This window comes from Orcinus orca, chromosome 2 (genome assembly GCF_937001465.1).
Source record: "Orcinus orca chromosome 2, mOrcOrc1.1, whole genome shotgun sequence".
Classification (NCBI taxonomy): Eukaryota; Metazoa; Chordata; class Mammalia; order Artiodactyla; family Delphinidae; genus Orcinus; species Orcinus orca.
In genome coordinates, this window is record NC_064560.1 from 129,591,553 (window position 1) to 129,734,529 (window position 142,977).

The following is a 142,977-nucleotide window of genomic DNA, read 5'->3' on the forward strand; positions in this document are numbered from 1 at the left end:
ATTGACGAGTTTTAAGGAAAAAAAAGCCTTGCTGCTTTTACCTTTAATATATCAACTGAGGCTCCCTAATATGAATCTGTAGAATAGTTTGACTTTCCCTGGATTCAAATAAACCACAGTATCTGAGCAAGTAACGGACAATAATTTTAGAAACCTACTAATTCATGTGGAATGAATAGTTCAACTCATGTTCATTCCAAATGGACCACAAGGTAATCACATTTGGAAGAATAGCCAAGAACAGAATGATTTTACTTTGTTGAGCTGAAAAAACAGAAGCAAAGATAGCTTCTAAACAGCTTCTATATGAATCCAGAAGGCAATCTATGGAAGTCTAATAAAGTGAAAACTTCCATCAAGATTGCAAATAAAATATCTTGAGGGAGTCTGTATAATTAATAAAAAGATGGGGCTATCATTACTGTGGTAGATATAAATTATTACTAAGTGCCCTCCAGCTAATTGGAAGGACCTTTGGCTTTTATGTGGCTATAGTGAGAAATGAGAAATTTACTATAGTAAGATATGTAGCATCTATTGCAATCTTAAAACAAAGAAATCTGTTGGCTGGCAGCAGTATAACCCTGAAGCATCCTGATGAACTGTAAATAATCCAGGCTCTACTGTGTGTGCAGAAAAAAAAGAAGAAACCTTAGCTGATAATTCATATAGGATTGTATTCCTGCCATGTGACCAAAAGGCTTTAAATGCACCTTTCTCTTGTGTTTCGGAGACTGGTATTAACAAAATCACTCGGCAATTTGGCAGTCATAAATTGAGACCTCTTGTCATTGTCTGGGTCACAGATGTCTCCCTCCTTTCCTTTTTAAACACCGATGTGTCAACAAAGTAAACACTGACTCCATAAATAAGCAGAGAGTCAGAGAACTAGGTTCTAGTCACTCCCATAATGGGAGGTAGGCAGAGGAATTTCCCAGGGGATGTGAGAGGGGAAGAGGGGGCGCTAGGATTGCTGTCAAGCAGATGATGGAATGAATACCCTATTTAAGTATGCCATACATCGTCATGTAAAAGAAGCAGTGGGTCACCAGAAACTACAGGAATGGCATACTGGGTTGATCCTATAATTAAGGGAGAAGACATAAGTCAGAAGCCTATCGGACTGAATGAGTTTCTCTACCGTACACTATAATTATTACTTTTATGATTCTCACTTCAATAGGCACTTTACACTGATGATATGGAATGCCTTCTCCTTTCAGTATCAAAACTGAAAGAGTAAAGTATATGACAGATTGGAGAGTCAGCTAAAGCTCCCGCTCTTGCAAAGACAGACTGTGGCCATTACTCTATCTTGGCAAAGCTAGAAAAGCAGGGATTTCCACAGGGCAGCATCAAAATTGGCTGCTTCTAAGAGAATCCATCACTTTAAAGACATCACCAGATGAATTTCTGCCAGTCCTTTCCCAAACTAGGCAGTTAGCAATCAAGGAAGAAAAACGTTAAAACTCCCACCATCACTATCACCACACACACACACACACACACACACACACGCCCAGTGCAAGCACTGGCATATTGTTTTTCTCTCCTAAAATCTTGTTCTTCATAACATCTCCGGATATGTATGTGGAAGACATGGTTGGATGTCTTCCCAAGAACCTCTCATAGCATTTTTTCTGGCTTACAGTGTCCTAATTTTGTTTGGAACAGAGTTTGCCCAACCCTAGGTAATAAAACATGATTGGCTAAAGCCATTCATGACAGTCCCTTCTGTTACTTTAAAAACTCCTAGGAGTAGTCATTAAAAAGTTCTGTCCAGTGAAATCTTAAAGTCTGCTAGGGAAGTTTCTAGGGAAATGTTAACTTTCTGGATAAAAGAAAACACACTACTGGCGTCACTTTTCCTACCTGCCTTTTTCTAGAACACAGTATGGCAGCTGGTGCTGCTGCTGTCATTTGTGATCATAAAAGGTGAAAGAAGTTGAGGAGACACGGACCCTTATATCACTGAGCTGCTGACCAACACCGGCATTGGCTAACCTCTGGTCTTTAGATTATATAGGAAAAATAAACTGCTCTTTGTTGAAATGTTTGTTACTTTCAGTCAAAACCATTTCTAACTGATACGAAATATATGGCACTACCATTTAACAAGCTCATTACCTAGTTACGATTAATAAGCATGCAGTATTTTATTTTCATAATAACACCAAGGTTAAGGTAGCTATTCACTTCAAATCCCAGGTTTATGTACAGGGAAGCTGTCACGGTGAAAATTATTGACTCACCTTGGGCTTTCCAGTTAGTATGTGGCAGAGCCAGAGTTGAAGCTGTGCTTGATGTCATTCTTACTTTGTTCATTCATTCATTCATTCAGCTAACAAACTTCTGAGGATGTATATAAGGCAAAAATACCTGTGCACCAGGAATATGAATATTAATAATTAGACAGTTTGTGCTCTCAAGGACCTCAACTCTATGAGGTCTGAACTCTAGTGAGTTCATAGTCTTTGAACTCTTAGTTCAGTGGTATTTAATTGCATCCATCTACTGTCTTGATGATAGCTATAGTCATGTGAGCAAGGCTTTCTTTTTTTTTTTTAATCCAAATTCAGGTGATTTCTAGGGCATTTGTCTAATCTGAAGATATATCTTTCATCTGTTACTAGGTCATGGATGGAAATTTCCAGCAGAATTTCAAAGTCAGAATTTTCTAAACAGTTTACCCTTCCTTCTACTAATTTTTCTCTCTAATGCTTCATCTGGATGACAGTTGCAGTGAGAGTGTGAGGCAGTCACATGTCTGGAGCTGGGAAACCAAATGCATAGTGACACATCACAGGGTACAGCTCAAGAGAAGGACTGAACATGTAGGTAGAGGAATTTAGGCCAAGAAGATGCTGCAAACTATGGAAAGATGCTGGGCTCAAATAATAACTTAAACAAAGGTAAAAATATTGTACCATGGAGAATGATAAGAATATGCTAATAAAAGTACCCATAATATGAAAAAGAGACTTAGAAAATAAATCATGCCAAGAGCCAAAGGACTGATAATGGCAAAGAGATATTTCCAGTCAATCAGTTGGGGAAAAGAGAAAAGACTAACACATACGTAAAAAAGTAAATAATATTCGAATGGCATAGGAGGCAATCCCAAGAGATAAGATACAAAAAGCTGTTTCAAAACTGGAAAGGTGTGGTGTATGGTAGAAAGAGTCTAGGACTGGAATCAGAGACCTTGACTCCAGTTGCAACTCTATGACCCATATGACCAAAAGGTCATGGTAACCTCTGCTTTTCAGGGAAGAGCTAATTTAGGAAGACAAAATAAGAAAATATGGAAGACCTTTGGAACTGTTAAACATTAGACACACATAATATGCTATCATTTCCATGATGTCGGAGTAGTGGGAGAATATTTTATGGGGAAAAAGGGAGAAAGAATGAAAAATTAGAAAGGATTTACATAGTCCAGGATATAAGAGTGATGTTTCCTAACAGGGAGATAATACAAGCAAAAGTGAAGGACACAGGCAGAAATCTTGGGCACTAATTATAACTCTGCCACTTCCTAGTTCACTGAAACTCCATTTCTTCATCCACAAAATAGGAAAAAACAAATATCCCTTCAGTGACTTCAGTGAGGATGAAATTAAATCACAAACATTCAATTGTTTCACAAAACCCTGTTCTCCTGGCTGCAAGAATACTGGACTGGCTGGAGCAGAGGTACGAGCTGGAGGTTAAATGAGGTATGGGATGGTATAAAACCAGGTGACTATTTCCAGGCAAAGAAATGCCAGTATTGTCTGCCATAAAGTGATATCAATATGGGAGCCTGAGCTGCCCAGCACCACCAGTGCTATTTTGCCACCATCCAATGGAACACAACCAGTAAAAGCAGAAAAAGAATCCCCTAACTACCAAGGTGAGATACACAGTTCAATGCCTTAAATTATGCAAACTACTAGCATCCATCAAAGGAGAGACAAACACAGATGTGGAACTTTCCCCACCCCCAATCACAGCTGTGCAATGGGATCTACCACCCCAGGTGCAGACAAAAAGAAGGTGCACTGTTCGCAAAGAATTTTAAAATTTATTTACTATAAATTTATTACTATAAAACCTACCAAAAAACTGTCCACTTTTCATTACCACCGTGCACCAACAATTCTAAACAATGTCGAATAATGAAATATTCCACTGAAAAAAATTTCTTGTTGATCTAATTTCTAAACAGTCACTGAGGTTACAGTTGAGTTCTAATAATATATATGTGACCTCCAAATTAGCACATTTTATTATTTATTCCTTAATCAACACTATATTCTACACAAAATGTACTTTAGAGAACTCCCAGGTATCATACACTAGCCCCTGATACAGTGGACCCAGCTACACAAGTTTAGTTCAAAAGTAGTTCAAAATGGTTTGACATCCTTCAAGTTTGTCTTCAAATGCCATGGTTCCACATATTCCTGGGTTTAAATAGGAGATGAACAATGATTGTACATGGTTGTGAAATGAAGAAAGAAAACATGAATTAGTTCTGTTATTCTAGGTGACTACTTGAAGTTTGTGCGTGCGTTTAAAATTTGCCAAGAGTGAAACAAGTGAACTGCAAATCCTGGCAAGTGCAAATTTCAGATTATACGTGAAATAATATAACAAATTTGAATAACTTAAAGTTGAAATATATTCTTTTAAGTTGTTACTGTTTTGCTTTAAAAATAAGAGATGAATCAAGATATTAATGATTATCACTGATTATTACATGATCATTACTGAAAATAATTTAATTGGTCCATTCGGAGGGTTAAATACTCTAGGTGTGCTAGAGGGAGAGATTCAAAAGTTCCCTAAGCACTGTTTTTTGAAAGAGGGTTAGTGCTTTGTGTGTGCTATTAACAGACCACACTATTGAACACTCTGCAGATTTTAATTCACAGCCAATTCTACAGCAGGACATGCCCTAAGAGTTGAAACACGTTCTCTGATACATTGTACCATATCTTCCTTCCAGCCCCTTAAAACAAAATCTATGGCTTTGGAAAGTTCTTCAATACTGTTATTTACACTATGGACAGAAAACAGTGCAATATTGAGAGATTGCTTTTGAGAGGTGATACAGAACTTATTCATTTTGTTTGGAAGCTATAATTGTGAGGTTTCACCTAGAAACATGGGTCCAGCTATGCTTTCTGAGGCCGGGTCCAGCTATGCTTTCTGAGGCCTGAATCTAACTGTTCTCATGTACTTGTTTGGATACGAACTGTCTGGGATGTTCCCAGCTGGACAGACACCTGGAAATGCAGGACTCCGGAAGGCCATCCCCAAGGCTTCCAATTTAGAAGATTTGGAGTAGAGCCTGGAATTTGTTTTTTAAATAATCAGCAATCCCATTTAAGTTATTCTTGGACTAAACTTTAATAAATATTAAGAAATTATAGATCTCAGAACAGTGGAGCCCCTTTTGTAATTTTTTTCCTATTGACTATTAAGACTTTGATTTCACCAAGTCAGCACTTTTGTTTAAAGGATAAACAAACTTGTAAAAAGGAAATAAGTACATAAACAAATATTACGCCCCACCCCCCAATAATAAGAGGACAAAACAAGCATGGTAGACAAGAAGATGAATTGCTGTTGAGAGAGATATTTCAGGGGAAAGCACCTGTAATAGTGAAACGGTCTGAGAGTAAAATGCCTGGCCAGATTCAAAGGGAAGAGAAGACATCTTATTTGGAGTTTGCTGTGGTCTGAGTGTCTGTGTACCCCCAAAAGCTGAGCCTTCATGAATGAGGTTAGCGCCCTTATAAAAGAGATGCCATAGGGCTTCCTAGCCCCTTCCGCTACGTGAGGACACAGTAAAAAAGCCTCTATCTGTGAACCAGGAAGTGGGCTCTCACCAGACAGAGTCTGCCAACACCTTGATCTTAGACTTCCCAGCCTCCAGAACTGTGAGAAATAGATTTCTGTTGTTTCTAAGCTACGCAGTCTCCGGTGTTTTGGTATAGAAGGCTGAAGGGCATAAGACAGAGTTTAATAAATATAATGAAATTTTGGCCTTGAATTCCACTTCAAAGAGATTTTAGAAAGGTAAAAATTACATAATTTAAGAAGCTATAAACAAGACATTTAATTTTTTTCTTAAAATCTGCTTACATTTTACTTTTAGTAGTAATGATTTTTATATTCGATTGAGAGTTTAATTCAGAAGTATCTCTGTAGCATCCATTAGGTGCCAGACATGGAGACAGAAATGTCATCACTCTGAAGGAGCTTTTAGTCTAGCTGAAGAAATGGACGCATCAAGGTGTAGAGACCTGGCCAGCACCTTGCTATGCAGACACCAAGCCACCCAGAAAATCCTCACTTGCCTTTTGCTAGTTCAGGCCTCTCTGTGGTTTAGTGTGACATGGAGGGGCCACGTGTGGCATCAGCGTGCACGTGTGCGATCACACATGCTGGTAAGGTAGACTGGCATACGTTTCCCAAGGGGTACATCTCTCAAATCAAATAACATTGTCACTTGGACTGTGCCCCTTGAAGGAAGTAGTCACACGCCAGACTGAATATAGAGAGGCATGTGACAGAAGAAGGATGAGGGTGGAGAGGAAGTTTACTTCTTGTATAGATGTAAGTCCCAATAAACCCTTAGAGTTGCTTCTCAATACTCCCTACCTGGGACTGGGGGAACGTAACTGCCAGCCTCAACCACTGGATAGATTTGTGGGCAGTTTCTACTAGATATCCTTTTCCTTCCTGTCACTTCTCATCATTTTGCCACAGCAGCCGGATGATGCTGTTACTGCCACGGGCCTCTCCCCAGCTCTAGTCAGGCACAAGGGAAGCAGGGAGACCATCTTGTTCTGATAATAAACACGAGCCTCAGGGGTGATGTACATGGCACATTGTGTTCTTCAGAGTTGTTTCAAATGAAAAAAATAATGTCTGTGTGTGTTGGGTGGTGCTTTTCAGACACTTCATTTCTGAAAACAGAGAGATAATAACAAGTGACAAAAAGAGAGTTTCCCCCAAAGCAAATATTCCTCTCCCTGCCCCCTTTAAGGAAATAGAGCTAGTTCTCCCCAGAGGGAAGAGAGGCTTTCCTGCTCAGCCCTCACTGAGCCCTCGGGAGAGTGTCCCTCCTGGTAATTTCGCACAGCCTGAGTCCGGTTCCCGCTCTGTGTGTTTTTCCTGGGAGCTAATGTTTTCCTCCCTTCCAGGCTTCTGCCTCTTCCCGTTTGTTCCTTCCAACTCCAGAAAATCAGATTTGCTGGGAACACCAGGGTTTACACAGAGACCTGACCTGGGGGGAAACGAAGGCCTTTGTGATCTCACCAGAACCGTCCTCTATCGATTGAGCCCTGGGTCACCCTGTGTTACTGCATTTGCTGTCTCTCAGATAGAAATTTCATACCAATTCTGCAGTGGTCATCCCTAGGAGTAACCAAATATGACAGAATTTCAATACCAAATTAAAGAATCCACTACTCCCAAACTCTGGTTTCTTCAGCGATTCTGAAATTGGTATTTCACTTTTACAAATTACGTTAAGACAAAACATTTAAGTTTGAAAGATACAAACATCCCCAAAGGGCATAGAGATGAAACGCCCCTTCTTTGTGCCTTCCTGCCTTGGCCCCCTGCCCCCTCTTCAGACACAGAGGTGTGTAGAAGAGAGCCAGAAATTGCCCATAATCACGCTCTGCCTTTCTGCTGTACGTCCAATATGTGCTGTCATTATTTCAGTGTTTGAAGCTCTCATGGCAGCATTGCCAGGGAAGATAATGGGGCCTATTATTTTCAATGAGCTCCATCAGAGGTTTCAATGGGCCTGCTATCACTTGAACAAAGACACATTGGTAAGCAACACTGCTTTCTTGTCATCAAAATGGCTGTGAGTTTGTGTGAAGCTAAAGAACACCCTTTTTCCTTTTCAGCCCTGTTGGATTTGAAAGGGCCAAGAAAGGCAGTTCAGAAAGAAACAAGCCTGACTCCTCACAGAGTGCCCTTTGCCCTGGCCAGATGTATATATGTGCTGCTTTCATTTTACAGAATCGGTAAGTTCAGCAAAGTGAAACCTGCTTTACCATGATTTCCTATTTATAGCTAGAAATATGTTCCCATGGAAAATATCTTCCAATAAAATTAGAAACAAAAACAAAACAAAAGCAAAAAGTAACCTGCCAACATGGAAGTCGTTTAGAGGGTGGTTGAGTTTAAGGCGAATTAAGAGATCCTGGCTCAGCTTTGAAATCTCTTTTCCATCCTGTTCCTGACTCTTCTTCCCTAAACTTGACAAGTTCTCCTTTGTCTTTACATCCACTGCAACTTGAGCTCAGTCCCAAAGCTCCTTTTGTCTGCATATTTACAGAACCTTAGTAGTTACCCTTTATGAGGCCATAATAACAAGATTACTAGTCTAACCCTTCCTAACAGGTGGGTGATTTTAGGATTGGTAAAATGTATTTTCTGAGGTTTATAAATATGAGAGTCTATAAAACAAGTTCACTTGTAATAAGAGTTCTAACAGTTTGCTGAAGCATTTCAATTTTTGAGTATTTATTACGTGCATGCTCCTATTCGTTTAATCCTCATAACAACCCATGAGAAACAGGGCTTTTGTTATCCTCATCTGCACATGAGGACATCCTTGAGACCTAGAGAGATCAAATCACTTGTTGAAATTGACTTGGTGAGCAAGTGCCTGAACAGGAATCGAATCCCTGCAACTTCAGTCCAGGGTCCATGAACCGTGGGAGGCCTCTATGCATAATTGAGCTGCTGTAGAGTTATTTGAAATACTAATCAATTTTTTTTCTTCTAGCTTATAGTCTTCAGCCCTCTCAACCTGCCCCTTCTTTCCCCTAAATACCTCTATTCAAGCCGTTAGTAGGTTCCTGGTGCGTGTCCTCAAGTTTACCAGAGTAGGAAGCAGAAATAGCTTGCTAGTCTGCCTTTAGTGTTTTCAAATGTTTAAATTCTATTAGATGCATTATTTTAGATGCCTCTGTGTCAAAGGCATAAAAATGGAGGTAATGCATTTGAGAGGGAAAAGGATAGAAAATAAGGATTTTTAGAAACATGGTGAATCTGTAGGATTCGTACAGGAATGAGAGATGGCTCGGCCAAGTTACTTCCAGCAGGGCAATCTGTGATGTGTTCAAAAGCTCTGTAGACACTATATCATAATTTGCAGAACATCCAGCCTTCACTCCAGTGAGGCCCGTCCAAAGCCTGAAGCCAAGTTTTCAACTGGGCTGCCTTCCCATCTGTTGCAGGGGAGCCCTGGCGTTCCTGGGAAGCCCCCAGTGCACTCAGTAAAGTCCCAAAGGATGTGATGCCCTTCTCTGCTTGCAGATCTAGTTTGGTCCTGTTCAGTGTATCACTGTAATTTCATCCTGCGATATTCCAGAACACCAGTCATCCCAAGAGAAGGAGGAATGATGGAGGACAGGGAGTGGTAATGAATTGAAATAGTTTAAGTTTCTCTGAGCTGGGAGAGTGATTGGATACAGCCTTATTATGCCAGCTTCATCTTCTGCTATGTTTGAAAAAAGTAAATTAGACTTTGGATATAGGCAGGAAAGAATGCTATACAGCTAGCCTGACCATTTCAGTTGTCAGTTTAGTAAGTATAGGTTACTGCAAGGTGAATTGACTTATAATAGTATTGTCAGTGAAGAATGTTTGGAAATGTTTAAAATGACCACAGTAGGGTAGTGAAAGATCAATGTTTTCACAATGCTATTTGACCTCTGGTTTATGTGTGGGGTGCTGGAAGGCATACATAGGAAAAGGTATTTTATTGATCTATGTGTCAAATATGCACAGTTAAATGTGGCTAAGGTTAGATATTTATTTATTATCTCATTGCAAAAAAGGCTTGAGATGACAATGTCTGAAACAGTCTAGCAAAGATAACTTCCATGATGCATAAATATGCCCATAATTACTTACCAACATTAATTTGGCTTTATCCCTATTGTATTCTAGTCACCTCTGCCCCAGAGAATTCTCATCTGTTTCTAAGTGATCAACAGTGCCTACATTTTTAAGGATTTATTTTTAGGATGAAACACATTACAGTCCCCAGCTTCCTATCACATGCAACAGTCATACATCTAGTAACTATTTTTACAAGAAAATATGTAAATGGATATAGATGCTCAAATACTTAAAATAACTTCACAGGTTGGAAGTCACTGATTTGTCCATATAGTCTATGCTATAATTGATGGTTTAAGCATTTTTGAAAACTACTGGATTCTAAATCTTTTAAGTAAAGATCATGCTTTCTTAATCTTGTATAAGCACAAGGTAAATACAGTGTCTAGAATATAGTAGGTGCTTAACAGATGTTTCTTGATGAATGATCAAATATTTTCATTCCAATGAGTGTAAGCTAAAGAACATAGAATATGAAAGGAGTGGGGGAAGGTTGGCTGCATGTCTGCGGTAGTGATGGGAGAGAATGACACTTTCTTAGTTAACAAACTTTTATACTGTGCTTACTATATAGCGCTTTTTATAAGACTGGAAAAATTCTAATTATCTCATAAATATGATTAAACCTTATACTGACCCCCATGAATTATTGTTATTATTTTTATTGTTGTCTTCCCTACTTTACAGATGAGTAAACTAAGGCACATCTAAGAAGATGATATGCTGAAGGCCACGTGATGAGTTTATCAACAAAAATCTTTAGTTTTTTTCACATGAACTATCATTATACCTTATTGTATTTATACAGATGATTTAGGTTTATGGGAAATGATGGGTGACTTGTTGATGATCTATAAATCAAATGAAGTCTAAATGTATTTTTTTAAGACAGACTGCTCATTTCCCCCCCATATTCCTCTGCTGTAAACAGCTGGGGGATGGGGTATTTCAGTTAGGTGTCTTGGACTCCAGATTTAAGATAAATATTTTGAACCACGGCTTACTCTATAGAATTCCACACCAACAGCTTACCAAACAGCTTAACAGATATGGTTATTCATAAATCATTCTCACTTATATAGCAACATAGGCTCTTTTAAAAGGTAACTGTCCAGGGGTTTTCCCAGACAATTCAGCCTGTCAAATGATCAGATTATGTGGCCAAATGGAAACCTTGCAAATCAAATGCTAAAAGGTGGCATAACAACTATTAAGGCAAAAAAGATCTGGGGGTATTAGTTGACCACAAATTCAAAAGATTATGACAAGACTAAAAAAAAAAAAGACAATGCCATTTTATAATAATTTACTAGATGTACATTGTCTGGTTTGCAAGGGATGATGAGTCTACATTTGAAGTATGGGTTTCAATTTAGGCTCTCATTTCAAAGGAGGAAAATGACAGATTTAGATCACTCACAAAAAAGGATGCTAGGGAAGACAAAGCAGCTCTAAACGGAAACAATTAAAGGGCTGGGAAATGTTTGCTTTGACAAACGGAAGATCTAGAAAACTCACAACAGACAACAGTTGTCTTAGAAGAGTTAAAAGAGACTCTGTAGTAAGGCATAAATATTTTCACTTTAGGGTCCTGCCTTTCTGTCTCTGAAATACACCTTCATCTATTTCCACTGCCTCTGACCTAAAATGCCTCCTTATTGCGAAAATTTTCTAATTAGTGTCCCTGCATCTCATCTCATATTTCTCCCACATAAACCCTTCACAACATACCAGAATTATCTTTCCAAAACACAAATCTTTCTGTGACATTTCCTGGCTTCAAAACCTCCCTGTGGCACTGCGGTGCACACAGCGTAAGCGTGAACTTGTCAGCCTTACAAGGTTTCCGACTATAATTCACATTCATATCCTGCCACTCCTTTCCTATCCCAGCCTCACAAGCATCTCCCTTTCCTTAAACCTACGTTCTGGTTCCTTAGGACTACTCATGTGAAAGGACTTTGTACTTCTAAACCTGTTTTCCTCTACACACACTGTTCTTTCTCTCCATCTGGAATTCTCCACCCCCATATCCCAACCCCCAGCTAATGAACTTCTATTCATCCTTTAGAACCTGCAAAAATATGTCACTTTTTCTACGAAGCTTACCCCATTCCCCACAGTCAGGATTCAGGGCCTTCTCCTCAGCACACCCCTAGTACTTTGTACATAATTACCAGGTTATTGTTAGAAATTCATGTGCAAATCTTCAACTTCTTGGTGTCTTCATGACCTGAAGTCCTGAACAAGGCCTGAGTCAAGGTAGACTCAATTATTTTTTGTTGAGTCAATGAATGAGGATAATACATTGAGGGGCAACACATGGGAGCAGATATTGTTTCAATACGATGATAACATTGATGATGACATTAGTAATATTAGCTACCATTTCTAAGCATCTAGAAGGTGCCAAGCAATGTCTTAGGAAGTCTGTATGTACCATCGTGATCCATCTTGATGCACAAAACCTAGGCAGTAGGTTACTTACAAATAAAGAATGTGAAAGTCAGAGGGGTAAAGTGGCTTGCCCAAGGTCAAACAACAAATAAACAGTGGAACTGGGATTTGAAAACAAGTCTCTGACTCTAAAATCCATGCCCGAGGCCATACATCAAACTGTCTCCTTTAAACCTCTAAAAAAATCAGAGGTGTCTAATTGAGTCCCTGGCTTCCTCTGAAAGTTTGTTTTCTAACCATTGCCAAGTAAGAGTTTCTTTCTCAGAATATTTTAGAATGCTAACCTCACTGTTTGGAAGATTGGATTGTACAGCACCAAGGCAGGTGTGGCTTAGAAGGGTGCTAGTCAGCTCCCCCCTCCTCAAATAACTCCCATCAGCTCTCCTCTAGATACCCTGAATACTTACATTAATATGTACATACTTACATCTAAATTAATCCAGAGTACTTGTAAATGAACATCGTCTCCAGACTTCTGCTCTAGCTGCATTTGTCCTTTCACCAGACTGATGGCCCAAGCCCCTCCTGTAGAGAAATTTGGGAGTTGCTGCTGATTGTACAGGCTCTAAGGATGCCTTCACGTCCAGTTCTGGCTGAAAAAACAGATTCTATAGAAAAAGCACAGAGATATAAAACACTAACGTTTAGAGCTTCTGCTTGATGTTGATTATATACATTTGATTTCACTCTCCTCTCACCCTCCACAGATAACATTCTGTCTGAATCTACCATGGACGTATTTAAGTTATTAGGACTGTAGGCTCTCGTTTACATTCTTGACTATTTGAAAACCTAAGAAACATTCTGAAGTTGTTTACTGAAAAACTGCTTACCATTTGCTTATCTCCCTACTATGGGATATATGCAAGGAGAAGTTTAACTCATTTATCTTCTCCCTCTGATTGCATCTTACCATCTGTGGTGCATCCAGGAGGACCAGAGAGGCCTGCATCTGTAATGACTGTACTTTAATATTCCGGATGCTCTATAGATACCAAAAGATTTGAGAGGAAACTGAAGCCTAGGGAAATATATGGGTAAATTCAGCTCAGTTACCTTCCTTTAGGTGACTTTACTGAAGTAGAACCTCCTAAAGTTTGCAGGTTTATACGTGATATCTTTTAAAATAGCTCTAGACGTATGGCTGGCTCTGTTCAAAAAATGGAACGTCAAAGGTGACTCAGCCCAGCTGAAGCAAGGAAAGTTTAATTCAGAACATAATTTGCTTTCCTTTATTTGCACACCGCAGTTCTGGGGAATAAAAGCCATTATGGAATCAAAGGACAATTTGCTTTTTTGCTGTGGTGGTTGTTCTGCACTGAATCTTTAAAGGCTTTTTTAAAAGAACATAAAGAGATGAATGATACTAGATTCAGTGCAGCTTAAAACTAAGTACCTTGAGCTCTTTTCCATGATAAACAGAAACCAATCTTGGCTCTCTGCCCCCAAGCACAGTTCTGTGTGTACTCAGTGAGACAGATCTTTTCCTTGCCTGGAGGGAAGGGAGTCCAGGCTGGCGCAGGGAGTGATTCTCAGAGAAATGGGAATTTTAAAAGATATTTAATTATAAATGTTTCCCTCTCCCCACAAAGTGAAGTCTCTCATTGCCTCTTCGGTCTCTCTGTTTCCAAACACTGAAGGGAAATTTTGAGCCTGTCAGAGAAGCCTCTGGGCCTTTCTATGCATGTTGTGGGGTAGGGGAAATATTGGGGTGGAGAGATCAGGAGAAACTACACTTCTACCAAAAAATAATAATAAAAGAGAAGATCTGATAGAGTGAGGGAGACCGTGGAGATTCCAAGAGCCAAATAAAATGTGCTCTATAATAGTTTTTGTAGGATGTGGATGATAAGGTGTGGACACCGAGATTATGGGGGCAGCAACAGAGTATGAGGATGTTGATATGAATTATGCATTAAATCTCTTGGACCTTCTTGAAGAAATATCAGTAAAAGGTGGGATTGCTTTTAATTACTTTTTGATGGCTGAGCTATTTCTCTGAATGTGACACTGCACAAAGAATAGACAATGTCAGGCCCCAGCTTATAATAGGAATTAAAGAAGAAACTAAATCTAAATCCAGGAGGGCAAAAGTGAGTTCTGTCTCTATAGCCCTTCTTGAATCAGGGATGCTGCATGTGGTCTTAGGTCCTCCGTGAAGCCTTGGCCATGGAGTCCCCAGGAAGAACATTGACCTGGAGCATGGTAAGAACCTTCAGAAAATTATCTGTGCAAACATTTACCTCTGCAGTATAGGGCAGGACTTCACTGCTGGCCACTGGATAGCAGGATTGTGACTACCATTACGAGACTACCTGCTACAGTTAAGACAAAGGACAAGGACAATTAATGATGTGCTGAGGATCTACCAAGGGCTCAGCACTGGAGTGAAACTAAGAATAGTGTAAAGCACAGGTACAACCACCCAAGAGGCTTACCATCAGGCTAGGGAATTATGATCACATACAGAGCACAACTGGAGACTAAACAGAACTGGAAGAGTCGAGAAAGCTACATTCAGTGCAGCTCAGTAGAGGTTTCTCATCCACTCCAGATCCAGGTATGAAGTGTGTCCTGGCACAGAGGCTGCAATCCCTTGGGGGGGTTCACCCATTGCCATGGGTTGGCATGATGGTCACATCAGAATGGGAGACTGACTTTTCAACCATTGGTCAGGGCGCCACATTTTCATTCTGCCCAGGACACCAAAAATTATGTAGTTGATCCTGAAGATGAGTAATGCTTATATCATAGACATGGAAGAAGGGAATGGATTGCAGGCAGGGAGAATGGGACTGGAATGGTAGCGATGCCTCTTCCTTCTATATTTATGAAGACTCATAAGTACTTTCTCAGCTCCAGACAGGAGACAGCCCCCCCAAAAAATGTTTTCCACATAATTACACTCTTTATTGAGTCCAGAACCCACTTAGGATTCTATTCACCCTTGCATTATACTACTATAAAGGCTAGAAAGTTAAAATAGCTTCCCACTCTACCTTGCTGCCAGAGGCAGGCTTGTGACACAGTTCTGGCCAATGAGATAGCATCGTATTTTCCTCCTCAAATCAAAAGGCAAAACCTCATGAGGCTTAGCTCTCCCCCTTCTGCTGGCCAGGAATGCCAATATAAAGTGAAAATTCCATTCTTCAACCCTGAGATAGGTAATATAAGGGTTAATAAATGCATAATAAGGATAGAGGAGCTGAGGATGGAAACAGCTTTAGCTCCTAATGGCATCACTGAACCATCATGGCAGTCCTGAATTTCCCACCTTTAACCTCCTGCTTCATGAGAAAAAAAAAACAAAAAAACCTGTTTAAGCCATGGTAATAGAATTATCTATTATTTACTGTTAAATGGATTAATAACTAATATACCTTTCAATTCAATAGGAATGCCATTTTTCATTCCCTTGCTCATGTCACTGACCTCTTTCCATAGGGGCAAATATAGCTTATGTTTCCTTCTGAAACCCACAGTGTCTTCCTAAATATGGAGCAAAACCTCCATTTTTCAGAGGTGATGCATTAATACCCAAAGTCTCATATTGATTGCCAGATGCTTCCAAAGGTATGTCCCATTGCCTCTAAAATTATAAAACCATATTTAGCTCCAAATTAGTACTAGACCCTTTCAAAATCAAGCTTGTATGCTAGGTAAATAGTAAAATAATTACTACTATTTTTGTATTTTCACATTAAAGTGGTGATAAACCTTGGGTAGAATGTTTCAATTTATGACTGAATCTATGTGATTTTAAAACAGCTGGCTGACAGATAAAAAAAAATTCAAACTACTTCTTTGAGTCAATGTAAGTAAAAATCAAGTTAATTATTTTCTAAAGTTTTTCCCCATTCTAGCATTTTGACCATACCAAATATACTGGCAATATGCCAAAATTATTCTTTTAATTTGTATTCTTTACTTATTTCAGATGTTTTTGAAACATATTATTGTTTTATGAGATATTATAAGATATTATAATATTTGTTTATATATTAACAAATCTGTCTGATCTGTCTCAGTTAGGATGCATTTAGCTGCCAGAACAAGATACCCAAATTACAGTGTTTTGAACCACTGCTTAAGTGCATGCGTTGTTTACTTACTAAGAATTTGGTAGGCTGGCAATTTCAGGGTTGTTTTGGCAGTTCAACAATGTGATAAAGGACCCTGGCTTTTTCCACTGCTCTAATTTTTCATTCTCCATGTGTTTTTTCTTATCCTCATGTTTGTCACCTCATGGTCACATAATGGCTACCATAACTCCAGGCATGTCATCTTCACCCACTAGCATCCAAGATGGAAGATAAGGAGGGGAGGGCTAAAAAAGACATTCTCACTATAACACCCTCTTTGATTAGGGAGGAAATTAATTCCCTCAGCAAACTTCCTCTTTAGGAAATCATCCCAGAACAAACTCTGTAAGGGCTAAGAGAAGAAAAGTAGTGCCATTATTGGCCTAGACCAATCATGACACATTCCTTTGGGTGAGGCCCATTGCTATATGGATTCTGGTAACAAAGGAAACATTCTCAAGGGCAAGTAGCCAGTGACAAAGCTACAGAACCAGCTATGAACCCTCATCTCCTGACCACTGGAAAGTCATTCATTATCCTCCACCATACTCTTATATCCTCACTAGAAGTTAAATATCAACAATAAATTACCAGATAAGCCTATAATCTTGTTTTTTTAATAACAGACATAGCATTCACCTTAGCCATTGCAACTCTAAAAGATTTTGGATGATTATGAAATGCAAAACCATATAAAAAAACTGTATTTTCTCTCATTCATTCATTCATTCATTCAATAAAATTTTACTAACTAGCTACTATGTGCCAAACTCTGTACTAGGTAGTTAATATTCATCAGGGAAAAAACAAACAAACATGACAGACAAAGAGCCCTGCCCTTATGGACATATATACACTACCAAACATAAGGTAGATAGCTAGTGGGAAGCAGCCGCATAGCACAGGGAGAGCAGCTCGGTGCTTTGTGACCGCCTGGAGGGGTGGGATAGGGAGGGTGGGAAGGAGGGAGACGCAAGAGGGAAGAGATATGGGGACATATATATGTATAACTGATTCACTTTGTTATAAAGCAGAAACTAACACACCATTGTAAAGCAATTATACTCCAATAATAAAAAAAAAAAGTTTAGATCAAAAAAAGAGCCCTGCCCTTGAGTTACTAGGGGGAGGAACATGCAATAAATCATAAACATTAACTAGTATTAAGCCCCTTTCTGTGGAGGATTTTACTTCCTACATTGTTGACCTCAGGTTTGGCCATATTACTTGTTTTAGCTAATGAAATGCCAGAAGCTTCTGCTGTCTCTCTTTTCTCTCTACCAGGAGAAAGGCAATTCAGCATGGAATATTCAGAATGAAGAAGACACTGAAGCACGGCCTCTATCAATCCATGCAAATAAAAGTTGGAATTGTAAGTCACTGCGGTCTTTTGTTACCATAGTGTATGATAGAAGTATGGTACGCTAAGTTGACCAGTACTGTAATTAATATAGTATACAGACCCTGATAAGTACTGTGGGAAAAAGGGAAAAGGTAGAACAGAGTGCAGAGGGTCAATAGTAAGATAGGGGTGTGTTCGAATAGCAGTGTTAAATAGGATAGTCAGGTAAACTCTACCGAGGAGATGAGATTTGAATTTGCATTCTGGAATAAAGTGACTGAATTTTGCCAAGAGGATATCTGGAGGAGCACCAGCTAGAGGAAAGACCCTCAGGTGAGAAGATGCTAAGAATATTTGGGGACCTCCATGGCTGGAGCAAGTAAAAAAGGCAGGGAGTATCAGGAGATGAGTTCAGAGGGGTAGTGGGGCCAGATGGAGTGGGGTTTAGGAGATTGAATAAGGATTTTGGCTAATACTCTGAGCTAACTAGGGAGCCATTGCAGGGTTTCTAATAGAGGAAGGAAGGGTGCTAACTTAAATTTTAAAAATATCAGTTGGCTGCTGTATTGAACATACACTGCTGCGGGACAAAGGTAGAGCATGGAGACCAGTTAAGAGGCTATTTGAGGAATCCAGGTTAGATATGATGGTTACTTGAAGCAGAGAGGTAGCCAACGAAGCTGTAGATATGTTAAGGTTCTCAATAAATTTTGATTCTCAATAAATTTTGAAGGTAGAAAAAACAGGATGTAGTAATGGACTGGGTGTTGGGTGAAGAGAAGAGAAGACTCCTTTGACAAAATGAAGTGTGCTCCCTTACAAACTCTCAGGCTTTCTAGTGGATAGACCATTCAGCACTGTCATTCCTGCTGACCATTCGGTGTACTCACCAGTTGTGCCTGCTGGGCCTGTGAGATACACAATCCCACCAGATCATCAGTCATCAGTGTTGATGGTCACAATGGCTTGTGAAATATAAAGGGAAATCAGAAATGGACTAGTCCTATCTAGAAAAGATTCTGAGCATTCTTGCTACTGTGGTTTTATCACATATTATTATATGTCATGTAGTGTATGGCATAAATCTAAAACAGTTTATTATCTTATAATAATTTCATAATAGTTTTCAACAAAGTTTTTTGGTTTGGCTAAACTATAAAAAACAGTAAATTCATGTTTAATGATAACAAAAAGTACTGAGTTTTCATTTCTCAAGAAAGTTGTTGATAAATATGCAAACTTTACGAACTCTCCTTGATATTTACCATCTTCCATTGTGGTATTAATGATACCACAGGTCACATGAAAAGCAAAACACAAAAACCTAATGATGAAGCATCAGTGAGGTTTTTTTTAAGAAGACGGTCCCCCCAAATTATTTTATAGTTGCACCTGCCAAATGTAGGTTAATAGATTACTAAATGAAGAAGGACTTTTCATTTGGATCAATGCTCATTATTTTAAATTACTTTTGCTCATCTTCCATTTCAAGTTTTCTTGTGATCCAATAGTTGAAGAGCTTTGTGAATAATTAAGTGATTCTGGTGCTATATGAGTTCCATCAGATTCTTCAAATAGAAAATCAGTTAATTTTCTAATGGTTTGATTACTTTATTCATCTAGTTCAAATTAAAGCTTTTAAAATTTCACTCCTTTGTCGGTGAAATTTCAAATATTATTTCAAATGACACTTGGTTAGGTGCAACAATAAAGGTAAAATTGCTTGTTTTGTAGTGAAAATTTGAATGCAAATTTTGGGGAATACAGTATCATAATTATAATAAAAAGAACAATGTTCTTACTAATTAAGATCTTTGTGTAGTAGAAATATATTGGAATTGATTGTGGAACATAAATAACTCAGAATTAAGTCCAAATTTGTGGTGATATATTACAAATGAAAATGGAAGTTGTCAAAATTTACAAATAGTATATACGCACACACACACACACAACCACACAACATATATACACACACACAGGAAAATAAAGCTACAAAGCTGATGTTTCATTAAAAAAAAAAAACAACAAATAAACTTTAGCAAGACAGTGTTGAGTTACTATTGTGCTCTACATGGCAATGAAATTTTTCAGAGTGAGTTTTCTAAATGTTGATTGACTTTCATTCAAATCAGTTGGAAATCTTTACTTGAAGTATTCAGCAATGAGAAAACCTAAAACAAAACAAAACTCAAGCTACTAAAGACTGTAATAAATTATAGCTAATTATTAAAACTAAAGCCTGAAAACAGAAAGACTTCCAAATTTATTTCTATAAAAACAGAGATAACAGAAAAATATAAGTGATAACAGGTCAAATGATGTACATGATTTCATTCTGAAATTTAACAACTGCACTTTGCAATATCCCAAGTGTGGAAAAGTCCTTTTCATAGATCTCCTATTTTTAATTGGATATACGTATATTCTGACCAATGGAATAAAGTTGCAAAGTCCGATGGTTTTGCAGCATCTAAATTTGATGAAACAGTCACAGGAATCATATGTAGAGAAAATTATTTGACAAAATTTTTAAAGTAAAAATACTTATTAAAGAAAGGTTCTCTTGATGGAGGCAAAAAGGAAGAACTTGTGGCATATTTGAAATGAACTATGTATGTACTTTAATTAAAAAAATTAGAATTGAGGTGTCCTCCTTTTAGCAGAATTTTCTCTGAGCTTCCTAGATACCTCAGCACTAATAGTACTTTTCTCATTTAAAAATATTATAGTGTACAGAGAAGAATCCATTGAATGTATCAGCAATTCAAAAATTACTATTTTGTATTTTTTAAAATATAAGAATGTATGTAAATTTTATTTTAGAAAAATATTATTTTTGAAAGTAGTTTTGAATGTTTTCTAGATCCATGATAAGATCAAATTGTTGAAAAAGACCTACTTCAAAAATTACATAATTTCAATTATTTTTCAATTTTGTTTTCTCTCCCAAATGTATTCCGGTTTGGATGATAGATTTTTAAAGCCACTCTAGACAAAGGCAACATGAAGGATTTTGCCAGAGCAGCTAGAGGGATGGATTTGCCATTAATTGGGATGGTGAAGGAGGTGGGTAAAGCAGTTTTCCAGAGTAGAAAAGATGAGGGGTTCAATTTTGGACATGTTCATTTTAGACATCCACGTAGATGTTAGGTTGACAGTCAGATATATGTCTAATCCTGATAAAGATGTGTGGGCAGAAGATAAAATTTTGAGAGTCATTAGCATATAAATTATTATGTTTCCCTGTGAATAGACACAGATTCATCCTGTCCCAGTTTGCCTGTACCTTTGTAATATGACTTTGTTCTCCTTCCATCAAGGAGTGAAATCTATTTTCCCATCTTTTATTTGTGCATAGATTTTGTGACTTGCTTTGACCGACAGATTGTGGCAGAAGGGATAATATGACTTCAGAGGTTAAGTCTATATGGGTCTTTGAGCTTTCCCTTTCATTCTCTTAGAACACTGCCCTGAAACTGCCATGTAAGGAAGCCCATCTGACCTGTGGGACGATATGAGGCAATAAGGAGGAGAACCAAGGCACCCCAGCTGAACACCCCAGAACCAACTGCCAAACCTACATACAAGGTAATCATGGACCTTTCAGCCTACTTTCCAGCTGAACACAGCTACATGAGTGAGCCAAGTGTCACCAGGAGAATAACCATTCAGTCAACCCACAGAACCATGAAAGATAATAAATTGTTGTTTTTTACAGCACCAACTTTGGGAGTGATTGGTTACAGAGCAGTAGGTAACTGACAGAATATTTAAACAACCTGATTCATTAAAATTATCAAAAGAATGATGGATAAGAAAGGGATAAGGATCAAGAACTAAGTCCTGGGAACTCTAATATTAATTACTATAGCCAGTATCTATATTGTACTAACACATATTAATATTACATGCATATTATATTGAAATTTGGCTATATCATTGGAAAAATATATTTGCAGTTAAAGATAGGTATGGAAATGATTCTCTAGAATTCCAAAAAATGATAAGCAATGTGATGATTTACAGTGACAATGTAACCCTGTGTTTGTATCTGTTGCAAACCCTAATGTGTTTGCAAGTGGGAAAACATGGCAGGTTTATTGTTGAAATTAGTATGTATATCTCAAATATCACAATGACTGATGCCACAGTATGTAAACTAAAGCTCTATAGTAGGCAACCAAGGATATATTGACAAAAGAGGAGATGTGGCTCATGCCATAATGAAATTTGCAATCTAGTGGTGGATAAAGACAATTAAATGAGCAATTACAATGTGAAGGGAAGTACAACTTGCTATGTGACAACATACACAGACCACCTCAGCCTCAGACTTGGGGAAGACGAAGGTCAGAAACATTTTCTGAATAAAATAAGGTCTCAAGTGTGACTTGGAGAATATACGAATGCTAACCAATCAAAGTCACAAGATGTGAAATCTCAAAGGTTAGAGAAGGAAAGAGATCCCTATATGTTCTAAGACTTAAGATGTGGTGCATAGTGTCGGGGGAGGGAGAAAGGTTGGGCATGGGAACACTGAGGAAGGTGTGACTAGAGGTGGGAATCAAAAGGCAGCCTTCTGCATTTTATTAATGATGCTACAAATTAAGACTTCATCCTAGATTTAGAGTTACAGACTCAGTGTATTGGTAGGGACAAAAGCTAGAATACAGTAGATGCAGGAATGAGTGGGAAGAAAAGAATAACCACATAAATGGTCAACACTTGCAAAGTCTGTATCTATGAAAGAAGGACGATAAAGTAGGTGGTGGCTAGAGAATAATGTGATATCAAGAAGAGGTTTTTTAAACTTAGGCGAGCATGTTTGGTACTGATGGAAAAGGAAGCCAAAAATGATGGTAGAGTTGAAGATACGGAGAAAGAATCCTCCCTGATTCGTAGAGTGAGAATGCTGAAAGGTGAGAAAGAAGGCGATCAAGAGCACAGGTGGAGAAATTAGCATTAGACAGTTAATTCATACACTGAAAGGACAGAGTCGAGGAGAGGGTAAGTGTGGGTGCAAATAAGCTGCTTTGGTTGCATAAATTTGAGAAACTTGTTAGTAGGCTTCTATTTTCTCCTTGAAGTAGGAGGCTAGGACATATGCTGAGGGGTGAGAAGCAAACTGGCAGGAACAGAGGTTTAAGGAGAATGGAGAAGGTTGGAAATAGCTGTTGCAAAGAAATAGGGGTGAGGACTAATTAGGAAATCAGTGGCAGCCCAGCTGAATTTGGATATCATGAATTTAGAGTAGCATCAATCTGCTGAGTTTATCCCCATTAGTGCTCAGCAATAGGGGTATAAACTCAAAGAAGATAGGTAGTTAAATTCAGTCAGAATAGCTTTTCACAGGTTGTTGTTCTGGAAGGACAATGGAGCCATATGACACACATATTTCAATTATAAGGCAGGTTAGGATAAATGTTACATGAATGATATAAACAATCATGTCTGTAAGTATAGGGAGAAGAGGCAAGTCAGTACTGGCTACATTTGTTAAAGAGAACTGTAAGCATTTCCTAAGATAGAGGGGAAACGTCAGGGTATTCAAGGGGAGGGAAATTCATAGGTGATGGCTTGGGTGTAAAGAGAACACAGTGCTCTCACAGACAAAAGCGTTGCAGAAATGGTAGGTCCTTAGTGAGAAGTGTTGTGAACTGTATTAGACAGGTAGGTATGCCTAAGTCTGGAAAGTGTGTGTGTGTGTGTAAATTTGGAGCCATTAGGAACCTTGAAACAAAGTAATGATGCATTATGGGCAGGAGTGGTGAATGAAGAACACACACGCATGCACATGCACATAAACTCATATGCCTTTATCAACATCACTACTGAAGTAGACCCTGATACTTTAATTTGGTTAACAATAAATGGATACCTAGGAGTATGATAAAAAGTATGATATTCATGTAGCTTATAATATTTTAATTATAAAGGTAATTAAAAAAATATTTATCTATTTATTTGGTTGTGCCGGGCCTTAGTTGCGGCAGGTGGGCTCCTTAGTTGTGGCACATGGGCTCCTTAGTTGTGGCATGCAAACTCTTAATTGTGGCATGCATGTGGGATCCAGTTCCCTGACCAGGGATCGGACCCGGGCTCCCTGCATTGGGAGCGTGGAGTCCTATCCACTGTACCACCAGGGAAGTCCCTATAAAGGTATTTTTTGAAAATTCAATATATTGTTCAGATTCTATAAAAACCCTATTTCTTTCATTCTTTCAACAAACGTTAAGTACCAAGTACTGTTCTAGATGCTAAGATTACAACATGGAACAAAACAGAATGAGGAAAAAGCCCTGTTCTCAGTGAGTTCATTTTTTATTGGGAAAGTCAGACAATAAAAACTAATTAGATAAAATATATGGTATGCAATGGTGTGGTTGGTAAGTTCTTCAGAAAAATAAATAAATAAAGATTGAAGGGAAATGGGAAGTTCTAGGGCTTGGGGGATGTTCTACAGTTTTAAATTGAGTGGTCAGCAAAAGCCTCACTGTGGAGCTGACATTTGAAAGAAGCTGAAAGGTGTATGAAAAAAGCCATGAAGCAATCTGAGGTGATTGTAAGGACATTGGCTTTTATTCTGAGTGAAAGGGCAGGTCATTAGTGGGTTTTGAGCAGAGGAGGGAACATGATCTGACCTAAGTTTTAAAAGAATCACTTTAGCAGCTGTACAGAGCATAGAGTGGGAGGGCCAGAGTAGAACTGGCGACATAAGTAATTAAGACTATTACAGACATTGAAGAGAGCACTGATGATGCCATATACCCTCAGTAGTGCCCCACTGTTGTGGTGGCAACCTGTTGGAATATGGACATATTCTGAAGGTAAGGCCAACAAGATTTGCTGAGGGAATGGATATAAGGTATGTAGCAAAGAGTGAAATCGAATATAACTCCCAAATTTTTTACCTGAGCCAAGGGATGGATTTACCATTTACTAAGATGCGGAAGACTGTAGATTGGAGATGAAGATCAGAAGTTTAGTTTTGGGCCCATAAAATCTGAGAAGCTTATTAGACATCCAAGTGGTGGTATTTAAAGAACAGCTGGATATATAAACCTGGAGTTAAAGCACAAGTCCAGGGTGGAAATATAAATTTTGGAAGTGTTTGTCTTACAGATGAGTATAGATAGATCACAAAAAGCCCTGAGGACTGGGCTCCAGAGCCCTGAAAAGTTTAGTGGGAGACTGAAGAATATGTTGGTGAGGTAAGAAGTTCCAAAGATGACAGTGGCATTTTAAAGCCATGATACAAAAGTCTTTCAAAGGAAAAGGAATGATCAACTCTATCAAATGCTACTGAGAGGTGATATTAGATGGGGTCCAAGAGTTAACCATTGGATTTAGCAACATGGGAGTTAACTGGTAAATATTACCAGAGCATATCAGGTGGAGAGGAAGACTTATTGGTATGGATTCAACAGAAGATAAACGAAGAATAATGGGAGACAACCCATGTAGATACTTCTTTTGAGGAGTCTTGCTATATAGGATAAAACTGAAGCATTAGCTTGAGGGGGACTTAAGATTAGGAGATATTTTTAAATTAGAGATAAATTTCAGCACTTTTGAATGCTGATGGAAACTGATCTGGTAAAGGGAGAAAAAGTGATGACTCAGAAGGCAAGTATGGAGTTGCTGTTGTGATGTCTTCCAGTAAGGAAGAGGGAATGGGACCTAGTGGACAAGGGTAGGAGTTGCACTCAGACAAAAGCATGGATACTTCATCCATAATACGAGGCAAGCAGGAAGAGCATAGAGATAAAGATGTGGGTATGTGATAAAGGTGGTAGTAGGAAATTGTGGAAATTTCTCCTTGATTGTTTCAATTTTTTCATTGACATAAGAAGTGATTTATAAATTTTAAAATCATAGTGGTAGATTGAATATAATCATATATCTGGAAAGTACCAAGGTTCCATTTGAAGTTAGTCATCATGAATTAAAAAGTTAGATCAACTAATAAATCATGTATATTTTTGTACACATTACCTTGTATTAATTTAAGAATAGAAATGTCTGGGATTTACGTTCAAGAAAGGTTGGGGTTGTTTCAGGTGAAAGTGATGAAGCCAGAGGTGCCAAAGGGAGTTGAAGGTGCATGCTGGAAAGTGAAGACATTTGCCTTAGGTCTTAAGAGAGGTAGGGAAAAAACAAGGTAGGTGAGGGACAACAAAAAGGTTGTAGGATTATTGAACTGTAGGTCCTGGTGGGACAGGAAAATTTTATTATTGGATTTAGAGTTACTGAGCTTTTCCTGAACTATCAACAAGTTAGCCGATCAGTCAAAGACTGTAATTTTTGAATTCAAGTGTATAAAAGTGAATTGTATTGATCTAATCATAAGAGAATCTTGAGTCAACTTCTAGTCATCCAAAATTCCTTCCTCCTACAAACAGGAATATGGAAAGAATGTCCCAATTTTGTTATGAACTGGAAAATACTACCTCCTAAATATAGGTAATATCACATAAATTGAAGAGGGCATGATTTGCCACAAATATTCTCAAAGTTCAGCAATTTCTGTTTCTTAAATATTTGTAAATACTATCTATTAAACACAAAATTACTGTTTTCATCTTTTTTAAATTTGATCCCTTATCAACACTTCTAACTTTCCACCCTTTATAGATAGTACACATATGCATTTTATATGTTTTCAGAATGCAGGAACCCCATCTATCCTTGATTAAGATAAGAGCAAAAGTTAAACATAAACTTTTGGATGATTACATCATAATGAGGGAGACTAGGAAATGTACAAGGGTGATACTTTTTATTCTATACTCACAATGGTACAAACGTATGTCCTCCTGGAACTGACATATAGAATCAAGCAATTCTGAGGCACAGTAGTCTTTTCTTTGGGATGAACATATGGTAAAAATTCTGTGAAAAAAATCCAGGAATTGCAAGGCTATTTTCCAGCAATTTTGCAGAAAAATAGATATGAAAACAAGAGACATGCTCTTTGGTACTAAACCTTGGCTTTCTCTTGCTATGATTGGCATACCAAGATAAAACATTTCTACCATTCCCTCTGTATCATTTAACACCTACTTGAGGACCCATGAATAAAAATAAGAAATAAATATAAATGCTGAATCCATAATTGATTGTGAGACCCCTATCCTGGTGATAAAGCCTCTAGTGTTTATATATATTGTCATGGATTCTCAAATCGAAGACAGCAGAGGATGCCAAGTTGAAGAGCTAAAGGATGGAATTATGCTATTATAACTTCTCATCTATCAAACTAAAGCACCTGGTACTTGTAGAAGTCCCTAGAAGTAAAGCTGTTAGAGGTAGTTTCTCACACCTCATTTTCCTATTCATATTTCTATTTCACCCTGTTTTTATGCAGACATACTCACGTTCTCAGTCATAAATCTTGGGCATAACTTCAGAAGGGATTATGTCCAAAAGGTAACATTTTTCACAAAAGTTGCAAATAAGCTGAATTCAGATATAGGGTAAGCTTCAGATATAGGGTAAGCTGTAGGCACACATGTCAGCAGGCATAGTTATTTTCAGTGACCACTCCCCAAAGGAACTTTGTACTTTAAATGACTAAAATATTCAGACAAAATATATGTAACAGCTTTCAGCAATTGGAAAATAGGCAGGCAGTATGTGATCCCTGAAGGAAGGGAAATAAGTGAGGTGCATTCTATCATTGTTTCAGCTTATTGCATAAAAGCAGGTTTTAGGTCACAGATTGGGGGTAGGAGAAAGGGACCTGGTCTTACTGGGTAGGAGGGATACAGTTCAGAGTTCAAGGAGGCCAAGCAGCTGGAATTCACAAGGCAGAATACCAGAGAGAAGAGAGCTATATAGAGAGAGAGACCAAACTAGAGATCTGTAGAGGATTCCCTTGTACCTTCAGCTGAATATTCATCAACACATCCACAGGAGGAAACTAGTAAGGCTGGAGAAAGAACTACCAAAAAGGAGCAGGTCGAGCAAATCGCAGAGACCCCAGAGAACTGGAAACAGTTTGATTTTCAAACAGTAGTGTGGAAAGACCTCTCAATATACAGAGAATTGAACAGAGTCCTCAAAATGGTAATGTCTCAGTAAAAGCCCAAATTAGTCTTATTACTAAGTCTTAGATTACTAAGGGCTCTCTGGATCTGCCTAACAAAGACCGAAAGCAAACCTTGAAAGGATCAAATTGTTTCCAAACAACTTAACAACATCCTAGCACAAAGCCCCAACAGATTTAAAAGAATAAAAGAAACCCATCATTCCAAAAACCAAAATTCATAATATCTGACATCTAATCAAAATAAGGAGCAAACCAATCAATAGTGACAGACCTAGAAATGACATGAATAATTTAATCTGTAGGGAAGTATATGACAGTAACATTTAGAAATATACTTCATATGTTCAAGAGAGTAGAGGAAAATGAACAGGGCAAAGAGAGATATTGCACACACATACATATATACTATACTATAGATACATACATGCATATAGAGATATACAAATCACACTTCTTGAGACGAAAATACACTAAATGAGATTGACAGAAGATTAAACACCACAGAAGAACCAAATGATGATCTTGAAGACATAAATAGAAACTATCTAAAATGAAACAAAGAAAGGAAAATAAATGCATCGAGCATTAGTGAGTCAGAAGACAGTATTAAGCAACCTCACATACATGTGATTAGAATCTCAGAAGGAGAGAGTAGGAAGGTAGAATCAGGAAAATATATTTAAATAAATAATTGTGAGCAATTTTCAGAGCTTATAAAAATTATAAACACACAGATCCCAGAAGCTCAACAAAGCCCAAGTAGAAGAAACATGAATAAAACTACAGTGAGATGCATCTTAATCAAACTGCTTAAAACAGTGACAGGCATAATTCGAAATGCAGAGAACAGAGGAACAGAGATAAGGATTCCAGCAAATTTCTCTTCAGAAATAATGCAATCTAGAGAACAGTGGAATATTACCATTAAAATACAGGGGAAACTATCTACCCAAGGAAAAAATAAAGCTGAAATGAAGACTTTTAAAGAGATACAAAAGTTGAAAGAATTCATCACCAGAAGCACCTACACTATAAAAAATATTAAAATAACTCTTTCAAGCATAAGGAAAATAATACTAGATGAAAACCAGATCTAAAAAAAGGAATGAAGAGTAATGGAAAGGGCAAATATACAGATAAATATGAAAGACATATTTTTCTTATGTTTAAACCTCTTTGGAAAATAAATGACTATTTAAAGCAAAAACAATAACAATGTTTTATAGTTTATAACACATATAGATACAAAATGTATGACAACAATAATAAGAAAGCCAAGAGGGAGGAAATGGAAGGATACTACTGTAAAATTCTTATACTACATGAAAAGAAGAAGAATGTTTGAAGGTGCTCATGACTCTGTGAAAACATATACTATAAACACTAAAGTAACCACCATAAATAAACAAATAAACAAGCAGAAAAAAAGAGGGATAGCTAATAAATCAATAAAGAAGATAAAATAGAACTATGAAAACTACCAAATTAATTCAGAAGAAGGCAAAAATAGAGAGAAAGAACAAGTGGAACAAATAAAAACCAACAAACAAATCAAACAAAATGATAGATTTAAACCTAATCATATCAATAATCCTATTAAATATAAATGGTCTAAATACCCCAATTAATGGCAATGATGATCATATTGGATAAAAAGGAAAAACTCAACTACATGCTGTCTACAAGAAATTCACTTTAAATATAAAGAAATAGATAGGTTAAAAATAAAAGGATAGTAAAAATTTCCATGCTAAACACTAATCAAAATAAAGCTAGAGTATCTATTTTAATATCAGACAAAGTAGAATTCAGAGCAATGAATATTACTAGGGATTGGTTATGACGATTATTTCATAATGATAAAGGGGTCAATTCTTTAATAAGATGTAAAAATTCTAAACATTTATGCATCTAATAATAAGCTTCAAAATAAAAACAAAAACTGAAAAAACAGCAAGGAACAATAGAGAAGGCCACAATTATAGTTGGCATTTCAACATTCCATTCTCAATAATATGTAGGTGAATTAAATCAAAAGTCAGTAAGCATATAGAAGGCACAAATATTATTATCAAGAAAGTTGACCTAGTAGATATTTGTAAAACATTCCACCTAACATTTTTTTCAAATACACATAAAGCTAAGACAAACTATGTTCTGAAAGTTCATAAACAGCTCTTAATAATTTTAAAATGATCAAATCTTACAAAGAATGTTCTTAACCAAATTGGAACTAAAGTAGAAATAAATAACAAAAAGTTCTCTGGAAACTCCCAAACATAAATTTGAAAACAAATTTATAAATGACTTGTGGTTCAAATAAGAAATCACAAGAGAAATTAGAATATATGTTGAATTGAATAAAAATGATAATATGGCAAAATTTGTGGTATGCATCTTATTCAGTGCTTAAAAAATTTTTATAGCATCAGACATTTATATTAATAAAGTAGAAAGGTCTGCAATCAATTGCCTGCATTTTCACCATAAAGAACTAGAAAAAGATTAACAAATTAAACCCAAAGTAAGATGAAGAAGTAAGGAATATAGATAAGAGCAGAAATCAAATAAATAAAACTAAAAAGAAAGAGAATCAATAAAAACAAAAACTCATTGTTTTAAAAAAATTAACAAAAATAAGAAACCTCTATCCAGACTTAACAGGAAAAAAAGACATAAATTGCTAACATCTGAATGAAAGAGAAACTATCATTACAGATATTATAGACATTTAATAGGTAGACAATAAAGGAATATTTTGAACAACACTATATTAATACATGTGATAACTTAGATGAAATGGAGAAATGCCTTGAAAAAGACAAACCACCAAATCTCACTCAAGAAGCAATAGAAAACCTGGATATTTGTATATCTATTGGAAAAACTGAATTTCTAGTTAGATATCTTTCAACAAAGAAAAGTGCAAACCCAGATGACTTCACTGATGAATGCTACCAAACATTTAAAGAAGTAGTGATACCACTTTTATACAAGCTCTTCTCAAAAATAGAAGCGGGAGCATTTTACAAATCATTCTGTAAAGCTAGCATTACCATGATATGAAAACAAGACAAAGTCATTACAATAAAACAAACCCATACACCAATATTCTTCATAACTATAGACGTAAAATTAGCAACAAAATTTTAGCTGAATATAAAAATATATAAAAATGGAAAGACATCAAGAGCACACTGGTCATGTGGTCTTGGTCACAACTATTAAACAATGTACTACAAAGGCAGGCACAGACAATGCATAAATGAATGTATATGGCTATGTTCCAATAAAACTTTATTAATGGGCACTAAAATCCAAATTTTACACAATTCTTACATTTTACAAAGTGTTATCAGTTTTTGAGTTTTTTCCCAACCACTTGAAAATGTAAAACCCATTCCTAGCTCATGGGCCATACAGAAACAGATGGCAGGCCAGATTTGGCCAATGGGACATAGTTTGCTGATCTCTGGTATGGAGCAACTAGAACTCTCACACATTGCTGGTGGGAACTGAAAATAGTACAACCACTTTGAAAACAATTTGACAGTTTCTTTAAAAGTTAAACATTCACCTACTATATGATTCAGCCATTTCACTCTTAGGTATTTATCCAAGAGGAAAGGAAGCATATAATCTCATAAAGATTTGTGCATGAACATTTGTAGCAGGTTTATTTGTAGTAGCCCCAAACTGGAAACAACTTAAATCTCCATCAACTGATGAATGCATAAACAAATTGTGGTATATCCATGCAGTGGAATCTCAGCCATAACAAGGAATAAACTATCAATACACACAACAACATAGATTGCATCTTAAAATAATCATGCTGAGTGAAAGAAGCCAGTTAAGAAAGAGTACATGCAGTATGATTTCATTTACATTAAATTCTATGTAATGCAAACTTATCTATAGCGACAGAAAGCAGAACAATAGTTTCCTGGGGGATAGGTGGACAGGTGAAAGAAGCTTGGATTACAAACGGCTATAAGGGAACTCTTAGGAGTGTTAGAAATGTTTAGTGTGTTGACTGTGGTGATGGTATCACAAGTATAAACATATATTAAACTCATCAAACTGTACACTTTAAATATGTAAATTGCATTTTATGTCAACTATACCTCAATTACATTGTAAAATATAAACCTGTGCTCACAAATAATTTTATAAACTTTACATTCTACTCTAAATTTAAATTAATGGTTGCCCCTTTAGGGTAACTGCTTTTTAAAACTTCCTTCTAATTATAACAGTGGCCTTTAAGTTCTTTAACATGGCACCAGGGTTTAGCAAGCAAATGGGAAATATACTTGGAGACTCAAGCATATAGTGGGCAATCATAATGATTTTTGAATTGAGGAAGGAATGTATTATGAGAGAAATATACATACAGTTTAAGCATTTACATTTTGGACTATTTATAAAACCAGTCATCTAAGGAAGTAAGAAACTAGGATGTATCCTCTTTCTTTCCAGTTTGATTTCCTTTCCTTTTCAATTTGATTTCTCAAGTCTTAGGATTTCCAATGAGAAACGATAAGTTTGTTGTAAATTATGCCAATTGGTGGATTGAGAGTGAACAGACTAAACTGTACCACTAAAAATTCTATGTGCCAAGTTGGAATTTAGATATAATCTATCCCAACTCCTTCATTTTGCAGATCAGAAAACTGAGGTACAGAAAGGTAAAGTGACATTGTTAACACTTTTTAATGTTTTCTGTTACACATCAATCAGGTTTCAGCCAAGGTACCACTGGCAAGTAGTAGTAGACAAACTTACTTATTTATATTAACAAGAAAAAATATGCAGTCATATCAAAGTTCTTAATGATCAGTGAATCATTGCCCTAGCCATTTTTTCTTCCTTTATGTATTAAAATTGCTAATACATGTACATATGAAATGTTGTACGTACAGTGATTTTGGTATACTAGATTGTTATATATTTCCTAATATGTTTCATTTTAAATGTTTGATATATGCACAAATTTAAAAATGTTGGATACATATAAATTAACACATTGGCCTTAAAATCAGTAACAATGGTTTCAGGTTTAGGTATGACCTCATCCTGAGAGATAAGATCAGCTTGAGGAGAGAACACAGTGTTTTCTATTACATGTATGATCCTATTTAAATTCAGTACTGATGCAAAGGTTGAAATAAATTTAATATCATTGCTTTCATTTATGTGGGTGAGCCCCAAATGGAAACTCTGAAGCCCAAATTGATTTAGAAAACCCTATTATCCTCATGTATTTTTTTCTTGTAAAACTTATAACCCAGCATGGTATTATTTCACAAACAAAAGCTTTGCAGGGTTATCTTTTTTGTCTGATTTGTATGGTAGTTCCATTGTCTCCTAGGCCTGCATTACACATTTTGAATAGGACCCTGTGAATGTAATTAAGGGTCACACATATAGTATAAAGAATAGGGGATGAAGAACTAATTTCTGTTTTCCTTCCCTGGGCTACAGATTGGTTTTCAAGTTACTATTCAATTCAGCAACACAGAGCTCAGAGGAAAAGACCAAACGGCTACAGCTGCTCTACATTATAAAGAGAGAGAGAGAGAAAGATTAGATTTTATTTGCACACAGAATGAACATCCATGGTCTGTACACTCTGGGAACAGCTCCACATTTTAGGTTAGGCAGGTTTTTTAATGTTCTTTATCTTTTCTTCCCAAGTTCTACTCAGTTCATGAACATCATTAAAACTTGGACAGAGTACCCTTCTGAGTCTCATTTGTGCAAACTGTGGACCACTCAAAGGAAGAACATAAAGGTGATATGGCCAGAAAACTGCACTCTGAGGGTGGTTACTAATGACATGAAGGAATTTGGGGAACAGGATTAAACCATGTCTACATTTAGCCACTCTCACAAATATTTTGACACCAAAATGTGGTCTTACTGTGATGTACACCTGACATTCACTGAGAAGATAAAGATTAAATGCTTTTATAGACAAGAAAACATTAAAATGGGTGGGCCTATCTACTAATTGGAATATCACAGGCATTGATACTGGGGAAATTTGCTAACATATTTAAAAAGATATTAATTATTTCATCATACAGAAAAGGGGACCTTAGTGGAATCTATCATAGTTGTCATCTTGTTCTTATCCATAGTCAATTGGTTAGGTCTCCAGGAAATCAAATAAAACTAGATTGGCCATTTCTGCACGACTGAAGTCATAGGTTGGTGCAAAAATGTTTGCAATATCTCAATAACAAATCAATGGTACCACCTTAACTTATAAAACTCCTTACTTAGTTTTTGGATCTACTAGCTACACAACTTTAGTTGAAATTTTATAGATTCTGTTTTAGGAAAGGTTTTGCATTTCTGCCCTCTTCCTCAAATTGTCAAGGGGTCCAAGTTTGATTTTGTTCCCTCCTGCCTATAGTGTACTCAGTTCCTCCCATGTTGTCCCAAATGAGGTTCCACAGGAATGCAAGCAACATCTTTTCCTTTTTCCTATACTCCCATCAACTTTTACGCTGTCCTCATCCTTATCTACCTGCTCAAGATAACAGACTGAGGACATACATCTATTTCCTTCCTTCTCAAGAAGAAAAAGACAAAAAGAATATTTGCAAATAAAAAGAAACCATAACAGTTCTAGCACAGTGGGAGGTGAGGGGAGGAGTAAGAAGAAGGACTAAAAAAGAATCAGAAGTGAAGCACAAGTTTTACTGAAAGAAAGACAGTCTAGAGGAACTGGATCAATAAAGAAACAGCAGAGAGAAACCTTTGGGGAAGACAATTGACATACGAGTGGGTCATCCTTGTACTCTGAAAAGGCTCCCAAAACTGGAAGCAACAAAATGCGCAACAAAACTTCACTGTGGGTAAACAATAATTCTTTTAAATTAAAAATATGAGGACATATTTTTTTGGAAAGCCAATGAATAGACAAAATAATGAAATGGGAAGAGCAGCAAGAAGCTTCTAACTTAAAAGACAAAATTGAGGAAACGTCCCAGAATGAAGTTTAAAAGAGAATGAGTCAAAAAAAAAAAGTTAAGATTCATGAATGATATACAGAAGAGATTTAATAACATTCTATTAGGAATTATAGAAGGGCAGGGGGAAGGAAGAGGAAAAAGCAATAGAAACACATAAATACAAAATAATTTCCCTGAGCTGGAGAAGAGTAACAGCCTTCTAATAGAACACAACCACTAAGAATCAAGCAAAATAGACCTTAAAGATCCACGTTTGTACAGATCCTGATGAAATTACAGCATTTGAAGATACAGAGGAGGCAGAGGGGGCAGGTTCCCTACTAAGGACTGGGAATTACACCACCATCAGACTCATCATCAGCAACCTGGGATGCTAGAAAACAATAGAACTAAGTCTTCAAAGTATTAAGGAAAAAATCAACTGAAACACATTTAGGTTTCAAAATTTTTTTTTAATTAAAATGGGGAGAAAAAGGAAAACCTCTTGTTTTCCTTTTAGAGCAAAGGTAGGCAAATATGGCCTGTGGGCCAAATTCAGCCTGCTTCCTGTTTTTGTATGGTCTGAAAGTTAAGAAGAGTTTTAACATTTTTAAATAATTTTTTAAAATCGGGGGCTTCCCTGGTGGCACAGTGGTTGAGAATCTGCCTGCTAATGCAGGGGACACGGGTTCGAGCCCTGGTCTGGGAGGATCCCACATGCCGCAGAACAACTAGGCCCGTAAGCCACAACTACTGAGCCTGCACGTCTGGAGCCTGTGCTCCGCAACAAGAGAGGCCGCAATAGTGAGAGGCCCGCGCACCGCGATGAAGAGTGGCCCCCGCTTGCCACAACTACAGAAAGCCCTCGCACAGAGATGAAGACGCAACACAGCAAAAATAAATTAAAATAATAATAATAAATTGCATGTTCTTTAAAAAAAATCGCTTTCATGACACATGAAAACCACATGAAATTCAAATTTCAGTGTACACTACTAAAGTTTTATTGGAACAAGGCCTTGCTCATTTATTTATGTATCATCTATGGCTGCTTTTGCACTACAATAGTGGAATTGTGACAGAGACTCTATGGCCTGCAAAATCTAAAATATTTACTCTCTGGCCCTTTACAGTGACCACTCTTATTTTATTTTTTTGAATTTTATTTATTTTTTTATACAGCAGGTTCTTATTAGTCATCAATTTTATACACATCAGTGTATACATGTCAATCCCAATCTCCCAATTCATCACACCACCATCCCCCCACCCCCCTGCTTTCCCCCACTGGTGTCCATACGTTTGTTCTCTACATATGCGTCTCAATTTCTGCCCTGCAAACCAGGTCATCTGTACCATTTTTCTAGGTTCCACATGTATTTGTTAATATAAAATATTTGTTTTCCTCTTTCTGACTTACTTCACTCTGTATGACAGTCTCTAGATCCATCCATGTCTCAACAAATGACCCAACTTCATTCCTTTATATGGCTGAGTAATATTCCACTGTATATATGTACCACAACTTCTTTATCCATTCGTCTGTCGACGGTCATTTAGGTTGCTTCCATGACCTGGCTATTGTAAATAGTACTGCAATGAACATTGGGGTACATGTGTCTTTTTAAATTATGGTTTTCTCTGGGTATATGCCCAGTAGTGGGATTGCTGGATCATATGGAAATTTTATTCTTAGTTTTTTAAGGAATCTCCACACTGTTCTCCATAGTGGGTGTATCAGTTTACATTCCCACCAACAGTGCAAGAGGGTTCCCTTTTCTCCACACCCTCTCCAGCATTTGTTGTTTGTAGATTTTCTGATGACGCCCATTCTAACTGGTGTGAAGTGGTATCTCATTGTAGTTTTGATTTGCATTTCTCTAATAATTAGTGATGTTGAGCATCCTTTCATGTGCTTCTTGGCCACCTGTATATCTTCTTTGGAGAAATGTCTATTTAGGTCTTCTGCCCATTTGTGGATTGGGTTGTCTGTTTTTTTAATATTGAGCTGCATGAGCTGTTTATATATTTTGGAGATTAATCCTTTGTCCATTGATTTGTTTGCAAATATTTTCTCCCATTCTGAGGGTTATCTTTTTATTTAATGGTTTCCTTTGCTGTGCAAAAGCTTTGAAGTTTCATTAGGTCCCATTTGTTTATTTTTGTTTTTACTTCCACTACTCTAGGAGGTGGATCAAAAAAGATCTTGTTGTGATTTATGTCAAAGAGGGTTCTTCCTATGTTTTCCTCTAAGAGTTTTATAGTGTCCGGTCTTACATTTAGGTCTCGAATCCATTTTGAGTTTATTTTTCTGTATGGTGTTAGGGAGTGTTCTAATTTCATTCTTTTACATGAAGCTGTCCAGTTTTCCCAGCACTACTTATTGAAGAGACTGTCTTTTCTCCATTGTATATCCTTGCCTACTTTGTCATAGATTAGTTGACCATAGGTGCGTGGGTTTATCTCTGGGCTTTCTATCTTGTTCCATTGATCTATGTTTCTGGTTTTGTGCCAATACCATATTGTCTTGATTACTGTAGCTTTGTAGTATAGTCTGAAGTCAGGGAGTCTGATTCCTCCAGCTCCGTTTTTTTCCCACAAGTCTGCTTTGTCTATTCAGGGTCTTTTGTGTCCCCATACAAATTTTAAGATTTTTTCTTCTAGTTCCACAAAAAATGCCATTGGTAATTTGATAGGGATTGCATTGAGTCTGTAGATAGCTATGGGCAGTATAGTCATTTTCACAATGTTGTTTCTTCCAATCCAAGAACATGGTATACCTCTCCATCTGTTGGTATCATCTTTAATTTCTTTCATCAGTGTCTTATAATTTTCTGCATAGAGGTCTTTTGTCTCCCTAGGTAAGTTTATTCCCATGTATTTTATTCTTTTTGTTGCAATGGTAAAGGGGGATGTTTCCTTAATTTCTCTTTCATATTTTTCATCATTAGTGTACAGGAATGCAAGAGATTTCAGTGCATTAATTTTGTATCCTGCAACATTACCAAATTCATTGATAGCTCTAGTAGTTTTCTGGTGGCATCTTTAGGATTCTCTATGTATAGTATCATGTCATCTGCAAACAGTGACAGTTTTACTTCTTCTTTTCTAATTTGTATTCCTTATTTCTTTTTCTTCTCTGGTCACCGTGGCTAGGACTTCCAAAACTATGTTGAATAATAGTGGTGAGAGTGGACATCCTTGTCTTGTTCCTGATCTTAGAGGAAATGCTTTCAGTTTTTCACCATTGAGAATGATGTTTGCTGTGGGTTTGTCATATATTGCCTTATTATGTTGAGGTAGGTTCCCTCTATGCTCACTTTCTGATGAGTTTTTATCATAAATGGGTGTTGAATTTTGTCAAAAGCTTTTTCTGCATCTATGGAGATGATCATATGGTTTTATTCTTCAATTTGTTAATACGGTGTATCATATTGACTGATTTGCATATATTGAAGGATCCTTGCATCCCTGGGATAAACCCCACTTGATCATGGTGTATGATCCTTTTAATGTGTTATTGAATTCTGCTTGCTAGCATTTTGTTGAGGATTTTTGCATCTATATTCATCAGTGATATTGGTCTGTAATTTTCTTTTTTTTTTGTAATATCTTTGTCTGGTTTTGATATCAGGGTGATGGTGGCCTCATAGAATGAGTTTGGGAGTGTTCCTTCCTCCGCAATTTTTTGGAAGAGTGTCAGAAGGATGGGAGTTAGCTCTTCTCTAAATGTTTGATAGAATTCACCTGTGAAGCCATCTGGTCCTGGACTTTTGTTTGTTGGAAGATTTTTAAAAACAGTTTCAATTTCATTACTTGTGATTGGTCTGTTCATATTTTCTCATATTTTCTATTTCTTCCTGGTTCAGTCTTGGATGGTTATACCTTTCTAAGAATTTGTCCATTTCTTCCAGATTGTCCACTTTATTGGCATAGAGTTGCTTGTAGTAGTCTCTTAGGATGCCTTGTATTTCTGGGCTGTCTGTTGTAACTTCTCCATTTTCATTTCTAATTTTATTGATTTGAGTCCTCTCCCTCTTTTTCTTGATGAGTCTGGCTAATGGTTTATCAATTTTGCTTATCTTCTCAAAGAACCAGCTTTTGTTTTACTGATCTTTGCTAGTGTTGTCTTTGTTTCTATTTCATTTATTTCTGCTCTGATGTTTATGATTTCTTTCCTTCTCCTAACGTTCGGTTTTGTTTGTTCTTCTTTCTCTAGTTCCTTTAGGTGTAAGGTTAGATTGAGATTTTTCTTGTTTCTTGAGGTAGGCTTGTACAGCTATAAACTTCCCTCTTAAAACTGCGTTCGCTGCATCCCATAGGTTTTGGATTGTCATGTATTCATTGTCATTTGTCTCTAGGTATTTTTTGTTTTCCTCTTTGATTTCTTCAGTGATCTCTTGGTTATTTAGTAACGTATTGTTTACCCTCCATATGTTTGTGTTTTTTACGTTTTTTTCCCCTGTAATTCATTTCTAATCTCATAGCGTGGTGGTCAGAAAAGATGCTTGATATGATTTCAATTTTCTTAAATTTACTGAGGCTTGATTTGTGACCCAAGATGTGATCTATCCTGGAGAATTTTCCATGCACACTTGAGAAGAAATTGTAATCTGTTGTTTTTGGATGGAATGTCCTATAAATATCAATTAAATTTATCTGATCTATTGTATCATTTAAAGCTTTTGTTTCCTTATTTATTTTCATTTTTGATGATCTGTCCTTTGGTGTGAGTGAGGTGTTAAAATCCCTATTATTGTGTGTATAATGTCAATTTCCTCTTTTAGAGCTTTAGCTATTGTCTTATGTATTGAGTTGCTCCTATGTTGGGTGCATATATATTTATAATGGTTATATCGTCTTCTTGGATTGATCCCTTGATCATTATATAGTGTCCTTCCTTGTCTCTTATAACATTCTTTATTTTAAAGTCTATTTTATCTGATATGAGTATTGCTACTCCAGCTTTCTTTTGATTTCCATTTGCATGGAATATTTTTTCATCCCCTCACTTTCAGTCTGTATGTGTCCCTAGGTATGAAGTGGGTCTCTTGTAGACAGCATATATAGGGGTCTTGTTTTTGTATCCATTCAGCAAGCCTGTATCTTTTGGTTGGAGTATTTAATCCATTCACGTTTAAGGTAATTGTCCATATGTATATTCTTACGACCATTTTCTTAATTGTTTCGGGTTTGTTTTTGTAGGTCCTTTTCTTCTCTTGTGTTTCCCACTTAGGGAAGTTCCTTTACCATTTGTTGTAGAGCTGGTTCGGTGGTGCTGAATTCTCTTAGCTTTTGCTTGTCTGTAAAGCTTTTGTTTCTCCATTGAATCTGAATGAGTTCCTTGCCTGGTAGAGTAATCTTGGTTGTAGGTTCTTCCCTTTCATCACTTTAAGTATATCATGCCACTCCCTTCTGGCTTGTAGAGTTTCTGCTGAGAAATCAGCTGTTAACCTTATGGGAGTTCCCTTGTATGTTATTTGTCATTTTTCCCTTGCTGCTTTCAGTAATTTTTCTTTGTCTTTAATTTTTGCCAATTTGATTACTATGTGTCTCGGCGTGTTTCTCCTTGGGTTTATCTTGTATGGGACTCTCTGCGCTTCCTGGACTTGGGTGGCTATTTCCTTTCCCATGTTAGGGAAGTTTTCAGGTATAATCTCTTCAAATATTTTCTCTGGTCCTTTCTCTCTCTCTTATCCTTCTGGGACCACTATAATGCAAATGTTTTTGTGTTTAATGTGTCCCAGAGGTCTCTTAGGCTGTGTTCATTTCTTTTCTTTCTTTTTTCTTTATTCTGTTCCACATCAGTGAATTCCACCATTCTGTCTTCCAGGTCACTTATCCGTTATTCTGCCTCAGTTATTCTGCTATTGATTCCTTCTAGTGTAGTTTTCATTTCAGTTATTGTATTTTTCATCTCTGTTTCTTTGTTCTTTAATTCTTCTAGGTCTTTGTTAAACATTTCTTGCATCTTCTCTATCTTTGCTTCCATTCTTTTTCTGAGGTCCTCATCACCTTCACTATCATTATTCTGAATTCTTTTTCTGGAAGGTTGCCTAAGTCCACTTCATTTAGTTGTTTTTCTGGGGTTTTATCTTGTTCCTTCATCTGGTACATAGCCCTCTGCCTTTTCATCTTGTCTATCTTTCTGAGCCATACTTATTTTAGATCCTTTGTTTTTCAAACTACATTCAGGTTAATGTACTTCCCCCCAGCCCCCCACCAAATTTATACAATCCCATGTCCTGTTTCCTCAGGGCTGCCTAAATCTTGTTAGGCAACATGAATAACAATAAATACCTTAGTAGGAATCAAATAAACAAGCTAAAAGGTAAAAGAATTCTCGCTAAAATGACCTCAACAACCAATATGAAGGCAAATTAAAGACATTATGGAGCATGCATGGACTTCTAAATTATACAACCTCTCAAGACAACATTCCAAAGCAGCAAAAGAGTAATACAAGAAAAAGGATAATGTGATACAGAAGAAACAGTGGAAGCAAAATATGATCTCGTTAGATAAAAAGAGAGCAGAAAGGAAATTAAAAAGAAATGCCTTGAATCTCTGCACACAAATCATTCTCATTTGAGCAGAGATTTAATGACAGAATCATATTCGTTTCTCTATCAGTTCAGTCATACAACATAGATCTAGAGTGAATTACACATATATAACAAGAAACTGAAAATAATGCTTTTATTCTGTTTAAGCTATTAGACAACCTATGAATAAAGAAAATGAGAATTATTTATATTTATGTCAGAATATAAATTTTACATAACTTGACAGTGAAACAATAATAATATAGTTAACTAAAATCAGAGGTAAGTAGGGTTATGATGTTCAAATCTTCATATTTCTAGAACTGTCTGAAGTTTGTCAAGAAATAAAAGTTGAAATAATTGCTACCAGAAATATTAACTGTGGTTACCTACGGAGAATGTGAGAAAAACGTTTACTGTTTATTTTAATTTTAGACACTTTATTGTTTCACTATGTGCAGGGTACCCAGGATGACAAGTACCAAATCTTGTTTCCCATTCTCTCAGAGTTGCTTAACATTTTGATGGGTAACAAGGGTAGCAACAAACACATTAGTACCCATTAGCATGGATCAAATAAACAAGTTAAAAGACAATATAATTTCAACTAAACTGAACTAGTTTCCATATGTCCCTCATAGGCTGGAGCTGGGAATAGAATTTCACTTCCTGTGAGGGCGAAGTGGGAGAAAGAGACACCCTGGTCTGTGTAGCATTTTGCTAGCCTTTCAGTGGTATCCTGTAGGTAGGAACAGGTTTCTTTGAGCCAAGGCTATTCTGGGGTCAAACAATTACAGAAAATGATCAGAGGGAAGCAGAGAACGCTTCAGTAAAATGATGGTTATTCCTGGGTTAAGCCTATAGATTAAATTTGGGTCTGACAGCTCAGGTGGGCATGCAGATAAATGGATGACCATTCTTAGGGTGGAAGTGAATCAGGGTCAGTTCTAGGAGACTGATGTGGATTTTGGCCACTCAGTAATGATGTCTGGAACTGTATTTATTCCAAATATTCTGGAACCAGCCAAGGATGTCGTAAATTAACCTACCTCATGAAAATGGCCACTGAAGGAGTGCTGGCTTTTTTTTTTTTTTTTTTTAGAATTTTCTTTTTAAATTTTATTTATTTGGGGCTGCATTGGGTCTTCATCGCTGTGCACGGGCTTCCTCTAGTTTCAGCAAGCAGGGGCTATTCTTTGTTGCAGTGTGCGGGCTTCTCATTGCAGTGACTTCTCTTGTTGCGGAGCACAGGCTCCAGGCACACGGGCTTCAGTAGTTGCAGCATGTGGGCTCAGTAGCTGTGGCGCATGGGCTTAGTTGCTCCGCGGCATGTGGGATCTTCCGGACTAGGGATCGAACCCGTGTCCTTGCGCTGGCAGGTGGATTCTTATCCACTGTGCCACCAGGGAAGTCCCAGAGTCCTGGCTCTCGAAGTCAAGATCTCTCCTTAAGGTTGCACATCAGGCTAGAGTCAAACTCGCTCCTACTGAACCCAGGGAAATGGCTCACTCAGCATGAAAAAAGTACAACCCAGCAGGCTTCCTGCCTTCAAGTGTTTTTCTCTGACCAAAGCAACGTGAAATGGAAAGAGAATATCAACCAAAAACAAATAGTTCAAGCAAATGTCCTTTGCAGATAAATTACCTGGAGAGCCAGGCTGATTTTCATGGCTACTCTCCTCTCAGCCCTGTCATTTCTTCTCTTCACCCAAACCTATGAGATAGGGATCTATCTTGCACGGTTCATGCTTTGTTTATTGTCCATTCGTCTGAATAATTCCATGAGAAAATCTAAATACTTGAGGGGATTTTTCCCTGCTTGTTTTTATGGACTTTGGCCTTGCAGTATTTTAAAAGTCATTTTTGTTTCCAATTATCACTGCCACTGACTTACTGAATTCTACTTCCTTTGGCTTTTTCCCACTTCCTCTCCCCTTGAGCAGTTGTTTGTGTGTGTGTGTGTGTGTGTGTGTGTGTGTGTGTGTGTGTGTGCTTGAGGAATAAAGTTCTGACTCTCTCTCTCACCTCCTTACTCCAGTTAGCTTCCCCCTGCTGGTCCCAACTGCTAATCGGACCATTTCTCTGCATTAAATTACAGAATTATCCTGAGGCAACAAAACTTCAACATGAATGTTTCTTTCCAGTTCAAAGTATTTTAGGCACTAGGTGAATGCCTAGTGAGAGTTCATCCCAAAATGTACACAGAAGTATTCTTTAGGGTTTAATTTAAGCTATGAAAGCAAAAGATAAAGAAGTATTATTTCACCAACATGTGTTCTCCTCCTTTGCTTGGTGTTTATCAGTACTTCAAGGTCATCCTCAGATACTGGCAGCATCAGACACATTCTACAACTTCTGTTAACGAACAGCCCTTATGAGTCCCTCTCCTTAGCTTTGCAGGATCCCTCTTTAACCTTCTGTGAGTGAAAAATACTAGACAGCCTTGCTTCTCCTTTCCACTGTCTTTCAGATTTGCTCCTGAATCTCTGCTGAATTCTATTTGAATAATTCATCCAACTCAATTTTTACTGAGTGACTAATGTGCTAATTAAAAGAGAAGTCATTTTAAGGTTCGATTGGGTGCTCATTACTAAACATCACTATAAAATATTCATATTATATTTGAGATTTGGGGGGAAATGTGGAAAGGACAGACATGTATAAGCATGTTAATACCTCTTCAGAAACCATGAGCCGAATCACCATTTTTCTGATTCTGGGAGTGTTGTTATAAATCCTGGGCTCTGCCATTTCTTGCTGGGTAAAAATGCATTTAGGTAATGGATGATACAAGTTAAAACAAAAGGATCCAAAAATTGCGTCTCTGCCTAAATCACTCAAGTGTCTAAAGAGCAATTGGATCCAGTAAACAAGGCTATCTTTGATTCCAGGAAGGTCTCTTCATTTTTTAAGCCATGCCTTGAATATATCAACACATTTCTGCATTTTATTGTACCTTTATATGTATCTGGACACACAATCGTAGAAATAAGGCCACCTCTGTTTGACAAGGAAATGAGATTTTAGTGACAATTGTTTAAAGTACTATGTGATATTATGCAGGCAAATGGTCTTTTGACCAAAGAACTTTCCCTAAAAGTCATGGTCTAAAAGCTCTGAAAAGCATATTTGAAATCTTTAGTAAGTGACATTCCAATACACTGACTTCTCAGATAGTCTTGATTAGACTTCCTATCTAAAAGTAGAGTAAAACCTTGATTAATGGAAATGCTTGAAAAATGGGATGTTCTGGCTAATTTAATTCTGTGATGAAACAGACACCTCTTTCTATTTCCATTTTTATTACCAAAAATCTTTCTCAAATACATGATTTCCCTTTCCTTAATACCATAGGGATCAGAAATGCATTTTTCTTTGATCACTGAAAATTATGGAATTATCATTGTGAACAGCTAGGATCATCATAAATTCCAATACACAAAATTAAGAAGATTATAATATATATGTTGCAAGTTATGGATTTCATAATGTCTCTACAAGTTTATTAATCTGGCTTTTCACACTTTTTTCCTTAGAGAGTATTTAATATAAATAATTGGATTGCATTATCTAGTTGATCAAGATTTACTGTGTAATATTCTCAGATATTAGTAACAGACTCATTCTCGCCTGATAAGCCAGTCCCTGGGAGCTGAGTAACACTTAAGGAGGCACACAGGATGCCTTGAACATTGTAGCTATTTGACATTAAATGGAGACACAATCTAAGTATTTTAAAGTTATGGGAATAAAAGTATTAATATGAAGGTAGAGCCTCTGCAAAGTGGATACAAAGTGGATTTAATCAAATATCTCATGGCTGTAACTGAGAGTAAGGGGAAGAATGACTGTTGTTTCATAATACTACAGTACTTCATGAGAAGTATCAGAACATCTAGGACTTCTGAGCAGAAGTCTTCTTTTTGAAGATCAGCATTAACCTGGAAGCTGCTTTCTCTCTGCCACAAACCCAGAGGGCTCTATAACTCCTCCCACCAAGACTGGAGATTAGAGAGATACCCTCACACAGTGCTGAACTAAATTAGACAGATAATAGTCAAATCAAGATGTTTAGATTTGAAGGAAGGGATTTTACAGGGAAGGCAAACTTCCTTGGAAATAAAAAGAAGAACAAAATAAACAATTCTGAACATAGTATAAACTTGGAGGAATTCCAAACAGAGAAACTAAGAGCTTTAATGTGAATATTATTAAAAAGTCCTGCCAATTATAAGAAAGCAAGAATTATAAAAAGTAGAATAGCGAAAAGTAGAATAGAATATTAAATGATACAGAGCAGGGAAATATAGCACTGCAAAGCTGTGATAGTGAGAATAAAGTGAAACTCCGGATGAGGGCAGAGTCATCACCCTTAGTCACAACTGCTTAAGTAGAGTCTACCAATTAAGTAGAGTCTACCAAAGTGATGCTTTGAAAGGTCATATGGTGGGGTGAGAGGACTAAGGCTTGGGTTCCGGTCTAAGTTTAGACCCTTTCTGAACTTACATTGGTAGATCTTCAGCAAGTTATCTGACCCTAGTTTCCCATAATGACCTTAATAAAGTTACCTTTTTTTTTTTTATTAAATGGAAGATTCTTTAAATTGTATAGTGCTTTACAAGGTTACGTGCTTCTTGATATTGTTGTTTCAGGATGAAATAAGACATGTACAATGCAATCTTGTATGAAGTGCCCAAAGTCTATTACCTATGGGACTGCTGCTGCTTCTGCTGTAACTATGACTAAAGATGTAAACAAAGTGCAAAATGACTGTGGAGGAGAACACTGCTTTCTCTGCCTGGAAGAGATAGGAATGCTTCACGTAAGAGAAAACCTTTGAGCTGGGTCTTGAGAGATGAATAGGAGTCTACCAGATTGAAAAAAGATACAGATTCTTTCAAGGAGTGGGAGAGATGTGGGAATATGTGTAACAAACAAACAAAAACACAAACACATGCACAAGGAAGTTTAAAAAGAATAAGGAGCAGTGTCAGAGAAGTTATTATTTTAGGTATTTGCACACAGGGATGCACAAGATATTTTACAAAGAAACTTCCTAGAAATTATTTCATTTGATTTTCATAGCAGATTTGATAAAGTAGGTAAGTAGTTTTTACAAATGGCAGAGCTATGTCTCAGAGAAAAATTTTCCCTAGGACAAAATATTTAATAAATAATTATCTTATACACGATCCCAACCATACAAAGGTCAGTGAGAGTCAGGGACTAGTTTGTTTGAATTTGTAGAAATTGTGTTGTTTAGGTCTACAGCTGGCTGAGCGCTCCCTCCTGAGTAGTAAGTTAAGATTAGAGTCAAAGACGTGACCTAGTTCAGTTGAGAACACTGAGGCCATATGCAACAGAGACCTCAACACCAAGAGTTCAAAGCTAAATGAAACTAGAGTATAAACAAAATCACTGGGGGATTAGGCAAACAGGAACCCTGGGTATTAACTTCAAACATAGGCTGGTATCCAGGCGTTGCTTTTGAGGGCTGGCACATACGTGGTGTATGAAACAGTCAGGCTCATTTAGAGTTCCAAGAAAGAGACTGAAGAACTTAATGGGAACCTAATAATTCTAATACATAAATAAACCTCCTAGTGAATGACTTCATAAACTCCAAATTTTAAGAATCATATAGAACACTTAGAAGGAATGTTAACTATCATCCAATTCAACTCCCACATTTTACAAATGAGAAGGTTCATTTGCCAAGAAGTCATAAAACAGGAAACCTACAATAAAACCTCAGGCCTCCTGTTTCCTAATCCAATGCTCTGTAGTATCGCGGCAGGAATCATGGATTACAGTATTTTTTTCTGCCTAGATTCTGCCAGCATGCTCTACTTGCAATTACATCGTCTCCCTTTCCCACCCCTATCCCCATGTTTCTAAGAAATACAGGGAGGTGAGGATCAAAATGGAGATGCAGAAACTCTAGCAGACAGAAAGAGCAAGAGACTTGGTTAAAAGTATTTAGGAATGTTCATGATGTAGAACCAGGTCTTCCATATCTTGGTCCATGCTATTTACCTCTACCCTACACATTCTTTCCTCAGATGCCCACAAGTTTAGCAACTGAAATTCTATACCTTGGCTTTGCTATGTGCCCTGGCCAAGGGCATTGTTAAATAATGTTCTGTATCAGCCTAACAGATAAAACTATTATGAATATCTTCACTAATTAAGGATGAAGAAATTTATTGTATAAAGTAATGCATTTATAAGATGTGGAATTGTCTCAATTTTCTTTCTGCCAGTACTTCTTCTATTGATATTTTAAGAAGACTAGAGCAGATTTAAAATGTATTTTTAGAATGAGGTGTGCAAATATGAAGTGTAAATATAAGTGTATTTTAACATCTCATATTAAAGTCAATGAAGAAGGACTTCCCTGGTGGCACAGTGGTCAAGAATCTGACTGCCAATGCAAGGGACATGGGTTTGATCCCTAGTTCAGGAAGATCTCACATGCCATGGAGCAACTAAGCCCGTGCACCACAACTATTGAGCCTGCACTCTAGAGCCCGCGAGCCACAATTACTGAGCCTGTTCAGTGTCACAACTACTGAAGCCCGTGCGCCTAGAGTCTGTGCTCCACAACAAGAGAAGCCACTGCCAAGAGAAGCCCGTGCACTGCAACGAAGACCCAATGCAGCTAAAAATAAATAGATAGATAGAAGCAATGGGATAATATATTAAAATGTTAAAAAAATAAAGTCAATGAAGAAAAAAATTACAATTTGGAATAAAAAGATATATCAATTAAACACAGGAAAGATACCAGTTGCATAAAGACAACTTAATAAAGCTTGTAAAGGGGACTCAAAGAAAACAAGAGCATTTTACAAATACTGCAGTGAGAAAAGAAGTACCAAAGAGAAAACAGGTCCACTAATAAATGAGGAGCACGAAATTAATGATGAGTCTAAAATGGTAGAGATAATGAACTCATTTGTAAAATTGGTCCTTAACATGAAAAATGAAGATAGGAAGTTTGAACAATTAAGAAGTAATGAAAACCTTGCAAAAATAGCTGCTGACAAAGAAACAGGAAAGAAAAGGCCAATCCTATTTTGGGCTGGATCAAAAGAATTATCTCATGGCAGTGAGGGAAGAGGGTTTTTATTATGTCAGTGATAATGTACCTAAAATCCTATTATAAGTTTGTGGTCACATTGATCGTCTCATTCTCATATAGAAGACAAGAGTTAAAGAGACAAGAACTTATGGAGTTACCACTTGTCAGGTTTGCACTCTAGGAGAAGAAACTAGATATACCATATCTAAAAGGATGATAAGCGAAAGGTTGTTTTTGTGCTGTTTCCACCCTCCAAGCAGTATTGGTAGACATGGTGCACTTGTGAACAGCTGAAAATATGTTTTGCATATACAAAATGTGCTTTAGTTTTTGCTTGAGTTAAAGTGGTGGAAGTTGAAGAAATGTTGATCAACAACCTTACACAGGGCAGCAGAAAGCAAGATACGATGATATCATGATAGATTACCTTGTCTGTCCAGTGAATATCTGCTTTCTACTTGTTGATGGGTAGTGTAGAAGCTATATGTCTGTGAAAAATACACAAAGAAATACTTTGATATCAAGAAATACTCGATACTTGCATATCAAAGTGTAACTGTCTCTTCCTGATGCTCTTCACTGATTCCATCAGGTGTTAGTTATGTTTTAAAAAAAGATGATGCCACTTTATGCATCTCTTTATCAATCTTTAATACTATACATGAGGCCGAAGCCTCCCAGTAAAAGAACAACAGAGGGAGTGCAAGATCTGATGGAGCCAGGGCACAATAATACAGAATGGCCTTTCTCCTTCCTCCCACCAAAAACTTTTGGACCCGTGCTTTCAATGGAAACACACATCAGATGACATCATCAAGGTCAACAGATACAAAATGTATGCTATATAGAAATTAAATGCATTGGCAACTTTTAATTGATTGATTCAACAAGTATTTATTGAGCATATAATACATGCTAGGGAAGACCTGCAAAGGGGTGGATGAGACTTGAACTAAGATATGATTGACAAGAAGTCAGCCTTTCTGAAATCTGGGAAAACCACCCTCTAGGCAGGGGAAACAGCAAATGGCAAAAGCAAAGGCTTTAAGGCAGGAGTGAACGTGGTGAGTCTGAGAACTTTTAAGGACAGCGTGGTTGGAGCATGTTCAGTGAGAGAGGAGAAAGCTCCTAGATGATGTGAGAAGTAGGCAGGGTCCTGCTGTTCTTGATTTCTGCTTTACAAGAAACATTCCAAGTACAGTGCCTGTTTCTGCAGACCGCGTTAAAAGGCTGTTACCACGTGTATTCAAAAGGGTCTAACTATAAAGCCACCACACTCTGAAACGAAAGGAGTATTTAGTGCTCTCATAGATTTTGCTCTTTAAGGAAACATTAATCAGTCTGTGTATGTAATTTGGAGAGCAGTGTAAATTTGGACAGGGCTTGTTTATAACTGGGTACTAATGTGGGAGTATTGTGCTAATGAAAGAGTCAAGAGGGAGGCAGAGGCTGCTCTTTAATAGATAGTTTGTAATAGTAGTAATTGTAGACCCAGCAATTTTGCTTAACAATTGCTCTGTTGGTTGGTTTGTGAAGGCCTGTTACATTTTTCTATGGCATCTTTTCAATCATGGTGCACGGTAGTGAATTGGCCTAGGTTTTAGTTGGGGGATGGATTCCTGGAGTAGTTATTTCCTTTTATGGGTAGGATGTCTCAGGAAACAGGTGCCCTAGGTGATGCCAAATGTCACTACACAGCACAGTAACAGTAGAGGGTAATCGCCTCTATAAATGAGAGGCAGTGGGGAGGTGGTAACCCTGGGGGCTGCATTACCAAGGCAGCTTCTGCACACCTGGGGGTCACTGTTTCTTGCTCTATGCCTTACCCTGGGCCAGGAGCTTGGAGCCTTGATCTTGAAGAGAAATGAATGAGATGAAAGTTGGAATTCGGTAAAGGTAGTCAGTGCCGTGTAAAAGAGAAAAAGTACAGAACTGGGGTTATAAATATTCGTGTTGGAATTCCAGCTCTGCTATTGACTAGCTGTTACCTTGTGTGAATAATTTCAACTTTCTCCACTTCAGCAATACGGATAATAAAATCTAGTATTGTAAAGATTAAATAAATTAATATGTAAAGTGCTCAGTTACAGGGCCTAGCTCATTGAATCAAGTTATTATTTTTACTATCCACTTTTCAGAAAAATATTTTAAATGTTTTCACTTAAAAATCTAGAGGTATACTTACAAACGTACATGAATCTAAAAACATAAATTTGAATGAAAAAAACCAGTTGCCTATGACTGTATAAAGCATGATAGAATGTATACAGAGATTTTAAAAACCAAAAATACTACTATACACAGTTGACCCTAACATGGGTTTGAACTGCATGGGTCTACTTCCACATGCATTTTTTTCAATAGTAAATACCACAGTACTTACTACACAGTCCACGGTGGATTGAACCCGTGGATGCAGACCACCAAATGTAAAGTTATAGGAAGATTTTTGACTGTCAGGAAGGGGGGATGAAGGGGGGTCCTCCCTAACCCACATGTTGTTCAAGGGTCAACTGTACAGGTTTCTCCCACTATTTGAAAGTACAGTGTTCCTATGAAAACTTCTGTTAAGGTGAAATGGCATAAAGCAGAGAAACAATTACCTTAGGACTCATCTTGCTAACGGACGCACAGAGTAAATCGAGACAAAGATAGATGCGCACAGACACAGTTCAAAGCTATGTCAGTTGGATGCTGAGACGCTGAGTGTCATTCCCAGAGAAGGAGCTTGGCAGTGCCATTCTCACTGCTCAGGGTGCACTGCCTCTATAAGGGCTCACTGCAAAACCATCGCTGAATGCTATTTTCACTTTTTACCTTTTTTCCTAAAAGCAGAAGTCCTCTTCAATGTCTTCTGGTTAGCGAAAACAGGTCCTAATGTAGGTCTTTCGTAAAAGTGAAGTGGTGGAAAGCAAACTTTCGAAAAGCAGGGGATACCTCTGTTAGTTACGGATTAGAGAAATAAATGAGAATGATAAATTCCACATTCAGGATAGTGGTTTTCTCTTCAGGAAGATAAAAGAAAGGGTGGGAAGTAATGTAAATGATAGGGGAGAAGTATAGAGGATGGGGCATAGCCTTAACTGTCCTGAAATGTTTCACTTCTTAGGTTGAGTTGTGGGGATATGGGTATATATTACTTATTATAGCTCTTCATAGGCCTGTTAAGTTTTAAATTATTTAATCGTTCACTTCTGTTTATTCTATGTTATAGGAAATATAAAGTCATTAAACACATAGGAAAACTATCCCTGAGCATTAATACACAGTTTGCTAACATAATACTTTACAGATACTTTTGTGTACATTATCTTACAGGACCTACAAACGTCAACATATTTAGGCAAAGTAGTGTGGTAGGAAAACATGCAGCTTTAAGTTAGAGCAGGCTCAAAACTTGGCTCTGGTGACTTGAGCCCAGCCCTGTGATTTTAGACAATGTCCTTGGCCTCTATGATTTAGTTTCTTAATCTATAAAACTAGAATAACAATACTTACTTCATAGGGGTTGTGATGATTCAATAAAATAGCACATTGACCCTGTATATAGAAGGCTCTCAACTAATATAAGCTTAACTAATACCTTCCTAGAGAAACCCACAGGGACACTATGAAACTCTGCTGTCGTCCCTCCTGGGTAAATGTGAATTTTGAGTTGTTTAAATATAATTCGAGGCAGCAATACAGTATTTTTTTAAATCACCAGAGCAGAGGTCCAATGCCACCTAAAAGTCTGGAGGGGGAGTTGGACATGGGGATTGGAGAATGAGTCAGAGGACTAACATCATTTAGGAAGAATTAAGTTGGTTATTACTTTGCTTATGTGATATCCACGTTCTATCACCAACAGAGTCAGGAGAAGAGATAAACTGAATCTAAGTAAATATAACAGATAAAATGAAGTCACATGAAAAAATATAGCATCAACTCAGCCTGGAACACAGGATTCATTTCTTTTTCTCTGAGAAAGCTTCCTACCTCAGCAGGATGCTAGCACCAGAGAATCTAACAAAATAGAGACCTAAGCTTTCTTCTCCTTAAACCATTTCCCACTTCACCTTTGTAATCCCTCTTTCTCTCTTCCCTCTCTCTTCCCTCTCCCTCCCTCCTTTTGTCTTCCCCACCACCCCCCACCCCAGCTTGTAAGAATGCACCATTAATTCTGGATGAGGAAGCACATTGGATAAGGAATTATTTAAACCTGAAATACTACAATTATTAGACAATCTATATGCTAATCAAAGTATAACCTACGAATAAAGCAAAAGAAAAGTAAGGGTAAAACCATGAGTCATAAACCGGTTCATTAAAATAGGTGACCTTTAACTATGCCTCACTGGCATTTTCTCCTCACAAAATACAACCACTTATATAAGACACCATGAAATTACATACCTGTAAGGTTAGTTTTGCTCTTTGCAGATGGGGCTGCTCACACTAGAAATTAGAATGTTTTGTATCCAAGTGCGTGCTTTTTAAAGAAACCTCAAAGTATGTTTGAATTTGGGGTTTGAAGTATGAGGGTAAGAACAGAGAATTGACACACACACACACCCTTTTTCTTTAAACTACTTTCATCGAGAGTTAAAGGGAACGGATACATTCTTGTTGCTTTGATTTTCACACCAAACAATAAAGTAAATAAGCTATATCCTGATGGTATTTGTAGCAACAACGAGAAAGTCTAATCATCTTTATAAAAAGCAAAATTGTTAAGATCAAAATATTTGATATTATGCAATATTAGTAAATATACAGAGAAACAGGCATTCTCAAATGTTATTGGTACGAGAATGCCCTTTGGAAAGCAATTTGACAATAATTATAAGTATCAAATTTTAATTGCACTTACCCTTTCATACAGCATATTCACTTCCAGGAATATAGTCTACAAATGTACTCACTCACACAAAGGGTATTAGTGAAGCAACGTTTTAGTAACAAAAGAATGGACACAACCTATATGTCAATAGGTAAGGTACTGGCCAAATACATTAGTACAGCTGTAACATGGAATACATTTCTGCCATTAAAAAGAATGAAATAGCCCTCAAATGTACTGTATTGAATGATCACCAAGATACATATTTCAGTGAAACAAGCAAGATTAAGAAACAATTTAGGGCTTCCCTGGTGGCGCAGTGGTTAAGAATCCGTCTGCCAATGCAGGAGACACGGGTTTGAGCCCTGGTCCGGGAAGATCCCACGTGCTGCGGAGCAGCTAAGCCCGTGTGCCACAACTACTGAGTCTGCGCTCTAGAACCTGCAAGCCACAACTACTGAGCCCGCATGCCACAACTACTGAAGCCCATGCGCCTAGAGCCCATGCTCTGCAACAAGAGAAGCCACCGCAATGAGCAGCCCACGCACTGCAACGAAGAGTGGCCTCTGCTCACCACAACTAGAGAAAAGCCAGCGTGCAGCAACGAAGACCCAACGCACCCAAAAATAAATAAATAAATAAATTTTAAAAATAAAATTAAAAAAAGAAACAATTTTATATAGAATAATCACATACACATGTGCGTGATTGTACATAGACTATTTCTTTAAAACAAAAAACAAAAAACCTAGTTTTTGACTCTGGGAAGGCTGATTAGAACCAGGAGTGGGAAGTGTAATAACTGTTCAGTACATAACCTTTTATATTATATCATCTTTTATTATACCACGTATTATTTTTTTCCAGTTAAAATTACTACTATTGGTGTTGGGAAGGGCAATATACGGTATTGATTCTATTTGCCTACCTGAGTTTGAGACAAAATAAGACAGACAAATGGAAAATTTGGCTTTAGGGTTATAGATAAACTGTCTTGCTGTCATCCCACCCCTGAAATAGATACACTAAACCATTCAATCACAGGCAACACTGGACAACCATAGGTCTCCCTTGCAGGAGCCTGAGAATAAAGGTCTGTGCTGTATGGATAGGATATCTTTGAAATAGAGAAAGACCCCAATGGAAACTGAGCCAAATGTGTTTAGTTCTTTATCCTACATGCTTATCAGAGAAGTCACTCTTCCTCCCTACGGTAAGTTTCTTCCCATAGGAAGTCTTATTCATTTTTTTGGGAATGCAAAATGGTACAATCACTTTGGAACACAGTTCGGCGATTTCTTACAAAATGAAACATATTCTTACTATACAATCCAGCAGTTGCATTCCTTCATTTTTACCCAAAAGAATTGAAAACCTAGGATTACACAAAAATCTGCACATGGTTGCTTATCCCAGCTTTGTTCATAATTACCCAAACTTGGAAGCAACCAAGATGTCCTCTAGTAGGTGGGTAGATAAGTAAACTGTGGTATATCCAAACTATGGAATATTATTCAGCCCTAAAAAAGAAACGAACTAGCAAGCGATGTAAAGACATGGAGGAATCTTAAATGCATATTACTAAAAGTTAAGGAAGCCAGTCTGAAAAAGTAATATACTGTAAGATTCCAACTCTGTGATGTTTTCAAAAAGGCAAAACTATGGAGACAGTAAAAAGATTAGTGGTTGCCAGGGATTAGAATAGAGTGAGAGATGAATAGGTAGAGTGTAGAGGATTTTTAGGGCAGGGAAACTATTCTCTATGATACTACAATGGTGGATACATATTACAATATCATATATTTGTCAAAACCCATAGACTGTACAACACCAAGAGTGAATCCTAATGTAAACTATGGACTTTGAGTGATAATCGTGTATCAATGTAAGCTCATCCATTGTAATAAAGGTACCATTCTGGTGGGGGATGTTGATGGTGGGGAAAGCTGTGCATGTGTGGTGGCAGGGAAATAGGGGAACTCTCTGTACTTTCCATTCAATTTGGCTGTGACTCTAAAACTGTTCTAAAACATAAAAAGTTTATTAACAATAAAAAAACAATGTTTTCTCCATTATTATCTACCTAGCTATAGACAATATTTTAGAGGTAAAATTAGGACAGTAATTCTTTACACACTGATATTTATGACTATTTATGTTTCTTTTAAATCGAGTATTAAGGTAAACTTCTTAATGACCATTGAATCACTACCCTATAAAGAACCACTTATGGTAATTCAGTAAAGAAATTGTAGACAAAGTTGAGGGAAAGTGGCACAAGGACAATACAGTTTTGCAGTGACTATTACACTTTCAAATCATTGCTTCACCCTCAAGACTGCCTGAAAACTGATTGAAATCCTTCAGCAGTGAAACAGTTTTAGATTATTCATTTCTTTTTTCTTGATTCAATATTAAGGCTTCCTGCATGCCATCAACTTTCAAGTAATAGGAAAAAACTGCAGTCATGATATCAAAAACTATTCAGATTGCCTTGGGTTAATTTTTGAACAAAATAAACATTTTTTTAAAACATCACCCAATATAACTACAGAAGTTAAATTATCTTGGGCTTTGTTTTGGTGAAGGATAGTATAGGGAAAGCGTTACCCTTTAGATCTTTGCATGAGATTGGTTCAACTTGACTAATACTGAAAAATAAACTTTTGTGCTTATTGTTTATTTCAAGGTTTTCTGACCCTGAAATAGCAGAGAATACTACTGACTTGGAAACATTACTGTTTACAACTCACCACCCTGAAAACCAGAGGGATTTACAAGGTTAGGATGACAGGCGTGTCATGTATTTGCAACATGTTTGAAATGTTAGTAGCATATCACACACATGGCTGGCATATTCGTTTTGCAATATTCATCTCAGTTCTTCCTGTCAAGCATGGGAAGTACAGGCAATATGACTTTCAGATATAGATGGTAAAAGAGCTTTCCTTTTCCAGCTCCTCTGCTCAGTGACCATGAAGCCACACCTCTAGAATGCAGTAAAACTCTAAAACCTTCAGTGATTCAGTGTTATAGCTCAGCATACTTTTTGCTTCCCCCTTTATTAAAACCAGTGGCCACATTCAGGGATGAACACAGCATTGGCCCATTTTTTGGTCACCTATGTGGTAAGATTTGAAGGGTTCCATACCTTCAGCTTTTTATTAGCTCCTAAATCTCTTCACCCCTACACATCAGTTAAGAGGAATACATTACACTTTTATAAGCTAGCACCTAAATTCTTTAGGTTAGCTAGCTTGGATAATATGACTTAAGAGGGCCCTAAGAACATGAACATAGGGTACAGGTCAGGTAGATTTTTGATTGGAGAGAAAGGGAACATTCTGGAATATAAAGTACCATTCTGCAGTATATCTGCAGTCTCAATGACAGCAAGCACAAAAATTGTTCTCTTCCTTGTCCTAGTTAAGGAGAACGAAGAGAAGATGCTAAAAGTGGGTAGAGAAAAAATGAAAAAAAACCCACACTCTCCTGTTACAGTTTTGCTAATTTTTGCAAGGGCCACTCAGTACAATGTCATTGCAATAATTCTTCAGGTTACTGATTTTCAAAAGCATTGTCTGAGTCCTGAGCTCTTGGAATTGAATGAGAAGAGTGTTATGTTCCCTCAGAGTAGTGGTACTGTATGGAAGGTCTTAAAAAACAATGAGAAGTTAATTATTTATAAATGCCAATATTTAGCTGCTATTTCTCCTGATGAAAAGGCTGCCAGAGGCTCCCTTTTTTCTATGTTAATCAGCCTGAACCCCTTTCTTGGCTTCCAGATACTCATAATTTGGTCCCAAATTTGTTTTCTACTGTTATTCACCCCAAAGCTTTCCTCCACATATGCCTGCATGATCATCCCACTGTGTTCAGAGTGTCCCTATTTCAGAACACCTTCTTTTTTTCTATTTAATCTAAAAACTTCAAGAACTAGTTCAAGACCCACCTCTATGAAGCCTTTCTTATCTATTAATTTAATTTTTAAATAACTTCCTCTAGCATTTAATCTGATCAAATAATTCAGCTACATAATTATAGTGGTAGGCAGTGGTTCTATAAATGTAGAAAATGTTACAATTGGTGAATCTAGATGATAGTATACGGGTGTTTATTGGGCTATTCTTAGCACTTCCCTGCAAATTTAAAATTTTTTCAAACGTTTGGGGAAGAAATTTCTTATGTCAGACAGTCTGTTTTCAAATGCTAGTGCTCAAATATACTGGCTGTGTGTCCTTGCACAAGGCCTGCCTTTGGCTCGGTTTCCTTTGTAAAACAACAATAAATAATGGTGCTTACCCCATGGGGTTGTTGTGATAATTACACAAGATAATGGCTATTAAAAGTTTAGCAGAATAATTGCAAAATAAGTTTGTTGTTTAAATTAATAGCTATAATTGTCACTGTGTGCAATGCAGCACAACACAGTGATTAAGAATATGTTCTCTCCAATCAGATCCGAGTTCACAGTCCTGGCTCCACCACTCACTGCCTATGTGAATGCACAAATGTTGAACTTTTCTGAGTCTTGGTTCCTCTTCTAAAAAAATTTTTTTGGATGAGGATTAAAAAGGTAATATAGAAAGAACTTAACACAATATTTGGCAGATAAGTAATCAAAATATTTGTCTCTTTGATTTTATATAGTTCTTGATAGTAATATGTGAACAATTTTTTAAACAAATTCCACATTTCTTAAAGTCAAAGATCCTTTCTTTTACTTCTAAATTTGCCATATCATCAAGCAAAAGACTGAGCATATAACAGTTATCTGACAGGTGTTAGTTACCTGACAACCTAGCCAAATTCATTTCTCTCATCATAGAGAGGAGATCTAAAAAGCATCCAATAATGACATTGAAGAAAGACAGAGACGGGTGAGGGAGGAAAAACTTACTCATATTCTTAATCAACACGATGAGTAACTTGCTCATAGATTATGTTCTTAAATATTTATTACAGCAAATTAAATATTTTTAAGGAAATAAACTTATTAAAATTGGGGGAAAACAATAGGAAGAGAAGGTCAGAACAACACCCAGGCTGAGGGAAGAAAGATGTCAATAATGTCCCTGTAGCAAGAATGGAAAGTAGTTCTGTTCCATGTGCCAACTCTGATGGGAGGCAGTTGCCTGGCTTTTAGGGCTGAAAGAGATTTGGGACTCATTATGAAATGAAACAAATACTCATACTCATAAGTATTAATTAAGGTACTGTTATCTACTCTAACAGATACACGTCGAATTTTCAGTGGCTTGGCACACTTAAGTTTGTTTACTGCCATTGTAAAGTCTTAACATGGGTGTTCCTGATTGAGGGGTTGAAGAGGATGGGGCACGCTCTGCTCCATGAAGCCACTGAAGGGCCCGGATTAATGGAGGTTCATCCACCTTCAAAATGCTTCTTCCATGGCTCCCCTTGGTATTACCTTCATTCTAGCTCATCAAAAGGGCAAAAAGCATGGAGGCTCACACGTAGGTAAGTCTTACTGTGGTAAGAATGGAAGTAAAGTACATCACCTCCCTGTGCATTCCATTAGCTCTAGACTTCAGTCACATAGTCATAGCTAAGCATAGCTAAGTGCAAAGAAATCTGGAAAATTCGATCTAGCTGATCCAAGAAAGGGACTTTGTGGTCAGCCAGCCATACTTGCCACAACATGGCCAGTCAATGATGCCTGCGTGGAGCAGAGAGTTCAGTTGTGATTGGCATAGCGTACGTATTGGCTGATGCTGAGCCACGCAAAAGGACGCATAGTCCTTATGTGGAGACATCACTTGGATCTTTTCTGCTTTAGGTGTGAGGATTATAGGCTTGAAAATCTGGAGAACCTGAGGGCATCTAGCCTCGGAGGTTTAGAGGGAATTTGAAAAGATTAGTGGCAGTGAGTATCTTTTGCAGGGAGAGTATCTTTAGCTCTGTAAGTAGAGTTCCAGGATGAAGCATGAATAGCAGCAAAGCAAAAAACAAACAAACAAACAAAAAACTTCTTAGGAGGACTAGCTTCAGGCCCAAGAGATGTAGGAAAGTAAAAAGTTCAGGTTTTCTTCTAGGTTAGGAAGCTCAATGGAAAGTAAAAAGAATAAGATTGTGTACTGGTCTAGGATACCATTTTTTGTTTGTTTGTTTCCCTTAAGTAATTTTATTGTGGTGGTCAGTACAGAAAACTCTTTACCGTTGGCTGAAGGCTCATAAATCAGCCTCAGATAAAGTCTAAAACATCACCTACTCTGTAATATTTCTAGCCCCTCCATAAAGTTCATATATCTTCATAGAGGCTTATTGTTAAAAGAACCAGTTTCGTCCTTTCTTGGAGTGCCCAACCAGGTCAATGAAACAGATATTTCCTGTTCTTGGAAATATTGGGAAAACAGTTCTCATGCTTCTGTACATTCAGTTCACTTACTCCTCACATTACTTTTCTGACTAGTAAGATTAGAAAAAGGGTCTGCAAACGCATGGCCTTGGGCTTCAGCCTCTGGTTTGGGTGAATCTGTTCTTAGAATTCCCAGCGTTAGGGGGATAATATAAAGGTAGGGATAGGAAAGGCTGTGGTTCTGAATGTGACTTGGTGAGCTATTTAATTCTGAGATAAATGAATAAAGAAGCCCTATATGGTCATATTTTCAATCTACCTTTGCTAATTCAATTCTACCATCTATAAAGATTGTATTTTTCTATTTATTTGTCTGAATCTTGTGCATTGTCCTCAAATAATTCTTAAACACACAGGGAGAGTATGCCATTTATTGGCTACCAACCCCAACAATTACTAAGATAGCTATTTCTTCTCCAAGTTATGTATAGCTTGTTCTATTGCTACCAAGGCTCCCAATAATAATAAGAGTAAAATAATAATAATAATCCAAACATCTTCCACAATTTTAAAACTCGCCTCACATGTTCTCAGAGAAATGTATAAGGAATATGGAAAAAAGCAGAGTATTGAATATTTCATTTCTGTGAGATATAGAAGCTTGATTTCCCTGTAGACCTAATTTCTTTCAAACACAGAATATTAGTGCTAGCAGAGTTGAGGTGGCAGGGAGATATATTCAAGTTCAGAAAGCCATGGTCTATTCAGGGAACATTCCTGGGCAGTTTACCTCTTACCTCCTCTGCATACCAAACAAAAGAGGGCTTTGATAAAGTATATATTTCAACTTGAATGTTCAGTCCCTAGAACACAACTTGACTCTTTGGCCTACTTTATCAGGGCTATCATCATGGTTGGAATGCAAGAAATACTAATACAGCCATAAGGATGAATAAGATGTCTGCTCCAAATACTTCAACTTGTTTATGGCTAAAGACAAATAGCAATTTCATCGATAAAACTAATCAGATGGAGAAATTTGCTGTTCAGATTAATTCTACTTATTCAATCTTTTAGACATTTGGGAAACATTGATCCTAGTTTGCAATACGAGGGTTAACTGACCTTCCTTAAAGTAATCTATGGAGGAAAAGAAAATCCTTCCCACACCTATTGTGCGAACTAGCATTTCCATCAACCAAGAACTCCTTTAATATCCTTGCTTTGCTTCTCCTCATTCAGCTGTAAATGATCTCACAGGCTCCTCTTCACAGACAGCACAAATGGCACTATCTAAGAGTTTCCAGGTTGCACTGAGAACAAACGAAGTAAGCATTAATAAATCAGATATTGAAATTCTAATTGGATGCAAAATTCAGAGCCTGTCTATTTCATCTACAATTTCCCTCAAGGTGGTCACTGTATTCCAGTTTGACCTAAAAGAGAAATGTGTGTGCGTATGTGTGTACGTGTGTGTACGTGTGTGTGTGTGTGTGTGTGTGTGTGTGTGTGTGTGTGTGTGTGTGAGTCTCCTGTTTTATGTGAGTATCCACACCGGTTGCAAAGATTATATTCTAAAGAAAGCTTTTTATGCTTCTTTAGCTATTGCTTTCCCCAATCCTCCAGGATTTATTTTAAAAATTATTAAACCTAATTAAAACTATCTACTTTACTGACAGAGTGGCCCTTCAATGCCCTAGAAAGACAGAGATTGCTCAGAGAGGGGCTGGGAAGCAGGAAGAAACATGGAGCTCTGCAGCTCTTCATATGTGAGAAAATAAGCAGGAAGAGAGGTTAATGTTACTGAAAAAACCTAGAGAGTGAAGACAGGTGTTGGGACCCGAGGCAAGATTCAAGAGTGTGGGAGATGATGTGCCTGGAATGAGGGTGTACGCTGGTCTCGGAAGATCCAGCCAGCAGCCCTGACCTATCTGCTCCACAGGAGTGACCGCATTATTACTTGCAGTTTAGTGTGTCAGCCTCCATGCTTACTGGACCCTGAATGCTGAAGGGTACGGGCTACGTGGCAAACCTGGCTCACTTAGATTGGTGGTTTAATTTTCCTGCTGCTCTCTAGAGAGTTTATTTCTATACTATAGCATATTTACTACGAATATTAAGTGATAAAACTAGCTGTATTTGATAAAAGAGCCATGCGCACTGAAGACTTCATGTTAATTAGCTGCAGATAAAGCCCAAATATGTCTAGAAAACCTAATGCCTTACATTCTATCATCTGTTAGGTTTCTGTTTCCCCATCACCACAGAGCCACAGGGTGAAGACATTTCTCTCTTAATGTATGTAGTAATATTTTCAAAGAGGTTCCTCATTTTAAAAACATTTAGAAATGTTCTAGCTCTAACTAGGAAACAGAAGACACAGAGGCACATGTATCATGAAATTGTATAGGGGCACCAAACTTCATTTTAATCAATAATTCTGATATTTCACCTCCCAACCAAAGCCTTGATGACAGCTCATTAATAAAATCTTTTCTGTGATTACAGCTCAATTACGAGAGCCCCAAAGACCATATGGAAAATAGCAAAAGGATGTGATGTGAGCACGTGTGTGTTGTTGGGAAGATTGGAAGGGCAGAGAAAGAAGTGTGTAGGGAAATATAGCCCTAAGAAATATTGCCTTTGAGTAAAAGAATTTCACTAAAAAGATTTCCCCCTTTAGCGCATTTGTCTCCAGAATGTAATACCCTTAAATTTGAGAAGGTAAGAGTATTATAAGAGACTGAACAATTGGAAAGTGAAAACGGTAAAAAGCAGGAAAAATATAAATCAAAACTGTAAAAAAAAAAACTTCTAATTTATGTGTCAGGTCTTTTAGAATTCCAAGAGACATGGTTAATATTTCTCTACTCACAAAACCTTTCAGCATAAAGTGTTCAGCAAGACCTGCTTTAGCACTTCAGATCTGGATTTCCCTGGCTACTAGGTGCTGTTACAAAAGAGTCATTCTTCAGTTAGTTGACTTCAAATTTGAAAACTCATTTACTGCACACACTATACTCGTAGGAATTTCTAAAAGTGACTGGTTCTTGTTGCTACCTTAGTGACAACCTGATAGGTAGAGGCATAATCAAATAGTCCTCTTCATATTCATATTGCCCATAGGCAACTGGGTCTCTTTGGTCGTTTGGCTGGTTCATTGTTTTGTTGTTGTTGTTAGGTTGCCCTCCTCTACCTCCCATTTTGCAATATGAAAATAAACATAATCTAAATGTCTACTAGGGTCCAACTGTTTGTGAGAACAAATGAAATTATGCTACCAGAAAATCTGAAGTTCTCTTATTACCTACCGCTTGTGGAAAAGCCAGATCCTCTCTAGCTTCCCTTCCCGGACGCGTGACTTCTCCTGCGTTCAGCCTGGGGCTCTCTTCTCTGCCCTTGGGCTGTTAGGCAGCTCCTTACCTTTAATCCCAGCTCTGTCAGCAGGCCAGTCCTCCCACCCTGGCAATAGCACCCTGTGGACCCCAACCTTAAGAGCTCTCTTGGGCTGCATCGCCATGCCCGCTTCAGCGGCACTGCTCTTTATTATGACCCCCTGGCACTCCCAGCCGAGGCTTCTCTTACTTCCTCACGTATGCATTGTTGAAATAAATTTCTAGGCCCAAGATGGAGCAGCTGCCTGGAATGCCATGTCAGCAAACCAAAACTTAGATAATTTTTGTGACCCTGCAAATGGTCCACTTGACCAGAAATACAGTATATTTAGTCAGCCAATCCCCACACACCAAGTCAACTGTGGACCTTCTCATCCCAAATGAGGCCAATGATGTGGCCCGCGCCAATCAGATATTTTCTACTTGTCTCTTACTTGTTCTTTAGTCTTTATCCTATAAAAGCGTCTTGCTTTCCATCCATTTTGCAGTTCTCTGAAAGGAGACTGTCCATTTCCTGAAGTGTTAAAGTTTGTATCACCTAAATTTTCTTCTTTAATCTTTTTTTTTTTTTTTCTTTTTGCGGTACACGGGCCTCTCACTGTTGTGGCCTCTCCCGTTGCGGAGCACAGGCTCCGGACGCGCAGGCTCAGCGGACATGGCTCACGGGCCCAGCTGCTCCGCGGCATGTGGGATCTTCCCGGACCGGGGCACAGACCCGTGTCCCCTGCATCGGCAGGCGGACTCTCAACCACTGTGCCACCAGGGAAGACCCCTTTAATCATTTTTTAACAGCATGACAGATAGCTCTTTTCACAGACTTGACTGGAGGCCCAGATACAGGGAGGAAAGGGAAGTACACGCAGAGGTTAATTCATAGAAGCGATTAGAGATGGCTGTTCTGAGAGGCCACAATACTGGGCCCGTGGTTGTGAAGCTCCTTAAAGGCTGCTTCCTTGCCTGTCCCAGTGAGGGAAGTAAGTTCTCTACCTGAGTGTCTTCAAACTTGGTTAGACTCCTCAGAGATAAGACATCCTAGGGAGATGAGGTTACTGCCCCTTTTCCTCCAGAGTAAATACTCATTTCTGGTCTCAAAATCAACTCTAGTCCTAAAGGGACTGACACTGGAAAAACCCATCCCATAAGAACACGCTCAACAGAACAATCACAAATCAGAATATGGCCATCCTACTTCTAGGTGATTCCACACAGAAGATGGAGAGGGTGGGAGGCTGGGGACACAGGAGAAGTCGCTTCTTTATACCCCTTGCTTCCAAATTACTAAGAAAAATTGATAGCCCCTTTAGTTTTTAAAATTTTGCAATTCTGGGCTTTCAGTCTTGAGCATATCACATACAGGCATGTTTTATGTTCCTTTAGCGAAAACGATTCCTGAGTATCTTTTCCAAAGTCTCAGGGTCTCAGAGCCTGACTGCCTCCAAGAAGCTACTCAATACAAGACTCAAGACATAGTTCCACAAGGACAAACAGCAGTTTATAGGCACCTGAATCCATACTTAGAAACTTGTTCTTTTTTAGATGAAGCAGCTTGCAGAAATGCTATTCTGTTTACCACATGGATGACCTTTTCCAGGATCACCCAGAACAGTTTAGCTCCTTACATCTACAGCTTCTCAAACACCTCGTTTTCTAATTATGACCTGTGATTTAGATTTGCATAATTGAAAGGTCCATGTGATGATTTTCCTCAAAATAAATAGTCTACATCAACACTGTGTTCAAGTCCCAACTTCTAGCAAAACAGAAAAGCTGCTTGCAGTTTTGAAATGACTCTTTCCCCAAGTTCTGTTACTTCCATCAATGTTTCCAACAGTTGGGGGCCAAATGTCCACCAAGTTCAAGTTCAAAGTACCATACCATGTGCTTTTCTATACTCCCTTCAGCAGTCTCTGCAAGAAGCTATCCCAAGAATGGGAACTCAGCCCGCAGGTGATGGCCATGGAGTCATTCTCATATCTTCTTTTAGAAATTGCTTTCTTTTCTCTATATAGTCAGCAAGTGACCTTTCTAGAAAGCACTCAATCTGATGTCAGTTGAATAATAATAATAGTAAACACCTAATAACAATTACTGTGTACCAAGTATGCCACATATATGACTTAGTCTTCAAAACAACTCTGTTGAATATGTACCACACACTTACACGCACACAAAGACACACACACACACACACACACACACACACACACACACACACATACAGACCGTGAGTGACTGCCCAGTTTATAGGCCAGAGGGGTTAATTTGGCTCCAGATTTGATCTCTTAATCACTCCGCTCCACTGCCTCATGAGACTGGATATCATGCTACTTTTCATAAGTTCCCAATTTAAAAAGTTGGCCAAATATTTCAGCCAATATCCTGCTTCATTTATTTTCTGCATATGGTTTTAGAGTCATGCTAACACAAGTTTGCAGCACATCATGGTAGGAGGGACGTGGATACTTCTGTGCCCTCCTTAACGGGTATTATTATAGCCAGTCGCCTGCATAGCAACTATTGTTTGTGGAGCTCTTACTGTGTCCCAGGCATTGAGCTGACTGCATACGATGAACGCTATCATTTAATATTCAGAAGCCCATGGAATAGGTGCTATTATTGTTCTCTATTTTGCAGAATAGGAAACTGAGTCTCTGAAAGGTTAAGTAATTTGCTGAGTGGCTACTGAGTTTGAGAACCAAAAATCTGAACTAAGTAGTTATATCTCAGACTCAATGCTTTTGACCACTATACTATACTACCTCCTCAGTGTAACTGCTATTCCAAGAAGATGTGATGTGATGTGAATCATCATGGTATAATGAGGCCATTCAAATTATTTTAAAAAATGAAAATTCACCTTCAAGATGGCCTCGGATTTTTCCCTTGTGATTTATTTTCATACTCCTTAATACATCATGTCTAAACTTAAGCAGCTAGTTTTATGGAGAAGAAGAAGAAAGATACTTTGAGTTAGGTTATCTAAGGTATAGAGCTCTGTTATTAGTTTTTCCATTTGTTTATTCATCGCATGAAACCTGAGATTGTATTCATTACCTCCTGGCGCAAGCCCCAATTTACATGCATGCAGGCAGTCTGTTATGAAAACTGTTGTTCTTTGTTGTATAATTACTTTGACCTAGGATTCAATAAATAGAAACATGTTTATAAGGCTGTGATGCTAATTTACATGAGACTGGAAAACTTCCAGTGTTAAAAAATTAACAAAGGAAGTGTGATATCAAGAAGAGTTGGAAGAGTCAAAATAATCTCAATATTGCTATTATGTTTATACATTTTATTTTCTCTAGGTTTTCTTATCTAAAGAATTCAAAAGAATTTTTATGTACAAGTGCATTACAGTCTGAGGGACTCTAATGTAAGGTAATAGAGCTGTGCCGTAGAAAATGCTGTGTACAGTGAAATAGCCCAGGATAGTGAGAAGAGCATTGGCTTCAGAGGCAAGACATTTCGGTGACATTTACAGAAAGCAAGCATATCAAAATCTTAGTTATTTTTGTCACAACAGGATTGCAGTGCTTGGTTTTGCTTGTCTAAATTGGCTGCAAGAAGGCAGTGAGAACAAACCAACAGTTTCAAAGAACTACTTCTTCCAAATGGTTTATTGACATACGCATTTTCTACACCTGATGCTGCTTTCCTGGGATCCGTAAGGTCAGCACAATTACTGATTAGGACATATTTTAGTCACCTAATGACTGGTATGGGTGTGAAACTATGCCTACCTATGATCTTTCTCCTTCCTAACTAGCTTGGTGCTCAATATGCTGATGTTAAGCTTGGGAAATACATACACACACACACACACACACACACACACACACACACACACACACACACACACACAAAATACCTGGACTGGTGTAAGGATCATACACTGCTGGTGGGTGTAAATTGATACAACCACTTTGGGAATCTGTTCACCAATATCAGCTGAGGCTGGACATTTTTATGTCCTACATCCAGCAATTCCACTCCTAGGAATATGCCCCCAAAATGTGTACATATTTTCACAACATTACACATATAAAAATTTCAGATCACTATTTTTAATAATAAAAAACTGAAAAATATTCAAGTGATTTTTAATAGTTGAATGAATAAATGAAGGGAACACTATACAACAAGAAATCACAAACTGCTGCTACGCATCAACACAGAAGAATCATAGAAATGTAAAGTTGAATAAAAGAAGGCAGACACAGAAAGCACATACTCTATGATTCAATTTCCATAAAATCTGAAAACAGGAAATCTATCCTGTGGTATTAGAATTCACAATAGTGGCTGTCTATAGTGAGAAAGGGTAATTGGACTAGGTCATGAGAGAGGTTCTTCGGTATCAGTGATGCTCTATTTCCTGAGCTGGCTACTGTGTTACACAGATGTGCTAACTTTGCGAAAATTTATTGAGATGTACACTTAGGACTTTTGTACTTTTCTGCTTGTACATTGTACTTCAAAATAAATTTATATTAAAATTATTCTCTCTATATTTATATTTATAAAAATTCTATATTTTATCAGATTATCTTATAGTAGGATTTCTTAATTAGGGTACTATTGAAATCTGGGGGCTGGATAATTCTTTGTTGTGGGAGGCTTTCCTGTGCACTGTAGGATGTTTAGTAGCATCCCTGGCCAGTAGCACCTCCCTGCAACCTCCCAAAATCATAATAACCAAAAGTGTCTCCAGACTTTGCTAAACGTTCCCTGGAAAGTAAAACTGTCCCCAGTTGAAAACCACTGCCTTAAAGTAACTGAACAAAACGGTCACATTTTATCAAGGTTACTGATTAGTTATGCCATCCACACTGTTTTCCTGACCATTAGTTAAATGCCAAGAAGAACTGTCAAATGGGATCAGCCTGAAAATTAAGAGACAGAGTCATTCACAACCCAGAAACAGAATTATTCATGTTACATATTGTGCAAATGGAACTGGAACAAGGTAGATTTTAAAAACTGCCTCAATATGCTTCTCTGAAAAAACTACATGATAATTAGAAAATAATAGACCATATTTGGACATGAATCAGATTCCTTAATTTGAAAAGAGGCATATTGGAGGGGAAGGTGGACAGTAGAGCACATGGGGAACACTCCTTAGGGTCTCTTTGGTCACTACAGTGTATGAAGAGGCACAAAGGTCCAAGGGACCACAGCAAACAAAAAGTTATGTCAGGGATTCTTCCTAACACAGTGGATCATCTCTTATATGACAAAAGGTCGGAAACCAAAACTAGTCCCATCATTCCAGCTTTAAGAAGCAATAATACAAGGACATGGTCTCCATGCCAGGGCTGCTCTTGGCTCCAAATCTCTCACCTCCTCAGTAAACTGCTCTATCACTGACGAGATCTTTAACTTAACATGCCAGAGAACAGTCTATAACAGCATTATCCAAGAGAAATACAATGCAACTGCAAATCACATACATGATTTTATATATTCTAGTTGTCACAGTTCTAAAAATGTAAAAAATAATAGGTGAAATTAATTTTGATAATACAGATATTATATTTAATCCAACAAATCCAAACTATCATTTCAATATATAATTAATAGAAAAATCATTGAGATTTTTTCCATTTTTTTCGTAGTCTTCAGAACCTAATATATGGTATGTAATAAATAACATCACAGCTCAATTCAAATTTGCCACATTGCAAGTATTCAAAAGCCACATTTGGTTAGTGGCTACCATACTGGACAGCACAGGTTTAGAATCAACAGCAACAAGGTGGAGAGTGAGGATATCTGGGGAGAATATATATATATTTTTTAAGGCATATAAAGGTCATAAGTAGTTTCTCATAGGAAAAGAATCAATAAATGGAAAATAAGGTTGATATGCACTCTTCTTATTGTAGTTTTCAGTTCTAACTTTTTTTGTGTTTCCCCTTATAATTTCTTCTTTGATCTGTAAATTATTTAGAAGGGAATTTTTGAATTTCCAAACTCATTTGGAAAGAGATGGAGAGAGGATGTTCTGATTTTGTGACTTTTTGTCACTTTTATTTAATTGTGGTCTATATTATATAAATCTTTGCTGTTTGTTGAGCCTTCCTTCTTGGCCTCAGACATGGTAAATCTAGCACATGGGTTGTTACTATAATTACTACATGTATGCTTGGAAAGAAAGACCAAGACTATTAATTTTATTGTTCAGTTCTATAATATACTTATTAAATTTTGCTCAATATAAAGAAGTTTGTTAAAATCTTGTATTATAATTATAGATTTACCTACTTTTGGTAACAGTATTTTCTTCATATGTGGACTAAGCTATATGAAATTTCCAGTATTTCATTATTTTTTAATCTGAAAAATTTTCAGTTTTATATGGTTCAATCTAATATCTTTAATTGTTACATGTATTTAAGTATAGAGTACTTAGAGCTTTCTGGTTATTTGCTCATTTTATAATAACGTATATTTGACCCTTTTTTTAGTAATAAAATATATAATAAAATGTATAGTAATAAAATATCATGTATATTGATTTTATAGTAATTATTTTGCATTAAAATATTTTTATTTGATAATATTGTAGATGATAATTTTTTATTATTATTTGTTTAGAAAACATTTTACATATCTTAATTTTATCAAAGTTCTACATTTTTATCATTATGTTTTAGGCATATTTCTAATAAGCAAGATATTGCTAAATAATTTTAATCTGAATGCCATTTAACTAAGACATTTTAAAATTATAGTTGGTGAGATTATATATACTTTTGGATTCATTTTTGCAATACTCTATTGTTCTTTTCTAGTCATCACAGGGTTTTTTTAGTTTGCTATCCTCTTTTTTGTCTTCTGTAGGACTTTTTTTCTTCATTTGCTTCTTTCTACTGATTGAAAAATTACAATTATTTCTATACATGTGGTGATTATTTTTAAACTAGTACCATGGGTTCTTGATATCAAATGTAAAGTTAATTAATAATTCTGGCTTCCTCTTGTAAAATAAACATCCACAAAACACTTGATCTCTAATTATAGCCCTCCAATCTTGTCTTATTTCTGTCTATTATTTTATTTTCTACCTAGTTTTTTTTTATACCTCCCAAACTAATTATTATTATAGTGGTGACTGTCTTAAATATTAAGTGTTTTGCTGGTTTACTGACTGAAACAATTTACTGATTCTTTGCTCACAGAGCTTACCGTATTCCACTATTTCCACCGAGATCAATTTTCTTGTTTCTTGAGATCAGTCTTCTGCAGTTCATTCTGTGAGACATTACCATCTTCAATACTGTTATTTCACCTTTCCTTCACTGTGGTACTTTATTCCAGCATATAATTCTAGATTGATTGCTATTTTTGGTTGTACTTTAAAGACAAAATGTCTGTCATTTTTCGTCCTCTATTGTATAGTCTGTCAATTTAATTCTGGTTCTTTGGTAAAACATCTGTCTTTTCTCTCTAGTTGCTTTGAATTTTTTTCTGCCTTTAGTGTTCTGCAGTTTCACCACAATGGGTCTGGGTATTGACTTTTTTGTATTAATTCTGTTTATTTTTCAAATATCAATTCTGGGAAACGTGTAGCTAGATTCTTCTCTTGGAATATTACCTTGCAACTGCCTTGTGATGAAACTCCTCTACATATGTTGAGCCTCCTTTTATCCTCCATGTTCACATAACCTCTCTTTCCATTCTCTTATTCTCTTGTTGCTTCATTCTGAGTAATCTATACGGCAGGTTCTTATTAGTTATCTATTTTATACATATTAGTGTATATATGTCAATCTCAATCTCCCAATTCATCCCACCACCATCACCACGACCACCCCTCCACCACGCCCCTGCTTTCCCCCCTTGGTCTCCATACATTTGTTCTCTATATCTGTGTCTCCATTTCTGCCTTGCAACCAGTTCATCTGTACCATTTTTCTAGATTCCCCATATATGTGTTAATATATGATATTTGTTTTTCTCTTTCTGACCCACTTCACTCTGTATGACAGTCTCTAGGTCCATCCATGTCTCTACAAATGACCCAATCTCATTCCTTTCCATGGCTGAGTAATATTCTATTGTATATATGTACCACATCTTCTTTATCCAGTCATCTGTCAATGGGCATTTAGGTTGCTTCCATGACCTGGCTATTGTAAATAGTGCTCCAATGAACACTGGGGTGCATGTGTCTTTCTGAATTATGGTTTTCTCTGGGTATATACCCAGTAGTGGGATTGCTGGGTCATATGGTAATTCTATTTTTAGTTTTGTAAGGAACCTCCATACTGTTCTCCATAGTGGCTGTATCAGTTTACATTCCCACCAACAGTGCAAGAGGGTTCCCTTTTCTCCACACCCTCTCCAGCATTTGTTGTTTGTAGATTTTCTGATGATGCCCATTCTAACCGGTGTGAGGTGATACCTCATTGTAGTTTTGATTTGCATTTCTCTAATAATTAGTGATGTTGAGCATCTTTTCATGTGCTTCTTGGCCATCTGTATGTCTTCTTTGGAGATATGTCTATTTAGGTCTTCTGCTCATTTTTGGATTGGGTTGTTTTTTTAATATTGAGCTGCATTAACTGTTTATATATTTTGGAGATTAATCCTTTGTCCATTGATTCATTTGAAAATATTTTCTCCCATTCTGAGGGTTGTCTTTTTGTCTTGTTTACAGTTTCCTTTGTTGTGCAAAGGCTTTTAAGTTTCATTAGGTCCCATTTGTTTATTTTTGTTTTTATTTCCATTACTCTAAAAAAGAGGTGGGTCAAAAAAGATCTTGCTGTGATTTATGTCAGAGTGCTCTTCTAAGGAGGCATCTCCCCACCAATTGCCTGCATACTTCAAGTCACTGTTTACAGCAAAATATTTGTAGTTATATTTAGTGTTGATGAACTGATCAGACCACCAAAATACTACATATTTATTTAATAACACATAGTTTTATTCCTCAAGTTTTTGATGGTGTTTTCTTGTTACTTTTTATTTTAAAAGTGTCACTTCTAACTTAGCAACACTGACTACTTCACTTACCTGTGGTATGCCTCGGTTTTCCAAAATTTGGGGGCTTAAGTAAATCCTTGATATTAGGAAAAATATCTACATTTTCTACATCCCCAATATTGCCTACATAAAGAGGACCATATAGAAGGCACTAATACATAACTGCGCATTACGAAAAATGAGATAATGTACATTATCCAGAGAGGGACTCACTGCCCTTGGCTTTCTTCTATAGTTTTATGAAAAGAGAATTGCTTACCACCATAAGACTGCGGCCTGTCCATTACCAATGCTAGGCACTTTAAAAATGAGGCACATTCTGGAGAGAAGAGACTGTGGGGAGTGAGTCTGCTCTCCTTAAGGACTGTCTGTCTTAAATTTCTCAAGGTGAACACCATTGCCTAGAGGGAAGCATAATAAATTGCTTCCCCAGCTGTGATGTTGTTTAAGGACACAGTTTCTGAGTCTAGTGGCTTCATTACTCTCTAATCTGGTGGGGAAAGAGACCTCAAAAGGGATTTTTTTGGAGCTTTCTTTGTCCTTTTATATACCCTAATGTATATTACTGGCTGTCCCTACCAGAAGACAAAAAGGAAGAAATAGGTTTGGAATACACAGCTGGTTCTGGACACCCAAGAATCATGTTGTTGTTCATCCTCAAAGCAGTATTTGAACTTTTTCTTTAGCTCTTTCATCACTTCATCACTGAGCTCAATTTATAGTGATTGAATATTTTTAAAATTGTGTATGTATGTGTGTATATACTCTTTATATATATATATATATAGAAACAAACACACACACACACACACAAGCCCACAAAACTCCCTAGAAGAGCCAACACTTTGTGCTGCATGCTACAGGAAGAACCTGGGGTGGAGTATAACTAACAAAGTAAGCAGACATCAGAAAACCTGGAACTGAGCTCTCAGACTGTCAGTGACCATAGGTGGGTCTCAGACATCCAGGGGGGAATTCTCTAGGCTGCACATTTTACATCCAGTATTTCCCCATACTGTGCTTCACTACTCCTTGTCTAATTTAAATGATATCCTAAAGCAGCTGTGATAAGAATAGGCCAGCTTATTCTTATAGGCCCTGCTTCCCCAGGAGGCAGTCTGGTTGGAATTCACTCACCACAGAGGTGCTCTGGGCTCTGTGGACATGTGTTTCAGTAGGGCAGAATGCACCTAAAGGTGTCTACTCTTTAACCTATCCACGAATCTGTTACAGCACAGAGTTGGTTCTTTTCTCTTATTCCAGTCAATATTTCAACCATTTTTCTTACTGTTTCCCCAGACCACTGATGATCTATAACTGACGCTTCTCAAAAATGAGACAGAAAAGCAGAAGAAACTTCAATTAGTGCACTATTTCTCAAATAGACGTGTCCTGGCTAAAATTAACAAAGAATATTGGTTCCTTTGACCTAAGAATTAACCTATTGACTTTTATGACTTTATTTTCACAGACATCCAATTCTACGTCCCAGAAGAAAAGAAGAAAATAGAGCATTGCCATATGGACCGTTGTCAAAACCCACTGTAGTCAATAATTCCTACCAAAGCCTTTAACAGAAGAAAGCCAAGGTGACTGACAGAATGTAATCTCCTCTCCTGTTCCACCATATGGCAGAAGATCTTAGGAGAGGAGAACTTCTCAGAGGTAGGCAGTCCCAAGAATAAGAGAATGTGTACAGAGAACAATTAGCTGCTATGTTATCCAGAACAGACTGAACTCTGTATATTGCGATACCTGATGTCCTGGGATCATTCAGCCTACAAGGAGACCCACTCTGTAGATTTTCTTCACAGAGAACATCCCACTGGAAAATCTCACTCAATTGTGGGCTTCAGAGGGCAGGGATGTGTCTGTTTTTATTTTTCTCCCACTACCTAGCACATTGTCTGACACATGATAGGTACTCAAAAGACTCTGAACATAGTATTACAGAAGGAAAGAAAGGAGGGGAAACAATGAGATATATTTATCCGGTTATATGTTAGATTTTTTTTTAAGGTTTTCTTGCATGGATTTTTGTTTTTAACATCTTTATTAGAGTATAATTGCTTTACAATGGTGTGTTAGTGTCTGCTTTATAACAAAGTGAATCAACTATACATATACATATATCCCCATATCTCTTCCCTCTTGCGTCTCCCTTCCACCCTCCCTATCCCACCCCTCTAGGTGGTCACAAAGCACCGAGCTGATATCCCTGTGCTATGCGGCTGCTTCCCACTAGCTATCTATTTTACATTTGATAGTGTATATATGTCCATGCCACTCTCTCACTTCGTCCCAGCTTACCCTTCCCCCTCCCCATGTCCTCAAGTCCATTCTCTACGTCTGCACCTTTATTCCTGTCCTGCACCTAGGTTCCTCATACCTTTTTTTTTTTTGATTCCATATATATGTGTTAGCATATGGTACTTGTTTTTCTCTTTCTGATTTACTTCACTCTGTATGACAGACTCTAGGTCCATCCACCTCACTACAAACAACTCGGTTTCATTTCTTTCTATGGCTGAGTAATATTCCATTGTATATATGTGCCACATCTTCTTTAACCATGCATCTGTCGATGGACACTTAGGTTGCTTCTATGTCCTGGCTATTGTAAATAGAGTTGCAATGAACATTAATGGTACATGACTCTTTTAGAATTATGGTTTTCTCAGAGTATATGCCCAGTAGTGTGATTGCTGGGTCGTATGGTAGTTCTATTTTTAGTTTTTAAGGAACCTCCATACTGTTCTCCATAGTGACTGTATCAATTTACATTCTCACCAACAGTGCAAGAGGGTTCCCTTTTCTCCACACCCTCTCCAGCATTTATTGTTTGTATATTTTTTGATGATGGCCATTCTGACTGTTGTGAGGTGATACCTCACTGTAGTTTTGATGTGCGTTTCTCTAATGATTAGTGATGTTGAGCATCCTTTCATGTGTTTGTTGGCAATCTGTGTATCTTCTTTGGAGAAATGTCTATTTAGGTCTTCTGCCCATTTTTGGATTGGGTTGTTTGTTTTTTTGATATTGAGCTGCATGAGCTGCTTGTAAATTTTGGAGATTAATCCTTTGTCAGTTGCTTCATTTGCAAATATTTTCTCCCATTCTGAAGGTTGCCTTTTCTCACCACTATTATTCAACAAAGTTTTGGAAGTTTTAGCCACAGCAATCAGAGAAGAAAAAGAAATAAAAGGCATCCAAATCAGAAAAGAAGTAAAGCTATCACTGTTTGCAGATGACATGATACTATACACAGAGAATCCTAAAGATGTTACCAGAAAACTACTAGAGCTAATCAATGAATTTGTTAAAGTAGCAGGATACAAAATTAATGCACAGAAATCTCTTGCATTCCTATACACTAATGATGAAAAATCTGAAAGAGAAATTAAGGAAACACTCCCATTTACCACTGCAACAAAAAGAATAAAATACCCAGGAATAAACCTACCTAAGGAGACAAAAGAACTCTATGCAGAAAACTATAAGACACTGATGAAAGAAATTAAAGATGATACAAACAGAGGGAGAGATATACCATGTTCTTGGATTGGAAGAATCAACATTGTGAAAATGACTATACCACCCAAAGTATGATTGACTGATTGTGAAAATGACTATACTACCCTACAGATTCAATGCAATCCCTATCAAACTACCACTGGCATTTTTCACAGAACTAGAACAAAAAAATTCACAATTTGTATGGAAACACAGAAGACTCGAATAGCCAAAGCAATCTTGAGAAAGAAAAACGGAGCTGGAGGAATCAGACTCCCTGACTTCAGACTATACTACAAAGCTACAGTAATCAAGAGAGTATGGTACTGGCACAAAAACAGAAATATAGATCAATGGAACAGGATAGAAAGCCCAGAGATTAACCCACACACATATGGTCACCTTATTTTTGATAAAGGAGGCAAGAATATACAATGGAGAAAAGACAGCCTCTTCAATAAGTGGTACTGGGAAAACTGGGCAGTTACATGTAAAAGAATGAGATTAGAACACTCCCTAACACCATACACAAAAATAAACTCAAAATGGATTAAAGACCCAAATGTAAGGCCAGACACTATAAAACTTTTAGAGGAAATAGAACAGTGTATGACATAAATCACAGCAAGATTCTTTTCGACCCACCTGCTAGAGAAATGGAAATAAAAACAAAAATAAACAAATGGGACCTAATGAAACTTAAAAGCTTTTGCACAGCAAAGGAAAACATATATATTAGATTTTGTTGCTTCTTATTGATGGAGCAGCACAGTGACCTCTATTTTTAATTTCACAAAGCTGCTGGCATTTGTTGAGCATTACAGTGTACTCTTGACTGATCCTTTATCACCATATGCCCCAGTCACCCACTGAGGTCTCAATTGGCAGTTACTCAGTATGCCCCAAGTATAACTTTGTGACCACAGGAGTTGGCGTTTTCTGTAATTATGCTCCTGGGCTGTGAAATCTGTCCCCTGTTGTGATTAAGAGAGGAGCGTCTGTTATAGAAATTAGGTTAAAGTAAAGGAGGTACATGTATTTGCTGATATCTTTAATCTTTGCTATTTTTTAAATTCTATTTTTATTTGATTTTTTTAATTCACTGCATCACCACTTGATAAACTGGTAATAATTATAACAACAAACACATATAATTTTACCAAGTGCCCAACATTGTTTAATTCTCATATAAGCTTTATTGGAGGTACTGTAATTGGCTTTATTTTACAGATAAAAAAACTGAGGGACAGAGAGTTTAAGTAACTTAAGCAACACAACCAGGATTCAATCCAAACAGTCTGTCTCTAATACTATGATAAATATATGTTAAATATACTTTAACTATATATAAATGTGTTGTACATATGTGTGTATGAATGTATAATGTGTATAACTTTAAAGTAGATAGCATTTTAAGTTTGAAAAATGGCTGATATTCTTGGAAATTGTATATTACAGCAACATATGAGGAATTATACAGCAACAACCATCTCCATGTTCTGGCCACTACACTCTCTGCTTTACACATCAGATCTTAATACACACAAGTGAGATCCTATTTTACAGAGTACATCATTGGTTTGTATGATACTCTCTCGAGGTATTTTCTAGTAAATGGCATTGTAATAAATTAAACCCAGGATAAGTCCAAAGCCACACTCTTAGAAAATAGGGATATGGAACAGAGTATGGTCATATAATATTTAAAATCTAAGACCAATTCATTAGGAATATGAGTTAAATGTTGACAAATTGGGACATATTTTGGCAAACATGTAAAAGACTTGGGATCTAGTTTCAGATTCCTTTTTTTCCTTCTCCATCTCCATGCCCCCAGTCTGCAACCATCTTCATGTATGGTCACAATACCACACACACACACACACACACATGCACACACACACACACACACACAGAGAATCAAGTGAAATGAATCCCAGAGACCTATATGATATAAGCCCCTAAAAGGAACAGGAGATGAGACAGTCTTTGGAAAAAAGAGCATTGGGTGTGTCAGCACAGCTAATGAGTCTTTTCTTTTTTCAAAAATTGTCTTGACTAAGGAAGTAGTCCTTGATAGTGTGAAGAAAGGAGCTCCTGAATGCGATACACCCTGGCCAGTAATTCAAGAACTTAATGTAACATACCAGAGGATGTGTGTGTGTGTCTGTGTGTGGAGTTCCATCGGGCAAAAGAAAGAAAACATTTAAAGACTTTGAGGAGCGGGAATATTTATCTAGTTTGATAAGTAGGTGGTTTTGTGGCTGGGGTTACATGAGCAAATAGGACAATGCGGATGATGAGATTAGACAGGTTAAAACTAAACAAGAAGGCCACAAAGATAGACCAGCATTGCTCAGTTTGTGGAGTTGAAGCTAACTTCTCTACTTTTCTGAGAAAGTAGAAATGGGTTCCATGATGCCCCTTCCCATCAAGAGGAGTCCCAGGTACATCACAGGGCACACTGGCTTCATTAATGGGTCTCCTCCTGTGTTCTAGTTAGAACAGAGAGAAAGAACACTAGCTGGATTTTTCACCTGTGCTATCAGAAAGGTCAGAGTTATATCTCAGTGGAGACACAAAAACAGTGGTTGAAAAGGAGTCCTGAGGGCTTGATTCTATGTGGGGTCCGGGGGATACCAAGATGAATCTAAGGTGGTTCTTGCTTTCCTGGAGTTCCCAGACTTGCGAGGGAGACTGGCAGGGGGCCAGAGTTCCAATTCCCAGAAATGAGAGGAATGACAGAGAGGGGTCAGAGGAGGGAGCCAGAGAGCCTCTTCTAGGTCAGGGAGGGCTTCTGGGTAAAGTTGATCATTTGAGCTGTCCCTTTATTTTTGTTTCTAATCTGTATAGTATCTACTATGACCAGGGCATAGCAACTAGTGCAGAGAGGACTGGTCTGGACCTGAAACCTGTAAAATTTTAAGGGATTTGGTTTGTTTTGTTTGTTTCGATTGCTTTATTGAGATAAAACTGACATATGATAAACTGAACATGTTTAAAGTGTACAAGTTGACAAATTAGACATATGTGTATACTCATAAAACCATCAGCACAATCAAGATAACAGACATATTTATCACCCACAAAAATCTCATGTCCCCTTGGAAATCCCTCTCTCTCACCCTTCCAGAACATCCTCTCATCCCCCATCTCCAATAAATCACAGATCAGCTTTCTATCACTAGAAATGAGTTTGCATTTTCTAACTACTATGATTTGTTATGATTTTCTATGATTTATGGAATCACACAGTATGTACCCTTTTTTCATTCAGCATAATTGTTTTGAGTCATCTATTTTGTAACACATATTGATAGTTTACTCTTTTTTACCACAATTTACTTATCCATTTATCTGTTGATAGACATTTGGGTGGCATTCAAACTGTTGCTATTACTTCCACACATACTCTCCTGGCTTCTGCTGGTATGTTAGCTAGGTTCTGTAGATTTTCCCTCCTATGGCAGGCCCAGCAATTCCTCAGATAGCTTACATTGTGACTTTACCCTTGTCTGAAACCAAGAAGGTAGGTGGAATATATCCTGAGATAGTGTGTGCTACCTTGCAAGTCACATAACTTTCCATCACCTCCAAGCAAGGGAGGAGTGGGTCACTTTTGCAAGTTCAGAGGCTAAGGGGTTTTAAGGTTTTTGAGTGCATTAATCATAACATCCTATCTTATATCTTAGGATTCCACTCCTAACCAGGGCCCTGACCTGGACAGAGCAGATCTGCTGAGATGGCAAATCAACACTCTTTGGAATTCTACCTCTAAAACTGAATCCTGAGCTTACTCCTCAGCTTTTTCACCCCTCAGGCTGCAGGAGATAAGAATTTATACACGTCCAAAGCAGCTCTTTGACTTTCACATTTTGCCTTGAATTGGTGATTAATCATCCTTACCCTTTCATTGTCTTTCTTCCATGCTTTGATAGTATTAAGCAACATTCATTGGTTCCTAGTATTCTTACAATTACTACTACCCTAAAACCTCTCAAATGCTTGAGATACTGCACCTGTCAATGGATTCCCAACACCAGTATCCCATTCCAATTCACCACTGGTGTAAGTTTTAACAGTTCCAACACTATGGTATGCTGTTATGGACTGAATGTCTGTATTTCCCCAAAATTCGTATGTTGAAACCTTACCCTCCAATGTGCTAGTATTAGGAGGTGGATCCTTTGAGGGTAATTAGGATTAGATGAGGTCACGAGGGTGGGCCCTTATAAATGGGATTGACGTTTTTTAAGAGTTACAAGAGAACTTGCCTTCTCTCTCTGATCTCTGCCATTTGAGGATACAATGAGAAGTTGGCCGTTTGCAACCCAGAAGACAGTCCTCATCAGAACTTGACCATGCTGGCATCCTGAGCTCAGACTTCCAGCTTACAGAACTGTACGCAAACCACTTCTAGCCACTAGTCTATGGTTCTATGTTATAGCAGTCTGAGCTGGCTGTGACTCATGTCAAGGGCTATAACAGTTCCACCTACCACCAATAATGGGTAGCCCATTGCCAAACTGTGGCTGATCCACTCTCCAAATCCCTTTTTAATCTATTCCTGGGACCACTCTTGTCATGAATTGCCTTTGGTCAAGTTCTCCAGGAAACAGATTCTGAGATGGAGATGCATACGCAGGACATTTACTAAATGATATGTGGAACAATGCTGTGAGGGAGTGAGGGAAGCATGCCTGGGCAGAGGGGGACATTGAACTGAGACATATTTACAAGTTAAGATCTAAACTATTCATAATGGAGGTCTGGAGCTAGGATTGCTCTTTATAATTCTCCTGAATTGAGCCCTGGAGGATGGGTGTTGGTACTCCAAATATAACAGTCACTGAATGCAGGCTGCTCCTGGAAAGGAGAAGCATAACCTTGGGCAAGGCAGCTCCCTCTTGCTGAAGTCAATCCCCAGGAAATTACTCAATTATGAACTTCCAACAACTAACATTTCTGCCAGTTGAGAAAATAGGATCCTGCAGAGGGCATCTGGGTGGCACATCACAGCATGTACTGTCATTTATCAGGCAGGTGGTGGATATAGATTTTGAACTAATCTCATTTTTTGTTCTTACTCACTGCCTCTTACGTCTCTGATGCATCTTCTCCTTCCATTCTCCCCTGTCATAGATTGGACCTTCATTATCTGTTTACTAAAATACTGTGCTATTCTGCTCTTCCCTACTCATCTCTGTCCTCTTCAGTCTGGCTTTCACACTGCCACCATGATGATCCTTCTGAAGTGCAAATCCTCTGTATGCTACTCACATTTGTTCAGTGACACCCCACTGCCTATAAGATAAACTTCAGTAACTCAACATGACGTGAAAGCCTTCATCTAGTTTCTAAATCCTTGCACAATTTCATCTCTGTAGACTCTACCAACTGCACCTACATTCCAGCCAAATTTTAAACCACTTAACAGTTCCATGTTCTTTTACAATTCTTGAGACTTTTCACATGCACAACCTTCTACCAGAAAACTCCTTCCTCCCATCATCAATTTTGTGAACTCCTAATGGATCTTCAGAACTCAGCTCAAACTCAGGATACCCTCAAGCAGCTGAGATGACTTTATACATTGTTTTACCAATTTGTCTGGTGCATATCTATATTAATGATATATTCTTCATATTTATTTGTCTATATCCAAAGCTCAAACATGAATTCCTTGAAAGCAGGTACCATATCTTATTCATCAGTCACTCTCCAGTGCATGGCATTTATCTGGTGCTCATGAATGTTTGCTGAATAAATTTAAAAAATTAGTGAGTGAACTAGTGAATTAATGTGACTTTCTTCCTCTTATCTTTACCTAAATGTACTCCATATGTCTCATGAAATCTTTATGTAAATATTTAGAATAAGTTTCATAGGCAGTCAAATACACTGTCCATCCAAATATCTTTCTAAGGGTTTGATTGTATACAATGATAACTTAACCTTTTCTGCTTCTTCATTTTTCTTTTCCTTCCAACTCCTACTGGCCTTTACGATACATATATAAGTTAATAGAGCAAGTGAAATAGTTAACAGGGAAATTAGTTGGTAAGAATGAGGTCAAGAAGAGAAAAACTCTTACTGCTAATGCCTGCTATATCACTGCAAGTCTTAAATATCACCACACTTGTAAAATCAGTAAAGCCGACAAAAATGCATTTTCTAAATGCATTTCATCAATCAGAGATAATTAAAATTTTTCTCTTAATATAATTTCTTCTGGTCTTTGCCTGTATGCAGGTGTACTTATTTTTCACAGTGTGTGGATCATATTATGCACAAAGTTCTATATCCTACAAATTTACTTACCATTTTATTGTGACCATTTTCCTATATCTTTCCAAACATGAATTTTTTTTTTTTGCGGTACGCAGGCCTCTCACTGCTGTGGCCTCTCCCGTGGCGGAGCACAGGCTCCGGACGCGCAGGCCCAGCGGCCATGGCTCACGGGCCCAGCTGCTCCGCAGCATGTGGGATCCTCCCAGACCGGGCCACAAACCCGCATCCCCCACATCGGCAGGCAGACTCTCAACCACTGCGCCACCAGGGAAGCCCCCCAAACATGAATTTTAATGAATACATAATTTCCCTTTGTGGAATTGGCATAATCAACTCTTGATTTTCTAAGCTTAGAGAGACAAGTTCTACTGAAAATGAGATGGCTATCTAATATCTTCTAGGATAACTAGTTTGTCAAGTGACATCTGCAATATAGAGAAGTTAAAGGGAAAGAAGTGTTGAATCTAAACACACAGTTGTTGGGTTTTTTTCTCCCCATGGAAGAAATTTATTGGTTAGCGTTTCTTTGATATTAAATAGTGAAGAAGATTTCAGCAAGTTACTGAAAGGTCTTAAATTAAGGATTGATTACTATTTCTATATAACTTCCCCCATTTCATTTCATCACTATAGCACTTTAGGCCTTTTCTCTCTTGCATCATTATGCACTGACCTTTCCACTGTTAATGCTTCTATTCTATGCCTGAGTAGAGAGAATTTTTTCCCTCTTTTCAGAGATTAGCTGTGAAGAAAATTTATGTGACATTCGAAAGAATTATTTCCACCCTACCCTTTCAAATGCCTTTCTGACATCTAATGATGTAATTGAGCTACATTAATTTTAGGGAGCATCTATATTTGCATAATAAATTTTTTATTTTAATGTACTTCAAAATATGCATTGCTTCAAAAGTAATGCAGTATTTTTTGCAAAAGATATTACACTGCATTTAGTTACTTTGTTACAGTATACTTCGCATTTCATGACTGTTACAAACCTTGAGTCAATGTCAATATTATAAGGTTTTTTCACTTTATCCTGTCACCAATATGCAAATTTTCTCACTATGAGCCATATGTTGATGTCCAAAAACACCAAAAATATTTGTAATACAGATTATTACACAATAACATTTTCTAAGCCCAAGATTTTCAGTATCTGTCCTATGTAGCTCTACTTCTTTAGGATGATAAAGGGAACCATATGAAATAGGGACTTTTGACTACATATGTTAGCATAAAACTAGGTTTAACAAATGACTTGCTTCTTTCCCAATAGTACAATACTTCTTGGAGCCACTAAAGGAATAACAGAATAAGAACAAATAAGAATAGAATAAGATTCACTCTGAATCTCAAAAAGGATTCAGGGGCTTCCCTGGTGGCGCAGTGGTTGAGAGTCCGCCTGCCGATGCAGGGGACACGGGTTCGTGCCCCGGTCCGGGAAGATCCCACATGCCGCGGAGCGGCTGGGCCCGTGAACCATGGTCGCTGAACCTGCGCCGTTGCGGAGCCTGTGCTCCGCAACGGGAGAGGCCACAGCAGTGAGAGGCCCGCGTGCCGGGAAAAAAAAAAAAAAAAAAAAAAAAAGGTTGCAGTATTTCCTCTTCTCCGGCCATTTACCAGAATACTCTATACTTCCACTATAGAAATGATTATTCTGGAATATACTGGTCTAAATACGTCTTTGCTATTTCAAACATTTCTGTTTTCCAATTTTCTTACCAATTGACATAGTAAGAATACTATGAGTTGAAGGAGAGAAAAATGGACTGAAGAACATTAAAAGGGAATGTTTTAGATGTTCATCAGGAAAGAGCACTTGGCCAAGTGTCCAAAGATGACTGAGTCTCCATGCCTCATTCATCAGGTTTCTGCCCAGTTTGAGACACTTCCCAGTTTAGAGCAGCTTAAAATTTGTTTTTCTCTTCTCTCTTAGAAGGATTGACCTTCAAGATGTATCCTGAATCTGATTATTTCTTGCTACCTCCATCACTACAGTTCTAAGTCAAGCAATGATCATTTTTCTAAATACAACAATAGTCTCTTCATAGATCTGTGAACTTGCATTGTTGCTCCCTAACATCTATTCTTGACACAGCAGCCAGAGGTATTCCTTTAAAATGTAAGTCAAGCATATAGTCTGACACTCTAATGGCTTAGGGTTAAAACCAAAACCTTTGCCACGAGCTACAAATATATATATGACCCAGTCCTTGCCCTCCCCCCAACTTTATTTCCACAAACATTCCTTCCCAAACTTACCACCTTACCTTTCCTCAAATATACCGAGCACACACCCATCTCTGTGTCTTTGTACTTGTAGTTCCCTCTGCCTAAAAGGTTCTCCCCCTAACTATCTGTGTAGTTTGTTAATTAATTTCTTTCAGAGAGTAAATGAATAACTTAAAAGTTGGATAGTTATCTTCCATGAAGGAAGCTGACCTGCATGATAGAATACGCAGCATCAGCTTGTTTGACCTTAATTCTGTATGATTATATAAATGTAAGAGTTAAAAAAAAAAAGATCCTAATGTGAATATAAAAAATATTTAGGAAAATAAAATTTGAGAGAAAAAAAGCCTGAATTTCGTATTCCCCGTTTAGGATTATATATATCATGATAGACTAAGAGACAAATGTAAATGTCCTTCTGTTTTTCTTTTTTCTTCTGATTCACAGTATCCACTACGGTAGAGCTAGAAGTGACTCTGAAGATCTTCTACAATAACCTCTCCATTTTCAAAGTAAAATGAGACACAGAAAATTAAGTGATTTCTCCCAAATCTCATAGCTAGTATTAGAAGAATCACTAGTAGGATATGCATTTTCTACCTCCCAATCCAGTGTGTTTTGCACTATCCCAGATGTTTAACATTTTGTGCTATATAGTAAGATATCCAGAGGCACATGCATTGGCCGCAGGGCCATAATTATAGCTTCATGGTAGACATGGGATGAGAATTTGGCTGGATTTCTTTGTTTAGAGCTCAGAAGAAAAAAATCTGCTATGCTGGGTATTGTCTCTTCTTTGCAACTTAAGGAACATCTTCCAAAATGGTCCTGGCTTTGCCTCACTTTCTGCAAAATATTTAAGCTCAAGTAGAAAAGCATACAAAACTGCTGAAGGGGCTTATAGTTGTATGCTTTTCCATATCAATATTCTGTATGAAACTTGAACAGTTTTAGTAAAAAGTCTACACATCCCTCTGGCAGAAAATACCCAAACCTTGAAGCCTCCTTTCATGAATAACTTCTGAACATAAAGCAGAATATTTTCATGTATGAGATACCCCTTAAAGCAACACTCAGTTTGAAAGACCAGAAAGAAAAACATTTTGTTTCTCAGCAAATATGCAGTTATTTTTGTGCTCTTCCTCCCTATGCTCATCAACTTTCAGCGATTTGATACTTCAGAGAACACTCTGATGCAAAGTTACAAATGTTCTTCATTTTTTTAATAAAAGGCATAGCATACTCAATCATATACCATAGAAACCAATTGTAAGACTCCTTTCTCCTCTTAGAATGTTTTCAATTCTTAGAATGTTTTCAAGCCCCACTGTCGAGTACATGGGCCACCTATTAAGCCTCCAGCTAATGTAGGAGAAAAAAACATCAGAAATATGGACTTGAATAACTGTTTATCAGAGGCGTTTGTAAATAAAAGCAAACTTGAGGGAATAATATATTCTTATGTAAGAAATCTTAGTGAATTCTAAAAATAGCCCAAGAATAATTGTTTCATTTGTGGGAGATCAGTTTTCCTTTCAATGGTGTCATTCTCTTTCCATTTTCTCTCTTTCAATCTGCTCTGCAGGATTATGACAAGGAGGAATAAATTTTAAAGTAATTTCAGAAGAAGGTACATGCTCTCCACAGGTCTTTTTACCAATCAGCTTGTACATGGGCAAGTTAATTTCTATTTTCAGAGAACTTTATTGATATTGGTTTTTCCTTAAAACTTTCACGGGAGTGGAGACTTGTTCAGCATTAGCAGGATTTCCATCCCCATATCAAGTAAGCTAAAGCAGTTGTTTACATGGAAAACCAGTTGCAGTTTGAAAGAGGTATGTGTCCATATCCCTCACTGCCATGCTGAGCTATTCCCTTTCTTAATATTTCAGTACCAACCTACGGAGCACCTGGCAATTTCTTTCGCTCTCTTAAGCAGATCTGTTATCCTGCTATTCTTTTCTGCCATGCTGTTAAATCCACTTAGTTCCATGAAAACACAATTGCTTTTTAAAGTAATTATTTGCAATAAATGTAAATAAAATAGCTGCCTTATACCCAATAAACACACACAATTTTATTACCAGAGGACCTAAATAAATCAAGATGATTTTTTGCCTAACTCTACCTAATACTCTCTCTGTGTGTGTGTGTGTGTGTGTGTGTGTGTGTGTATTACTATCTGGCCAAACCAACTGGAAATTTTAAAGACAGTAGGAGTGATGACATCCTTCCTAGAAGACAGAAACTTGGAAAGGAGCACATACCACCTACTAGGAGGGATTTTGTTTGTGACTAATTACAGCTTCTGTAGATTTTAGTATTCACAATCTCAGTTGGGGAGGTACTACTAAAATGAAATATTGAGAGGGGTCAAATCCTTTCATTTTCTTTCCCAATACTTATTAATTTTGGCAAAAGATACTGCTCAGTTTTAAAATTTAATAGTAAAAAAAAAAAGGATCAGCACTTGGGAAAGGGCCCTATGAGGTGGGATGAAATCTCCAGGGGTTTTCCACAGAGAGCTCACAAAATGAAATTTTGCGTACAGACATGGTCTTTGTGGTTTATACTCCCGTTTTCTCTCCCCTCTGTTCTTCCTTCTTCCTCATTTTCTTGGTGTGTTAATGAAAGTTTTCCACTTCTCCTGAATAAGAAAAAATGTGCTTGTCTCCTCAATTTAGCCAGAAATGTCACTAAGACATTTTAAAATAATACTTCTTGGCAATATTTTAGGACTATTAAAATCTCTTAATTCTCAGAGGTTCCACCAGAATCGCCACACTTTTTAGTTGATGACTATCCACAAGAAGAAATACCATTTTCTTTTTTTCCCCCTTTTTACACAAGGGAAAAAAGTGTCAGGGGAAGAAATGGGTTCTAAATGGTCTAGGTTAGGATTCTGCCTAGACTACATCACTGACACATGAAATGCATTTCAGTTATCAGATCAAATTCAGAATGGGGTCACACAGTTCAAAATAGCCTTTAAAATTAAATCAGAAGGTTGTCCCCATTTCAACACTTTCTGAGAAGAATTATACTGTATCCTAGATGCACATTGATCCATCCTGTCTGTCAGAGCTGCTTCGTTTTTCTCTCTGGAGGTACCTCCATTCTGGGGAAATGACTGCAGAGGTCCGGCATGTTCCCTGAACTTTCTCTCTCACCCTTGAAATCCATTCTTTGGCTTCTGATCTGTGGATGGGTACACTTAATAGGGTAAGGTTAATTGGAGTGAAGCTTTTGAACATCTTCCCCAAAGATCTTTAAATCCTCAAACTCTAGTACAAATAGGTGATTAATTTCTGTTTTCTCAAGCTTACCATCTGGATGCCTTACAACTTACAACTTTTTGCTCCAGTGTGAGTTTAAAAGAGAAAGCATACAGGTGTCATCTCTTTTTTTTGTTTTTGCTTGCTTCCTCGGTAAAAATTTATAATTGTCTTTATTTTGTGCTATTGCACCCACCTCTATCCCTTTTTAGTGATACGAATGATGAAAACTCTTGATGGCATGATGCAGTCGGGATCACGACTGCACCACCTCCTGCATCTCTGAACAGAACTTGGTGTTGGACATTGGTTACACACAGCACTCTGGGGGCAGAGGTTGTGGAAGCAAGGGGGAAAGGAAGGTCTATCTGTTAAGTTCCTACTATGCTAGGTAGTGTGATCTCTGTTTTATATCTGGTATTATATTTGGTCTTTTAAAAATATGCTTAAAGTTAGACTATACTCATAGTATAGATGATGAAATTCAAGATCAGGCAGGTCTGTGTGATATTAAATCCTACAGCATGAAGCTATCAGTTTAGGCTCAGAAAGGGGATATTATGGACTGAATGTTTGTGTCCCCTCAATATTCATATGCTGAAGCCCTAATGGCATTTGAAGATGGGGCCACTGGGGGCAATTAGGGTTAGATGAGGTCATGATGGGGTTAGTACCCTTATAAGGAAGCCCTCTCTCCCTCTCTCTCTCCCCAGTTGCCACCCCCTTCAACTCATGCTCCCACAAAGAAGAGATCACGTGGGCACACAGTGAGAAGGCACCATCTACATCTCAAGGGGATAGGCCTCGCCCAAAACCAACCATGTTGCTATCTTGATCTCAGACTTCCAGCCTCTAGGACTGTGAGGAAACAAATTTCTGTTGTTTGAGTCATTCAGTCTATGGTATTTTGTTACGTCAGACTGAGTGGACAGGGGATTTCCTTGGCATTATATTTAGAAAGAGTTAGAAATAATCTGTAGGGCTGGAATTCTATTCCCCAAAATATAAAAGATGGTAGAGAGTAGCTAAAAAATGTGGAAGAAAATATTTTTTTAATTCATTGATTTGATACCAAGAAATTAAAAGAAATCCTTAGATATCAGAAATCTTAAAGGGAGAATCCAGAGAGATGTGAAAACACTGAAGCAGGATTTTGCCCTCTGGCATCTGCCAACTGTTGATGGCCTAACTGACTGAAAAAGTTGAGTGTAGACAAGGGCCCATCCAAGGAGGAAGGTCAGATCAGAGACTCAAAAATAAATCCAAGGCCCTAGAAAGGAAATAGCTACAGAGAGTAAACTTAAAACACACACACACACACATACACACACACACAAAGTAGAGACTATGGTGATAATTACCTTGGCTCCAGGAAAAATGTGGAAAACTATTTTGTCTCTCCTGAAATCTCCTGAACACCTTTGTGCAGCTGGAGGCCAGAAATCATATTACCTGTGTATTCTTTACCTCCTCCACCCAAAAAAAGTGCAAACTAGAAACTGACTTCAAAGTGGTTCTGACTCAAGCCTTAGACAACTTGTGTAGCTGTCACCATGGTTCTGCTTGTCAACCCTCGGCAAGCTGAGAAAAGGGCAAAGAACCATGCTGGGCACTTGATGGAATGAGAGCAAAGAAAAGGTGGAATGGAAGTAAAAATTAATGATCTCAATAATGTGCCAGATGCTCTATGCTCACCATTCTATTTAATTCTCACACGTACCTGTGAGATAAGCAGTGTCTTCTGCATTTAAAGATTAGGTCACTGACATTCAGAGACAGTAGGTAACTTGCTAAGGTACACACAGCAACAGCATGGTGGAGCCACAGTAGTAGTCCAGTTCTGTGGCCTTCAAAGACTTTTATTTATTTACAGCAAAAACCGTGTCCCATGATAACAGCTATAATGTGTACACTAAATCTTGATGAATGAAGAGCATGTATTTCACACAGATATCATTAAAATCTAAGTGGGCTTTTGTTTGCTTTTCTGCCATATTGTCCTCAGGCAACACTGGAAAAGTCTTTAAAAATTCCAGGTCCTCAGGAGGTCATTTTAGGGATCCTGGAAATTGTAAAACAAATTGTGGTGAACAGGTTTTTTAAATTGTTTCTTGGCAGGAACTGAATAATCAAGTGCAATGAATTTAATTGATGATGGAAGAATACTCCTTTGAGCTGATGCAGTAACTGCTTTTGGTCTGTTTGTGGCTTGAAATGTGAATTGCTGCAATGATGACCCGTGCTAGGGTTTTTCTGTTGGAAAAGTCTTCAGTGGGAAAAATTGGAAATATTTAAAGTGAAGTAAATTGTTTCTTAAGGGATGCCTTCTGAGTATGTAAAAGTGACTGCCTCTCCATAGCCTCTCTACTTAACTCTTACCTTGATTCTTTTTTCTCAGTCTTAAGAATTGGATCCTCTGAGTAGAGACTTAAGACCATACAAATGCTCATGATTCTTAGCTCTGCCACTAACTACAGCTGACCCTTGAACAACACAGCGGGGTAGGGGCGCTGAACCCCAAGCAGTGGAAAATCCACATCTAATTTATCTGGCGCTCCAAATCCATAGTTCTTCTCTGTCAGATTCCACATCTGCAGAACCAACTGCGGATCAGATGTAGTATTTACTATTGAAAAAAAATACCCATATAAGTGGACCCTTGCAGTTCAAACCCAGGTCGTTCAAGGGTTCATTGTAGTTGCACGGGCTTGGTCAAGTTGTTGAACCTCCTGCTTCAGTCTTCTCCTTTCTAAAATGAAGGAAATAATAATACCTACTACCTTATATAATGTTGTAATGACTGAAGAAGTTGATATCTCAATATATTACCTGGAACATGGCAGGCGGTCAATAAATATTAATTGATATTTTTAGTAATAGTAAAAATAGCTTTTAATATCTCTTAAATGTGATGATAACATCTGACATTACTGAAAATTTATGGATATAACCCTTGGACTGGCTGTTGGTAATTCTTTGGGATTTATAGAGAATGAGAGAAATTAGAAAAACTTAAGACAAGGGAAAAAAGGGACACAGGAAACATGCATATCTAGAAAATGTCTGGAGTGGTGACTGGGTCTTATATGCCATTTGTCTGTTCTATGTTGCAGTCTGACCAGGTTGGGGCCTGGCCTCCCATGTTAGTTTGCTACAGGCTGCCATAACAAACTGTGTGGCTTAGACAATAGAAACGTATTGCCTCACCATTCTGGAGGCTAGAAGTACAAAGTCAAAATGTTGGTAGGTCCTTCTGAGGGCTGTGAGTGAAGGGTCTGCTCCAACACTCTCTCCTTGGCAACTAGATGACTGTCTTCAAGTCCACATGGTCCACATGTCCTATTGGACTACAGCCAACCCTGATAACCTCATTTTAGCTTGATTACCTCTGTAAAGACTCTATCTCCAAATAAGGTAGTATTTTGAAGTGCTGGAGAGTAGGACGTCAACATATGAATTTGAGGTAGACATAATTCAACCCATGATACTTTGCCTTTGGCCCTCAATATTCTTATCACATGCAAATATATTCATCACACCCAACACCCCCTCAAATCTTAACCCATTCCAGCATCAACTCTAAGTCTAAAATCTCATTTAATATCATCTAAATCAGGTAAGGGTGAAACTCAAGGTATGATTCATCCTGAGGCAAAATTCCTCTCCAGCTGTGAACCTGTGAGGCAAAAACCAAGTTATACAGTCAGGGGTCAGAGTACATGTACAAAAACTAATAGGTGCAAGCACTGGCCCATAGGAAGTCTTGGGGAATAGCATGACTTTATTCCCCTCAAGACATTTATTATAAACATCAAACGTAGGAGTTAAAAAGAGAGATACAGGAAACTATATACTGAAAAGCCTGATGTGTATATATAGAATAATCTTCCTGCTATGGAATGTGGAGTCTCAAAAAAAGTGAATCGCCAATCAAAGGCTGGATGACAAAATTCTGGGTCTGCAGATACAGGATATATTTCTGCGGTGAATAGAAGGAATGATCATGTAATTGTAAAGTACCTAAAACCTCACAATCCAACTCAACAGCTTTTCTTTCTAAGCAACACAATTTCTTACAGAAAGCACCAAAACTACCTAATATACAATTTTGCCCACATAATCACCCTGTAAGCATTTATGTAATCAAAAGCAACCTCTGGGAATGGAATCTGGAAGTGAAACTCAAGAAAGATTTCATCATTGCACAAACAATTTCAAATTAAACACTAATCAGAGGGGAAAATTAGGTTTATTCACAGGGGCCACTCAAAACAACCCTCTTAATAATGTAGAAAATGGCTGTAGCTAAAGTCCCACAAGTCTAGACACAAATACATTTAAAATACAGCAAAGCCAGTCAATATAAAATGTAGCAAATACAAGAAGTCAATGTGAAATAGATTTCCCAGATATGAGGAACATGGTTCCGGGACTGCAAGCAAACTGCTCAGGAAAAAAAAAAAAAAAAATCTGTGATTTAGCAGAATTTTAGACTTACAAGAAATGTCTTTGCTTTTATTAGTGTCCTGGTCTTAAAATGTCATTTCATATTCTCCTTCTACTCATTAGGATAGATGCTGACCAAAACAAAAGGTTCACTAGGAACTGAGGACACATTTGTCAAGCTTAAAAAAAAAGAAAAGGAAAAAAAAAGGTAACCAGAAATAAAGGGGAAAAATAAGAAAAAGAAGGGCAGAAAATAGTAGTCAGTCTATCTAGGGTGTTATTAAACTCACTTGGAGTTGAATTCAGATAGACTGGAAAAGTATAAACAGAATTAACAGACTGCCCCCCCCCCTCCAAGCACAATCGCCCACGGGCTCATGCCAAATTTTGAGACACAGCATCTGTGGCTGATTCAAGTACAGGTTTTCTGGTAAGAGGGCCTGGCTTTCTAGGTGTAGATAGCCAGAGGCAGAACTGCAACTAAGATCACTGTGAGTAACAGTCTCACTCTGAACATGAATATTCTGACTCTGTCCTTTCCTTTTTTTATCTTCCTTCTCCTTCCCCACATCTCTTTTTTCACTCCTTTGCCTTCTCTTCATGCCTCCCTGGCTCAAGACTCTTGTACCAACATTGCTGATTTCTGAAGATGGCCAAAAAGGTTGCTGACCTCTACCCTCTCTCATTAAATTTTCAAACACACCTGCTCCCATGCCTTGCAAATGAGCCTTCTCTGAACCTCCAATCACACCAGGGTGCCCTGCATCCCTAGCTGGAGAATATCTGGTCTCCAGGCAACCAGAGACAAACATTCTGTCTTCAGAAAAGGTACTAAGTGCTCTCCTGCCCTGAAAGCCCTCTAAAGTTGAGGGGAAGGGTTTGGCAGAGATGCAAACAAACTTCATAAGCTGGACCAACTTTCCCTGGTGATAAGTGATTTTAAAAAAAAGAAAAGAAGAGAGTAGCTAAAGAGGGTATCAACGCTCATTCACCAACATGTGAATAATGTCAGAGATAAATAACTGGTCTAAAGCTGCACTGGCTAATTTGATACCTATTAGCCACATGTGGCTATTCAAATTTAAATTGATTTAAATTTATTTTAACTGGAGTTCCCTTCCTCAGCCGCAATAGCCACATTTCAAGTTCTCAGCAGCCACGCGGAGCTGGTGGCTACTGTATTGGGCAGTGCACACAGAGAACATTTCCAGCACCATGGAAACTTCTATTGGACAGCACTGGAAAGGCCTGCAGATGCAGAAAAAAGAGAGAAAGAAGCAGAGAGATAGAGAGGGAGAAAAAAAAGCAAAGAAATGAGACATTTGACATTACTCATGTCCTTTGGGGAAACGAGGAGATAAAGACCGAGAAGGAAAAACAAAGATAAATAAAGAGGAAAGAAAAAAAAATTGAAAGTAAAACTGCAGGTCTGAGATTGAGAATTTTTCCTCCAGGCTTTAGATACTCTGAGAGTCATGTGAATAATATGTTTAGAGAAGCACACTTTCTTAAGCACTTGATTTTAAGAGGCTGTCTTGGGTCTAAGTAATAGGAGTCTCGAGACTCACCTATATGGGAGGTTAGAGTTCTTGCAACCCATTAGTTGCTTTGACCTGAACCTACTAATTTTCATTTCGCTGTTGTCTTACAGCCTACCAACAAGCATCCTGTGTCACTCCCCTCTAAATTCCTCTAAATTGGGGAATACTAGCACAATGAGGCTGGAACAGCACATGTATTAGAAGTGAAGAGCATCGCTAATAATTTAGAGACTGTGTCTAGTTTGGAAGAACCCAAGGGAATGTCAAGAAAAGTAATCAGAGTGAGTAGGAAAGAATACATAATGCAAAGTGTTCCCTCCAGGAACTTTACTTCAGCAAGAGCAAGAGCATTTCCCCGAAGGACATGAGTAATGTCAAATGTAACTGTTCACCATGCTTCTCCAAGGCACCAAATGGGCTTTTAAGTCACACATTCCTGTGGGTTTAACAATTCAACATAGGAACTGTAAATTTGCTCTCTGCCTTTCTAAGTTTGTAATGAGAAGCAGACAATTTTGGGGTTGTTGTGTGGCCTGACTGGGATATCTGCTTATAATTCAATGAGAGGTTTGTAAAAAATGGATTGGTTGACACCTCAGAGGTCTCAGCATCTTTGACCTTCTATTATATGTGGTGAACCACAAGACCAGCCAAGAGCAAAACTTCTGGCAGCCTCTGAAAATATTTGCTTAAGTTATTTGTGGAGTGTAGGCTTATTTTATGAATAAACAGCAATAATAAAGATATAATATTCATTTATAATCCCTTAAAATTAATGAGCCTTTGTCTTAGTTATTGCCTCAGAGGGGAGAACAGGTCAAAGTACAACCACCTTCATAAAACAGAGAAAACCACCTCTATTATACCTAAACCCTAATGGAAGGAGAAGAGGCCTCCATCCTTCAAACTCTGTAGCTTCAGTTCCCAAATACCATTTTTGCATCAGTCTATCCCTTCCCTGTGGCTTTCCAAAGAGAAGCCCTGTGATTTCCCAACTGCCAACAGAAGCCTCTTGCTACAGACATTCCTATTATTCCTAGTCAAAATGATTCGGGGCTTCCCTGGTGGCACAGTGGTTGAGAGTCCGCCTGCCGAAGCAGGGGACACGGGTTTGTGCCCCGGTCCAGGAGGATCCCACATGCCGCGGAGCGGCTGGGCCCGTAAGCCATGGCCGCTGAGCCTGCGCGGCCGGAGCCTGGGCTCCGCAACGGGAGAGGCCACAGAAGTGAGAGGCCCGCATACCGCAAAAAAAAAAAAAAAAAAAAAAAAAAGATTCATCCTGCTCCCCATTAGTACTAGCCCTAATCTCTTAACATCTTTAAGGAAGATTGCCCCAGTGTTGAACATCCAAGCCAGGATAGGCACAGCACAGTGAGCTTAGTTACAGGAGGGACCCTGCAGCCACACTTGATGTGTGAATTCTTTATTCTGTCTTTTCAGGTATGTGGCCTTGAGTAAGTTATTTATTTAATGTCTTTGAACTTCAGGTTCTTTCTCTGCAGAAGAATGCTGTTAGGAGAACTGAATAAGTTAATATCTCTAAAGTACTTAGAACAGTGTAGATGGATAGACAGATGACAGACAGATAGATAGACAGACAGACAGATACTTGAGGAGTGTAGTCAAATTCTGGCATTTATCCTTCATTTATTCATCTCTTACATGAGCAGCACTAAGGATATAAAGATAGCTAAAACATAATCCATGCATTTAGGCAACTCAAAGTTTAATGGGAGACAGACATTTATAATACATTACAATGGCTGTGGTAGAGTCAGAAACTAATTGCTTTAGGAGTACAGAGGAAGAAGTAATTAATTCTCCCTGAGGGTTTAAGGAAAGATTCATGGATGAACCTGTGTTACCCTGCAATGTCACTATACATCCAGAAGCCACTGGGAGTGAAGTCAAGGGCAAGGTGAGCAAGGACCAAATACTATATATGCCCATGGATGACCCCTCTCCTAGTATAGTGCACCCAACAGGTTATCTGTTCACACATATCCTCCCCAACTGAACCAACCCTTTGCCTTGGTTTTGCCACCAACACTTGAAGAGTTAATAGTCTCCTCTCCAGGACTATTGCTTTGAAAGCAACCTTTATTCCTCTATTGAGCAGTTAGTCATTAGAGCCACAAGGGGCCACACACTCAGGTACACACACACCGCCACACACATAAATGTACATATGCATGCATGTATGTACACAGACATACATGTATATTAAGTAAATAATATACATATATATTAAGTAAATACACATATGCATATATTAAGCACCTGAGTGGGTAGCTCTTTGCTAGGGCTCAAAGGATAAAAATAAGACACTTGCCCATAAAAAGTTTATAATATAGTGAAATATATGGCATGCCACACTATGGGCACTGTTAGCACAACAGGGAAGAGGAAGGCATTTTGTAATATTGTCTAAGCTACTACTGAGAAAGTTGGGAAACATATGAGATATCCCAGTATTCTCCAGTTGTAAGCACTATTAGCAACAATAACAAACAAAAAGGTAAATTTAAAAAGGAACAACTATTAGATATTGTATCTCTAATATATACATTCTAGGACCATCAGGAAGCCACATTCTCTCAGCAGTGTCTCACTGAAGATGGATGCTGTCTCCCCAGCCACATATGCCACTCTAAGAGAGAACAGTTTTCCCTTTAGGGTCCATGATTATAGAGAGGTATCCTAGTTCAGGGATCAGGAAATCCACATTCTAAACCAAACATGGCTACAGAAATAGCTGAGTTCCTTCGGCCATTTCACACCTTTTTGTTTCCCCATCTAAACGTGAAGGGACTGTCCTAAACGATCAGTAAAATGATTTCCAATTCTGATTTTATTCTAAAGACAGAGGCAACCATTCCTGAGAGTGGCACCCAAAAGGCACCTTCTTTGCTTCTGTGTTCCTCTTTTTCCCAAACCAAAGTATCCTCATTTTATTGCATAGCCAGAGAATTCAAACTACAGATCCCCTTGGGAATGCAATGAGTCATCTCAGACTTCTATATGTTAGCTGCTTCAAAATCTCTTCATCAGTTTATTTTCAAATGTATTTTCCCTGTGAGAAGGACATGAATTTCGGGGGATCCAGTGGGCAGAATATTATGGGCTGAATGATGCCCCTCCCAAATTCGTATGTTGAAGTCCTAGACCCCAACACTTCAGTATATAATCATATTTGGAGATAAGGTCTTTAAAGGGGCAATTAAGTTAAAATGAGGCTGTTAGTGTGGGGTACTAATCCAATATGACTAGTGTCCCTATAAGAAGAAGGAGAGACACCAGGAAATGCACAAGCACAGAGAAAAGGTCGTGTGAGGACACAGAGAGAAAGTGGCCATCTGCAAGACAAAGAGAGGGACCCCAAGGAAAACAAAACCTGCCAACACCTTGATCTTGGACTTCTAGCCACTACATCATGAATTTTAACAATCACTTTTAGGGGGCCAAAATATCTGAATCAATTGGCCTACACAGACATCTCCCAAATGTATGAATCCCCCTTGATGTAAGAACTGGTGACTTTGTAAGCTACCCTGAACTATAGAAAAATATTAAATCAGAAGATAATCTGATTCAGCGTGCTTTGAAATCCCCTAAGACCTCCACAGTAGGACTTCTTTTTTTTTTTTCCTTCTGGCAAACTTTGTCTCAGCAAGTTTTATTCAGACCATCTGAGCTAAAGCACAGTTGTGACTTGACTGATACTTCCAAGTGGATTAATGTCTTCCACCTGCCTAAAAACCCACAATGCATTAGGGATCACCTCAGGGGGTTATATATAGGTGAGGAACATGCTTATCTCCATCTCTATTGTGCTATCTATATGTCAAAGGATCAGAGACTTATCAGGCCCTTCTCAGGCATTATTCCCATCCAGAGTAAATGACTGTTTCTGAGTAGTCTTAAATGAGCCTATCTGCAATTTAGTTTTTACACGGGATGCATTCATTTGCTTTCATATGAATAAACATTTATATTATCCATCACCAGGTCTTGCCATAAATCTGAACAGAACTGCCTGTGGGCCCGAGCTAGAGCTCAGTCACCAGCATTAACGGGTCACCCAATATGCTCACCACTGGGTGTGAACTCAGTCAGTCTCTTATCTGGCTCCACCACGAAAGTAAATAAATAAGCAAACTGCTAAAAATAAATGGAGCCCTATCTTATTCAAAATGTTATCTGCATCGGCTGAGGAAGAATCCAAGGGAATCAGCTCTGTTGTGGAGTTGTTCTGTGGTGTTAAAAATTGTAGGGCATTCTGCCTGAGGAGACAATGTGGTACAGGACCAAGATTCCCTGGTATCTGATTAGAATTTACACAATATGAAGTAAATAATGAACTCCTGATTCTTAGCTAGACAAGGCAACAGACCCAGGTTTTATCATGGGCATGTGATTTTTAATGAATGGGAACGGATAGATGAAATCAAAATGCAGGGGAAAACATGAAGCTCAATTAAACTGCATATCCGTTCTCTGAAAGAAGTTACTGTTTCCCCCAAACTAAGACCTGCAGCTTAGTCTGTGAGTGCTACTGAGTGATCAATAATCAAAGGTAGAAATACTTTCAATGCCAAAAGCTTCTAAAATAAAAGAGAGAAGAGGACGGATAGAAGAAAATAAATAGAGAAATAGAATTTAAAAATTCGATTTTAAAATGGTTCTTAAATGCAGCCTTACCTAATGGGGCCTGACTGCCATGCCAAAAGAAAAATGAAAGAAAAATAACAATAACAACCAAAACAAACAAAAAAATTCTTTTGATTACATTTTCTAAAACATGCAGCTTTTCCAACTACCTTCTCTTTGAAATAGCTAAAATAGAGTGTTTCTGAGTATACACATGCAACCTAGTGCATGCATTTTAGTTATTCTGTGTCTTTTATTTCTGTTGGCCTTGGTGTTGTACAGATATCCCTCTAGGTTAATATCTCACTGTCAAGGATGGTGCCCCACAGGGAAGTTCAGTCGCTTCCTTCAGAAGTTCTTTCAGATCCTACCCCTCACTGTCAAAAATTCTGGCATCTTCTATTGGTTTTTCATTCCCTTTTATGTATCTTCTTTTTATTGTTTTTTTTTTCTTCTCTTTATGTGTTTTCCTCTCTCTCCTCCTGCTGTTCTTATTATCTCTAGTCCCACAGGTTCTCATCTGTAGTTTTCTATGTTTGACTCATAGCTCTTTGACTCCATCTCAGTATCTCTAGGATTCTCTTTCAGCATTAGCTTTCCCTCTAATCAATGCCATTCTTGTTTAAAGCTACAGTGGTCTTCAGTTTGTCTCGTGGGCTATTTGCCTTATTGTGACAAGAAGGATGAATTGTCTTCTGCTTTTCCAGCAGACCTAAAGTGCTGCCATCCATCAATCGGGAGATTATTTACTGTATTTAGGATGTCAGGGGTCAGTATGATACTAAATAAACAATACTTGACTGAAAAAACCCAATGAGATTACTCTCATTCTCTGTGGGGTCCCTATCCCTGGCGAGCAGTACCTGCCAACAGAGAAATCAGGTATTGATCAACTTTATTGCCATTAACGTAAACTCTCAAGTATTCATGGAGAATGTGGATCTGCCCATGTGTTTCAAAGTATCAATAGGAAATATATGTATATATACAGCGTTTGCTGTATATATATGTACTACTTACTTTTATGTACTACTTACTAGTCATGTGTCTGTTTGTAACTGGTGTAGCTGACAATTCTCTACACAGACACGTGTAACATGAACTGAATTTATTCTCGAAACTGTACAATACTGTTATGACCCCTGAACACCCAAATTGCTGAGATATTTTACTTATTTGGTCAATTCCCAAGTAAACATTCATCTAAACTGATGGTTTCTGTCATACAATTTAGTTCTGAATATCCTGATTTTTCTGAATAAGTATTCAGTCAATTTGAATTATAATCACTTTTTTAGTCAATGATTACAACCCATGTTCCTCCTTTCTGAGTTTCCCCTCGTCTCTGTCTGAGCCTAAAACCCTTAAGCAGACTTACTTGTGCTCATTCCTCCAGAAGCAAGGGCAGCAAAGGAGGAAAAATTCCACTTGCATTAATAACATTGGTGGTAAAGGGGCATCTCAGTCTTGGCCTAGATCCATTTAATGACTATCACCTCTCAAAGGTGAGCCATGCCCTATTCTCATCACTGTGTGTACATCTTATGACATGAGAAAACCTCCAGTAAGTCAGCCACGACTTTGTCCTCTTTATTGACCTCCTCTTCTATAAATTCTGAGAGCCAGGAGGTAACTGGAGGAGGCATTTCCCCCCATTCTTTTTTGGGAACAGTACCTCCTATTGAGGAGGAAGAAAATTTCCCTTACCATTCTAGGTTCTTCTGGCTGATCTAAGAATTAAATTGACATGAGACAGATTAACAGGAGAAAATCAAACAAAAGTTTAATAATATGTATACATAGGAGAGACCCAGAAAAATGAATAACTCACCAAAATGGCTGAAACCCTCACCTTAAATACTATCTTCGGCTAAAGACAAAAGAGGATGTTGGGGGTGGTAGTTTGGGACTTTAAAGGGGTGGAAGGCAATTCATATGAAGGTGGAAAAGCAAATGTTTGGTAAACAAATATATACTGGGACATGCAGAGACAATGGAACACAGAGAAATTTTAACAAACAGACTTTGCTAGTTTCTTCCCTGTCTATCCCACCTAGTTCATACCACAGTTATCTACAGTGATAGCTCCCTTCCTGGAACAGGTCCTCTAACTAAATTCTTTTAGGCAGTTAAGGGGAAGGTCAAAGTTTCTTCCTGAGTTGTCTTTTGGGCCTTGACTTTCAAAATGAAACATCCCAAAGAGACCTTGGGGGTGGCAAATTTTGCTTCTACTGCTCCTTCATGCCCTACTCAGTGGTGTATGCTAGTGAGTCCCCAGCCTTCAGACAAGAAGCAAACACTCGTTTCTATGTTCAAGTGCTCTAAACTGTAAGAATATATGTCCAGTACCCAGAGAGTCAGTGAAAAATGAAAATGCAGGACATCTTGTTAAAAAAATTATTAAGAACATCCAGGCAGCTACCACAGAGTATTAAACCAAGTTTCTTCTGAGTGCTGGGCCCTGTGTGATTCTACAGGTAGTAGAATGATTACACGAGCCCTGTCAGTGCCTCACTTTCTGTACTAAGAGCTCCTCCAATTACTTGCTCTAAGAACAACACTTCACATGCTCTCTTCCAACCCTTTTGCTATATCTCTCAGTGAAAAACTGGTTCCGTCTCTCCTAAACTTGAAGTTTATCTCAGAATCCCAAATTATGAATAAAGTTTTCTTTTAATTTGGATGGTGGGAATTAATGAAACTTGCGTTAAAAAATGCACAGTGTGTATCTTGGGTGTATTTGAAATACCCGATGATTAGTTGTTCTTATTTGATAAACCTGATTTACTCCACACTTCGTGGCTACCGTTATAACCTCAGGGAAAAGGGAGAGGCAGATGCCATCTCAATAAGCAGTACAATATCAGGGGAACAAGCCTGCATTCAGCAAAAGCCAAAAGGAAGGGGACAAACTACCTTTTCTAGTGCAGTGGTTCTGGGACAAAAATGGATATAGAAGAAAGGACATAGTCATACGTCCTATGACATAGTCACAGTCATATGTATGTTCTGATTTTCCCTTTCCAGTTTTCCTTGGAAAGAGAGCCTCTTGCCCTGCTCCCTGTTTGGGACTTATGGGCATTACTGCTGCATATGGCAACCCTACGTGTCTCAGTATAGTAAAGAGAGAAGAGTACAGATGTAAAATGGAGAGATAGTCCAGTTTTAAATACCTGTGTCAAACATGGCTTCTAGGTGGTGTGGACTTTAAGTCAAGAGTCAGGGGACCTGTTTTGGGCCCAACTGATGAGCCTGTGGGGGAAAGTGGTGAGGTGATTCTGTGGCAGAGTCTATGAGGCAGACAGGCTAAGCCTTGTGCCCTTGTGCCAGACAGACGACATGGAAGAGCCTCAAAGGGGTTTGTGGAGGCCACAAGAGAATAGAAAAGGTTATAGAAGCACGGTGGGGTCATTAGGCCCTGACCAATACAGGTCAAGAGCTGACTATCCTCAGATGTCATCGGTGGATGGTAACTATAGGGGAGGAAAAATAATTTTCCTCTACCCTTCTGAGTTTTTGGCTGAAGCCCCTATAATAAAAGACAGATTAACAAGAGAAAAGCAAATAGAAGTTTATGAACATTTATACATCATGTACAGGTGGAGATTTCCAGGGAAAAATGAGTAACTCCCTGAGGTGGCTCAAACCATCAGCTTAAATATTTTTATCTTCAGCTAAAGACAGATAAAAGAAAGAAAGATGTTGGGACGTCATTTACCACGGAAACAAGAGTAACGTCTGCTATGCAGATTTAAGTTGGTGACTTTTCCATTGATAAGATTCTCTTGTGATTTACAGCCACCCTTCTCTTCCTGGTACAAAAAGGAGACACCTGTACAAATGGAGATTCCCTTTATAAATGTAAATATCCCCTACGAAAGGGTAACTTCTATTCTGTTCTTCTTCAGTGTCTGCTGTTTCTCAAAATAATCAGCTCAAAATAACCCCTATGCCAAAGAGGTATATTTTGAGGTGGCATATTCACAACACTGTCCCATGTACTAGACAAAGTTACAGCTCCTCAGTGGGCACAGCCAATAACATACCTCATGAGCAGCACCAGGTTAGGGGGTCAACCTCTGTTACTTCTACAAGGTCATATAGCCTTCTTCCCCATGAACTCAGATACTGTTTTTGCAGAGAAGGGAGTCAAAATCTGAGACACTCACAGCATTTTGCCTATAGAAACTGAATTATCCAAAAGAGATGTATTGAGGTAGCCATGATAGGCAGTTAAAATTTAAATAGGGTAAATGCTGAAATGAACAGAAGCTCATTTAAACCAGCACATGGGATACTGCTAATTAGCCTCAGTGAAAAGGTATGCTTGAGCAAAGAACTAAGCAAGCTGAGGACTGAGACATGAAAATAAGTATGGGAGGAGTATTCCAAAGAGAGACAAGAACAAGTACTAAGGCCTCAAGGTGGGGAAAATGACTGGAAAGGTCAAGAAATAGCAAGGAGGCCAGGGCAACTAGAGTGGGCTGAAGGGAGGGGGGAAAAAAACTAAGAGACAAGGTCATAGCAATAATGGGGGAATCAGGGCTTCCCTGGTGGCGCAATGGTTGAGAGTCCACCTGCCGATGCAGGGGACACGGGTTCGTGTCCTGGTCTGGGAAGATCCCACTATGCCGCGGAGCGGCTGGGCCCGTGAGCCATGGCCGCTGGCCCTGCGCGTCCGGAGCCTGTGCTCTGCAGCGGGACAGGCCACAACAGTGAGAGGCCCGCGTACCGCACAAAAAAAAAAAAAAAAAAAAAAAAAGGGGCAATCAGATCTTGAAAAGCCTCTTGGGCCGTTACAAGGGCGTTGGTTTCGATTCTAAGAAGGAAGAACATTAGCTGGCTGGCCCATAGGAGTGATATCATCTGACTTCTCTTTTAAGAGGATCATTTTAGACTGTAAGAATTAAGTAAGAGAAGAGGCAAAGAGATTGTTTAGAAAGATACTATGATAATCCAAATGAGAGATGGTGGTGGCTTGAATCAGGATAGTTAGGATAGAGGAGTGAGACCTTTAATTTGGGGCATTTTTACCTTGAGGTATACTGATCATACATTCAAGTAGTGATACAAATCTGGAGAACTCTCTATCAGGGAATCAGGACTGGAAACCTTCAGCTTTTAGATGGTATGTATTTGAAGCTATCGAACTGGATGAGCTCATCAAGGGAGTGAGTGTAAAGAGAGAAAATAAAGTTAATCTAAGGATTAAGCCCTGAAGTAATTCTCTATTTAGCGGCTAGAGGGATGAAGAGGAACTAAGGAAACAAACACATAAATGCTATCCAGCAAAGTGGAAAGAAAACCAGGTAAGTGCTGGTGTCTTGGAAACCAAGTAAAGAAAGACTTTCAAGGAGGAGGGAGATAATATGATGTCAAATGATACTGATAGGTCTAATAAGATGAAAAATGAGAATTGATTGGATTTGGCAACAAAGAAGCCATTGGTGACTTTACCAAGATCAGTTTTGCTGCAGTGATGGAGGTGCCTGACTGGAGGGAATTCAGGAAGAAACAGAGGAAAATTGGAAATGGCAAATATACACCACTCAAAATATCTTGCTGTAAAGAATAGAGAAATGAGGCAATAGCTAATTAGCTATGTGGAGTCAGGTGTTTTTATCTTCAAGACTGGAGAAATGGTAACAATTGTATGTTGATGAGAATGATCCAGTAGAGGGGGAAGATTTTATGATGCCAAAAAAAAAGGGGAGAGAATTGCTGCACAGGGCAGGAGGAGATGGCACATACTATGCAAGTCAATGAGTTAGCCACAAAAAGATGCTCAGTTTATCTATGTAACGGAAAGCAGGCAAGTCTGGACATGTTCACAATTTTCCAGTATCTCATGAGATATAACAGGGATTGAGAATACTATCATTTTCATAATAAAAGTGAAGAAAATTATTAGAGATTTTCAAAAGACAAGGAGGTAAAAAAGCATAGGGGCTTAGAGCATAGACTAAGACAAAAGAATGAGTCCAGCTACACCATTCTAAGCTCAAGTTTCTTAATCTTCAAAAAGTTATTGTGAGGGCTTCCCTGGTAGCACAGTGGTTAAAGATCCGCCTGCCAATGCAGGGGACACTGGTTCGAGCCGTGGTCCGGGAAGATCCCACATGCCATGGAGCAACTAAGCCCGTGCGCCACAACTACTGAGCCCGCGAGCCACAGCTACTGAGCGTGCGCACCTAGAGCCCGTGCTCCACAACAAGAGAAGCCACCGCAATGAGAAGCCAGCGCACCACAACAAAGAGTAGTCCCCGCTCTCAGCAACTAGAGAAAGCCCACGTGCAGCAACAAAGATCCAACTCAACCCAAAATTAATTAATTAAAAGAAAAAGTTATTGTGAGAATTAAGTGAAATATTTAGAGAGCTAATCACAGTGTGGTGGAGCCTAGCTGCAGTTACTCAACACCACCTATGCCCTCTCTTCCTTGGCACGTGCTTTACTATATTTCCCAGCTGTGGCTGAAGACAGGTATGGCTATGTGAGTGAGTTCTGTATATATGAAAATGGGCAGAGTGATAAACACCAGTTCCAGGCCTGGCCCCCTCTAACTTCTGTAACATTCTTCCTCTCTTCTGCTTCCCTCATCATTCTGCCAGCAAGGGGTGCACTGGAGGATTTTGAAGCCCTAGAAGATGGCAGAGGCACTAACTGGAATGAGAATGGGTCCCTTCTGATTTGATGTAAGCAAGGAACAAGCCTTTATTTACTTTAAGGCACTAAGATTCTTGGCTTGTTTATTAAAAGTGCAAGAATTAATTAGCTAATACAATGAGTCCTTAATAAATGTTAAATATCAGTATCAAGGTGGTTAGCCCCAGACGACAGCATTAATTGATGATAGAGGTCAGCAAACATTCAGGTTTTTCATTCCCTAATCCTCTCTACCCTATGCACGAGATGATCTAATTTTTGTCCACTGTACATAAGAAGCCATTATCCCTTTCAGAGCATAAATCCTACTGTGCTAGAAAAGGAAGAACAGAGTTAGATCTTGTCAGAACTCCATCTATAAGCCATCTTATAATTACCTTAAGCAGCAAACTCTGTTGCTTTGGCTTTCTCCTTTTAAGTTGAAATGTAACCGAAAATAAATAATTGAGGTTATATATCACTGAATAAATCAGATTATGAGTATCTGATCTATTGATGCAGAATATCTGGTAGTCTATGGTTTATATCACAACTAGGTCACAAGAGAAAACACCCCCAGCTACCATCTCTAAACTTTATGTGGACAGACAGTGGTTGACATTTTTCAATTAGAAATATGATGACTGCTACGCTAGAATTTGCTTAATTCAAAATGAATCCAATTTTCTTTCTTATACCTTTCCACTTGTTTAATTGGAACATAACATTAGGAAAAACTCTTTAATATTCAAGAAGCATATCTCAAATAGCATCATGTCATGAATATTCCCCACTGTAAAGTCATACTTCCGCTTTGACCTTGTTGTCATTGTTTTGTTACATAAATTATTCAGCCTGGTATGTCTTATAGATTAAATACTCTAGAAACAAATTAAAACGCATCCCAGCAGCTTAAAAATGTCAAGGAAGTCTTCTCCGAATACCTCTTGTAAAATGGAGTAGTGAACAATAACTCCATAAAGTAGGCAAGATGCCTTGTTTAGAGATCGAATTGCCAAGTGAAATAACCATCTCTCTACAAAAAAACAATCTTAGAACTCACCTCTCATTGTTGACTACAGTCAGGCATATACAGCTTGACCACTGACGTGTGGAAGAGAGAAACCAACACTCTCCCTGCCCAACACCACAGGCTTTTTATAGTCAGGACATGCAGGCTTAAAGAGACACATTTTCCCCAGAAGGCAGCCTGCTCAAGCTTCCTTTGTCCATAGAAGAGAGGTACCAGGAAGACAAAAGAGTTCCTGAGCAGAGCTTTCCAACAATAGAATGGGCTGCTATGCCATGAGTCCTGGTAACCAGAAGTTCTCACCGAGAAGCAAGATGACCAATCATGGCAGAAGGTACAAAAGGGTCCCTTAATTGCATCAAAGGCTCATTCAGTCATTACTTCAAGAAACCTCTATTAAGCAACTAATCTGAGAATAGGCACTGAGAATACAATAATAAAGAGACAATATCCCTTGAGAAGCTACTAGCACTCCCATAACATGTTCTCTGTGCCAGGAGCTGTTCTGAGTGATTCTGAGCTTTACAGGTATTAACTCATCTAATTCTAACAACAACCCTATGAAGGTGGTCTTCTTATCATACTTATTTTATAGATGGTAAACTGGATCCAGAAAGATTCAGAAACTTACCAAAGTCACATAGAGGGCGAATGATAAGGGGCTTGAACACAGGCACCCTGACTCTGGGTTCATGCTCCATCTCCTGCCTCCTCTTCCTTAGGCTCTGAGGTCCAGCATCTACCAGGAGTGACCGACAAGAGAGTCACAGTTACACGCCGATAAGGGCAAGAGTAAAGGCATGTACAGTAAACGCATGTAGAGAGTACAGGGATACACCTGTCCATCAGGAATTTCCAGGCTGCTTTCAAACCTTTATGTCTGATTTTAAGGTCAAACTAAGTGTAACAGAGAGAGCACAGAGTTAATTTTAGACTTGTACAATTTGTCCCAAATTTGTGAGACAGTATTGTTCTTACACAGAGTAGCCTGTACACTTGTGAAGGGTATTGAGCCTTCCCAACTCATAACACCACTCTTACACTTTGCAGAAGAGCTCTACATTGCTAAAGTCGGCTATGAACTCTGTTGTTATGGCCAGTCAGGTTTCTTTCCCCTAAAATCAGGAGAAATAGGTTCACTAGGCCGTGACTTCAGGATTTAAAAAAAATTTTTAAATAGTTAATTTAAGCTCTTAGAGCCATTTTTGCATTAAAATGAATTGACCTCAAGACCATTATGATCAGCCATACATAAACAATCTATCAGATGCTCTAACAAACCGATTCCCCTAAAATACAATTGATTCTGGGGTTGTTGATATCCTCAGCTTACCTTCAAGAGGTAAAAATGGTAAAGCCCATCCAATAAATGGGGCTTCAGTAAATATCCCTAATATATTCACATTCCACCTTTCTTTTATGCAAGCCTGTCACACTTTCTGATAAAGACTGATCTGCATTATTCAATTCTTCCCCAAAAAAGTTCGCCCCTCCTTAAAGATGGCTGCAAGCAGTTCTGATTTAGAGATACAGGCAACAAGTTTGTTGGTCTTTTTGCTTCACAAATAAACCTCTCCATTTAAGAATAATAATTACCATGGTAACCCTAACAGCTTAGGAATCGTTCAAGCATGCAGTTTCTATGGAGAGAAAAATCTCAGCCTTTCTGAAGCTTGTTTAACCCTTCAAGATTCGGTGTCCATTTTTCTATGGCAGAGTCAATTTGGTTTAAATTTTTGTCAAAATAGATAAGAAACCTTTTCACTGGAGGCGTCGGGAAGAGACGGACACAGACAGAATGAGAAATAATATTTTTAATAGTAATCTGATCACATTTAAAGAAATAAAAGCCAAACATGGCATTTGAAATAGCATTTGGCTCAGACACACGGAGCACTCTTGCACATCTCGGCTCTGAGATGAGGGTCTAAGGAATAAATAGCACTGTCAGTATGCAGTCAATGGGGAGGTTGTACCTCAAGCCATTCAGTCACCTCTCCTTCTCCTCGTGGAGCATAAAGCTCAGATCATGTAGGAAATGAACAATCCTGATAGCATAATTTGGCTGTAACTGTACCTCCTGAGCGGAGGTCAGAGGCTGGACCAGGGTCTCCTGGCTTCTCTGTCTGCCTTTTCCTCTTACCTTTGCCTAATGGCATTTTGCCTGCAGTACCAAATGTGAGAGGCAAATGAAAGCCTGAAAATTTGCGGCACGTGCAGTGTAATAGGAACAAATGCGTACCTCCCAGCAAAGTACAATTCCTATTGAACTAACACTGAATTGGGTTTGCACAACCATATTAGAATAATGAACTCTCAGCTAATCTCATGCGCTATGCACAAAATCTTAAAAATATCATATATTCTTGCTAGCATTGCTTATTAGTGGTTAGCAGAAGGAATTCTCATTCTGAATCCCTCTCCAGTAAAAACTGCATTCTGTCAGTGCATTTGAAAAGCCAGTTACAGTGATATCAGAGGAAGAAATGGAAGATTATACTGTCCACATACAAGTGCATTCATCTTGTCTCCAAGAAAACCTAAGCTTGATTTGTGAGCTCCCCTGGTTAATATCTCAGAATATATTTTTTCTCATTTAATTTACTCCACTGTTTGCAATTTCATTATATAATTTAAATTGCATTGTCTAGGAACTGTATAGTTCATCTGGTGAATTTGTTCTGTCGGTAAGCTTACTTCTTGTACGTGTCTATTAAAATTTTAATAAAAGTTTCACTGGTGGGCAAGCCAGGAGTACTTCCAGAGAATTATCAGTATTTCGTACATGTTCTTTATGTCAGTGAAGATGGAGAACGGGAAGGTAAAGGGTGGAGGGATCTGATTTGAGCACAGTTTTCTAACAAAGATTTGATGATGATGATTCATGTTATTATTATTATTACTATTATTATTTTATGAGTATTTCCTTCTACAAGATATCCTCTCCAAAAGCAAAAGAAAAAGAAAATCTATTAAGAGGAACAGCCAATTTTTCGCTCACAACCCCTTTATCTTTCTGTCAAATTCTGATGCACATACAGGGCAATGAGCCTCTGAAAATAATGGTTTGTGGCCTTGGTAACTGAAGGCAAGAAGCAATATAACCATTGCCAAATCTCATGATGGGAATGAAATAAACTTCTGTCACTACATTTTATCTTTTTCCAAATCCTTTCACACCTTCAAATCGTTCTTCATTTCCCACTCCTTAGCATTGCACTTCATTATTTCTTGTTTCCAAAACTGTTATGCCTAGGTCTACAGCTAAAGGAAGAGCTTGTAGTGGACTAAGCGAGATTCTTCTCAAAATTGCTTTAGGTGAGTTTTTGCGTTACACTGGTTTGGATCTTGGAAGCTTAAATGGCACTGGATTCATGACACCAACACAGACAGTTTTAATTTTCATGTTGAGATAAAGATAGTGTGATAATAGCACCTTTTCCAAATGACCTGACAGTCCCTTCGGTTGGCACCCAATCCTTTTTGTCATTTCCTAGTCCTCTCCTACCCTCTCATAGCATGTTTTTCTTTATTCATAAATAGTATTACCTCTGCTATCTTGAATGTAGTGAATTGAAGAGGTTTCAAACTATCAGGAAAAGTTGGATACTTTTTCAGTGTCTCCAGCAGCCCTCAGTTGGAGAAGGACCAAGAAAGGTTATGCTTTCAGATCTCTTTTCCTTCTCCCTGCCACAGTGCCTAAACTTCCAACGTTACAGGCCATTCTTGGGTATGACAGTATCTTTTATTTTAACTGTGAGGCTCCTTCTCTTAAAATGTAACTGACCCAGGGAGGAAAAAGGCATTAAGTTAGTTACTTATAATGGTCTAGGTGAATTCCTACATTTGAACTCATTTTCTTCCCCTGACATGTAGCTTAAACAGAGTATCAAGGGAAGAGTACTTGCTATTGGTGAAAATTAGCAAGGCTGTTGTGGCTAGTTCAGAGCATTGAACGTTCTCAGGGGGAAACATTTTTAGGTGAAAAACCTCCATGAGAACAGTAGAAGGATTATGGAGATAATGTTTGCAAGCAAAGACAAAAGAGACCCAGGAAGGAGATGAGATGGGAGATGAAACTAAAGAAGCTCAGTTCCTCCTTCTATTACCCAGGGCCTTGAGGGTACATCAGGACACTACATAAAGTCCTTGTGGATATACCCTTAAACTAAACCTTCTATCCTGGGCCTTTTAAACCTTATAACCTAACCATCACATCTTTGAAAGGATTTACCAATTATTAGAACCACCAGACATACTGTTAGATGTTAGGGCACATATATAAATATATATAATATACATCTATAAATATATATGCAAATACATATAATAACTGCACCATCAGACTGGCATAGGGGTTTTATCAACTTTTTCTTTTGCTTCCACCTGACTGTCTTCCCCCCAAGTTATAGGCTAGATTATTCCAAAGTTTTCTGCATCCAACAAGAAAGTCAATAATCATACTCAGCCCCAGATAATTTAATGTTGTTCTACTCTAGGGTAATCATTTAACGTTCATCAATTGTGTAATGAAGGGATGAAAAAGGTACAATGAAGTGAGTAATACTACGTTATACTAGAGAACAATCTATTTTTAAGATAGCTGAGAACACACATTCAAATAAACCAACTGAAGAAAAATGAATTTAAAAAAGAAAAAAAAGGAAACTAGGTGAGGGTTATGCAGGAACTCTTTGTACTATCTTCGCAACTTTTCTGTAAATCTATAATTATATCAAAATAAAATTGTCTTAAAAGAACAGGAAAAGAAAAAGAAAAACAAGATGGAGAAGGAGAAGTAAAAAAAGGAGAAAGAGACCTCAATACTAAGACTGGGTGAAAAATAAGGATAAATGGGTAATTTTTAATGAGTTCCCACTCCCTCCAGGCACTGGGCTAGGTGCCTTTTTGTTGTTGTTCATTAATTCTGACATCATTCTTATGAGGTAGATATTATTAGTCTCATTTTAAGATGAAGTTCATTATGATTCTAGAGGATAAAACTGTATCAAGATCACACAGACAGGAAACAACCAAGCTAGAATTTGACTCAATGTGTCTTAGATTTAGAATTCTCTTCTAATATAATGTTGTATGTCAATTATACCTCAATAAAAATTAAAAAAAGAACTCTGAATTTTTCCTCAGGTCCACTTTCACCTCTTACTGTTCCCTGTGGTCTTTGCCTTTGCCAGACAACTACTTGATAGACAGGTATCCAATCAAACTTTCATCCTATTCGGTTGATGTGATTTTTTGCTTTGGCATAAGATACGCTGTCCTTGTGAAACACCCAGGTCTGTGTTTAACTTTGTAAGGGAAGGAGTTCAAGGAAAACCCAGCTGAGGTACCCAACCCTCAGTGCTGTGATAGTTGCATTTTATATCAAACAGTCTTCTAATATTCTCTTTGACAAGTAGAATCCACACTCCCTCATGTTAAATTGTTAATGGCTTCCCTAGTGGTTGGCTTCTGGTTCTGATTTCATCATAATTTAGACTCCTTATTTTATGTCAGTAAAAATGTCTAGAATAACATCACAGCCCTTGGCTAGAAGCCCTTGATGTGCCCAGGAAACAAGGTGTATGCTCATGTAAGCCTATTGCTGGCTCTCTTGCCCTCTCTTTTTTTTTTTTTTTCTCCTTCTCCCTGGCTTTTTTTTTTTCTCTCTCTCTCTTTTTTTCCATTCTGCTTGTAATGCTTCTATTGTTTCTTAAAACACTCGAAGAGAATCCATAACATATCCATGTTATTGGTTGGCAGATATTCCAAAGGATGTATCTGACCTCAAAATCTTTAGTTGTGATTCAGTGATGTATTTCATCACTGTGCACTGTGATTGGTGCACTGTTGTTCTATAAATGTTAGCTATCTCAACCTTTGGGAAAGAGGGAAAATACTCAACACAATACCTTTTGTTTCTGGTGCTTTAGGCAGGTGTTCTGTTTTTTTTTTTAATGCCTGAAGGATTCTGTTCGGGCAATGACCTTATTTCAATTTGAGTATGTAAATGTCTCCAGTTTTCATAACAAGCGTCCATACTTGCGAGGGACCTGCTATAAAATGCAGCACAGGAATCATTCATTCCTCCTAACATTCTCTCAAAGGCTGAAGTTGCTTCAAAGGAAAGATTTCATTCTTCAGATGTCCAGGCAACTACTAGAGTTGGTACAGCATACTCTAAAAATCTGTTCCTCTAAAATACAGATTAACAGTGCTCTTCTCAGACTCAAGATGTCTAAACCCATAATGCCATACTCTGAGATAAAACAAAACAACAAACATAAAGTTTGCCCTTGCTTCTTTCCACCAGTCTGTCTGTGATAGGTATAGTTGCTCCCACAAGGTCCCTCATATATAGTTCCCCACCAAAGTTCATGTTCTGGAGCTCTCTTTGATAGCAAGCTTAGGAGGGTGTAAGACAAGGCCATCATTAATTAGTCCCATAGGTAGGGTGACCATACAGCTGATCCTCCAAACCAGGATATTTTGACAATGAAACTAAAAGCTATTAATAATATATACTAGGAAAATATATATAAACTAAGATTGTCCTAGGTATGCTGGGATGTAATGTCACTTTGTTCTCTGGTATAATTATTAAGAGTATCTCAAAAAAAAAAAAAGTATCTCCTCTCACTCTCAAAATGTCCCCATTTTGAGCAAGAGATTAAATTAGTGGTTCTCAAGCTTTTCGGTCTCAACTACTTAACCCTATTAAAAATTAATTAGGACCCACCCAAAATAGCTTTTGTTTATGTGGATTATATCTCTCAGCATTTACATGTTTAAATTAAAACTGAGACGTTTAAAAAATATGTATTTATTAATTCACTTAGAAATAAAAATAAATGCCTTATATGCTTACATAAATAACATATTTTTACAAACTCTATTTTCTAAAACCAATTAGGCAGAAGGTGACATTGTTTTACATTTTTGGAAATCTCTTTAATGGCTGGCCTAATAGAAGACAGCCGGATTCTCAGGTTTGCTTCGAGATTCAATCTGTTGTGATATCACATGTTATGTAGCTTATGGAACACTCTCATGAGAAAATGAGAGTGGAAACAAAAACAAATAAACCCTGGTATTATTATGAAAATAATTTTGTCCTTGCAGACTCTCTGCCTACACTTTGAAAACTGCTGGATTATATCATCTCCTTACTTTTAGGTAGGAGAAAGCTACTTCACAGAGCCTCCTAAAACTGGCAAAATCACATTTGCCTTTTCTTGTTTTCTCAGCCTAGGACACAATTCCACTTAATCTTCAGTTGGCCACTTCCTTTATATCGTTTACGCTTTCACTTTAATGTAGTCTCTCCTGACTTCCAGGAGACTAAGTCAGAATCTTTGCTAAATAGTTTTGAAGGAACACTCGCTGTGCTTTCTTCCTCCTAGTACTTACTGTCATTTCATGTCATTGCTGATGGAAATACCTGTCTACTTCACAGACTGTAAGTCTCAAGATGGTGAGGGCTGGGTCTCTATCCTTCTCAACACAGTGCCTTAGACTGCTTGGCCATCCTGACTTCTCTATCCTTCTCAATGTTGTCCTCCTTCCACCCGAATAGTGTTTGACACAGAATTACTGCTTACTGAATATTTCATGTTCAAATTACTTGTTGAATGAACCAATTAAGGGCATGCCTAACCTTCATATACTAAAAGTCAGAGCATCCGTTTGTGGTTGGGCAGAGATGAGGTTACTGTCTGTGACAGAATAAAACTAAATGTCTGTACTTCAATCATTAATTAGTTAATTTTAAAACCCTAAGTATCTGACAAAAATCTCATAATTTTAGTATAAGTTTTACTAAACACTGAGATACAGACCTAATTATAATAAGTACAAAGTAAAGGCAGACCAAAGATTGGAGAAGTGATAGGACTTGGCTACTCCAAAAGCTTTTATGAATATAAAGCAGCTTGGTGACAGCATGCATTTATTACTTATCTTACTTATATTAGATGGTCCTTCACTACTTCATCCTCAGGGAACTCTTTTTCTTCGGAATTTCTGTACTACTGAGTGTTTTATATCCCTACGATCCTTTTCATATAATGCCCATATGTTGTCATTGTTTTTTATGAGCTCTGTCATATCCTTTGCTAGACGATACGTTTGAGAGCTTATACTATGCGCCTTATAATTTTTTATCTGCCCATAATACCTGTATAGGACAACATCCTGCACACAGTAGGCACTGACAAATAGGTGGGCATGATGCAGAGGTATGCATTAGAACACTAAATTGCATCAAGTTTATCTTATTTTTAAAAAGGCAAAAACAACAAAAGAATGTTATGTGGACTACACAAAAGTTTGAAGACAAAAAAAACAAAAACCAAAAAACTATTCTTGGAATCCCGCCATGTACCTTGACTGAGACCCTTTATGATGAATGCTAACCTTCAGCAACTTTGATACCCATGGGTATTCATGAGGGAACAGAGCTCCAGTTCTGCAGTACATTCTCAGCCTCAGGGTTTAGCCCATCTCATCCTCTTTGAGTTATGGGTCCCTGTTCTTTTACTCAGATTTATGAATTCACACAGCATCACAGGAGGCAGGTACAGCATATAAATCAAATAATGCTGGCACGTGGGACAAGCTGCAAAATTATCATTGTCCCTTTGCACACCTCACGTCAGAGTGAGGATATGTCCAATAGTTTAGAAGCTTGAAACAGTTAACATGACTCTTTAAGTGGCTTTTTCTGTGGGTTTCATTTAGGCACAAGAAAAAGACAGATTTCATATATTCCTGCACTCAACAAAATTTACAGCCTAACTGCAGAATATATAACATGTGATTCTGTTTGTTAGAAAATGATGTTGGACTGGTCATTCTCCAATGTTCCTTCTAGTTCTGAAGTTCTACAATTCAATAAAATAATATTTTAAATGTTTGATATTATTTGATACCAGTGGCTCTGGGAACATTAAAAACCAGTTTCCCCATCAAAGATAATTACATTTAGTGTTTTTCAATGGATCTCCACTGTTCAGACAATAAAAAGTGATAAGTGTCAACAAAGGAAAGCATTATCTTTACACTAACAGATTTTGAATGATCTATACCAAGATAACTCCAGGTAAGTGTGGCGCAGACCACTGGTTTTTAAATCAAAGACTCATTTCCCCATCTACAGTTTTAAAGGTGTTGCTGGGAACTAATTGCCCAGACAGAAGGCATATACAAGTCCAAGTCCCCCTTACATTTATGTGGCCAATAGAATAAAGCCATTCAACTGCAGCCAATGGAATTTGAGCACAAAGGATATACAGTATATGACTTCCAGGATTAGCCCATACAAAGCTCCCATATAATTCTTCATGCCCTCTTTCTTGACACTCAGAGCAATCTCAGAAACCACATGATGTAGATAACAGAGCCTCCATCTGCCTGGAGCTACAGCGGGCAGAGCTTCCTTCCCACTCCCTAAACAAACTACCCCACCCCCAACCACTAATGCCTGAACTTTATATGAGTAGAAACATGCATCTATTTTGTAAGCTGCTGATATTTTGGAGTTTTTTTTAGTTATACAGCAGCAACTACTACTCTAGCCAGTGTAACTGAGCTTGCACTATTTCTTCCAAAACGAACCACAACAAAAATTATTTTCTTTCAAACTTTTAAGAATGTTCTCTTTTGCTTTCCCTGAACCTTGACATAGGCGCACATTTGTGAAAAGCAAAAGGATGTGTTTTGGTTGAAGTGTTAAACTTTGCTTGTTATTAGAGCCTAGATACTTAAAGATTAAATTCTAAAAAGAATTCAATACTGACAGAGAATGAGGTCATGCAGAAAGGAGATTTCTACTACATCGATAGTAATTAAAAAAAAAAAATTCCCTAGAAGGGTTAGACACAGTGTAGTTCTCATGCACTTTGAAGTAACTACATTTTCCACCAGCATCTTTCTGTCATTTCAATCGAACTGATTGTTCCATGTTGGCAAAAATGAAATTTGGGGTAACAAGTTCCCCTTGTCATTTCTATTATTCTGAAAGGTGAAAAATAACTTTTTGAATGCTCTATTTTTGACTAAAATATTTTCACAGCTGTCCAGAAAGATGAGGTCCCCTCAGCTCTGTAGCAGTGTGAGTGCCTGCACCAGCACCCACCCGCTTTCCCTCACTGACTGGGTAGTCTTAACACACTTACACAGCCATATCAGTAGTTTTGTTTTCATCCTCTTATTGTCACTCATCATTTGCCCAGATAGGATTCAGCTTCGGTTTGTACCTTTCCCTGCAGGAAATTTTCTAAACTCATACTGCTTCTCTGCCTTTCTTTCTAACATGCCTGAATCTTTGGGATTAGTACCTCTTCTGCTTGAGCTATTTCTGTTACAGAATGTTACCAAGACTCAATCTTACTTATGCTGTCATATTCTTTATTACTTTACAATCTCAAGTTCACTTTCTTTATTGGCTATACTTTGTGCTATAATTTACAGACATTAGAGTCACTAAATATTGTTTTCCTTCCTTGTGCCAATTATCTTCTCTTGTAATCACTTTGTTATTATTATACCCTTATCATATGATAGTACTGAATTATACAATTTCTTCAGAGAATTCATGGCAGATTTTGTCAAATGTTTGAAGACATTAATTATTCTACAACATTTTTTCCTGAAATATCAATCTACTAATTATCTCTTGAAGAGAAACTCTAGTTGTTCTACCTCAAACTACCAAGTTTGAGATCCTTCTATATTATGTCTTAGACTCAGATTACATGTGTTTAATACTAATTATCATCAGATGCCTTTCTGAAAGCTGTTTGCTCCCCAATTGATATTAAATTTATGTGCTTGAGTTTCTAATTTTTGCTTTTTTGAGGACTTGGATATTTTTCCATTTCCAGTCATGAGACCCCAATCCAATTTTTCATCTGTCTCCATGCTTAATTGTAGTGGCTGTGAAATAATATGCAAATTCCTGGCATAAATTCATCCGAGTTTAGTACTTTCTTCCTATATCCTAACACTATCTGGTCAAAAATTTGAAGGTCTTTTTCCTAGATGAAAATAAAAGGAGTTGAGTGAGTTGTCTCTCCCTCTCTGGTTATGTCCCTTTAAAGGTTCAGTTCATGTGAAAGCATTTTATTATCATTATATTGATTTAACGAAGAAATTTTTTGAATCCTAGAAGTTAAATGACAAAAGAATGAAACAAGCAAAGACATATGTTTATAATGCCAAAGAGGGAGAATCTTTTAAAACCCATTCTCATGGCCCTTGCCTAGGTTTTACTTGTAGCTCTCCCAAGGCAATCTCACTAACGAAGTATTCTGTATGGTTATGCCCACAGCTGTGCATCCTTGGGACTTTCAGCAGTAAAGGTAAGTGAACTTCAATTACATTTGTTCTCAATTAGCACCTACATACTTGCATTTTATTTTGCTTGCTTTTTTCAGTTTCAGTGAAATTTCTTTCTCAAGAGGTTTAACTGATTTCAGATCAAAACTTTGAAAAAGGTTGATGTTGTAAAGCTTCTGAGGAGAGCTTAGGGTCTTTAAATTTTATATCTTTCAAAGATTTTCCTGGGATCTAGAATTTCTCTTCAATGTGAAAGATATGTTCCATAAACAGAGGCGTTTTCACCTTTATGGCTTGCAGTTCCTTTAAAACTACGTTATCTTCAAAAGCATGTTTTGATTTTGGTTTTGGTTTTACATTTCAACCAGGATGCTCTGTTAGGCCCCATACTCTGTGCAAGCTACTTCAAAGTGTCCATGGATAGGGAGAAAGCGTTTCATACTCTTTTTAAGAAATTAATTCATAAGGGAAAATGAATACTGAAGCCTACAGATACAACCACTACAAGAGAAGCTTTCCAGTTGCTGCTCCAGGCCATCATAAAATAACACTGGCCTTTGTGATCTCAGCGATCTTGTTTTTCATTACTTCCTACTGCTGTTTATACACCTGTTTTCACTTGTTTTGTCATCCTGTTCAGAACAACAAAAATACATATTGCTTGTCTCATTTTGCCCAGTACGTTAAATAGAGGCTCTGTTTCAGCAATTCATAGGAAAACAAGAATTACTTTCTACATTCCTTCCCAAACAGGGTCCTAAAGATGCTTTAAGCATGGCAATAATTTACTCAGTGATTACATATTAACTGTGGAAGCAATGTTAAAAATTTCATTTCTCAAAAACTGACTGCTTCTAATTTATTTTAATTGAATGCTGAGAGACTCGCTGGCTGTAAAACAGAGGAAAGCAGTTCATTTGAGTCTAAAAAATGGATGCAAACCCAAATGCTCACAGGGGTCAGGCATGGAATAGAAACGAGTGAAGCAGACAGGATGGATTCAGCAGTAAACTGAGCAGTGAGGCTTAGGCCTTATCTAAGGAGGTGCTCCGGCTGCGGAGAGCTGGCTAGCCCGTGGTTGCCTTAAGGGATTTAGGTTTCTGTTTCCAGATCTTCCAGTTTTTCAAAAGATGCCAGGAACTTGGATTTTTCTGTGAAACATTCTGCTTCTCAAATGCTGGCAAACCAACTTAAAATATTTTAAAAACATCTTTTTTCCATTCTCTTCCCTGATGTGTCACTACTGAAAGAGTTCAAGATAACCCGAAACTAGGAAATTCTCTATATACACAATTACACGTACATATGCATATATGGTTTCAGGGTCCAGAGAGGAGAGGAAAACAAGTGTTTACTCTTTCAGAAATTCTGAGGTAGGAAAATTGCCTGAACTTCTAGATAGTGACATTCAGAAGACTCGCGAGCATAAAGTTCAGCACCCTCCACTGAGATACGCAGGAAGCTGGAGTCACCTGCCAGAACAACTGCCCCTGGACAATGCCCCCGAAACAAACAGCAAACTGACTCACCACAGACAACCAGGCGGCGAAACTTCTTCACTTAACAAGAAGACAACTTGCCGCCAGAGACTGTTCCGCTTTCGCGCATGCTCAGAAAGGACCACTTTGACCTCTGTACGACCTTCCTGGAAGGGCGGGACTGAGCTTATCCACCGTCTTTGAAGTGCCTGGAGCGGAGGCGGGGTGGGGGTGGGGCGGGCGCATGATCTCTGCACAGGGCCTCGCCACCCCCGTAAATGGCAGGCCCTTGCAGGTGGCACCCCTGACGATGGAGTCTGCGCAGGACATACCTCAGGCGCAGCAGTCTTTCAGATTGCAAAGCAACTGGTCAATCGGGTCAACTGATTCCATGAAATAATCTTTGGGAAAAAATAATTATCCATGTCAGTTTTATTTGGTACCTATTAATTAATTATTATATCCTGCTCCCAGTTGATAAGTAAAACATACCTATCAACCAGTTTCTTTGTCTAAGTTACGTTAAAAAAACTGTTTTAAAAGAAATTATTTACTTAATAAACATAATATAGGCTTAATATTGTTACCTCTAATTTTAAATATAAAACTTGGCCCAGGGGCTTCCCTGGTGGCGCGGTGGTTGAGAGTCCGCCTGCCGATGCAGGGGACACGGGTTCGTGCCCTGGTCCGGGAAGATCCCACATGCCGCGGAGCGGCTGGGCCCGTGAGTCATGGCCGATGAGCCTGCGCGTCCGGAGCCTGTGCTCCGCAACGGGAGAGGCCACAGCAGTGAGAGGCCCGCGTACCACAAAAAAAAAAAACTTGGCCCAACGTATAGAAGTAATTATCCTCCAACATATATTTATGTTTTTTTATTTGCCTTTTAATGTAGGACTTTCTTTGACTCATCTTTTTTCTTCCTTAGAGTCTTATCACTTACTAGTCTTACAATTTCTTTCTACTTAGTTACTATAAAGAGACCATTTAGTCCCTCCATCTCCACAAATAACAATTTGACCTAAATTGTTATTAGTTCATTTATCAACAGCCAGAATAAAACAGGCATAAATCACTACCTTGAATTAGATGATGATTTCTTACATACGACAGCAAAAGTGTTAATAGAAAAAAATAGGTAAATTGGACTTCATACAAACTAAAAACTTTCAGGCTACAATTGATACCATTAAGTGAAAAGACAACTAACAAATTGAAAGTATTTGCAAATCATATCTGATAAGAGATTTGAATCCAGAATGTATGGGAATATATAACAATATATTTTTAAAAATCTCTTACAACTCAATAATAAACAGATAAATATTCCAATTTAGATAAAGGATCTAAAGAGACATTTTTTTCAAAAAATACACACATGGTCAATAAGCTCATGGAAAGATGCTCAATATCATAAGCCTTTAGGCAAGTACAAATCAAAACCACAGTGAGATTCCAGTTCACACTCACTAGAATGTGGTGAGGATATGGAGAAATTGGTACCCTCATACATTGTTGGTGGGAATGTGAAAAGATGCAGCTACTTTGGGAAACAGTTGCCCAGTCCCTCAAAGGGTTAAACATAGACTTACCATATGAGCCAACAATTCCACTGCTAGCTATAAACCCAAGAGAAATGAAAACAAGTCACCCAAGCCTTGGACAAATGATCATAATAGGCAAAACATGTAAACAAGTCAAATTTACATTAATTGATGAATGGATGAATAAAATGTAGAATATCCACACAACGGACATACAATGTTGAATGAGAAGTGTTGACAACAGACATACCTGTCACTTCGTGTCACTTCATGATCCTTGGGTAAAATCATTCATTTTTTTCTCCATTAACTATGTTGTTAGCTGTGAGGTTTCCATACATGCTCTTTATCTGGTTAAAATTCCCTCTATTCACAGGCTGTTAAGCATTTTTATCATGCAAGAGTGTTGGATATTGTCAATTTTTTTCTGCATCTATTAACACGGTCACATGTTTTTGGTCCTTTTTCTAGTAATATGGTGTATTACACTGATAGATTATCAGATGTTAAGCCAATTTGTGTTCCTGGAATAAATTCTACCTGCTTATGGTGTATACCTTTTACATACTACTGAACTTGATTTGCTAGTATGTTGTTGAGGATATTTGCTTCTATCTGTATTCGTAAGAAATGTTGGTCTGTATTTTTCTTTCATTGTAATATTGTGGTCTGCTTTTGTATTAAGGAACTACTGGGCTAATAGAATGAGTTGGGAAGTGTTCTCCTTTTTGAAAGAGTTTGTGAAGGATTAGTGTTAGTTCTTTAAATGTTTGGTAGAATTCACCTGGGCCTGGGATTTTCTTCTGAGAACTTTTAATTAATTTATTTATTTATTTTTAAATTTTTGGATTCACTTAGATTATAATTTATATTTTTTCATTTATTTAAAAAAATTTTTTAAATTTAAAATTCTAAAAAAAATTTATACAATTTTTAAAGGTTGCTTTCTAGTTACAGTTATTACAAAATATCGGAAATATTCCCTGTGTTGTACAATACTTCCTTGAGCCTGTCTTACACACAGTAGTTTTTACCTCCCACTCCCCAACTTCTATATTGCCCCACCCTCCCCAGGAAGTTTTTAAATAACTAATCTAATCATGTTACAGGTCTGTTCAGATTTTCTATTTCTTTTCAGTCAGTTTCAATCATTTTTGTCTTTCTAGGAATTTGTCTAGTTCATCCAAGTTATCTAATTTGTTGACATACAGTTGTTTGTAGTTTCCTTATAATCCTTTTTATTTCTGTAAAGTTGGTCATGATGTCCCCTCTTTAGCCCTGATTTTAATCATTTGAGTCATCTCATTTTCTTGGTCAGTCCAGCTACAGGTTTGTCAATTTTTTTTTAATATATGAAAATATAGTTTTGATTTTATTGATTTTTCTACAATGCTATACACAATGTCTCAGGAAATCAAAAGGGAAGAAATACTTCTCAACTTTTTCTATAAAGCCAGCATTATTCTGATGTCAAACACACAAAAATATTTCAGGGAAAGAAAAGTTTCCTCGTAAACACAGATGAAAAAATTCTTTTAAAAAATTAGCAAATAAATACAACAATATATAAAAAGATAATATATCATGGTCAAATGTGATATATCCTAGGAGTGAAAAGTTGGTTTTACATTAGAAAATCAATCAGTGTAATTCACTATATTAACAGTCTAAAAAAGTAAAAGATATGATCATCTCAATAGAAGCTATTGCGTTGGTCAAAAGGCTCGTTTGGTTTTTTCCATCAGATGGCTCTAGTAACGCTTAGTTGTCTTTAACTTCATTTGAAACAATTTTGTTAGATTGTATCATGACAGCTGCCATATCAGTGTGCATTTAAAAAACAACTTATCAAAATTGGTGAATTTTTGTGTTGCCATTTTAATATTGAAGATGGAAGAAAAAAAAGCAACATTTTCAGCATAGTATGCTTTATTATTTCAAGAGAGGTAAAAACGCAACTGAAACGCAAAAAAGTATTTGTGCAGTATATGGAGAAGATTCTGTTTCTGATGGAACGTGTCAAAAGTGGTTTGAGAAGTTTTGTGCTGGAGATTTCTTGCTGGACAATGCTCCATGGTCGAGTAGACCAGTTGAAGTTGATAGCGATCAAATTGAGACATTAATTGAGAAAATCAATGTTATACCATGCAGGAGATAGCCGACATACTCAAAATATCCAAATCAAGCATTGAAAATCATTTGTACCAGTTTGGTTATGTGAATCGCTTTGGGTATTTGGGTTCTACATAAGCTAACTGAAAAACGTTCCAGTTTTAAAACAAATTGTGACAGGTGGTGAAAAGTGGATACTGTACAATAATGTGGAACAGAAGAGATCGTGGAATAAGCAAAATGAACCACCACCAACCACACCAAAGGCCGATCTTCATCCAAAGAAGGTGATGTTGTGTATATGGTAGGATTGGAAGGGAGTCCTCTATTATGAGCTCCGTCTAGAAAACCAAATGATTAATTCCAACAAGTACTGCTCCCAATTAGACCAACTGGAAGCAGCACTCAATGAAGTGTCTGGTATTAGTCAACAGAAAAGACACAATCTTCCATCAGGATAACGCAAGACCACATGTTTCTTTGATGACCAGGCAAAAACTGTTACAGCTTGGCTGAGAAGTTCTGATTCATCTGCCGTATTCACCAGACATTGCACCTTCAGATTTCCATTTATTTTGGTCTTTACAAAGTTCTCTTAATGGAAAAAATTTCAATTCCCTGGAAGACTGTGAAAGGAACCTGGAACAGTTCTTTGCTCAAAAAGGTAAAAAGTTTTGGGAAGATGGAATTATGAAGTTGCCTGAAAAATGGCAAAAGGTAGTAGAACAAAACGGTGAATACATTGTTCAATAAATTCTTGGTGAAAATAAAAAATGTGTCTTTTATTTTTACTTAAAAACCAAAGGAACTTTTTGGCCACCACAATAAATAAGCTTTTGACAACATTCCAAATCTATTCCTAATAAAAACTCTTGGCAGACTAGGAAGAGAAGAGAACTTCCTCAACCTGATAAAGGTGAAGAAAAATCTACAGATAATATTATACTTAAAGATGAAAGACTGAATGCTTTCACCCTGAGATCAGGAACAAGGCAAGGATGTCTGCTGTCATCACTTTTATTAAACATTGTACTTGCTGTTCTAATCAGTGTAATAGGTAAGCCTAATGAATAGATGGCATCAGGATTGGAAAGAAAGACGTAAACTAGCCTTTTTCTCAGATATGACCATCTACATAGGAAATCCAATTAAATTTATCAGAACTGCAGGAACTAATGAGAGATTTTAACAAGACTGTACAATATAAGACCTATATACCAAAATCAATGAAAAACTGGAAATGAAAAATTTTTAAATACCATTTACAATAGTTTCAAAGTATTAAATTCTCTGGTAAAAACTAATGAAAGATGTACAAGACTTATCTGCTGAAAATGAAAAAAACATAACTGAGAGAAATTAAAGTAGACCTAAATAAATAGAGACTATACTGTGTTTATTAATTAGAAAACTCAATATTGTTAAGATGTTAATTCTCCCTGATTTGATCTATAGATTCAATACTTTCCGAATAAAACTACAGCAGCCTTTTTCTCAGATACAGACAAGTTTTTCTAAAATTCACATAGAAAGGCAAAGGAACTAAAATAGACAACTTAGAAAAAGAAAAGCAAAGTAAGAGAAGTTACACTACGTGACTCCATAAACTATAAAGTTACAATATCAAGACAGGGTGGTACTGACATCAATAGAGACAAATAGATGAAGGGAACCTAATAAAAAGTACAAAAGCAGACCACACTTATATTGTCAATTGACTTTTGGAAAAGCTGCAAAGGTGTCTCAGTGAAAAATTATAGTCTTTTCATCAAATGATGCTGGAATAATTGGATATCCATACACAAAGTAGAACTTTGATTACTACCTCACATCATCTACAAAAACGAATTCAAAACATCACAGACATATATGAAAGACCTTATAAAACTTCTGGAATAAAACATAGGAAAAAATCTTTGTGACTTTGAGTTAGAAACGATTTCTTAGACACAAGCATAATCCATAAAAATAAATTAGAAAATGGCTTCATCAAAATTAAGGACTTTTGTTTTCAAGAGACACCATTAAGAGAGTGAAATGACAAGTTCTATGCTGGCGGAATATATTTTAAAACCATATATCTGATAAATGACTTATATAAGTAACGTATAAGAAACAAACAACCCAATAAAAAATAGGCAAATGATATGAACAGACCAAAGAGAGTAAAATAATTGCAAATAAGCACACCCCAAATCCTCATCATCATTAATCATTAGGGAAATTCAAATTAAAAAACATAATAAGATATCTCTATACATCTATTAGTATATTTATATTTTTTAAAAACTGACCGTACCAAGTGTTGGCAAAAATATGGAGAAACTAGAACTCACATATGATACTTATAAGCTCTTTGAGGGTAGTATATAACTCTAATTCAGCTCATTGTCCTTATTAGTAACAAGTTAATTAATATTTATGAAACTTAATAGTAAAAGGTTTATAATTTGTTAATAACTAGTCAATTCTGACAAAGTAGACCAATTTATGTCTCTAACCATTGTACTAGGATAAAAATTCTCAGAGCTAAATGACATGTCTAAATCACTCTGCCATTTATTGTAATCCTAATATACACAAACTTGTATTTATCACAAATGAAATTATTAATGGATGTTTCTTTGGTCTACTTTCTCCCCAAATTCTATAATTTTATGGTGATAAAATTCTATTCCTCACATTATTTTCCTATTTAGAGACATGCATTTAAAATGTGTAAATTCTTAAATAAACTAAAAGATAAGCAGAGACAAAAGGAAAATGTGAAAAACAAGCCCCCACCCCCACCCCACAAATAAATAACCTATCATTTAGAACAAAGTCCTCTAGCCATTTCTTTCCTCACAGCCCCTGGGTTGTGCTGCCAGTTCTGATACTTCAGTTGCTTTTCCTCATATGCATTTGGAATGTTTCTGCCAGAGAGAACTGGCAAACATGCCCACAGTCACAAGGTTAATAATTCAAAGCATCTTCTAGTTTTTACAGTGAGGATAAGAGTATCCTTTACTTAAATGTGGCTCATTAGCTAAGACTTGAAAAACTTTTAACAGGCTTTTTGAGCCTACTTTCCAGTTAAGAAGTTCAATAATCCTGTGCTAGAGCAATAAATATTCCTTGTGGAACATGGTTTCAAATTTTATTATCAGGATGGTGCATATAGCAGGGAGATGCCCACATGATTATTTTTTATAATCTGTACAGGCAAAGAGACTCTCTTTGCCTCAGGGCCAAGACAACTGCACATGCATCTTCTATTAGTTCCTTCTCTCTCTGAACTTATGATAGGATAAAATTGATACTTTTTCACTTTACTGGGTATTTTGCTACAAAAACTATTTATCATTCTGCAAATATGTTTGCTGAATCTCTGAACTTATTGCCATCTGAGAGCTGCATGTAGAAAATTAAACAGCTCTGGTTCCTACCCACTAAGAGATTATAATCAGTTACTGATATGAGAGTAAGCATTAAATTTACTCTGCAGAATTGGAACGTCAGGTATGAGGTATGGATTGCAGAACTTGACCTAACTGTCTGGCAGAAATAAAGTTCTTAAAATAATGGAAAATATTGGTGAAAAATCACCAAGTATAAAGTTGTAAAATGGGTTACTGATTCTTATTTCATGTTAGTTAAAAGACATTTGATGTTTGAAATAAATCTGGGAAGATGATATAAATAAGAAGAAATAAATATAAAGATCCATGTGATGGACCTTCTTAAAAGAGGTGAAACATACCTATTAGTAATAAGATGCTTTTAAAAACGGGATGAAAAGATTTGTTGAATCCTGAGATTCTTCACAGAGGTAATTAGCATAGCAATGAAAGTTTCTGCTACTGTTCACATATGAATTCCCTGCAAAGCCTTTGTTGTTTTGGAACAGTAGTAATCATACTTTCAAATAAGCTACATCTAAAGGGACAGAAACGATTAAATAATGGTAATCGATTATAGTGAGTAAAAAACATGAGTAACTTCAGTTGAAATCACTTGTGTGCTAATGATTTCCATTGTGGGGTAAATAAGTTGCTAACATTTTGCATTTTTACTCCACATATGTTACAAGAAATAATTGTCAAGATATCTAAGCTGTTAAGACAGATTTGTGGTCCAAGGAGTCAAATTTGAGAATAGAGTGCTAGAAAATGGACTGCCATAGAGGCCACTGTGGTGGGCAAACTGCTCAAGTTCAAAAACCTGCAGCTGTTTAGTCTCATGATGATAAAATATAATGTTCCACTGAGCAACTAAAAGTCATCTACTTGGTTCCAAATGTGAGAAACAAAAGACCTACTTTCTGAACTCAGAAAAATGGAAATTTAGTTTTAAAGAGAGGCAGATTTAAATGAGCCTACATCACTGAGTGAGAAAGAGGAAGAGAAAAAAAGCAGAGTTAGAACATGAGGAGACTTGCCAAACTGAGGTGCCATTGGCTGAACTTTCAAAACTCATATCTCCTGATTTAGCACCAGGAAGGGTTAGGATTCAAGTGCAATTAACAGAGGTGGGGAGGGGTAGAGGGGATAGGAGGTTCTCATATTAAGTTGGGAATTAGATTAAATCCCCAAGTTCATCAAGGAGAAGTGACAAAGATGTATTTAAAATTCACTAAACTCTAGGGAACATAAAGCCCTTTGAAAAAGCTAAAAGAAATATGAAGGATGTATTTCCTCTTCCCTTTCCTTTAAAAAAATGATGACTGGTTTATTACCCTTAATTATTATAACTCCCTTGATTCACCTGGCAACAAATGGGCTTATCAGCCAGGGACCAATTTGAAACCCGAGAAAAGCGACACCACCCATCCTAATATCCTCTAGTTAGACAGCTAAAAAGTTGGACAGGAAAGTATAAATTCGCAAGGAAGTGATTCCTGAAAACTTTTCCTCTTCTCAGGGGCTGAAGCGATGGAGCAGAACTTTCTCCACTGCGTGCGCAAGGCCTGGGATTCCAAGGAGGAGTCCCAGGAACCAGAGATGATGCAAATCTTGAGCTTTGCGGACCCTGAGGAATAGCAGCTCCCTTTCTTTCCTACTCTGGGCCAACTCTCTGGGGACGACGAGGACTTCAATCAGAAACAACTTGCTACCCCCTGCAGGTGTCTGTGCAGCAGTTGTGCATTAACATCAAGTTAGACACTGTATCAGTTTTCAATAACCTCAATGAATAATAACTTGACATTTGAACAGAGCTTTATAATTTGAAACCTATTTTACACAATATTCTTTCTCTTCATTTTGAGACCCTAGAGCAGGGGTTGACAGATTACAGCCACAGAACAAATCTGGCCAGACAGCAGTTTTTATGAATATTTATTGGGACACAACCATGTTCCTTCTTTTACATATCATCTGTGGCTGCTTTTGTGCTACAAAAGCAGAGTTGAGTAGTTACAGCAGAGACTGTATAGCCCACATGACTAAAATATTTACTATCTGGTCCTTTACAGTAAAAGTTAGCTAAGCCTTGCCCTGCAGCTCTGTGTTGGTACCCTCTTTAAGTCACTTATCTTAATAGCCTTTGTTTCTTAATGATATTTGTAATTGTACTGTCGTTTTCTACAGTACAAGCAACTTGAAGGCTAGACCTGTGTTTGACTTATTTTTTTAATTCACTGAAGTAATTAAAACAATAGATGATGAAAACTTACTAATAAATTAATTGGTCTTATTTGATTCTCTTAAAAATCCTATAAGATTACAATCTTTAACTTTCACATCTGGAAATGAAGTAAGGTAAAGTGGTGATTTGTCTCATTCCACTGTGTAGCTGATTTTAAAATGCTATTCAAATACATTAAAAAGTACGTATTTTTACTTTGTTTTCAAACATCATTGAATACAACATTTCCTTTACATTTTAAGAAAATTTGTTGATGGCGCTGTACTTTACATTTGCAACCAGAGCTTACCAAGTCAATGTGGAATCAATATTTCATTACCCACTACATATGTGGACACTTGTTTCTTTGGTTTACAGATGCAATAATTGTTATCAAGACCCTTCTCTATTCATAAGCTAGTTAAACTCTTTAGAACAAACATGTTGCATGCTGAGCCATTACTAGTAATGATTAACTATCAATAGACTATAATAGCACCAACTTAGAAATTATGAGGTCTTCTCTTTATAGCTAGTCTCCCATTGGAGGATTACCTGTGTCTACAAGTCTCATCTTTCTGCCTCACCCTACCCCTCGTCAGCACCTTTGGGCTCAGAGAAAAGTATGCCTGGCAGGGAGATGGAAAAAGATAGAGACCAGTTCTCTAACATCTATTCCAGAAAATAAAGGCAGAAGCAAAACGTTCAAACTCATTCTGAGACCAGTATTACCTTAGTAACAAAATCCTAAAAGACATTACTAAGAAGGACAATTACACACTAATTTTTCTCATGACCAGGATGCAAAAGTCCTCAGCAAAATATTAACAAATCAAATCCAACAATATATACAAGGAATCATACACTATGACCAAGTGGTATTTATTTGAGGTATGCAAGACTAGTTCAACATTTGAAAATCTATTAATAAAATCTACCACATCAACAGGTTAAAGGAAAATCAAACGTAATATAAATAGATGCAGAAAAAGGATTTGACAAAATCCAACACCCATTTTTGATAAAAATTCTCAGAATATTAAGAATAAAGAGGAATTTTCTTAATTTTATAAAGAACATCTAAAGAAAACCTGAAGCTAACCTTATACTTAATGGTGAGAAAATAGGTGCATTGCCTGTAAAATGGGGAACAAGTCAAGGATGTCCTCTTTCACCTCTGCTATTTGCCATCATACTGGAAGTTCTAGCTAATGTAACAAGACAAGAAAATGACATAAAAGGTATATAGATTAGGAAGGAAGAAATAAAACTCTCTCTGCTTTGGAGATATCATTGTCTATTTAGAAAATCTTAAAGAATAGATGAAAAAAAAGAACTAATAGGCAATTATAGCAAGGCTACAGGATACAAGATCAGTATAGATAAGTCAATTACTTTCCTATATCCTAGCAACAAAAAATTGTAACTTGAAATTTAAAATGAAAGAACATTTCATTTTTTAAAAAATGAAATGCCTAGGTATAAATGTGGTAACAAAATGTGTATAAGATCTTTATTAGGAAAACTATAAAACTCTGATGAAAGAAATCAAAGATCTAAATAAGAGATATTCCATGTTCATGAACAGGATGACATTATTAAGACATCAGTTTTCCCAAACTGATCTATAAAGTCAATGCAATCCCAACCAAAATCCCAGCAGGTTATTTTGTGTATATCAATACATTAATTCAAAAGTTTATATGAAAGGCAAAAGACCCAGAATAGCCAACATAATACTGAAGAAAATAAAGTCAGCAGACTGACATTACCTGACTTCAAGACTTGCTATAAAGCTATAATGATCAAAATAATGTGATCTTAGTAAAAGAATTGACAAATACATCACTGGAACAGAACAGAAAGTCCGGAAATAGACCCACATAAATATAGTCTTTGATCTTTGACTAGGAGCAAAGGCAATTCAATAAAGAAAGGATAGTGGGCTTCCCTGGTGGCGCAGTGGTTGAGAGTCCGCCTGCCGATGCAGGGGACATGGGTTCATGCCCCAGTCCAGGAAGATCCCACATGCCGCAGAGCGGCTAGGCCCGTGAGCCATGGCCGCTGAGCCTGCGCGTCCGGAGCCTGTGCTCTGCAACGGGAGAGGCCACAACAGTGAGATGCCCGCGTACCACAAAAAAAAAAAAAAAAAAAAAAGATAGTATTTTCAACAAATGTGCTTGAACAATCGGACAACTACATGCCAAAAAAAAAAAAAAGAAGAATCATCTATATGCAGACTTTACACTTTTACACCTTTCACAAAAATTACCTCAAAAAGGATCAAAAACCTAAATGGAAAATGCAAAAATATACAATTTTGAGAAGGTAAAATTGGAGAAAATCTAGATGATTTGAGTTTACTGATGGCTTTTTACACATTACATCAGAATCATGATTCATGGTTGATGAAATTGACAAATTGGGCTTCATTAAAATTTTAAAATTCTACTCTGTGAAAGGTGGTGCTGAGAAAATGAAAAGACAAGCCACAGACTGAGGGAAAATATTTGCAAAACAAATATCTGATAAAATATTTGTGTTAAAAACATACAAAGAACTCTTAAATTTTAACAATAGAAAAACAAAAGACCCAAGCAGAAAATGGAACAAAGATCTGAACAGACACCTCACCAAAGAAAATACAGATGACAAATAAGCATATAAAAAGATGCTTGCCATATATCATTAGGGAATTGAAAATTAAAATGAGATACAACTGGGAGACCTTCAATATGGTGGAGGAGTAAGATGTGAAGATCACCTTCCTCCCCACAAATACATCAGAAATACATCTACATGTGGATCAACTCCTACAGAACACCTACTGAATGCTGGAAGAAGACCTCAGACTTCCCAAAAGGCAAGAAACCCCCACGTACCTGGGTAGGGCAAAAGAAAAAAGAAAAAACAGAGACAAAAGAATAGGGACGGGACCTGCACCTCTGGGAGGGAGCTGTGAAGGAGGAAAAGTTTCTACACACTAGGAAGACCCTTCACTGGTGGAGATGGGGGTTGCAGTGCGTGGGAAGATTTGGAGCCACGGAGGAGAGCACAGCAACGGGTGCAGAGGGCAAAGTGGAGAGATTCCCACACAGAGGATCAGTGCCAACCAGCACTCACCAGCCTGAGAGGCTTGTCTGCTCCCCCACTGGGGTGGGTGTGGGCTGGAAGCTGAGGCTCGGGCTTCGGAGGTCAGATACCAGGGAGAGGACTGGGGTTGGCTGCGTGAACACAGCCTGAAGGGGACAAGTGTGCCACAGCTAGCTGGGAGGGAGTCCGGGAAAAAATCTGGAACTACCTAAGTGGCAAGAGACGATTGTTTCGGGGTGCACAAGGAGAGGGGATTCAGAGCACTGCCTAAACGAGCTCCAGAGACAGGCATGAGCCATGGCTATCAGCGCGGACACCAGGGACGGGCATGAAATGCTAAGGCTGCTGCTGCAGCCACCAAGAGGCCTGTGTGCAAGCACAGGTCACTATCAGTAACTCCCCTCCCGGGAGCCTGTTCAGCCTGCCACTGCCAGGGTCCCGTGGTCCAGGGACAACTTCCCCAGGAGAACACGGCACGCCTCAAGCTGGTGCAACATTATGCTGGCCTCTGCTGCCGCAGGCTCACCCCGCATTCCGTACCCCTGAGTGAGCCAGAGCCCCCTAATCAGCTGTTACTTTAACCCTGTCCTGTCTGAGTGAAGAACAGACACCCTCAGGTGATCTACACACAGAGGCAGGCCAAAGCTGAACCCCAGGAGCTGTGCAAACAAAGAAGAGAAAGGGAAATGTCTCCCAGCAGCCTCAGGAGCAGTGGATTAAATCTCCACAATGAACTTGTTGCACCTGCATCCCTGGAATACCTGGATAGACAATGAATCATCCCAAAATTGAGGTGGTGAACTTTGGGAACAACGATACATACATTTTTTTCCTTTTTCTTTTTTTGTGAGTATGTATGTGTATGCTTCTTTGTGTGATTTTTGTCTGTATAGCTTTGGTTTTACCATTTGTCCTAGGGTTCTGTCTGTCCATTTTTTTGTTTTTGTTTTTTAGTATAGTTTTTTAGCACTTGTTATCATTGGTGGATTTGTTTTTTGGTTTGGTTGCTCTCTTCTTTCTTTCTTTTTTCTTTTTTTTATTACTTTCTAATTTTTTAATTTTTAATTTTTTTATTTTTTATTTTAATAACTATTTTGTTTTTTTCTTTCTCTTTCTCTTTTTTTTCTCCCTCTTCTACTGAGCCATGTGGCTGACAGAGTTTTGGTGCTCCAGCTGGGTGTCACGCCTGTGCGTCTAAGGCGGGAGAGGTGAGTTCAGGATGTTGGTCCACCAGAGACCTCCCAACTCCATGTAATATCAAACAGCGAAAGCTCTCACAGAGATCTCCATCTCAATGCTAAGACCCAGCTCCACTCAATGAACAGCAAGCTACAGTGCTGGACACCCTGTGCCAAACAACTAGCAAGACAGGAACACAACCCCACCCATTATCAGAGAGTCTGCCTAAAATCATAATAAGGTCACAGACACCCCAAAACACACCACCAGATGCGGTCCTGCCCACCAGAAAGACGAAAGACAGCCTTATCCACCATAACACAGGTACCAGTCCCCTCCACCAGGAAGCCTACACAACCTACTGAACCAACCTTAGCCACTAGGGGCAGACACCAAAAACAACAGGAACTACGAACCTGCAGCCTGAGAAAAGGAGACCCCAAACACAGTAAGTTAAGCAAAATGAGAAGACAGAGAAACACACAGCAGATCAAGGAGCAAGGTAAAAACCCACCAGACCAAGCAAATGAAGAGGAAATAGTCAGTCTACCTGATAAAGAATTCAGAGTAATGATAGTAAAGATGATCCAAAATCTTGGAAATAGAATGGACAAAATGCAAGAAACATTTAACAAGGACCTAGAAGAACTAAAGAGCAAACAAACAATGATGAACAACACAATAAGTGAAATTAAAAATTCTCTAGAAGGATTCAATAGCAGAATAACTGAAGCAGAAGAACGGATAAGTCACCTGGAAGACAAAACACTGGAAATAACTAACGCACAGCAGAATAAAGAAAAAAGAATGAAAAGAATTGAGGATGGTCTCAGAGACCTCTGGGTCAACATTAAACACACCAACATTCGAATTATAGGGGTCCCAGAAGAAGAGAAAAAGAAAGAGGCTGAGAAAATATTTGAAGAGGTAGTTGAAAACTTCCTTAATACGGGAAAGGAAATAGTCAGTCAAGTCCAGGAAGCACAGAGAGTCCCATACAGGATAAATCCAAGGAGAAACACACCAAGACACATATCAAACTATCAAAAATTAAATACAAAGAAAAAATATTAAAAGCAGCAAGAGAAAAAGAACAAATAACATACAAGGGAATCCCCATAAGGTTAACAGCCGATCTTTCAGCAGAAACTCTGCAAGCCAGAAGGGAGTGGCAGGACATATTGAAAGTGATGAAAGGCAAAAACCTACAACCAAGATTACTCTACCCAGCAAGGATCTCATTCAGATTCAATGGAGAAATCAAAACCTTTACGGACAAGCAAAAGTTAAAAGAATACAGCACCACCAAACCAGCTTTACAACAAGTGCTAAAGGAACTTCTCTAGGCAGGCAACACAAGAGAAGGAAAAGACCTACAAAAACAAACCCAAAACAATTAAGAAAATGGTAATAAGAACATACATATCGATAACTACCTTAAATGTGTATGGATTAAATGCTCCAACCAAATGACACAGACTGGCTGAATGGATATAAAAACAAGACCCGTATATGTGCTGTCTACAAGAGACCCACTTCAGACCTAGGGACACATACAGACTGAAAGTGAGGGGATGGAAAAAGATATTCCATGCAAATAGAAATCAAAAGAAAGCTGGAATAGCAATTCTCATATCAGACAAAATAGACTTTAAAATAAAGACTATTACAAGAGACAAAGAAGGACACTACATAATGATCAAGGGATCAATCCAAGAAGAAGATGTAACAATTGTAAATATTTATGCACCCAACATAGGAGCACCTCAATACATAAGGCAAATGCTAACAGCCATAAAAGGGGATCGGGCATGGGCCACTGTGGTTCCCATGGGGCTGGGAATTGCTATGTGGGTGGGCTGGGTGCATGCTGGGTCTCTGCCGTCCCTGGACTCTCTGCACAAAGGGCCCCTCCCCCTCCCAAAGCCATTGATGGAGCTTCTCTGGAATTGTTTGCCAAAATCCCAAGGTAGAATCCAAGGGTCCAAGACTATTTCATTGAGCACACGTTTTCCTTTTCTATAGGAACTTTTTTTTGTTGTTTTAACCAGCACCACACCGTGCTTCCGAAGGCTGTGTTTTGTCTTTCCTGGATCACCACAGTGAAGTATTACAGTTGTACAGTTCCCAATCTGGCCTGGGCTTGCTAGGATAAAACTTTGTGTGTATTTTGTAAGGTATAGATTCTATATTGTAATGATGTCCTATGCAAAAAGATAAAAAATTAACTAAATTGTAAATTTTATTGTTTTAAGGTGTATGCATGTTTAGTGACATTTATATTTTGAAATAAAATTTGTGATTCATTAAAAAAATAAACAAAAACTAAAATAAAATAAAATGAGATACAACTACACATCTATTAGAATGACCAAAGTCCAAAGCACTGAAAACATCAAATGCTGATGAGGATATGTAGCAGCAGGAACTCTCATTCATTAATGATGGGAATGCAAAATGGTAAAGCCGCTTTTGGAATGCAGTCTGGCAGCTTCTAACAAAGTCAAACATAGATTTACGATGTAATCCAGCAATCACACTGCTTGGTATTTATTTAAATAAACTGAAAAGTTACGTCTACACAAAAACCTGCACATAAGTGTTTATACCATTCATAACTGCCAAAAATTGGAAACAACAAAAATGTCCTTCAATAGGTAAATGGATAAACAAACTGGTATATCTGCACAATGTGTATTATTCAGCAATAAAAAGAAATGAGCTATCAATCTCTGAAGAGACAGGGAGGAAACTTAAATGCGTATTGCTAGGTGAAAGAAACCAGTCTGAAAAAGCTACATACTGTATGATTTCAAATATACATAACATTCTACAAAAGGCAAAATTGTAGAAACAGCAAAAAGATTCCTGGTTGCCAAGAGTTAAGGGGAAGGGAGTAAGGGATGAATAGTTTGATCTTAGGGCACTTTCAGGTGCAGTGAAACTATTCTGTGTAATACTCTAATGGTGGATACATGAGATTATACACTTGTGAAAACCCAGAGAACTGTATAAGACAAAGAGTGAACCCTAATATAAACTATGGTCATTAGTTAATAGTATCAAAGGGTTTACCAATTGTACAACTATACCACATTAATGCAAGATGTTAGTAATAGGAGACATTATGGGGGTGAGGGGTATATAGGAACTCTATTTTCTGCACAATGTCTCTGTATTCCTAAAATTGCTCTAAAAACTAAAATTTATTTTAAATATAGAGAAGTTTCTTCCTTAAGATCAGATGCCCACTTGCACTAAAAATTTCTAAATTCCCAAATTCTGTCCTTGACAACCCCGACCTTTGTTTTTATACTGACTTCCAGAAATGGATATTTTGCTTGACAGCCCTGGGGACTTTCCAGCCCTTTCCCACATGGCCAAACATCAGTCTCAGTCCTGGGCTTTCCTGTCCATACTTGTCTGGTTGATGAATAGTCATGACCATCTAGCTAGAGCTCAAAATGATGGCAAGTAAGTATGATCTGTAGTTTTACCTTTTTGACGCTCACATTATTGGGCACTCAGAGATGTCACTGAACATGTAGAAAGAATTATTATTACCTAGGGTCCCTGACACAGAAATAGTGAGGCCTGATGTTTTCTCCACTATCCAGGGCTGCAAACAGTTTCTCCTTGGCTCCAGCAAATCTTGAGCTGTGCCTAGCTTCTCTTGGCCCAGACCTTCAGGCAACTTTGCCTAAGAGGTCACAAGATGTTCAAAAGTCAGTTGGGAGTAAGTCAAAGAAAACCATGCTGGTATTCAAGAAACCCTTTCCACAATCAATGCTGCGTTACCTATCTGGGCTCTCTTGAGAAAGCTACATTTCCTTGTCTACGTTTCAATCTCCAAGATCCCTTTCAGCTGCTATTTTCCTTCATCTAGCAGCACACGGAGGTTCAACATTTTCTTTTCTCCCCCCAGCTTTATTGAGGTATAATTGACATGTAACATTGTATAAGTTTAAGGTGTACAGTGTGATGATTTGATACACATATCCAACAAGTACATGAAAAGATGCTTAACATCACTAATCATCAGGGAAATGCAAATCAAAACCACAATGAGATATTATCTTGCAGCTGTTAGAATGGCTATTATCAAAAAGCTAAGAAAAATGTTGATGGGGATTTGGAGAAAAGGGAACCCTGGTGCACTGTTGGCAGGAATGTAAATTGGTGCAGTCACTATGGAAAACAGTATGGAGATTCCTCAAAAAGTTAAAAATAGAACTATCATATGATCCATCAATCCCAGTTTGGGTATATATCTGAAGAAGGTGAAATTACTATTTCAAAGAGATATCTACACTCCACCTGCATTACAGCATTATTCACAATAGTCAAGATATGAAGACAAACTAAGTGTCCATCAGTGGATGAATGGATAAAGGAAATGAGAAATATATATGTGTGTGCATTTTAGCCACAAAAGAAGAAGGAAGTCCTGCCATTTGCAACAACATGGATGGGCCTTGAGGGTGTCATGTTAAGTGAAATAAATTCAGCATTTTCTGAAAGTATTTACTCTATTAGGCCCATATACAACTCCTTATTCTAGCCTGGTTAGGTGAGCTTTCTTAAACAGCTTCTTATCATCCAACTTTTTCAGAGGCCTTCCCAGTGGAGTTCAGACAAGGCAAGTGTTAATGCCATTGCTCATATAGGTACCAACACCACAGACTTCACCTAGAGCTTGCTTTCCCATTTAATGCTAAGTGTGACTTCAATTTAAATACATTTGTGCACCACATCCTTTCAGAAAGGATTTAAGTCAGTTCCTAAAATGACAGATATAAAAGAAGTAGTAAAATACAAATTAAAGAATACAGAAACATAGCTAAGGAGAGAAGACAAAAATACCAATTAGAAAGCTCAATATGGTTTTGGGGATTGAGCAAAAAAAACATGTAAGCTTCCTTGTATCCAAGTCAAGGATGTGTACAAGAGTAAAATGCATATAATTTCCTTAGGGAAACCAAAAGCTTTCCTAGCTCCAAACTTTGAAAGAAATGTCTGATGTTAGGATACTGTACAGCAGACATTGAATGGTATGATACAACATCCTCCATAGAAATGTCATAGTAAATGCAAAAGTTATGCAACTATTTGTCTATATTTAGCTTACAAAAATTAGATAGAACAATTCATTAAATATTATTTTGAGGGAAAATACGGCTTAACGATTTAGCTCTCTTATTTTCTCAGGTTTTTCTAGGAAAACCTAGAAGTAGTAAAAGATGCTATAAGACTTGAATTATCTTCCAGCCATTTGAGCTACTGACTGTAAATAGCTGTAAGTTAATCTAAGATTAAAATCTCCAGAAAAAGTCTGGGATAGCGATAACTTGTGATAACTTAGAATAGATCTAAATACTTTGAATCACAGTAGAATAACTGTAGTCTTAATATCCTATTACTCACATTAGACATTTTAAGTTAATATTCTTATTCATCTAGAAATATGTTTTACCTCTGTGTGATTGTGAGCTACAGGGGAATTATCAGGTAAAACCACCTTTCTCCTCAAGAAGAGGCTTTGCAAATACTTTAGCACTCCAATCAGTGTTTGCTTAGACTGTTAACAGCAATGGCAAATGAATACTGTATTGATAGTCTATTTTGCCTGGAACAATGAGTTGTGCATTGAGGATAGCAAAAATAGGAAGTCTGTATTTTCAGTGGCGTTTACAACCTAGTTAAGGAGAAAGATAAGATAAAAAGCCAATGGAAAAATATAAGTTAAATATATAAGTTAAATGTCAAATGATTGACTGTCACAATTTTATGTCACTGGAAAACAATGACTAGGTTACTAATCTATGATTAAAGCTTGTCTTCAGCGCAACAAAAGATACAGCTATTACTTATTGTGTAAGGATACAGGTGCTGGAGTATTTAGCTGAGTTCTTGTTGGTGCCTAGGGGATCTCACTGTGGCCCCTTTGCCCCACTCAGTCACATTTTCTGGAGCCGTAGTAGACAGCTTGCTGGAGGGTGGTCCCACTGAATATGAGAGCTACATCTCTCTGGAATGCTGCCCACTTTTACACATTCTTCTAGGAATTCTAATTATACCCAACTCTTTATAACTTAATTCTTACATCATATGTAAAATAAATAGCTGTAAACAGAGACATACAAAGTATATTTTTGAGATTTATGTGTAGTCAGCTCTCTGACTTGGTACCTTCTTAGAAATTAATTTTAAGACATCTAATTTCCCAGTAAAGTGAAAAAGGCCATAAATTAAACAAGAATGAAGATAAGGGAACAATCTCTGCAGGCCATGGTAGTTGAACAAAGCTTATGAGGGAAGGGGAACTTGAGCCAGACTTGGAAGGAAGGAAGGAAGGAAGGAATTTAGTTAAGCAGGGAGAAGGGGGCACTGGGGAGCAATCACTACTGTAAGTTTTATGAGGCTGTAGAACTACAGCCTCTGGAAGGACATTGACTACTGTAATCCACTTTGCTTATTTGTATTAAGTTATCAGAAAACTCATTAGAATCATGTAGTTCATCTCAGGCTCTCCTTTCACCAAACCATGCTAGCTCAGAATTTGCATGTCCTTCCTTGCCCCCTGTTGAGTCCTGGTTGTGACAAGAAGGAGTAGGTGACCTGCAGTGGATAGTGATTTTATTAGAATCCTCTATTCTCAACATTCCAGTAGCTCATAAGCTTCATGGGCACAGTCTTTTCTTCCTGCAATAGATGAAAAGTTCTCATGTGAAGAGCAGAGGAAGCCCCTCCCTATAAAATTGAGTAAATTTTGTCTTAACCCATCAGGATGGATGGGCTGCTCAGTTTGGCATAGAAACTTCAAATTTTATCTTCAGTAGTGCTCTCCAGGTTGTTGCAGTCTGTAATAATTTGTATGTCTTCTAGTTTATTTCCTTCAAGGTCAGTCATCAGTACACACTGGAAATGAACTCAGGGAATCTTGAGGAAGCCATTGAGTTTGGAAGGAATTTTCAGAATTCTAATACTCTGCAGCTGGTAATAATCATGATGCACTTGAAGCAGGGACTGGAACTTCAATCTGTTTTAATATTCAACATAACTATATCTATCTGTTTTATTCTCTGTGCTGCATTAAAGAGATCCAACACATGTGATTGACATGGGGGGTTTAGAGCAGGGATGACTAGAAAGGAGAAACATGCTTGGGTGATACACTTACAGGCATGATTACAGAAGACTAAACATCAGTCCCAGGAAAGTCATCCAAGGAAGGGATAGAGGGTGGGGAGAAGCCAGAAGTTAAAATGGTAGCCTTTGGAGACCTGGCTTGCAATCCTGCCTCTACTACCCACCATTCTGTGACCTTGGACATTTGTGACTATTATTATACCCTCAAGGAACAGATAACCTTAGGATTTGGGGGAATTTCTCACAGTTTCTAACTTTCTAGGATGTCTGTGCCTATTCTAGATATAATTTCAAAAATGGCCAGTCATTATCTTTTGCAAATTCAGATACCTTTTCTTTAATAAATCATAACTAAAAAGGTTTTAGTTGTGACAGTTCTGATGAGGTGTTAATATTTTATCTTCCAACAAAGAACATTAAGTTTGTAGAATTTAGACATTGGTAAATAAACAGGTTAAGGACAGAGGAGTATCCCTGCAATCTTTAAAATCACATCATGGTTTTATTGTTATATAAACAAGAGTTTTAATGATTTAGAGATAAATACTGAAAGTATTTATAGATGAAATAACATGATGTCTGGAATTTTCTTTAAAATAATCCTTGAGGGAGAGAGAGGAAGTGGGAGCACACATAGATGAAACAGGACTTGCCAAATATTGATAATTTTTGAAGTTTTTGATGGGTACATGGGGATACATTTTACTCTTCTATCTAGGTTTACATATATTTGAAAATATCCATAATAAAGAATTTTTCAAAATTGCCCCTTAAAGTGGATAGTACAGAAACATAGAATGAAGCTTATCCTATAGATACATTTCTACATCCCCTCCTGTCTTTACTGCTCTTTATACACATTGAGAGATTTAATTAATTAGTGATTAATTAGTGAATTAATTAGTGAATCAGACTTCAGGTCTTAAAATTTGTTGCCAATGTTTTATAATAGGTTCGGTTCAAAGTGTTAGAGCTGGAACTCAGCCAACCATATTCATTTTTTATATAGACCACAATAGCCAGCAGCAATAAGAGTGATGTCCACCCAGAAAATGTAGTTACCAAGTTGGATGCTGGATGCCTTGTCTATTAAAACAAAATATAAATTCATCAGACTTAGTAGTAGTAGTAACAGCAGCCATACATCATCAGTTTTCGTACTCTGATACTGACATGAACTTCCTAGGGACAGCTGACATCCCCATTCCACTACTCAGATTCCCTCGGTTTCACACACATCTTATGATGTTTAAAATCCTGGGGATGATTCCAAATATAAGAAAAACACCAATCTGAACCCAATTTACCAATTTTCCTGGGAGCCACAATTAGTCAAAACTCTCCTTCCGTGCACTGGGGACCAAGCTGTTTACTAAGATGACAGTGGGAGCACTTTGCAGTAGCTCCTTGTCAAGGCAAAGTTCTTTCACTGGTGATTGTCCTTATCCAAATATTGAGGCTGTTGCTGGCTCCTTACTTCTCTACCCGTTTCCTCCCAAAGGGATGGCTCAAGTTTCACCTTTTCCACTGAGCATACATTGACAAACTTAGCCTATAATGAACAATCCTTGAATTTTTTGCATATTTATTCACTGAAAAAGCATTGAGAATTTACACACACACAAGCACACACATATTAAGCACAAAGACTACATGTCTTTGTTCAATGTTCAATAAATACTTTTTGACTAACTAATTGAAATATATAGATATTTTTAGTGGGAAATGTTGGAACTGAAATTTACTATACAAAATCAGAGTGCTATTTTTATCTAATAAATTAATGCTGGTCATGTGTGAAGCATCTTACTAGTCCTTGTGTAGAAACAAAGATAAAATAAAAGACTCTTTCTAAGAGCTTAATATCCAGAGGTCTAAGCAGATATGTATACTGATAAGTGAAGTCAATTAATGGCTGAGTGGAGTTTGAGTCACAAACCAGGTAAATTCCAGATTCCTTCCAGGATGTTGCTATCCTGACTCCACGTTGGCCTCATAGTTCCCAGAAAAACCTACTGACAAATTCTTTGCCCCCTGTTATCAGCTCTACTAACCTGATGAGTAATAATGATGTCATACAGCCAAATACCAGTCTCATCTTTCATCAGGAGACTGGGGATAGCTGCTTTAGAATCTGAATCAGTAGCTGTTTTGCCACTGATTCCCAGTCACCATTTCTTTTTTTTCCAATAAGCCATGTATTTAAATCTGTTAATCACGAAGCACAGCAGGGATCCTGGAAAAGCTATATCATCACTTTACACAAGTTTACAGTGTTCTTGCCAAGTTTGCAATAAAAAGTGGCTTCCTGAGGTAAAATGTGAATTTGTTTGTCATGACATTTAGTTAACAGTCTCAATTAATTGGTTAAGAAAATCTCTCTTATCTTCCAGAAGAGGTGAATACTTGAAAGATAAATTTCTTTGCACAGGATTTACTTAGAGCTGATCTCTATCTCCTTCTATTACTTTTAATGGACTCATAGCTTAGACTTGCTTAAAATTAAAATACTTAGACTTGCTTAAAATTTTTTTCTAAGAATAAAATCCAAATGAACTTTTTATCCATTCTATAATAGAGGAACAGTAGAGATCTACTAAAATTAAATAAAAAATAGACTTCATGTATGTGGCATCTGTGTTCAACTCCATGTACAGAATCATAACTGGAAGTTACTATATTTGAGCAGAATTTATAAAGTGCTATCTATCTCTTTCTTGTGGGCTCAAAGGTCACATATCCAACTACACCTAGAAATCTCCAATTGGAAGACTCACCGTAATCTCCGCTACACAGATTGAAATGGATTCCTTGGTCACCACCTACCCTCCCACTGATTTCTTTCCCAGACCTCATCCTTTCACTATAGGGCACCACCTACCCTACTGTTCAAGCCAGATACTCCTAATGCCTCCCTCTGCACCATTCTGTATATCCAACTATCAGCAAATACTGACGTTTCTTCCTCCAAAAGGTATTTGAAATCCATTTGCCTGCCTCGATCTCCACTCTCATTATTCCTAGTCCAGTCTCTCATCACGTCTTGCCCAGACCAGTGCAGTTTCCCCCACTGTATCTCCCTGCCTACACTCTTACCCTTCTATAATTCATTCTTCCAACAACAGCCAGATCAATTGTTCTAAACATAAATCACCTCCTCTTACTTCCCTGCCTATAAACTTGTCAATGGCTTTCCATTGCACTTGAATAAAATCCAGACCCTTTACATGGCTGAAGCTGTTTTCTCTGCTTGCAACACTCTTTGTCCCCAATTTTCATTCTTTAGACCTGGACAATTGACTTCCTTAGAGAAGACATCCTTCACTACCCATGCAGATTTCCAGGTATCAGGCCTTTATCTCTTTCATGGAACCCACTACAACAAATGGCAGCTTATATTAAAACATGGAGAGGATTTATTTGGCTTTGTCCAAAGCCCAAACTCTTAGGCCACTACCATATTACTTCCTGTCTATACTGTACGAAGTGACTTAATGGTTTGACAAACATTTTTTTAAACTCACTGTAATATTCCACTTGTGTCCTTCTGGTTTTGATTGATGGGAGAAAGGCCAAGATGCAAAAATGGGTTAGCCCATCTGTCAATATGAACTATATTCATCCTTCTAGTCACATTCTTTTCATCATGGAAGCTCCATCCTTTCTTGGGACACCTTTTGGTTTGCCTGAATAGCACAATCATGATAGTTACATAGTGGTCATATGTCTATTCTGTATAGTGGTTGAGATTTGAAACTATCCAGTTATACTTTCACCTTTTAAGAAGCACTATATATATTTATTTTAGGCTAAATTTATCTTAGCAAATTGGCAGCTTTGTATTTCTAGCCCACAATTCTGTACAGGACCATAG

The 142,977-nt window shown here is 37.7% G+C and overlaps 1 long non-coding RNA gene across 1 annotated transcript; it reads right to left on the bottom strand.

The window, feature by feature from the left end:
- Positions 1-12,816: 12,816 nt before the first annotated feature.
- On the bottom strand, positions 12,817-118,582 carry LOC125963386 (uncharacterized). Its single transcript, XR_007475272.1, has 3 exons — positions 118,474-118,582; positions 106,239-106,346; positions 12,817-12,989 (listed from the first exon to the last, which is right to left on the bottom strand). It is a non-coding gene; the product is annotated as an uncharacterized LOC125963386 (long non-coding RNA).
- Between the last annotated feature and the right edge of the window lie 24,395 nt (positions 118,583-142,977).